At 38.7% G+C, this 144,179-nt stretch overlaps 6 protein-coding genes across 6 annotated transcripts; 5 read left to right on the top strand and 1 right to left on the bottom strand.

The window, feature by feature from the left end:
• Window positions 1-1,846: 1,846 nt before the first annotated feature.
• On the top strand, window positions 1,847-18,123 carry LOC140233965 (uncharacterized). Its single transcript, XM_072314053.1, has 5 exons — window positions 1,847-1,964; window positions 11,488-11,766; window positions 14,178-14,228; window positions 16,684-16,789; window positions 17,475-18,123. The coding sequence occupies exons 1-5, from the start codon at window positions 1,847-1,849 to the stop codon at window positions 18,121-18,123; spliced, it is 1,203 nt and encodes a 400-aa protein (XP_072170154.1).
• Window positions 18,124-25,823: 7,700 nt separating this feature from the next.
• Window positions 25,824-60,278, bottom strand: LOC140234051 (acyl-protein thioesterase 1-like). The gene is made up of 8 exons (XM_072314132.1): window positions 60,220-60,278; window positions 37,156-37,490; window positions 36,258-36,289; window positions 34,968-35,033; window positions 33,546-33,664; window positions 31,822-31,994; window positions 30,627-30,794; window positions 25,824-28,975 (listed from the first exon to the last, which is right to left on the bottom strand). Exons 2-8 carry the CDS (start codon window positions 37,471-37,473, stop codon window positions 28,931-28,933), a joined length of 921 nt encoding a protein of 306 aa, XP_072170233.1. The 5' UTR covers window positions 37,474-37,490; window positions 60,220-60,278; the 3' UTR covers window positions 25,824-28,930.
• Window positions 60,279-62,060: 1,782 nt separating this feature from the next.
• On the top strand, window positions 62,061-67,421 carry LOC140234162 (large ribosomal subunit protein uL15m-like). Its single transcript, XM_072314235.1, has 4 exons — window positions 62,061-62,164; window positions 63,828-63,985; window positions 64,819-64,984; window positions 66,597-67,421. The coding sequence occupies exons 1-4, from the start codon at window positions 62,063-62,065 to the stop codon at window positions 67,056-67,058; spliced, it is 888 nt and encodes a 295-aa protein (XP_072170336.1). The 5' UTR covers window positions 62,061-62,062; the 3' UTR covers window positions 67,059-67,421.
• A 7,788-nt stretch (window positions 67,422-75,209) lies between these two features.
• On the top strand, window positions 75,210-92,214 carry LOC140234171 (extracellular signal-regulated kinase 2-like). The gene is made up of 14 exons (XM_072314243.1): window positions 75,210-75,347; window positions 78,559-78,657; window positions 79,031-79,060; window positions 79,586-79,676; window positions 80,273-80,403; window positions 82,280-82,449; window positions 83,000-83,197; window positions 83,794-83,928; window positions 85,149-85,254; window positions 86,237-86,483; window positions 88,987-89,091; window positions 90,477-90,595; window positions 91,079-91,246; window positions 91,946-92,214. Exons 1-14 carry the CDS (start codon window positions 75,282-75,284, stop codon window positions 92,123-92,125), a joined length of 1,845 nt encoding a protein of 614 aa, XP_072170344.1. The 5' UTR covers window positions 75,210-75,281; the 3' UTR covers window positions 92,126-92,214.
• Window positions 92,215-97,608: 5,394 nt separating this feature from the next.
• On the top strand, window positions 97,609-109,069 carry LOC140233644 (COP9 signalosome complex subunit 5). The gene is made up of 8 exons (XM_072313748.1): window positions 97,609-97,784; window positions 100,527-100,635; window positions 101,389-101,514; window positions 102,269-102,397; window positions 102,938-103,003; window positions 103,755-103,952; window positions 104,638-104,783; window positions 105,438-109,069. Exons 1-8 carry the CDS (start codon window positions 97,651-97,653, stop codon window positions 105,520-105,522), a joined length of 993 nt encoding a protein of 330 aa, XP_072169849.1. The 5' UTR covers window positions 97,609-97,650; the 3' UTR covers window positions 105,523-109,069.
• A 26,563-nt stretch (window positions 109,070-135,632) lies between these two features.
• On the top strand, window positions 135,633-137,767 carry LOC140234505 (uncharacterized). Its single transcript, XM_072314546.1, has 3 exons — window positions 135,633-135,976; window positions 136,538-136,681; window positions 137,462-137,767. The coding sequence occupies exons 1-3, from the start codon at window positions 135,805-135,807 to the stop codon at window positions 137,602-137,604; spliced, it is 459 nt and encodes a 152-aa protein (XP_072170647.1). The 5' UTR covers window positions 135,633-135,804; the 3' UTR covers window positions 137,605-137,767.
• The last annotated feature ends 6,412 nt before the right edge of the window (window positions 137,768-144,179 follow it).

Below are 144,179 nucleotides of genomic sequence, written 5' to 3'. Positions count from 1 at the left end.
AATGTACGTGTGATGTAAGGATGGTCTTTAAGGAAGACTTTAAAATTATTGATTACCAAGTTGCGCACAGGACAGGCAGTTCTATAATATTACAAGTCCCTTTTACAACTAGTAGTGTTGAAAGACCACAATACTGTTTTGAAAACAGATTGTGTTTCATGATTTTGAAAGGTACAGTGAACATTGTGTTCTGGCAGGCTTCGATTGATAAAGCAACCTCTCTATCTTGTGGTACATAGGCTCATACACATGTTTATCCCACATTAACACTTCCGTGTTTGGACATAGCCGTATACTTGCCACGACGGCATGATTTTCAGCAATATTTTCTCCTTCCCATTTGCCAAATCCATGAATAATATGGTAGGCATCCACTAAAGGCATTAACTCTCACCACACAAGGAATATTTTTCATGAACATATAGATCTTATTGGGTGACAGTACGGGTCAGGGCCACATACCTGACTTGTCTTTAACTTGTGATGCAATATTTTCCCTAAATAGTGAAGGCAGTATGGCAATATCAACGTATTCTGAGGGTCAACCAACATAATAATTATCTAAAAATCGACAGATTTAGTTCGCTTCCTTTCAAGAGTTTCACACAATTTGTCAGCGTCTAAAGATGCAAATTATATAAGCCACTGAGTGTCTTAAGTAATGATTTTATCCATATTCATCAACAGTAAGGGCAAAGACATTGAACTTCTTAAGTCACCACCCAGATATGCAGCAAAAAGTCATGCCCAGTTCCTTACTAAATCTTATGTGCAGGCGAATTAGACTTGAGGAACTGCTTGTTCATATATACTTCATGAGGATCTTCAGTATTAATACGACAGGGCGTTCCGGATAAAGACAAACTGAAATTATAGTAGTCTGCCATATTACTCGTATGTGTATATTATAGTACTAAAGGGAAAATAGCCAGACATTATGTATGTATATATATATATATATATATATATATATATATATATATATATATAATGATTATGTAAAGTAATTAGCAGACCAGGTGTTGTCAATCAATACTATTAGTCATTAGTAGGAGCACACACACACACACACACACACACACACACACACACACACAAATCCCAAGGAAACTTATCATGCTGTACAAAACATTTCATTTTCATTTCATTTCATTTATTGTTTCTGTATGGTACAAATAATCAACTATGATCACTTCAGAAATATACTCATGGTTTATAATAACTCATGGCTGATTTTGCACGTGAAAAGTAAGGAAATCATTGTGACAGAGAACGGAGACACAATAAAAGAAGAAAAACAGTCAAGGTGCCATACAGGAGGACCCCCAGTACGCCAAGCTTAATATTGGGGCCTCATGTACATATTTTCAGGCACCTTGTCCCTTGCCAAGTGCTTTACAGACTGAGAGAATAATATCATGCTCTTGGTGTACAGCATGATAAGTTTCCGGAGGAATTTTTCTGTTCCCCTGCCATTGACATACAATCAACTGTAATGCGTATCCTTTCTAAAGAGGTCGACCTTTCGAAACTGGACCTTCCTGGAGAAACCGCTGGGTGCGCATGCGCAAGGAATGTAATAACAACTGCTGCTCTAATCAATAATTAGTCGCAGGCTTTTCATTTCGAGAGAAAGCTGTTTCGGGGAAAGTACCATCCCTATCAAATGTGTAGGTTATCCTCAACACATACCGTCAACTTTTTTTAAACATCGACCAAACGGGAGTGCACAAATTTATAATTTATACTTTTTTTGCTACTTAATGGCATTCAGATATTACGTGGGGTGCGACAAGTTTTACTCGAAGAATTGCCTTCCTCAAGTTTTGTGGTAGCGCGTTTTGTTATGACGCTTCGATATACTATGATCGAAATATGTCTCCGTGTCACGAGTATGTTGTTGTTCATGTCCACTTTCAACTTGGGAAGAGTAACTCCGCTGCCAAGCTGCGTAGATCGCACATGTTCTGCAAGTAAGTTTTTTTTTTTTCATTCCATTACAGAATAACTTGTTGTTACATACATAATTGTCACTGATATTATGCTCTATCGTACTGTTTATTTCACGCATTCTCAAATGGAACTTTGCTAGATTCTTTTAAAATCACGTCACACAAAGATGTTTGCCCATTGTTTTTACAAGTTGCTATTGACATTATGTATTTATATCAGGAGATGGTACCCAAATGGAATAGGCTTTACTCTAATTTTTATTTTTTTATGGTTACCAATAGAGTAAAACAAGGTGGGGTTCTATGTCATCTCATGTATTTTGACTGCAAAATATATGGATGGGCTCCGTCACCATTATTGAAGGCACTTGGTAAAGGATGTTTACATGAGCCATATGTTTCGTGGTTCTTTTTCATATGCTGACGATTAATTTTGATCATTTTATCCCCAAGTAATTCTGTTCTGAAGGAAATGTTTATCATTTGTCAAAATTATTATTTCATTATTTGAATTAAAATCTAACAGGGATGAAAGTCAGCTTATATCTAAATGTGATAGATTAAAGAGTTGTATATTTGAGGATAACAATTAATGGAGAATACGACAAAGTTGTGGACGAAATAAGTTACTTATCACATTAGTAATAATGGCATGCGTGCTGATCTGTTCAAAAACTACTGGTGTTTTTAACCGTTAATATAATATTTTAATGTGTAATGCTAAAAAAGCAAGGTATACAAAGTATGACGTACATAACGCCCTTTTTTTTTTTTTAAAAAATGCCATAGCTTTTACGGTTCTCAGTTATGTCCTTATTTAACTTTTCAATAGATGCGTCATTTAGACATTGGAGAATTGCAATTCGTGGGATATAGGGCGTGGAAATTTCCATGAAAGACACAATCCTTGCCGTATCTCAATACTAAGATGATGAGTCCTGAAATAGGATTTCATAAAAGGTGTTTGTGTTTGACAACAAAATCTTTAAACATAAGGAAGGTGAAATGAAATTGCACCCACATAGGTATGAAATAATTACTTGGTATGCAGAAAAAAACAAATGTAGTCAGATGAATGGAACCAAAATAAATAAATATATATATATATATATATATATATATATATATATATATATATATATATAAGAGATATAAACACACACGTGCAAAGGCAAATGAAAAGAGAAACACAGTCATAATAGAAACACGCAAACGTGACGACGTAGCAAAAAGTAGGAATTACAGTAAAATACTGTTAATATGTCACGACCATGCCGATATCTGGGACTTTCTTACATAAATGTTTTCGAGATATCTTGGATGTTTAGATGAATTCTGTCAGCCTTTCGGAAAGGAAGCGTGCAAGTACTTCAAGAAATTTGAGTAAGACAATAACACCAAAATTAATGCATTAATAGATTATATAGTCCGGGAGCCAGCGGGGGTCAGCCTAGCTGAAAAGGTTACCAATTTTTATGTGTATAGCAATTTAGTACATATGCCCCTGAGTATGGAAATGCACGTCTGGCTGGTCATCGGTGGTGGGTGTGGCCAGGGGGGCCACAAAAAGGACCCCCCAAAATTAGGCTAGCCTAGCTGGAAAAGTAACCCCAGGAAAACAACTGGAACTTGTTCGTTACACTTACAGGATAAACGAATGACCATTGCCAGACGTTTTAAGTGGTGGGGGGTAGCCGCCAGACACCCTTAAAGACCCAACTCCAGCTAAGCTAGCCTAGCTGAAAAAGTAACCCCATGAAAACCACTGGAACTTGTTCGTTACACTTCCAGGATAAATGAATGACCATTGCCAGACGTTTTAAGTGGTGGGGGGTAGCCGCCAGACCCCTCAAAGACCCAACTTTTTCCAGCTAGGCTAGCCTAGCTGAAAAAGTAACCCAATGAAACCCACTGGAACTTGTTCGTTACACTTCCAGGATAAATGCATGACCATTGCCAGACGTTTTAAGTGGTGGGGGGGTAGCCGCCAGACGCCCTTAAAGACCCAACTTTTTCCAGCTAGGCTAGCCTAGCTGAAAAAGTAACCTAATGAAACCCACTGGAACTTGTTCATTACACTTACAGGATAAATGCATGACCATTGCCAGACGTTTTAAGTGGTGGGGGGTAGCCGCCAGACGCCCTTAAAGACCCAACTTTTTCCAGCTAGGCTAGCCTAGCTGAAAAAGTAACTAGTGAAACCCACTGGAACTTGTTAGTTACACTTACAGCTAAGATATATGCATGACCGTTGCCAGACGTTTTAAGTGAGGGTGGGGGGGGGGGGGGTAGCCGCCAGACGCCCTCAAAGACCCAATTTTACCAGCTAGACTAGCCTAGCTGGAAAAATAACTTCCTGAAACCCACTGGAACTTATTCTTTTGATACACTCAAAGGATAATTGAATGATTGTTGCCAGACAATTTAAGTGGTGGGGGTAGCCGCCAGACGCCCCAAAGACCCAACTCTTATCAGCTAGGCTAGCCTAGCTGAAAATTAAAGTAACCCTATGAAACCCACTGGAACTTGTTCGTTACACTTACAGGATAAATGCATGACCGTTGCCATACGCTTTAAGTGGTGGGGCGTAGCCCCCAGACGCTCTCTAAGACCCAATTTTACCAGCTATAGGCTAGCCTAGCTATAAAAGTAACCTCCGGAAACAACTCCCTGTATAGATTTGTGGAATTCATTCTGGTTCTTGAGCAGAGAAACACTTTGAAAAACCTTAAACAAATTACACTGAACAAGGATGATGACATAGAATGTTCACATATTTCAGAAATGATAGCAGTGTAATTCCATAACAATACCGCTTGCTTGCGAGTTCACCTGTCTATAATCTATGCATGCCTTATTCTTTTGTTCTGCTTCCTTGAGCCCCAACTCATGCGTTCTTATGGTGACTCTGCCATGTCATCATCCTTGTTCATTGCAATTTGTTCTATTTTTGCAAATATTCTTATTCTTCATCCCAATTATCACAAATTCTGGAACTCTGTCCTCAGTATAACTAATTCATAGTTGGTACAAATGTAAGAATCTGAAAATCACCCGGAGGTCTCCTTTAATGGGGGAGTTTCTTGAGCGCACAGGGAAACATGCTTTGAAATATCAATAGGGCAAGTGTTGAGACGAAATACTGTAGAAATATGAAAATACACAGTGCTGTGGTTTTGGTAGAAGAAATAGGGTATCTGTATTTGTCCTCAGTGAGAACCAAAAAAACTTATTTGGAAAGAATAATAGACAGCAAAAAAGAATTGCCCAATCAAACATGTCGGGATTTTTCTCAAACATGTTCTCATTTTATATGCAGAGTAAAACAAAAACAAAAAACAAAAAAACAGGGACGGGTACAGTATCCGGATGGAAATTGGTGGGATGGGCGTAAACCCGCGGGTATTATAACCTGCTGACGTGAAAAAAAGACAAAAACTACTTTCTTTCTCTGCCTTGGGGAGAAATATTCATCAATTCCATTTTGGAAATGTTGAAAATCACACAACTTTTGATGAAATCGTGTCCTACAGTATCTCTTCTTATATGAAGGCTTTTTTTATAATTAAGTTTCTTTCCTCTATGACCATGATAAAACAAACCCCTGATGATTAAAACAAAAGACAATCAAAACTTGGCAAATGAACTCTTTGGACATTAGCAAAAGGGAATACATTAACAGTTTTTGCAAACGCTTGATACAATTGTCTAATACTCCATGAAGCTCATAAAAATACAATTCTACTGCAACAAGAAATCCATTCAGTAAGACTCGTACTCAGTGTACATAGCTTAAAATGCCAACTTTTAAAAGATAATGCCCCAGCTTTTAAATTTACCTTTAAAATGGGAAGTAAAGCTCAACACCTTTGGCCTATGACTTTTTAGGTATACCGTATCATCTTACGGTTGAGGAGATGGGTAAAGAAAAATTAATAACGAAATAAAACTTCTAGGAACACGCTTCACATTACTTCACCGTTTTCTTATCTTAAGAAAGAAACGAAATATGAAAATTGTTCAAGAGTGTTTTTGAACATAGTACATTGCAAAAGCAGAAAAATTCTGTGTTTTTAAGAAACATAAGTCATAACAACAAGGCATTCATGTCATATCTAGTATTGCATGTTTTGGTTTGGAAGGTTTTGGATGCTAATATTTCAAAACAAGTTTATGCTCCGGCACTTAGATGAACTTAAATGTAAAGTAATGATCAACCTCTCTTGCCAATAAACTCAACATTTGCTGTTCTTCAGTAAAATATATGTCTGAAACATATGAGAAACATGTCTAAGAATTTGTCACGTTCATATGAATAAGCTCACAGCAACAACAAAAATATTATGTTATCTATAAACTAACACTGCATGTACTTAGTTTTGAGGGATTAAGATGCAAAATGTTATGACAAAAGCCCCTACGTGGCTACCAACATTTAAACATCCTTCAACTTCTTTATCATATGAGCTCATGTGTGTCATCTTCTTGTTGAGAAGACGAAGATGAGTAATGATAAGATAACCAAACTATCAACTTTCCTTGACATGCTTTACATGAAATCATTATTGTCTCCTCTTAACGAAATTGAAAAACCAGAACATCTGACATTGTTCAAAATCGCAAAGGAAACTTAGTGTTTGTAACCACTATGACACGTGTCTACAGATCTGTCACGCTCATAAGAAACGTAACTCACAGGAATATAATTTTATACAGTAAGTACTTGGTTTGGAGGACATTTAGATGCCAACTTTTCAAGAATAATGCTCCAGCACTGACATTAACTGATGAAAAAAAAAGGAATGCTCAGCTTCTTTATCCAATTATCTCATAGGTAATTCCTTGTAGTTGAAAAAAAAAAACGAGTACACATAAAAATATAGACTTCCCGTAACATGTATCACAGGTCATGATCTCCACATTTGCTCCTCTTAACAAGAAATAGATATATATCTAAATTTGTTTTAAATGACCTTTTAACAATATAAGGAAAAACATGTGTCTGCAAAGGCTTGACACGTGTCTAATACTCGGTCACGCTCATATTAAACGTAGCTCACAGGAACAAGGAATTCATGTGTGTATAAAATAATACTGCAAGTACTTGGTTAGCTAGGGATTAAAATGCTAATGTTTTAAAGCAAATGCTACAGTAATTAAATGTTCAACTTCTTTTGATATAGCCAATGAGCTCATGGACGTACTATAGGAATTAGTATTATACCTTGTAGCTGAAAAGACGGTGACGAGTAAAGATAAGATAGCAAAATAGAGACTTCCAGCTCATAACATGCTTTGTACACACTAAGGAAAAAAAAGGTTCACTTTTGCACAATTTAAGGGTGCAAAGTGATGTCGCACTGGCGGCTTCCAATTGGTTTTATTTCGCACCCTCAAGAAATGGGTGCAAAAGTTGCACCCTGCGCAAGGGTATAATCTTGCACCGTGTGGGTGCACCATTGCACTTCCAGAGAGGGTGCAAAGTTTAACCCTTTATTGAGGGTGCGAAAATGTTCCCTTGGGTGCATCTTTCCACCCACACTAAGTGGTGCTAGATTGCACCTCTTCTTGAGGGTGCATCTTTCCACCCACACTAAGTGGTGCTAAGTTGCACCTTTCTTGAGGGTGCGATCTTGCACCCTTTACCTCTCGGCGCACCTTTGCACCCCGTGTAGCCTTTACATCTTGGTGCAACTTTACACCCTTGGCGTGAGGGTGCAAAGAAACACCTAAAGTTCCAAGATTGGGCCTTGTTTTGTGGGTGCAGTCTTGGAACTTTGGGTGCTGCTTTGTACCCGCAAGAAAGGGTGAAAGTTACACCCCCGGGAACGACTTTGCCCCCTTGGAAAAGGCGCAACCTCGCACCGAAGGATGCAAGAATTGGTATGATGTTGCACCTATGTGGTGCTTATTTGCTCCATGACTGCTGCAAAATTGCTCCTTTAAAGGAGCAAGTGAGTGTCACTGCCTGCTCCTTTATAGGGGCAATATTGCCCATCATCTCAAGGTGCAACTTAGCATCACATAATCAGGTACGATTAAGTCACTTAACTACTCTAAACCTTGAATAGTGCGAACTGATCTAAGCCTATATTTGCTCAGTATATAACTTATGTTGTTGTTGCACTCTGCAAAGTAAATAGGATTAGTGTAACTTGGATCTTGTGAATCATGAAATGTGTGTGCGTGTGGAATTTGTGAGTCGTGAAAATGTTAATGTAAAAGTTAACTTAGTTGTGTTTGAATAATATACTGAAACCAAAAAAATTACCCAATTACCTTTTCAATAAGGTGAGCACTAGAATCACTATCTATCAAACAAACCCTCTCGGCAAGAGTATACATCTGCATGAAGGGAGAGATGAAAATATGATATGCAGTTGTCTGGATACGTTTTATTCAAAACGTTCTTGAATGCGCACTTATTCACATAATCCATAAGAATAAGATATGCTTCTTACCAGTATTCAAAACCTCTAAAACAAGAGCATGCTTCTTACATTTCTAAAGTATACACCATATCTTAAAAACAAAATGTAAGAGGATTTAAGAAGCTGTTTGTATGCATTCAAACGAATCCATATTTCTATCTAAAATCTAAAACGTATCTTGTAAAATGGGAATTTGTTTTATAATGACGATGCCAATTGTCTTAAAGTCCTTATCACTACATGTCTTGGAGTTCACGCTTATTGAAAACATGAGATTCTTGGCATGTAGATTACAAGTATGGTTTAAAGAGTTAACTGAGATACGCATACGGTATACGGGCATTTTGATGAAAACATTTAAATACAAGGTACTGTAAATAATATGAAAATCAAACTTGATACCAGCCCTTATCGGCAACCAATAGAGACTATGTAGGATTGCAGTTATGTGTTCAGATAATATTTATTATTGTTTTGGGTGATACACGCATTCCGACTGATTTGGGATCAATTCGAGTCACTCGAGCTGAGATTCCGGAACTGCAATGAGCAAACCATCATTATGAATAACAAAGTGACTGAGAATAATGCATATACCAGTTTCTGTTTCGTTGTTCTACACAGAAAGTTGTTTCGTTTTCCAATCCTATGCAGGCACACAGAGATTTACAGAACTCAATCATCTTTGGCTATAACGCCATGGTCGCGTTGAAAATGAATGCAGCTTATCTAACTTAACCTGTAGTTACTGAATACGGTACTACTGTATATTCAATTTATACATATTATTCGGATGATAGAACCTGTCAAAGAGTAAACTGCGGATATCATATACAATTGTCAAATTCACTTTCTGTTCTATACATAGTATCAATGGAATGTTATGAACCACTTCAGCATTACCAAATCATGAAGTATAAGAATATCATAACTATTTCCCTGAAACGGCTGCATTTGTATGAGCGGGAAGAGTTTGGCATCATACATAGCAAGTGTCGTGACTACAAAATTAAATACATGTATTATACAAGGTTTCAGGACACTTTGAATCATGCCCCCCCCCCCAAAAAAAAAAAACCCAACAACTAGTGAAATGTTGTGTACCCTACTTCCATTAACCTATGATCTTTGACCTTTGAATACATGGCCCGCATTTTTTCAACGAATAGGCATTTGGATGCAACGTTAAATAAAAGAAAAAAACGTTTTAGGAAAATACATTTAACCACTTCAGAAATAATTATGGAACAAATAGCAAAATATTGACACGTTCACTTCTTCCGTAATGACATGACAGAAAACTTTCCTCACTGAATCGTTCGGCCGTAATTCATGTGCAAGTCATGGATATATACTTAGTTCGATTAAAAGTATACATTGAGTCATTGCAAAAGTATCTAATGAAAAGTATGCTTCAGAACTACATCATTGTCATTTTTTCTATAACACTAATAATATAGAGTTATTGTTCCGCCATATTGCCTAACAGGTCGTTGTCCTACGACGTTTGTTCAGCAAATAAGGCACAGAATTTAATTTTGCACTTGTTGCCAAAGACTTATCAAATACAAATCAAATAACTTACCAAATATTCACCATCTAACAAGGCAAAGGTGAAGTGATGTCTCGTCCACGTATCGACTTTGTGATTACAGAGATTTTCAAATGGTATAGTTCATTGACTCTTTGACTGTTGACGTAGTCGGACTTCACCAATATTAACACTTGACAACAATCATTAGATGATCTGAGGAGTGAATTTGGTGGTCATATAGCTCAAAAGTGTGGAAGGTTATTGAAAGAACACCAGAATACTATGTCGACAGTGTTTACCAGGTGAGATACAAACTTAGAACAAGTTCCAGTGGGTTTCAGGAGGTTACTTTTCCAGCCTAGGCTAGTCTAGCTGGTAAAATTGGGTCTTTGAGGGCATCTGGCGGCTACCCCTGCACCACTTAAAACGTCTGGCAACGGCCATGCATATATCCTGTAAGTGTAAATAACAAGTTCCAGTGGGTTTCATTAGGTTATTTTTTTCAGCTAGGCTAGCCTAGCTGGAAAAATTTGGGTCTTTAAGGGCGTCTGGCGGCTACCCCCACCACTTAGAACGTCTGGCAATGGTCATGCATTTATCCTGCAAGTGTAACTAACAAGTTCCAGTGGGTCTTTCACTAGGTTACTTTTTCAGCTAGGCTAGCCTAGCTGGAAAGTGTTGGGTTTTTGAGGGTGTCTGGCGGCTACCCCCCACCACTTAAAACGTCTGGCAATGGTCATGCATTTATCCTGGAAGTGTAACGAACAAGTTCCAGTGGGTTTCATGGGGTTACTTTTTCAGCTAGGCTAGCCTAGCTGGAAAAAGTTGGGTCTTTGAGTGCGTCTGGCGGCTACCCCCCCCCCCCACCACTTAAAACGTCTGGCAATGGTCATTCATTTATCCTGGAAGTGTAACGAACAAGTTCCAGTGGTTTTCATGGGGTTACTTTTTCAGCTAGGCTAGCCTAGCTGGAGGTGGGTCTTTAAGGGTGTCTGGCGGCTACCCCCCACCACTTAAAACGTCTGGCAATGGTCATTCATTTATCCTGTGAGTGTAACGAACAAGTTCCAGTTGTTTTCATGGGGTTACTTTTCCAGCTAGGCTAGCCTAATTTTGGGGGGTCATTTTTTTGGCCCTCCTGGCCACACCCACCACCGATGACCAGCCAGACGTGCATTTCCATACTCAGGGGCATATGTACTAAATTGCTATATACATAAAAATTGGTAACCTTTTCAGCTAGGCTGACCCCCGCTGGCTCCCGGACTATATATACTAAACCTTGTGTTATTATACTTTTATTTTGTGATAGAAGTTGGAGTGAAAGTCACATTCTGCAATGCACGATGCCCCAAAGGTCTCGACTTTTGAAAAGAAGGCTCAGAGGATATGGTCTCAAGAGGAAAGATATTTCAGGGAAAAATTTTTGTTACCTGAAGTAGTAACGTTGTTTCTCTCTCGCACACATCAATGCGAGTTTGTTTTTTAGTGAGTTGTAGATAGGATTAGGAAATGAAATGGAAATGATGAAAAGAAAAGTTAATGAAGACATCTCCATCGATAATTACAGATGGTTTGTACATCGGTTGTTATCAAGAGGAATGCGTGCAGAACAATCACCAGTTCAGTTTCGGCAGGTCACTTATCATCGATAACTGCACGGCGTTTTGCCGAGAAAGCGGATATCGCTTTGCTGGAATCTCCAACGGGACGGAATGTACATGTGGATATGAATTCGAGTGTTTAGACCACAGTCATCGGCTAAATTTAACAGACAACTGTGGGATACCTTGCCCCGGTGATAACGAACAATGGTGCGGAGGATGGGGGAAGATATTGGCCTATATAGGTGAGTTTGGCTATTTAAACAAGTTTTGGTTATGTTGACAAAAGCAGGAAGGAACGTTCCCGCTAATCAGTCATTTTTATGTGTACTTTTGTTTTAATTATTAAAAGATAGTATTATTATAACGACAATTCATAAATCATGAAGTCTACAAGTCAGTTAAGTCACACCATGCCACTTAAGGGCAGTCTGGGTCTATATAGTTCAAACACGAGGGTAAGTTGTAACATAATCGTCTTCTCAATATCTGAACAAGAGTCGGCGTTACTAGCTGTACCACATCAAAGCATAATCTACAATCTCTGCTTGCGAAATGTGATCATGCCTTCCACATAATAAAGAAATGAGGTGTAAAAAGACAAAGAAACTGTTTTTACTTCTCTGATTAAAATTTTGAAATATTTGACATGGTTTTACTTCATTAAACCCATCCACCTCCAATTCAGGAGCCAACAAACAATCCTCCGTTGGAGCAGCGTTGGCATAGTAAAGTCGACACGGCCGCTATCGGTAAGCTGACGTTGGCTCATGCAGCGTTGAGCCAATATCTTTATGGTCGCCACTGATGGACGTTGGATACTGGTTCTTGTTGGCTATCCTGCGTTGGGCCAACATTGGCAGTGTTCAGCAAGGTCGTAATCGGTTGAACTTATAATGGAACAACTTTGGGTCATTGTCCTACTTTTGTCAGTGATTCACGGTGGATATTTTGTTGGCTATCAAACATTGAGCCAACGTTGGCAATCGTCTGCAATGTCGTAGTCGGTAAACTAACGTTGGCACAACGTTGGGCCATTGTCAGTGATTCACGGTGGATATTGGGTGGCTATCTTGCGTTGGGCCAACGTCGCCAATGGTTGGCAACGTCGTTGGTCGTAATCGGTGAACAAAACATTGGCTCAACGTTTGGTCATTGTCTTACTTTTGTCACTGATTCACGGTGGATATTGGGTGGTTATCCCACATTGGGCCAACATTGGCAATGGTCGACAACGTCGTAGTTGTGGTCGTCCGTTATACATCATACAGTGAGAGGGCCTTGACAAAAGGCTGTGTGTGGCACTGCTGTGTGGTATTGTCCTGTGGTAGTCCTTTGTAATATTATGTCAAGAAAAAACAAAAACATAAATGCCTTATGGTATTTTGCTGTGATACTCTCTATTGTATTTTCTGTGCTTTTGCTAAAGTGGTACTGTTGGGTGGTTTTGCTGTGTGGTAGTCCTGTGTGGTATCGTCCTATGGTAGTCCTGCGGTACATGTCCAAAAACAGAAAAAAAAAAAAAAACCAGGAATTTCATCTCTTTTTTTTTTTTTTTGTGGTACTTCCTATTGTATTTTGCGTGGTGCTGCAGTTCGGTATTGCAGCAGGAGTACCGCATGACATTTTTGTAATGTACAGTCATGTGGCAGGCCTACATCGATATCGATCCTTGTTTTTGTTTTTGTTTTTGGTTTTTTTTTTTTTTTTTTTTTTTTTGTCCATTTGTTTTGTACAGGATTAGTACACACTTCAACCTGTCTTTTCAGTTAAGCGTCTTTGCTGTGTAACCTGGAATATCAAGACGTCATATCACGGAATACGGAAAATATTCAGTGGTTTATTGACGAATGAGATTACAGAATTCACGATCACTAAAAGATAAATTACATTATCACATAGATACCACATGCAGCCAGATATTCAAATTATCACATGCAGTGATATGAGTCGGTGGAGCCTGTAGTACATTACCACACACTGTCCGTGGTAACATACATTCTCGTTGTGGTAATTTATGTGGTACCACGAGCGTTCAAACACACTCACAGACAGACAGACAAACACACAGACACACATACACATAAGCATGCACAAATATGCATGCACAGACAGGAACACCGCTATTCATGAACACATATTAATTTTCAGATCAGCTTTTAACCGATTTGTCCACAAAACTATCTAAAGTGTAACAAAGCACCACGTGTGCTGTCAAAACTTATCCCAACAGCGAGGGAAGTTGTCACAAAATCTTATGGTTATTGAATCCGTAATAGAATTACGACATATCATGTTTTTCATGTTTGCTTGACTGTCAAATTTTTTACTCTTTCAAATAAACAAAGGGTATTAGTAGATATATATTTTTAAAGAGAAAATGAAATAAGTTGCTCTTTTTGTTTGTTTAATAGGCAAAATTTTAACAATTATAGACCCGAGTCTCCCCTAAATCGCCACGATAATAACGTTTATAACCTGATATCTTGCCAGTGATGTTTGAAAGCTTTTTATAGGCCTTGTTTCATTGTCCGGTTTTGACTTTCTCTTTAGATGTAAAGGATCACCACTAGGTCATCGAAAATAGATTTGTCTTCTGGGTTTACGTATATAATCACTAACATGCCATACACTTTATCTTCATGTCTTTCCGCAGTCTCTTCCTCAATTAATATCTCGACGGCCGGTGCTTGTGATGAGCCGAATGGTAAGTGTCTGTACTGAGGTGAAAGTTTCCAGTAGAACATGGCCGGCGGAACCGGGGGGCTCGCTGACCCCCCCCCCCCCCCCCCTCCATTTTTTTTTCCCGGAAGTGCGTAAGTGGCACTAGAAAGTAATAGATAGAAACCTTGTCAGCTGAAGAAACCAGGAAATGGTAGAGTAGGATGAGCTAAAGACCTTTGTTTGTTTGTTTGTTTGTGTGTTTGTTTGTTTGTTTGTGAGCTGAAGAAACCCGGAAGTGGAATGGGAAAGATGACCTGAAGACCTTTTTTTCCTTTTTTTTTTTTTTTTTTTTTTTTTTTGCCTGTCAGCTGAAGAAACCCAGAAGTGGCACCAGATGTTGCGCTGAAGGCTTTTTTGTTTCTTTGCTTGCTTGCTTGTTAGCTCATGAAACCAGGAGATCCCCCACTTTTGAAAACGATGAAGAAGGATGGGTCATCTTGGTAGCTTCCAAGAAGGGTATAGTTCTCCGAATATAGATAGTCCCTCCTCTAATCTAACCTGAAGAAATTAATAGATTATTGAATCGACGTGCTCACCCTTCCCCTCCCCCCCCCCCCCATAAAAAAATAACAACAACAAACAAACACACAAGATCAGATCATTGCCCATCTTCCCCAGAAAGAAAAAAAATCAAGATAAATGTTTTCACCTTCCTTTGAAATACATGAAGAAAATATGATGAAATTGAAGCTAAAAAAAGATGATGGGATCTTTAGGAATGCTAGCATAATATGTGTTATATACGCTCAATATTAGAAAGTTAGCCGAACTGATAGCCTTGCTTGTGTGTTTGATTAAATCATATTCGAATAGTATGGATCATTATGCATTTTTATTTCAAAATGTCGTTTTCTCATGGGGCATTGAAAGTTTGGTTGGTTTTGATTGGCTTGATTTACTGTTGTATTGGCAGTGTTTAACAAAACCAACATACACACATAACAGAAAGGTAACTCCCCTAAATAAATGTCACTTAAAAAAAAAAAAAAATCTTAACCAAAATTATTTCGCAGGCTATTGCTACACTTATTGACTAATTTCTATGTGAAAATAATGGCAGTGATCTTTATAGTCATGCACGAGTGACCTTTCATCCACGACAATGGTCACTTTTCAAAAGTCACAGAAGTTACTTTGTGGAGTATGTGAAACATTCTGCTTCTGGTAGATGTTTCAGTGGTGTTGTTGTTTCACTTATATTTTATTTTGCCACCCCTCCCTTATTTTACCTCGCGGAATACTAAATATTTGCGATTTGCGAGTAAAATAAGGGCAAATATGAAAAAAAAAATAAGCAGAAGGAAAGTGAAAAAGTCGATCCCGATCAACACGATTAAGAACCACGATTAGATAAGACTTGCTGCGTTTTGATACAGTCCAAGACAATCTTATGCGATGATCACGGTCAAAAATTAATCGTGGTAATCGTAGAAAATTTTTGAACCGTCCAAAAATTTTCTACGATTAACGCGATTACCACGATTGACCTCATGATCTGATACAATCTGATACGATCTAGTAAGATCACCACGATTGCTTCCCGATTAAGACTACGATTTCAATCGTGGCGCCAATCGTGATAGTGGGAACCCCGCTTAAAGACTGAACATTCAATGCCCATCTATAACAGTTGAGGTTACAGCAAAGCTGTCTTTCAAAACTGTCGAAGTTAGGAAAGTGTGCGATTTGTTACAGAATCACTGCCTATTGATAGAGCCGCATGGTGGACAACATACCGGCAAAGCTATTGAGATGCATCGCATCTTGGATAGCTCACCCTATGTCAATCAATATACCAACTACACAGTGGCGGATCCAGAGGCGGGGGGGGGGGGGGGGGGAGTCACAAGTAATTTCAGAGGTCTAAAACGAGTTACAGCAAAGAGTTCGAAATTTATCACGCATGTTTGCATTTAGGCAATGTTTACAGTACGTTTTATCACTTCTTGAGTTATCTTTAAAGTGCTCTCACCATAATAACCCCGACATTACTACCTCTTACGTCTACACCCATGTGTTGATGCTTATACGTACTGGTAATGATATGTATTATCTTTCAATAAACTGAATGGGTTTTGTAATTCTATAGCGTTAGGAGTTCAAACTATGGATAAAACAACAGCACTTAAATGTTACATACACAGAAACAAAATCCGTCGTAATCTCGTTTCACAGACCCCCCCCCCCCCAATACACACAAATACTAATGACTTTTGAAAATTTACCATTTTTTTTTTCTTTTATGTGTGCTCATTGATTCTCATTTTCACTCAGAAAGTTTGTCAATAAGAGTGGGAATATCCTCGCAAAATCATTATACTTCTTTTTTTTTTTCGATAAAATGTTATGCTAATCTGATAAAGGGAGTTACTTCTTTTTGTTGGTTATAGCGTATATATTGATCTTTGATTAATCCTATTCTTTTTCGTTCTCTCTAGAGCAACCTTTCGAATGGCACTACAAGTATTATGTGGTATACTTTGCCGCCGGAGGGGTCTTAATACTTGTTATCAACGTGCTTACAACGTGTTGTATCATCAGAAGGTACTCATCTACAGTAGATCGGGTGTCAACTCTTCCTCTTTCGCGTCCACTGCCTTCAAATTAACCCCACAACTTTGTCAATGTTTCAGCATATGATTTTATCGATATAACAGGCGTTGGGGTGAGGTTACCGCGAAAATAATATATGATAAGATGAGACATTATCTTCTCCGTTTCGAGAAACCATGTTCCATCTACCACAATCGTAACATATCTTATCCTCACGTCAGAACCTCAAAGCTTAGGCTTTATCAATATTGCTGGTAGAGTAAATATATATCCCCCGGCATTGATTGCTATTATAAAAATCAGTTTTAGCATAATAACTTTTATAAGTTTTTTTTTTTTTTTATTCGCTGTTACATTATGATCCATAGTTGCGGTCACACTACGCGAAACTACGCGTAGATTCACTACCTAATAGGCACACATGTATTCTGTTCCGTGCAGTTTGGGAATTGTGACCACTGCGAAATTTCTGCCTTGAATTAGGGAAGTTTTCACTATTCACGAAACTTACGTGTAGTTTTGTTGGTAATGTGAGCGCTCGCTCAAACTTCTGCAAGTTATCGAGAAGCATACAAACTACGTGCAAGTTTTACGTAATGTGACCGAGGTTACTGTGAATGTTAAACATGGTTACAATTATATTTGAATACCTTACGTCCTATTATTTCACTTTCAGATGCAAAAGACGTCGTACGGTGGCCCTTACGGCTTCCTACCACGCTGATTCCGAGCCAGCGACCTTCACTCCCCACATGACGGAAGTCAACCTTAATGCCATGATTGACTCTCCTCTGAGAAGCTCAACCTTACCAGCGCGTACGGGAAGAGCCAACGGCATAGCATCGGCCGCCAGTTCTTTCAGCTCACGTAGTCACACATTGTCATCACGACGCAACGGTAGCACCGCAGCCCTCCAAACCTCCGCCATCGACGACGACGACTCCGGCGGAGAGTACACACAGCTGCAGCATAGCTACCAGAAGCAGATCTACATGACACCCTTTGCGGGTAACAGCATCCGCGCGAAAGGAGAGGGTTCCGCCCGTCCAGCTGAAAGGCAAGACGACACGTGCGCCATGCTACGAGCAGGAGCTTGCTACAGCGAAGAGAGACTTGCGACCCCACACTTGTACGACGTTCTGGAGGAGGGTGGCTTCGGACACGCACTCGATAATGGGATCAATAACGAAGGTGCTGAATGCTCATCGTATACCGATGTGGAAGACACACTGTATGAAGGAGAGAGAAATAGAACTGGCACTGTTGGGAGTCGTCGCAGTGCCCAAAAGAAGACGAAGGACTATTTCGACATGACGTATATCTAGAGACATTCGTTCGGCGTTTTTTCTTTTTCCCTCCTCAGGCCCTATTTGTTCTTACCCATACATCAACGTCAGATGTGAATGTAAAATATCCAGGGGAGCTACAAAACACGCACAAACACACATACAGACACACACAGACACACACACACACACACACATAAAGTCATGTTACACTTCTCTTTGCCAAAAAAAGTCAAAGTGAATAAACAACAGTGAACAACAGAAAGTTACGTAGTGTAAACTATATCACGCTTTCCCGACATGCCCGAAATACATCTTCCTACAGCCATGACAGCTGTGGCGTCACAATGTCGGGAAATTGACACAAGATGACAATTTGTGTAGGGAACTTTCAATTTCGTGCGAAACTGTTACCCCGAACGTGGTCAAAAGCCAGTCAACAGCCAAAGCAAGTACAACGTACGCCTACGAGAATGTCACGCAATGGTTCTCGAACCACACGCGATGGCTACGCGAAGATGTGAATCTTTATCACGACGTTTACGAGACGGACACACGAAAGAAACAAAATATAATGGCTTATGAAGATTTTTCAATCGCTCAGGAAGTTGCTGTTGGATTTATAGAAACTCCACCGGCAGTCATACGATGGCTTAAGATGCCATCATGAATGATCCGCTCTTTATACGATCAAACCAAACTTGAAAATGTTCTTTAATTTATCGTCTTCCACCTTTGCTTAATGTTGGGACAGTGTGACATCTGCGTTAAGCTTCAGTTTGTTTTTATTTCTCCACTTGTACAAATGAAATCAGTATGACAAAATCAGCGATTTTAACATCAAAGTATGATCAAAAGTACTCAAAAGAAATACTGTCAATATTTACATGTGTAGTAAATGTACATGGTATATATTTCATCGTATTTTTCGTATTATTATACAGGTGGAGGAGACCGTTATTGATAAGTAATTTGCTGGCAATAAGCAATTTGCCAATCAGCCTAAGAAAGTGCGCTGCCTACAGGTCTCTCGAGGCTAGACGCTATGGCAACTGAGCCGCACAAGAAGGCTCCGGAGCTGCCACACACGCAGGCTATACGAAGATGTGCATTTTTAAGGAACTTACCCGAAGGACACACAAATGCCACACAATGGCAATGACAAAAACACACGATATCGTACTATTGAGGGTCAATCGGCCTTACAAATGGTAAAATGGATACACGAATTCAACAAGAAAGTGAACTTCGCAAGGTCTTCGGGCATTTTGTCTTTTCTTATGTCACCCCCAATACTTTGCCACCGCTTGTCACGAAGCTGCTGCAGCTGGAGCTTGAGAAACTCCAACGGGCAGCGATCACACAATGTCTTAAGATAGCCTCGTGTTATTTGTTTTTGTTTTTGTTTTTGCTTTTGGGTTGTTGTCTTTTCATCAGGGCCGAATTTGAACACTTCCTTTATCGTGTGCCCATGTTTGGTCAACTTTGTTGTTCGTTGATGGGAAGAACATAATCCCAATTACTGTCATGTAAACAAAGAACATTATTTTTGATTTATGGGCCAGCTATAAGGCGGCTATGGGAAGTAATTAAAATGATCTTGTAACCTACTTTGGTATGTGGTTTTCAGCATTACTTTGTAAGGAAGTTTCAATGTCATCGAAGCTTTATTTCTTTAAGCTTAATCCATTATAAAGTACTTGAACGTGAAGTCGATTTTCACCTTAAGCGCTATTCCAGACTTGTTCAAGTTGCTTGCGTTCAACCAGAGTGGCGGAGGTTCGTATACAAATATTGACTGATCATGAGGATGGTTATGGAAATAATCATTCCCTCGGTGCTTTTTATACCAACCCTTCTATCACCCCTCGACCAAGGCCTCGATGTGATAAAAGGGTCGGTATGAAAAGCACCGAGGGAATGATAATTTCCACCAACATCCAAATACAAAGGAGTCTATATCTGTTTTGTATACCTCATCGTTTTAGACTAGGTCCTAGTAGCTATAGCTTTAGGACTAGTCAGATCTAGTGCAAGTAGAACCAGACTTATAACAGGAAGTGATATTAATATAGAAAATCGAAGTTAATTTGTGTAGGCTGCGGTCACCACGAGCTAGTCTATACGTCGTGTACCTCGTGTGCAAATGTCGCGGAGGGATGGATACGTATTCTTTCAGACGGTTTCTGGCTTTTTATCATTACTGTATTTGACATTATGTCAAGCTAGTGATAGAAAGTCGAAACCCTGAGGCAATGATAGGCGGAACTGCACCACGTCACATGATATACTTTTGACCAATCAGTGATAAGAATCTTAATATGAGGTACTGAAACAAAATAAATTATGTTTCGCACATTTTCGCCAAACTGTGATACGGTATACACAGCAACCACATACATACATTCAAATCAGTGGAAAAGATGTTGAAGTCATGGAATCTGCAGCCATCTACGCACCTACATATGAATCTCCAACCAATGCAGAATCCTTAAGGAATCGAGTCTTTGCTGTGTTACATCAATCTATATCAATGATGATTTCAGAAGAGACGTCGTTGCTGACAAAAATTGTGATTTTGCCATTCTTATGCATAAACCTGTAACAAAGTTAAATGATGGTATTTGAATACATCTTCCCAGCAAATAAGATGACCTCTATATACTGTATTACTTTTTGCCAAACATGTACAACTTTCAGATTTCAAAATTCACGTCTTACTGTAAGGCTTTTTTTAATGAAACTCCACACATTATCCGACTTAACTCTACTAAAATCTCAAAGTCGATGTGACCATAGTGTTGAATTGCGCTTTAAATACAACAGGATGATAAAACGTGAGATTTGCTGCTATGCGATCTGCTACATAATTAAGAGAGAGATTAATGTCATCGACTCTAGTATAAATGTAGGACGACAGGCTTTCGTGTGAACTATTTCCGTTAATGGACTCGACAAATAAAACCGTCATTAGCAGTATAAATGAGGTACATGTACTTCTTTTTTTCATAAATGAAATGACAGCTATATAGGTGATACAAGACACGTTAGCACAGCTAAATAGGTGATACAAGACACGTTAGCTACTCGACAGAGAGATGCCTGGGGCGTTTGGGATTTCTTGGAGGCCTGGTTGTGCCACACGCTTTTCCCAGAAGCTTTTCTGACTTATGAACGTATATAAGTTTCAGAGGATCTATGAACATGTGCCTTTTGCTCCAGTGATTCATCATACGAACTATTTATTGTAATATAATTATCATTCGCAATGTGATGATAATGACTAACTTGCAAGCTAATTAAAGGGGCTGTACAGTACTGGTCAAGGTGCGGATTCATGCTTTGAACATTCCTAAGTGAGATAATGAGAAACCTCCTATGAAATATGAAAGAGCATGCAAGTTTAAGAAGAATTCAATGTTTATTTGATGAAAATCGGCTGCCAAATGGCTGAGATATCCAAAAAAAGTGCTAATAATAAAAGGCGACATGCCACAACTTTATTAGGATCTCTTTGTTTCACCTTGTTTTTGGATATCTCAGCCATTTCAAAACCGATTTTCATCGAATAAACTTTTGATACCCCTTAGAACCACATGCTCTTTGACATCCCATAGAGTGATTTCTGAATATCTCGCAAAACGTTAAAAGCTAAATCCTCACCTCTACCAGAACTGCACACACCCTTTAACCTCAATTTAAATTGTAAAGGCGCAACAACAGAAATCATCAAACATGCACAGTGAAGCATAAGATATTTAAAAGTGCAAAGTATACACTCCTATCGGAAGGATCACTTCTCTCTTCTTTTTTAATGAACACTTGAGAGAACAAAACAAATATCCTAGTTGTGTTGTACTAAATCTAGTTGATGTGTTTGGCTATTTTCTCTGAATGTCTGGGAATATAGCCATTCGTAAACGCACGTAATACGCGTGATTTATAGAAGTGATGTGTCGTCATGCGTAAAGATGATTAGAGCGACACACATAATGGAAACAAGCAGAACTGAAACTATTCATTAATTTTGAATAAACTGAAACTAATTTACGTCCACACATTCACATTATGTGTCACTCCCACGCCTGATTTAAAGGGACTGTTTAACAATACTTTGGTTGTTGGAAATACGTGTATATAAGTTTGAAGGCATTATGCACCATATTGGTATAAGATTATGAAGCTGTGTTAAATCTTTAAGCTGCAAAGTTCGATACTCTTTAATGCTTCATAAAAGTGAAAATCTGTAATGTAAGTTACCGGATTTATCATACTTATCCAGTACACCAACTTTCTCCGTGACAGTAGAAATGTTAGAATAAATTACTCAGTGAACGGTCTATTTGCATGTTAATGATAAATGAAGGTCTCTTGTCAGTGAAGGCACTGTCCCAATACTCCAAAGTTGTACATTGTCTATGCATGCAGGACCGTTATCTGTTTCTGCAGATTTCTTCATGCATTTTAACATTACATACCTCAGCACTCAGCATACCTCAGCACGAGAATTTTTGAAACAGGGCAACTACAAAAATTGTATCAACTCGTGACCTCAGAGATATTACGCTATTCCCAAGGTTTTGTGTATGTTATATAATAGAGTTTTAAATACGCAGCACAACCAGTTCCCGGAAGTAAACGGTTTTTAGTATTAACCCTAACTAAGCCGGGCTATTTAGGTAGATGATAGAGGGGGGGGGGGGGCCTGGGAGGTGCGATCGCGACGAAAATTGGCAGACACGTTGCCTATGACGTAATCTAAAGTACTATGAAGTTAATTTAAAAAAAAATATGATTTAAGCTAAATTATGCAACTTTATGCATAATGATGCATGGAAATCGGACAATTTGGTATAAATCAGTAAATAAAGCTCAAAACAGGCACATTTTTTTGTAAATATTCTTTTTAGTGTCCTTAGCAAATGTAAGAGGAAAAACATTGTGCTATCAGAAATCTGAAGTATTTCATTGTTTTTTAATTTCTTATGTATTTCTGTTTTTTCGACTTTGTTTTTCATTGTTTTTTGATGAAATTTGTCCGTGACATTGATTGATTTTAATCAATAAAACCCCCAAATAATCATGCTTTTATGAAATTTGCCTGTAGTTCTTGCACAGTTTGCATTGAAATTGTACACGAATTCACGTTTTTGAGCAATTTTTGGTCTGACATGCACGTAAATATTTATGGGCAACTTCGGAACCGCGCGCCCTGGCATCGCAAGTTTGGTGTTAAAAGATGCGGGAGACTCGAAAGAAAAAAGTCATGAAACGTCGCGGCGATAGAACGTCCGGGGGGGGGGGCTAGCCCCCCCCCCCCCCCCCCGCCTAGTTAGGGTTAAGCGCCTACAGGATGCACGCAAAGTGTGCATGTGTATAACTGCATAATGTAGACGACGGTATCCTTTATACGTCACGTATGTGTATTTATATACATAAAGAGAGAGAGAGAGAGAGAAAGATATAATCATATAAACATGTGAGTACATGCATGTGTACAAATCATGTGTGTGTACGTGCGCGGGTGTATCCGTGTCAATAAGAGAAGGAAATCAGCTTTGCACTTAATGAAGTGGGAATAATAGATGTTAATTGATATGATTGAATAAATTGATACTAGTATGTGTATGTGATGTATTAAGAGAAGTCCGGTAAATCGTTTCACTCATTATCATTTGTTACCTGGTATACCTATAATGTCATCCCAGCATCCCTTTCAATGGTTGCACTGCTCTTGGGTACATAATGAATAAAGATCTCAATCACAGTCTGACAAATATAATGTGATTCCTGTACTACTAGTGTCTATTCGTGTGCATTCAATTCGTCATATTGTTATTGCTGGATGTCAACTTCAAAGGGGACATTTTAGTCCCTATTTTGCACAGAGTACAAGAGTGTGCCAGGGCATGCCTAGAGGTGAGATTGAACCCGTCCTGAACCAACTCCAAAGGGTATTTCACGAAGGATTTAAGATAATCATAGATAGTTCGGGTGCTGTTTGTTATTCCGAAGGTTCGTTAATCCGAAACACACAAATTCCCTATACCTAGAGGTTCGTTAATCTGAAAATGAAAAAGGGTTCGTTAATCCGAACATTTGTACATCCGAAAATGAAATTCGGAAAAACGAACCTTCGGAATAACGAGTTGTAACCGATAGTTCAACCTTTCCACAAAAAAAAAAAAAAAAAAAAAAAAAAATATATATATATATATATATATATATATATATATATATATATGATACAGTGCTTTGTGTTTCTTCATTGATATTTTATCTCCTTAATGAAAATGAAGATTTTGAAGTCCTTTTTCATGCATACAGAAGTAAATCAAGGGTGCTGTTCGTTAATCCGAACATTTGTGGCGTTATTCCGAAGGTTCGTTATTCCGGAGATTCGTTAATGTGAAAATGAAATTCGGAACAACGAACCTTCGGAATGACGAATCTTCGGACTAAGAGCCTTCTGAATAACGAACCTTGGGAATAACGAGCTGTAACCGTAAATCAATGCCAAAAGAAAGTATTCTATAAATTTTGAAAAAAGAAAAGAAAAAGTGTAAACAGTTCTCAAATGATGGCCATTTGAATAAATTGAAATGTTATCAACCTAGGGATCCTGCCTGAAAAGTTTGATGAAAATTCGTCGAGAGATTTTCAAAAAGATGTACAATATGAAAAAAAAGAAGAAGAAAAGTTTAGGCATGACGCGTGGAGGCCGCCGGAGGCAAATGAAGCACACATGATACATGTACTTGACATTATATATATATATAGCCGGGAGTTGTTTTTTCAGACTTTGTTTTTCATTGTTTTTCGATGAAATTTGTCCGCAACATTGATTGACTTTAATCAATAAAACCCCAAAATAATCATGCTTTTATGAAATTTGCCTGTAGTTCTTGCACAGTTTGCATTGAAATTGTACACGAATTCACGGTTTTGAGCAATTTTTTGGTCTGACATGCACGTACATACAGTATTTATGGGCAACTTCGGAACCGCGCGCCCTGGCATCGCAAGTGTCAAAAGAATGAATGCGGGAGACTCGAAAGAAAAAAGTCATGTAACGTCGCGGCGATTGCATGAATGAATGTATGAATGAGTGAGTGAGTGAGTGAGTGAGTGAGTGAGTGAGTGAGTGAGTGAGTGAGTGAGTGAGTGAGTGAGTGAATGAATGAATGAATGAATGAATGAATGAATGAATGAATGAATGAATGAATGAATGAATGAATGAATGAATGAATGAATGAATGAATGCATCAACGGAAGGAATGAACAAACGAACGAATGACTGGACAAATGAACGACTGAGCGGATGAGCGAGCAAATGAATGAACTAATGAATGTGCATATCACACATGTAGCTGATACACTCACACATCATTTACATGCCTCAACACTCATTCACAGTTTGCTTGCATCCAGTGAGCCTAGAAATCTTCACAGCTACAGTGGACTCCCGTTAAAGCGAAGCCCTCGGGAATGGCAGTTTTCTTTCGTTACATCGAAATTTTGTTCCAACCGAACAAATAAACAATAATAAAACATAGAGCCGATAATGTTGCGGCCTGAATTTTTACTTCGTTGTAACCGGAATTTTGTTATAGCCATGTTTGTTGTAACAGGAGTACACTGTTGCAGTACTCCAATGAGAGCAAGAGATCTCAGACTCTATAATATAGGTTTAGCATGAAGCAGTCTTTGAAATAAGCACATAACAAAAGTATGGCAAATTTAACTGACTATAAGTTAGTCTCTTCTGTACATTTTATTCTCAATTCACTTTTCATGGCTTATCACCTGAGCGTGTCACAAAGCCATGTCTGACTACACATGTGTAGCTTACATTACAGTACATATCATATCTGCACCCTCCGTTGTTTCCTTGTACAGGTACTGTGCCTATAATAGTAATAAGAACAAAATGCATTTTATAGAGATTTGAAGTCAAATGAATAATTGATGCACGACCATCAAATAAGAAAATAAAATGAGTGATACTAAAATCGCATCATTCATCAGACGTTTCACGAGGAAACAAGAATAACAGAATTGCTGTCACGTCAGGTATTGAAGTTACATGCACCAACAATAATCTATGAACACAGTTTTATCCTACCCTGGGTATTTAAATTCATTAAAATTCTATAACCCCAATGCTCACAGCCACTAAATATAATAAAAGTAAAGTACACATGGTTACAACACAATTCTTTGATATTGCAGAAAAAAGGTCATTTCCATGCTCTGAATCTACAAGCTTTTCTCGTGCTGAGAAAAAGCAAGTCAGTTTTGTAAAATCTATTTTGAAATTCACACACTACGTGGATGGTCACAACAAGGAAATAGATGTCATAAAAATGTGTTTCCCACGATAATATTTACAAGAAACGTTGTCCATAGGACCACCGGATATTCAGTCCCCTTCAGGGGTTTGACACAACTAAACAGAGAAAATGAAAGGAACAGAAATGGAAGAACAAGGAGGTGACATAAAACAAACTAATCCCAGCAAAAATGATGGGAAAACGAAAGAGAAAAAACACACTCTCCAGTGCTTTTAGTACCAGCTTTAAGAGGTAACCAATGAGTCTTGTGTATTATCTACAGAATTGTACATACCTTGTGAATTCTAGACTGAAGTGGGCACACACAGTATATAAAGGAACATTATTCTGAAGAATTTTCAGTATTTGCATCTACAATTTGTCTCTTAAATACTTTCAGGACCATGGTATTATGCCATCATCCACAGTAATTTCATTAAGTTTTTGCCAGTACCTCTCACATAAGGTCACCTGTTTGAGATCTTGTACTAGAAATATTTGTACAGTACACACATGAATATTCGGATTTACATGAGGTTTGCAATTCCTAGACTACAAAAATTATGCTTTGGTTCTTTAAATACTGAAGTCACAAGTGAAACTTGACTCCAGTATTAATGCCTATTTTAAAATAATTCCTTGCAATATAATGGAAACAAGACCCATAAATAAAAATACTACATGGACATAATTTGAATCAGAATTTAACTATTAGAAATGTCCCTATGGCAAATGCTATGCCTATCAAAATCTATTTTGCATCATTCTTCCAATAGCTCAATATACAGAACATCTTTCCAATGTGAGACAATGATTTCATTGGCAAATAATCACTATCTGCATAAAACAATATTCATGACAATACATGTACTTTGAGGCATTTTCAAAATATGGAGAAAAATAAAGAAAATTCAACATTTTCTCTTGACCTTTGATCCAATTGCCCAAATCTTCCCAAGCGAAATTTCAGCATTTTCTCTTGACCTTACGTACATCCAATTGCAAAAATTGTTCCCTACAGAATCACTGTGCACTATAAGTGTATACAAAGTCATTCTAAGGTACGTATCACACTCTGTGTGGAGAAAATTGTATAGCTTCACCATCAAGAAGAGTAATTCTAGTGTTGTGACTTGACCTTTGACCACATGATGCAAAACATCCCAAGAGAATTATTGTCAGGCAAAACCTGTACATGCACTGTCTTTCCAGAAGATACTTTGAGCCATTTACAAGATGTGGAGGAAAAAAAAAATAAAGTGAAATTCTAGCACTCTCACTTGACCTTTGACCCTATGGCCTAAAACTTTTCATAGTGACATCTTGACCTATGACCTTTGACCTTGAGTTTCCATAAAGTGACAAGCACAGCTTTGTCCACCCATACAGATACATATTATGCCAAGTTTCACTTCGATACTTCGTAAGGTGCGTAAGTTATGCTGTCCGCAAAATCACTTACGGACGGACGGACAGACAGACAACCGCAAAACATTGAAATCAGACTTTCATTTTATGCAAACATTTCTTAATTCAAGCATACTTTGGTGCCAAAAGTTTTGCGTATTCTTGTAATATCCATACTGAAAGAGGGAAAAAAAAATGTACGCGCGTGTGTGTGTGTCAGAGTGTTGATGAGCTTGCATTTGTGTAACAGTATGTAATAAAGTCATTCAGGCATATCATCTCTGCAACTCATTACACAAACACCCAATCCCAGGGGGGAAAAAAAAAGGAGAGCAGAAAAATTACAATGCGGTATATGTTGAGGTGCATGTCTAAATACTGTGCCTAAATACATCAGCTGCTCATTATCTTAATCCACTGTTTTGTTTTGTGTTTCTTTTTAATAATCTGAGAGAGATATCTTATAAAATCATAGGACAGAAAGAAAATGTTCGTGCACTGTGCATGTCCCCTTTCTGGGGCTGCTGGATCACCATTATAATCACATCATACCATGGAAATATCTTCTGCTGTGTGACATAGGGTGCGTTCGAGCGCTCTTCCGAAGCGAAGCGAACCTGTACGATCCCGAGCCAGAAGAGTGCTCGAACGTTGCAAAAGTGTACCGTACCAAACCGAACTGAGCCAAGAGTGGACCACTTCCCAATGTGCTTCAAGAGGGTACCAAAAGCATAACACAAGTTCGCATGTGAAGAATGCGCGTAAAACATCTCACATATATCATAATACAGAGTTCACTCTCTTTGTTCAGGGCATCTGTAAGTAGCATAAGAGTGCCAGGTGAATGACTTTCTTGCTAAAAAATATGTGATTCCCTTCTAAGAATAACTCTTCAGGTACGCTTTATCAACAGAGCTTTCGAACACTCGAAAAATAGAGCAGCATGGTGCAGTTCGCTTTGGTTCGCTTTTGAGCGCTCGAACGCACCCTTTGTCAATCCTCCAGTAGTCTCTGAACAATCACTCCTTGCGATAATAAGTGACGATGCTGAGTTTGGTCAAAATGAACCTGCTTTGTCCGATGAGTTCACACGTGTTGGCTGAAGACTAAGGCAACGCTTTCTGCAGGAATTCCGAAACCTTGCTCATTTCCTACAACATGAAAGAGACAGAAACAACAAACACTGCAATGTAAACTGAGGGAAAGAGGGAAAGTGTGTGTGAGTGTGTGTGTGTGTGTGTGTGTGTGTGTGTGTGTGTGTGCACTGTGTACGACAGGGTGTTAATATGTCTGTTTTCAATTCAACTCATCAAGTTCTGGACACCACATTCCTGTATTTTAGTGTTGCAATATATCTGAAATTCCATAAACTATTCTTTATACTAGTGTATGACCATGTGGAATAAACAATTCTTTGTCACTAGTCCTCTGTTTGTTGTTGTTGTAGAATTTGGAAATTCCACCATTTGCGGCATTACATTTCAGCAAATTTTCATATTTCATAATTTAATTTCAAGTTCATATTAATAATAAGGTCAGTTAGTAACATTATGATAAAGGGCATCATTGTCTGCAGACAAAAAATTTGCTAACATGTAAGATACTTCAAACAAAGTGTTACATTAATTTTCATTATAACATAAAGACGAATGTTCCAGCAAATATTTTTTAGCAGTTTAACCCATAATTTTTCAGCAAGATCTCAAAAACATGGTTAGGAATGTTATAAATTATTCAATTGTACAGTGGTCAAGAGCAGGCATAAGAATTCATTAATTTGAATAAATATGCAGTACCTCCTGCATGTTATAATTTTTGGAACTAGCACTGGCTGTCAGGTTAAAGTTTTGGTAGTCAAGGGGATGTGATGCCTGTCCAATAATTGGATGATTGTTGGCTTGAATTGAACCCGGTTATGTATGCCCAAGACGTTTTATCACAGCTACTGCTAAAACACTATTACTCTGTGCCTGTTTGCATCAATGAAAGGCAATTTGTAGAAATAAAAATAACTCAATGGAAGAATTCAATGATTTGAATCCAAGGCATTGCATGACATACATATATGGCAAACACTCTTCTCCCTGCAATGAAACAAGATGTCACACTCGGAGAAAGATGAGTCACTCCATTAAACTCTGCTTCCCCTCACTGAACAGAGTACCTCATCTGTCACATGTTGCTTTATAATAGGGAGCTTCAGATTTTCGTGATGGGGACGTTCAGAGGAAAAAAAACCCTATTCTGAGCATGCACAAATCGCGTATCAAAGTCGATCTATTTATAGCTCGCGTGCCTGAGTTTTCACTACACGTTCTTGGCTATTTTAACGTCCGCTCAATTCAAAACATAGACAGCTACTTCATACACCGATCATATGGGGGTGCCATTTTATTTTTTATAGGTTGCGTCTCAGTGTAATCACGCTGATTTTCATCACGCTGATTTTCAACACGACGCAGGGAAGCGAACGTCCAGCTCAAGCGTCGCCTCAAACGTCAGTGCCGCAAATCTAAAGCTCCCTAATCTCGCACCAACAGACATGTGACCTTCCATCACTTGCGTGAGGTTCCATGACATTTGTTCCTGCGACAAGTGGTTCCACAGAATATCTGCACACTAAGCCAAAGATAATTTCTACCCACAAATATAACCCTCTCCCTAATCCTAATCCTAACATCAAACTAAACCTAAAATCCTATCACAACCCTAACCCTAAGTCCTTTGAGGAAATAAGACCGGAGCAATTGCCGCAGCAGCAAATGTCGTGTCACCGTATCACACATTGGGAACAGAGCTGACCTGGTCACTAGAGCTATGTCCAAGACCGTCAAACTTCTTGAACTCCAAGTTGTCCAGTTGCGACTGTAGGAAGACCTGTGTCATCTGCCCAAGTGTGAATGGGACCACCATGTCTGCCGTCCCGTGGCACTGCAGGACGGGTAACGATTTTTTCACCACTCCGTCCGTCTGCGAAAAAACATGGATGAGACCGATGAGACGGGAATCCATGGATTGACATACAGAGCAACAAAAAGCAGGTATTATGAACATCGAAATGCCTTTTGCTAAGTCTCTTCCCATGGTGGCACAGCATGTCATTTTCAGTGCAATGCAAAAGACTGTTCTTGGAGTAGGTTTCATTCATTGTTAGTTCTTTTTCCAATCTATACACCTGCCACAATTAAACGCACAATATACCATTTGCAGATGAAACAGAAACACAGCATTAGTGCTTCAAAATAGTTCTAAATGTGAGTTAATGTAAAAATTTGAACAAGTATAATCGACGTTAAGTATTGCTAAATATACATAATGTGAACAATAGTTATAATAAAATTGTTTCTAGAATAAACCATCAACAGTAAGTTGTTATGGTTTATTGAGAAAAATAGCAATAATCATCTCCTTATATTTTAGGCTTTACTGTGAAATGTTTATATAGTAGGATGTTTTGTGATACAGCTGATCTACACATATGCATCAAATGAGGTACATGTAAGTATATCTTGAACATTTTTAAATCACTGCTCCCAAAGGTAAACATGACCTTTAACAAGACTAATCTACCCTTAATGTGCTCAGGCACTTGACTTCACTCATCATTGTTCTGTAATCCATTCAAACTTGACCAACAAACGATATTGTAGTTGTGCATTAGCAACCACATCCATGTGTAGCAATGTGCCTCAACAAGAAGACCATGTTGACATAATAGGGATTACATGGGTTATGGGGTATGCTTTGGTATTGCATGTCAAATTGCTCATCAAATTGTTCATCAAATTCCCTTTGGCCAACAAAAAAAAGAAGAATTATATCCAATGCATCACTGCCATAAAATTCTAATATAAATGATCTCTTTTAGGACAAGGGTCACTAAATGCCATATCATTGGCTATGAAAAAAGGCTTGTTTTTTTTTTTTTTTGTGTGTGTGTTTGTGTTTAAACAAACCATCAAAAGGCAGACCCTCAGACAAAAGCATGGGAGCATACCTTAAAAGTTTTGTGCAGTGGCATCCATCCGCTCAAGCTGACGACTCCAGCCAGTGCCTTGTCTACCGTAAGGGCCGTGTAGAGTGCAACAGCGCCCCCTTGAGAGAAGCCTCCTATAACGATGCGATCTGATGATATTCCTCCCTTCTCCTCCTCCTCAATCATGGTCTTCACTTCAAAAGACACATACCATTATAGTAACACAAAGTTAAGCTCAAGACTGGTGCATCATCCTTCAGTACTGTGGAGTAAAATTTTGACTATACATATATTGTACTGCGTCTGCACTAGGGCACATCAACTCAAGATTTACTGGTAAAACAGTGTCAACACTGAACAGGCTAACTTGTGTAAAAAAAAAAAGACCATATCATTATACTATCATTGTGTTTAGTATGGTACAGTCTGGAGAATGACAAGACTATGTGTCATGTTGCTGTCTTTAAGGAATTACAGAAAAGAGTCAGTTGACAGACAAATTGGAAAGGAAAAGAGGAAAAACCAGTCATACATCCGACAGGGAACCAAAATCCAAATAGCAATGTGGATTGAGTGAAAGCAGCAATATTAGTAGAACACATTAGTGAAAGTTTGAGGAAAATTGGACAATCGATGCAAAAGTTATGAATTTTTAAAGTTTTGGTGTTGGAACCGCTGGATGAGGAGACTACTAGAGGATATGACGTATGAGTGGACAACCAAATAAAGAAAATATAAAGGGAATTCCACAAAAATTCATTTTTCATGAAAATTACACATTCCATCAACTTGATACTGACATATGTTAAGGGTAGCAATTATTCCCCCTGCTTTCTAAAAGCGGTTAGTCAAGTGCTCATTCATAATGCTAGAAAAGTGAATTTTTGTGGAATTTTCTTTATATTTTCTTTATATTGTTGTCCACTCATACGTCATAACCTCTAGTAGTCTCCTCATCCAGCGGTTCCAACACAAAAACTTTAAAAATTCATAACTTTTGCATCAATTGTTCAATTTTCCTCAAACTTTCACTGATGTGTTCTACTAATATTGCTGCTTTCACTCAATCCACATTGCTCTTTGGGTTTTGGTTCCCTTTGAACATTAAGCTGTTATTTTCACGTACAGATATTTTTGCGAATTATAAGGTCACAGACATTTTTGCGAGATGTTGTTTTCCTGAAATGACACCAACACTATCTTACACGCATTGTTACCCTAGTGTATGGTGCATTTTCATGTGTTGTTTAATTCGCGATCAAACTGTGATTCACGAAATTCGCAAAAATTAAACCCTTGCGAAAACAACTGCTTATACAGTATATTGACAAAATGGACGGCCAGGGGCCCATCGTTCAAATGATATTCCTTGACCAGGCAAATGAGCTGAGCTACCAATATCTCCTCAAACTGCCAGTTTTGTCTGTTTGCTTGTTAGTTTGTTTGTTTTACATGCTTATTCAACCAGATACTCATGGAATACATAAGGCAGTAATGAACACACCCTAGTTTAGTGAAAAGGTGTACTTGTACATAGTATGCAAACAAAATATTTGCAATGGCGGAAGGTACTGCTTACATAAGAGTGCATTCACATTGGTGCACACAACCGATGCACACTGTGCTACATGCACATACAATGTCTTGTAATTATAAGTTAAACAGCATTGTAACAGTAGTTGTAGAAACCAAATTGTCATTCTATCTTCAATATGGCTGCCTTGTTTGTTTTCTTGGGAACTTACCCATGTCAGAAGCCTTCTTGATCCCGGCGTCGTCCTCCTTGCCGCCAGCACCGAGCGAGAAGATGTCGAACCACGACGGCATTTGCATTCCTGCATTCAGGGTTACTGGCATAATGGATCTGGAAAGGCAGAGGACCACAAATGTTTTCATTTTTTAGAGAGACGCCCGAGCAACATGGATTGCCATATCCTTGGGATGGGTCTTAACTTTTACATGTTGTCATCCCAGTGATTCTCATATGTGGCAGGTCACCAGGTCATTACTGCAAGGTGCAGCACAAAAGATTAATAAAACTGCAAAATTGCATAGATTTAAATATTTCATATCTCGACTACAGAATCTATGAGATGCCAAATTCAAGAATATTTTAAATGTGTACACTTTCAGGCTTTATTAAGATATTTACTATGATGCTCTATAATGGCCTATTGCCCATTAAACCTGCAGACTGGGCAGCATCTGAACTTCAGAACCGACTTTTTCCCCAAACCGTGCTAATCTAGTGACCAGATTTTTCAAGGTTATGTGTTTAATAGTCTTATAGTAATATAACAGACATAAATTAGGTATTGACCACTGGATGGCAGCATCTTTGTTTTGTTTTGATGTGCTCGTCTTCGTCTAGAGAATTTATTTTACCAAAACACAAAAGGTGATAATAATTCAGCATCGGGCATCAAGGCAGCAGGTGACATAAGTTGACTGTTGCAACCATTATTTCAAGAAATTGAGAATATGGTTGTCTATGCTCAGTCAAATCCTCCAAAAATAATTAGTCTACGTGTATGAGGGCTATTAGGAATCTGCAAGACTTAAGGATCAGCTCTTATGGAGTAAGTACAGGTATTCAGTATGTGCACATGAAAATACCTTTTTTTCCACTTTCTTTCTTTTCTTTGTTTTTGTTTGTTTGTTTGTTTTTTTTACAATTAGCTTTACTAGACAGTGAGCAAGATCAAATGAAATACAGCTACATGTAAATGACGCAAAATTAAAAACAGAAAACGTGGCTAGCTAAACTTCTATTTATGCACTGTATGTAAATACACCTTCCAAGTATTAACTGGGAAAAAAAAACAACAACATAAAAGTATACAAAAGTATCTCATAATTTTCTTTGATTACATAAGTTGATATGAAACACAAATAGAACTGCATTGTACCTGTGGATGCCTCTTTTACACAGGAAAATGTCATGAATGAAGTTTCAATAAAGGGGCATCCATCACATTAAAAGCACAAACCCGTCAGCCTCTTCAGTATGAAATTGAATTATGGTTCTGGGGGGCACCGTGTTGCGCAGACTTACTGATGACTATGGCACTGACGTCAAAGGTATCTAAGAGCCTAAGTGCATAATATTGAACAATAACATCTGACTCCTGACGATCAAGGTAGCTAATCATTGGAGTTGTACTCACGCATGGGGGAAAATATATTTGATGTGCGGCTGTTTTATCATTTCAAAGAACTCCTTCCAGCCATGTCTATCGAGATACAAATCAGACAGGGAGAGAAAGATGTTAGCATTAGGTTGAAGAAGAAAGGAAAAAACAGGAAATCAGAAAGAAGGGAAATGGGTGATAGGTATGTTTACTCTTATGGATTATAGTGATTGACCCATGTTACTTTGCATTGTAGTTTCACATTGTTTTATGCAAACGGATAATAATGATTAACCCATGTTTAACAATGCATTGTATTTTCACATTCTTTTATGATTGAAATAAACTGAACATCTGAACTGATGCTTCAAAGACAAACTGCTGAATTTCTGCTCCAGCAATACCCTGTATAAAGTATGATCTTCCATAGATACATTATGCTGATCTCTCAAAGCAAAAATTTTGTTGTTGCCCTTCATCAAATGCACCCTTTACTCTCGGGGTTTTCCTATCATGGTAATAATCATATCGACTGCATTTATCTGCCTTGGCACCTAAACTTGACTTGCCATTTAAAGGCTTTTTCATCAACATGAAGTACAATCCATCCAAACTTGACCCAGTTGTAAGTTTAAAGGCATAATTTACTATTTGCAGACGAAACAAAAACCATGCATTAGTGCTTTTAGAATAGTTCTAAAATGTGAGTCAGGGATAGAAACAATCACTGTAAAAATTTGAATCGGTAAAATCGATGTTAAGGATTGTTGAATATACAAAGTGTGAACAATAGTTATACTACAAATGTTTCCAGACTAAACAATCTACAGTTACAGTTTATTGAGAAAAGTCAGATATCTCCTTATATTTTAGGCTTTATTGCAAAAATCTCATATGATAGGATGTTTTGTGGTACATATGTACAACAGACCTGCACATACGAATCAAAATGTCATATCATGAGTTTTTTTGTTGTTGTTTTTTTAATCACTGTTCCCAAAGGTAAACAGGACCTTTAAAGCATACATGTAAGCCTAATAAGGTATAGCAATGTACTGTACAATGTACCTCACTTCATAAGGGAGGGTACAGCGATACAATAAGGGGATATGTAATCTCTATAAAATACATTGACAAGTATTTTCTGAACAGCTATGATGCAAGTATTCAAAAGTGTGAGCCAATTGGCAAAGTAAACACTGTGGTTTACAATGTATATATTTATAGTTTATTATAAAAATGAATCATTTAAATATCACTTTAACTTTTAAGAAAGTCTGCAGTCCTCTACTTAAAATCCCGGCAGCTATAATTAATGTCACTTACCCCTGATCACCTAAACCATGTAGAAAGATCACCTGTCAGATACAAAAAGGTCACATTGAGGAATGGTTAAGTACTGCTGTTAGCCATCTTTGGATTAACAAATAGTCATCAATTAGAAAGACAAATCATCAGCCAGTGAATAGGTTTCAAGATATTCATACTTTTCTTCCTAGCACCTTGACTGATACAGGGGAACCTCAATATGAGTTGTTTGGGACTACTAAAATTTTATGCTGAGTCTCTTGTTTGAATGTTACTGCAGGGACAAAAAGCAAAAACACACAAAAGGAATGGTAACTGCAAAATTACTGTGTTTAATATATCAAGTACGAGTATGTGGATCTTGTTATGGCTGACCTCATTAAACAAGGTTTTGAAGTGTGTACTATAAACTGCATTGATTAGGCAGAGCAAACGCCAAAGGAACACAGTGCTACAACTGTACATCTGTCATACTTGTATACAGTATATTGTATATTGGATAAGGCTCTAGGTTTGGAAACACATGGTCTGGCATTCAAATCCTGCTCAGTCTGATCATTCTTGGACAAGATGTTTGCTTGAACAATGTCCCTCCTGGCCACTGGTATTTAAATGGGAAAGTCCTCACAATGCTGGGGTTAATAACTGTAATGGCAGGGCCCTCTGGGCAAGCAGTTTAAACACTGGAGAAGCTATGCATAATATTTTTTTTTTTTTTTGGTATCATATATGATTTTTAATTCATTATCATAGAGGACATGTATTTCAGAGCAATGCCATAGTGATATATTTCATTTAATATTTGATACATTAGAGGAGGCAACAATCGTAATGTTCCCTGCTGTGTTAACAGAAATTGCCAGAGACAGAATAATGCTCTAATTTGAGAGATAGCTCGAAAATAGAGGAAACTTACTGTGGCGGTGTGAGCACCTGATGGAATAACGGCAGCGGAGTTGGAAGACGCCATACTGGAGTACGAGTTGCCGCACATGTACCGACTGCTGATTGGCCCAGTTGAATGCCCGTGTGGCCCTACTGGACAACTGCCTCCTTTGTCTGTTACCCCTCCTGCTGCTGATGGTGTTTGACAATTGTAGGTGGGGCCAGGTAGTGGTGGGTGCGTCTTGGAGGAATGCAAGCAGCTGATTGGCTGAACGAGGATGGAAGTGAGACTGACCAAGGACTGTAACCTAAGCGACAGTCTGGTGACGGGAGAGGACAGGCTAAACATCAATGCTCCCTGCACACCTAAAACAACAAAAAGTGAAATAAACAACAAGCAAACAGTAAAAATCAAAGCACCAAAGTGTATGACAAACATCCAAACCTGACATTTAAACAAATCTTGTTTGAGTTGGCTCAGTCGGTAGCGCGTCTGCCTCACGATCACACGGCCCAGGTTCGAACCCGAGTCTGGACTGAGCAATGTTGTTTGTACTGTAAGCATACCGTCCCCTCTAGCAAGAGGCAAAACACTCTGTCCCTCGGATAGGACATAAAATGGAGGTCCCGTGTATGAGAGAGTAACGACTCATGCACGTAAAAGATCCCGCTTCGTACATTCATCGCAAAGAGCAGGGTGTCTAACCCGGTGAAGTGGTCCCACCTCACACCCAACTGGACCCCATGGAAGACCAGCTTAACGTAGCTGAATATGGGCTATCCAGCCATCTTCTCAGATGGAAAATGAACAAACAAACAAAACAAAACAAATCTTGAATAAACTTTACGATCACAAAGCATACATCTAAACAGTTAAAACCTGTGCAGAGGAAAGATTGTTCAGGAGGCTATGAGAATGCTATTCAAGCAAGAGCAATGAAAGATACACCGTGTACACAAATGACCTGAAAATATTGAATTGGAGAATAAATCAGTGCAGCTCAGTACTTCTAGTCTGCAAGACTGATTCTGTACTTGTGTCCAGCATCATGCAGCACTCCTACAGCAAATATAAAGAAAACAGTGCTTTTTTTGTGACACATACCATATGTGTTTCTTTTTATAGCAAGTTAATTCGAGAAAAATTATGTCCTGTATAACTAGTGTTCCACCCTATTTTCAGCTGTAAAGAAGGCAGATTGTGTCTTGAAATGCTGCAGTGATATTTGCTATTTAAAGCATCTTCACACGTGAAGTCCTGATCAAGCTGTGGCAACTTTTGAAATTTTCAAGATACACCGTATAATATTTCCTACGAAATGAGATAGACGCCACACAAAATCATATAGATGAGATGAATCCCAGATTAAAACAACAGCACTGCACACTCTGTCAATGTGCCGAGTATGCAATATTCATTTTCATAAATTCTGAACTGCCTGATTTATGAGTGTCACCTCACAATGGCTTTCACAAAGGATACAAGTTTACAAGTTTCCTGAAAAGGAGAAAAAAAAATAAATATCACAAACATACAACTCTAAATCATACTCCTTTCACAAAATTTATCATTTCACAAATGCATCAGCCTGCAAATTATCAATATCAGAGTAAGGCAAACAGTTCAATAAGAATTGCGGTCACAAACGCTGAATATTATGCACATGTACACATTTTTTTTTTTCAAGCCCTAATTTAAAAAAACAAAAAAGCCTGAAAAAGATGGATTATCATCATGGTACACATTGCACACGCCCCCTCTGATGATGCTTGCAGCGTAAAAAAAGGATGCCCTTTTGACCGCACCTTGGAAATAGTGCCCATCATTCTGAATTGTGTTCACAAACTCTTTATAGTCTGGTCATGATGCTATGATGTCGATAATAGCAGCGTCAAAATTGCAAGCATTATTCTGATCTCGCTCTGATTTTATGACCAAAATAATGCAGGTATCTTATCTGCATAATTGAGTTTATGAAAGGGGTAGTTTCACACTGGTACTGTAGTTTCACACTGGTTAGGCCCATGAATACAACTGTACATGGTCCAATGATACATTAATTGATGGAAGCATACAACCACACAAAGCATCTATTGATTGGTAATTAAGAGCAAAGCTGTCTAATAGGCACTGACATATACAATGTAAGTGTAATACTTACAAATTCATCAAGAGATATCCACTAACACAAGCAAGATAAACACATAGTTATTCCATGTCTGCCCACAGATGTATTAGATATTAAGACCCAGGTGCTCACTCTGCCTAATACCAAGAGATGAAGTAGTCTCCCAGTTTGTATTATGTAGTGCGAAGAGTTAGAAGTATCAGTGCTGTTAGCCTGGCTTCCAGCCTATCTCCATAATGTTTTGATTCCCATTATATCAACGCCCTCTATTAATGACCCCCCCCCCCCCCCAAAAAAAAAAAAAAAAAAAAAGTAAAAAAAAAAAAGTAGCAGATTGAGCTGGATGGGTCGTTGGCAAAGGCAGGGACTTTGTCACCGTGAAGAGAGCATTTGGCCAATGGGACTACAGTATTAAAGTTGGCAAAGTGGACTAGAAACCAGACTATATCAATGCACACAATTCTTCTGTGCTTGGAATTTGTGGGAAAAATATTAAACAGTTATCAGGGAAAAAGCAACAACAGCAACAATAACATCCCTTCCCTTATCGAATGAAGAGCAAACCATCAATTCAAGGCTTAGAATTCTGAATCCAAGGGAGAGTTTGCGATGAATAGGTACACCGGGTGTGGCTCAAAATGCTATGAACCTGCCTCAAGAGAGAGAGAGAGGAAAAAAAACACCAAAACACACTCTTTTAATGTCAAACAAGCATGCTCTGTTGTCTGGATTGAGGCTTTGAAAATGGCCATAATACTACAGAATAGAGTCATCACTGCCATGGTCTGCATGTACATTGTACCTGCCTAACAGCAGTTCATTTTAAGATTTTTGTGTGTTGGGAGAGAGAGCAATGTGTATCATGTTTAACAAAATTTAAGAGTTTGAAAATGTTAAATCAAATTCATAAGTCAGTACTCTAAATTACCATGGCAAATCAAAAATAGCATACACTTTTGTACTGCAGTACAGTGTACATAAATAAAAAAAAAAGAAGGTTTGACAAACTTGTAAGGATAACAGGCAGCAAGGACGACAAAGCATTTTTTTCAGTAAAAGAAATATCTAGAAGAATTTAACCAATCAAGGCAGAAAGACATCACAAAGAAGGCTGGGAACAGACTTAAAAAAAAAAACATTCTATCTAAAGCAAGGGGAAAGAGTGTATAGCAGTCTTCATCTTTTTTTTTCATTTCTTCCATTTTCTGTTTGCAGAGAAGAAAAAAATATGGTTACCTGTAGGTACCGTAGCTGCAAACAATATTTTGACTCATGACTTTAATAACAAGATAAGAAGAAATATCAGGGAATGAGCAACTTGGCAAAACAGCAGTAAGATATCAAATGTACCCCTAATAGGAATAGATAGAGTACGGTACTTCAGGAATCTACAATGTACATGTATGCTTCTGAGAGTCCGCAATGAATAGAACACCAAATGATGACATGTACACTTATAGACTAAAAGGACAGACTCAACTGACTGTAATTAAAATATTAAATTTCAATAGAGGTGAAGAGAATTCACAAGCCTATTCCAACTACAGGCCTATCAACACAGTTTGTATCGACGAGATTCCCCGATAACCCTTACACCTGTATCTTATATATTGACTGCAAACAAAACAAGAACATTATTCATTGAATGATAAGTTATGTGTATATTATCCTACAATTTAGCTTAAAGGGTTAGCACAGTATTCTTGGAGATGAGAATTGGGCTTTTAACTTTTTGCGAGATATTAAGAAATCACTTATGATATATTAGAGAGCATACCATTTTAAGAGGAAGTTAAAATTTGTTTGATGAAAATCGGGTTTAGAATGACTGTAACATCCAAAAACAAAGTAAAACAAAGCGATCGTAATAAAGCGTGGGTCCCACACTTTATCAGAATCGCTCTTTTTAGGATATCTCAGCCATTTCAAAACCAATTTTCATCAAATAAACGTTGAATTCCTCATAGAATGACATGCTCTTTCATATTTCATAAGAAGTTTCTCAGTATCTCACCAAAAAATTTTAGAAACCTGAAATTAGGTCTCAACCAAAACTATACTTTCCCTTTAAAATTGGAATGTATTATTCTTTATTGCTTTGGACAGGATGAAGATCAAATGAAACTTTTAATCTTCTTTGATAATTATCACACTTAATTTGGGATAAAAATAACCTAAAATGAACTATGTAACTTTCCTGGATTTGACGACAGTGGTCAGGTGAGAGGTCACATGTTACGTCAGGCATTTATAATCACAAAAGAAAGAAAGAAATGAACACGGGAGATGTTGTACATTTGTACAAATGTACTCAAAACAGTTCTAAACAAAACTTGCGCAGGAACTGCATGGCATAGTGGATATCAGGGTGTTCAGATGCAAAATAAATCTATACCGCGGTACAGCTTTACCAAAACAGTAGAACTATACGATGAATTTATATTACTGTAAAACATGATATATTCGCAGTCCAATTTTCGTGAATTGGCACTGGCGTTCAATGCATGTATGGTGTAAACAAGAAATTTCGCGAGCATTTTAATTTCGCAAATCTTGGTGCTCGCAAAATTTGTGAAATTAAAATGCACACGAACATTCCTCGTTTTACAGTATGTCTGAACGCTGACTAATGAAACAACGTATAAAGAAACGATGGTCAGGTCATCGTTTCAGCTAGAATTCAATAATGAATCAGCATTTAAACACGTCCACACTGCATCTACCTTTTGAACATATGGTGACCATACAACGGTATAACTGGGCGGGGCTTGATGTGAGCTCTCGCGAAAGGTGACCCTCCTCCTCTCACCAGCGGTGACATCATGATCATTACAACAACATGCACAGTGGGAAACTGCGCATCTATACGTTTTCCAGGGCCCCGTTTTATCAAAAGATAAATTGAACATTAAGTCAAGATAACCTATGATTAACCTCTCAAATCAACTCTAAGTCCACTTTAATAATCTATGATTAACTTCCAAATAAACTTCAAGTCCGTTTTATCAAGACACCCAGAGTTGAAATCAACTCCAACTTCCTCCCAAATCAACATATAAGTTTTCTCAACCGCTCCAAACCCATGATAACTTTACAGTTGATAACATATAAACTCTAAGTAGAGACAGTCTAGGTAGACTCAATTGTATTATAAAGGCAATTTACAGAAGAAAATGACTGTCACACTTTCCTAGTCTAGCTGGGGTCTTGTCACAAATATTTGTCTGTTAACTGCTCACTTTCTCTAACATTTACACATTATGTAGTTGCGTTTCTTTCATGTAATCATGGTCTTTTCCTTGCATGAAATTCACAATCGGCACACATTGCCTTACGCGACTGCTGCACGCAAACACCCTAGACAGCAGTCTCAATCCCATCCTGCGCACCTGGCGCCTCGGCCCGCCCACCCGCCATGAGCCATCGCCAGCAAGGGCAAGTAACCGAGTAACTGGAACCGCGTCTGTGTGCAATGCATATCTTGCCAAAGAACCCATATGTGAGGAAACCAGTGATTTCTGATGTGCGTAGGCCTACGTAGAGCTAGTTCGTCAATAGATACTAATTAAGAGTTTAGTAGGCCAATACAGAAAATAAAGAGTTTAATTCTATAGCACCGAGTACGACAGTAAGATCTACATTGTAACCAGTGAATAGGCCTATTACATGAGGCCTATAAAAGTAACGTTACAGCGAGTTGTTTGTGTACTTACCGTAACACTGCAGACTAGAGCGTCTACTAGGTCTAGAATTTCGACATGTAGACTCGCGATCTATTCTTTACAAAGCCGATCTGCACCGTAGAGGTAAAAGAACAAGCTACTGTGGTCACCACACTCTCACAAGTTTCCATAATCCTACACGTAAACACACAAGACTTGAAACAATGCATACACGACCTTCACCTTGGACAGTCGGTTACTGTACGTTTATAGATATATTCATGTCAATGAATACTGTTTCATATAACGTTAGATTTACTGAGATCCTACGTAGTGTGCGGGATCTTTACGGTACGCGCGTACGCAGATTTTCGTTGAGCTCGAGATGTGCTTGATCTATCGACCTACTTTCTTCAATACAACGCAAAACGGCGTATTTTGCAGTTCTGTTGCAAACATACATGTATTTCTAATTCAGTGGCTGTAGCGCTAATAATACTGCATCGCACTAGCAGACTACGCATCTACAGTATGGCCGTGGCAAACAATCATGTACATTACATGTTTTTGTTGTCGGTTTTGCTTTATGTATTGCGTTGTTTTTAAGCAGACAGTACCGGAAACCAGCCTCGTCTCGTGATTTTTGTTTTGACTAAATCAATAATAAGTCATGGTGATGAGCTATTATAATCGACTATTAAGTCTCTTCGTAAAACGGAAACTTACAGTTGCGGACTTCAAGTTGGATAAAGTTAGCATTGATTTCACAATCAACGCTAACTTTATCTTGATAAAACGGGGCCCAGAACGGTCAAATATAGACCGATTCGGGTTCGTTGAGGGCAGCAGACAATTTGTGGCACTGCGCGCAGCCATGAGTTCATTTTGCAGTGTCTTAGCCGACCCCCCTCCTCTCCCCCACCCCCGGGCAACATGTTTATCGCGCACTTGTAACAAAGGTTCGCTCATTTAGCAAGCATTCGCGCACTCAGTACGAAACACCCATTGGCTAAAACAACCATGCATCAGTTTTTCATTCCGTGCGCGTGAGAGGGGTGGGGGAGAGAGGAGGGGGTCGGCTGAGACACCGCAGCAATGGCGCTGCCCATGCCAAAAATACACATAGCGCGTCACAGAATCGGTCTATAGCGTCTGAACGGTCTGTCGGCTATACGACGATTCTTTTTACAGTGTACAAACTGGCTTGCGTCTGAACAGGGGGTAGGACCCTTAATTTTCAATCAGAGAACCCAAATTTGAATCCCGTTCAGTGCTTGTAATGTCCTTGGACAAGATGCTTTAAAGGTAGATAGTCCCGGTAGTGTAGAGGGCGCTGTTGATGATACTGCCGATCACCGTTAGCATTGATACAAAGATTACCGAAGTTGAGCTGTCATCAAGAGTAAAGTGCATAGGTAAGTAACGTTGCCTTTGTTGTCTTCTAGCTGCGCACCGTGCAGTCTGTAGTAATGCCAGGGTCCGGGACCATGCACCTTTAACCTGCCATGTCCTGTCAACCTGGGTGTGCAAAGTGGGTACCTGACAACGCTAGGGTATTAATCATGGCAGGGCAGAGCAGTGCAGTGGTAACAATGAAGAGGCTAATTTAACCTGGATAAAGAAGTCCATTATAAGTGTACAATGTACGTATGTACATGACAGCAAATATAATGATGAAACTCCACAAGGTCTACATTTACAATAAAGATACCAAGTACTGCGCATGTTTTTTCACTTTGGAATAGCACTCAGATATTAAAATTGATCTAATGCAACAACTTGTTCATACATGTAGACCTGGGGGGGGGGGGGGGTTTCATCAACGTTTGTCAGTGCCGACAACTGTCGGTGCTGACCAATTTCAGCAAAATCCTTGGTTTTGATTGGCTGCGACTGCTCTGGTCACCGACTGTTACTATGGTGATTCAAGTTGTCAGCGCCGAAAAACGTTGATGAAACACCCCCCTGATGGTGCATAGTGTATGCTCCACAGAGCATACAATGTACAGTATTCAAAGACATCAACTAAAGTCATAAATTCTAAATTACGAATGCTATGCATTCATCTCATGCAGAAATGATCTAAAAAATGCATTGTCCCAGGCACCACATTCACAATTAATTGCGATCAGATGATGTATTCTGTTGATAAAGGCATCGACTAGAACCGCCTCACAATAATGAGATAAATCATGCCATGCAAACATTAAAACTGATGGGAAAAAAATTTAATTGCACTCAGGGGACGACTAGCTAGGAATATGAGCTATTCTTTCCCTGAAGTTAATTCCATTATGCAATTGCGTTCAATTACCAGAGCCCGGCCAGGGAAGTTGTGCAAGCGTCTATAAATATTCTCCATGGTTACATGTAACCATGGAGAATACAAGCCTTGATGAAATCAATTTCGTCCTGATAGACTACTGAATATTGTAAAAGAAAACAATATGATTATAGTACATGTACATTGCAGCTATTAAACAAGCAAGACAAACAATCATCAACCTGTAACTGCACGGCAAGGCCAGAACAGTTGAGATCTCAGTATTTGTCAGTATTGCACTCTACTGATATCAAAGTCTTTAAAAGAATACAACAACATGGCCTACTATTTTCAATTATACATTGTACATTCAGCAGGCTACAATAACAATCTCTAAAAACACGAAACAAAACAAAACAAAAAATCTAGAAAAGATGCAACCAGATAGAGGAAAAATATTGTTCTCACTGCACAACCCACAGCTGTGTGCTATCTACCAGTACATCAACAAACCTTTGAGGGCATTCACCGTGTATAATATGCTGCCAACTGTCACTCTCAATTACGGCCACTTTACATGCTGTCGTCTTTCTTTCTGCTGTCTTCAGTGCATATGATAATATAATCATAACTCTCTAAAGGGCACAGAATTGATTGTCCACAGCAATGCAAGGTAGCCACTTAACTACATGTAGCTACAGAACGTACATGTAGTGTACATTGCGTGTCTATAGAAGGAAGACGTCCGCTGGTTTCAGCATGCAGGGGGCCCTCCATTTCTTGGGCACTACACCAAGGAGAGAACGAAGGACGGAGAAATATCAAATTTTGAGGATGCCTCGTCCTCTTCGCCGGCCTTGCCTTGCCGCATGGCTGGTTGGCAACATGCCATGGTGAATTGGCAGCAACCGAAGCTTTGCTGTCTTGTTTGCATGCAGCTTTTATAAAGAAACACTGGTTACCCTACTTTAAAGGGACTGGTCTGGTTAAACAGGAAAAAGGTGGTTATACAGATAATATGCCTTCAATAGCAAACATTCGTTCCTTTTATAGGAGAGACAAGTGATTTAGAATTTATAATTTCTGGATATCAAAAGATTCTCTATTGAAAGAAATGGTAATATCAAGATCCTCATAAAACCGTACAATGTGATTTTTGGTATTACTGCTAAACAAAAAATGAGGGAGTACAAGTGGTTGTAGTTCAACCCACAAGATTTTGCAACGGACAACTGTGGCATGATTCCAATCCTACAGACTCCCATACACACTACACCGTATGTGTGGGTGGGGGTATTATAATGTTATCGTAAACGTATAGAAATAACAAATGAAGATAACATGATTATTACAACTTATAAAACAATATAATGCACTTGTTGCAGATTGAAAGCATAATATGCAGTGTAAAAAATTTGTGAGGAGAGTGGATATGACATTTGTCTGCCTGTCAATTTGTGTGTGTTCATGTGTTGTACTGTTAGTACCAGTAGGCTATTTAAAATGGAGGTACAATGTAAAATCACTTGGACACTTCTGCAGTTTAGTATGTGATGGTGACTGTCATTCACCTACTTCAACGGCTGTCCTGGATGCTTGCAAGTCAGGAGACTGAATATCAAGTTAAAAATTCATGATGGAGTGTATGAAATTTTTAAAGGGGATGACTAGTTTCTGCAGTGATACGCGTACCTAGGAGCTACACTACTTTATACATTGTAGTATACGGTGTGATATGGTCACTAGTGATACAGACACAGATTGAATCCTCAGCTTGGGACCCAGCCTGCGTCCACCCCCCCCCCCCCCCCCCATTGAGAATGCTAAACAAAGAGCACCCTAGAGGTTTGACCATATGCTAAGGCTATAACAGATTCATGTGTGTGCATAAACTTGCATCGTATATATCGCTGTACGTATGCACAGACACACGTGCTTACAATCAGGTTCAAATTTACACAGGACATGTCCTCTAGCCTGCAGTCTTAAAGGTAGACTTCAGTGAAGAAGAAAACAAGGTGACTTAGAATCAATTCTGTATTGAGTACAACGCTGTATAGTGATGGAAACAGTTTTGTATTTCACTTAAATCATGTAATACAGTGTACACACAAATCATGTAATACAGTGTACACACTTGTACTCTATGATTAAGAATCATCACTTATATTGATGCCTCACATGTACACATGAAAGCAGAGTAGAATCTCATTGCAATCAACATGTAGCATGTCCCTGCAACATCCTAATGTGCAAACATCAAGGCAAAGACAAAAGGAACTTGCAAGAGGAGAGAGACATACTAGATGACTGAATTCCACATCAGGAGTAAGCGTGAAAGGAAGATGGCTGGGCATGCCCTGTCGTCGCTGGGGTGACAGAACCTCGTATCTCAAAATTGTCAAATGTTCAGGAGAGCGAAAAAACATGGCGGACAAAGCACTATAGTGAATGGGAAAGCCTCTTTGACTTGTCAAGGTGGCTTCATTTTTGGAGTAAGACAGTTAGGATTATGGCCAAGACATCACTTGACCCATTATTTGACCATTAAGCTAAAAAAAAATGTTTTGACATTTTTGAGATACAAGGTCTTGTCACCCCAGCGACGATGTGTATTGCAGAGAGAGAGAAAGGGAGACAGTGTAATAATACAATGTATTATAGATTGATACTGTATTCTATCTACAGCAGTGCTGTCCTTGGCAATGTAACTCTGCTGCACCTATCAAGAGTGAAAGTGAAAAGAAAGCAAGAATGAATTCATGAGAGAAAACAGAGGAGAATGAAAAAAACAAACAAACATAAAAGGCTGAATGCAGTCATAAAGAAAGAGAGAAAGAGAGAGGGGTAGAAAGAGAAAAGGAGTAAAACAGGAAGTAAGTATACGGAGAGAGATTCACTGACAGGAGGGGAGGGAAAAGTTGTGCAGTTCACAGGCTATCTGATCCATATAGCGTACAGACAATCAATGAGGATATTAGCCGGTAGGTCTACATAATACCCTGTAATATCACATTTACATGTACCACTGCCTACCTGCCTTCTATCAATAGAGCCATCAGCATATTGCTTTGCATCACGGCTGAATGCATTATGTGCCTAAAATGCATGTCTACAATGTGATCCATATTTCATTGCAGTGCCTTCTGTCAGGAATAGACTGCTGACACAAGGGAAATAAAAACCCATAAAGCTTGTGACCTCCAATTCATGTTAACCCGTTGAGGACGAGTCCCGAGTATACTCGGGCAAGCATCTATGGGAAATGTGTGATGTAACAAAATCAAACCGTCCTCAACGGGTTAAAAAGAAAAAAAAAAAAAACTGAATGTGACAATTGATGGAATCCTGCTTTTCTTGTGTGAACACATAATATCACTGTAATCTTGGTAGGAGAAAGAGCTAGCATAATTTGATTTAGGTACATGTACACAGGCAAGCTTCTTTTTACATACGTAATTTGTCCCACACAACAAGTCTGTTAAAAAATGAATGCAACTAGAAATGTCGCTTTGGCGACTGGTATGCCTCCGCCATAATGCATGATTTTCCCAATAGGTCTAGATAGTACATGTGGACACTGTGTGATTACATTTTCACAAAATTGGTAAAATATTGGAATGACAAGTTTGTCACAAATGTGTTGAATGTTCACCTTCCTTGACCTAGGTTTAATTGGATGAATAGGAGAGCATGTATCTAGGGATTTCAGGACTTTAACTTGACTTTGACCCATTCATACATTTAGGCATTGAGTAATTTTCAAGGTACAGGTGTGGAGAAAAAGTGCAATTTCTGAATTGAATAGTAAATTGTTACCATTTTCATCTGGCCCTTGACCCTAAAATTCATAAGATAATTACTTTCAGGTAGAACATGCATAATATGTACTAAGTTTCAAGGTAACTTGAGCCACTTCCGAGATATGGAGGAAAAAGTTAGTTCAGCACTTTCACTTGATCTTTGACCTTTTGACCTTTGAGGCAAAAAGAGAAAAAAAAAACTTTCCAGAGAATTTCTATTAGGTTACACACGCATACACCAAGTGTAAAAAAATAACCCTGCTGGCATTGCATAAATATGAGGGTAATAGTAAAATTTTGAAGTCTTGCATTTGACCTTTGACCCCTGACCTTTGACCCCATGAACCCTACATTCTCTAGATAATCACTTCCAGTCAGTACATGTATATACTATGTTCCATGAAGATACCAAGAGAACAATTTTCCAAGGTACGGAGAAAAAAAAGAAGTTTTAATATTTTTACTTGACCTTTTGACCTTTGACCTTTGACCTCATGACCCAAACTTTCACCAGAGAATCTTAATTGGGTAAAACATGTATACACTAAGTTTCAAGAAAATATCTTCAGGCATTCAATAGATATGGTGGAAATAGTGAAATTTTATGTATTTGACCTTGAGCATGTGCACCCAAAAGTTGATAGGCACAACTTCACCCCCCTAATACACATACATGCCAAGTTTCATTAGGATACCTCAACAGGTTTCGATAGTTACCTTGTCCACAAAATTCATTACGGATGGACGGAAGGACGGACGGACGGACGGACGGACGGAAGGACGGACGGACGGAAGGACGGACGGACGGAAGGACGGACGGACAACCCGAAAACATAATGCCTCTGGCACCACTTCGTGGCGGAGGCATAAAAAAGGATGATAAAACAATAATTGGTAAAGCTATTCCTCCTTTTAACCCGTAGGGTTTATACAAAAATAAATGATTTAAGAGCATATGTACAAATGTACATGTCATGTAATATTACTAAACTGGTCACGATATACAGCTGTACACCAAAAAAAAAAAATCACAAATAAAGCCATTACATGAGAAGAGCTTTAAATATTTCATAAGAAATGTTTAAATACTGTATTTTATTCACTGAATGGAATGCATCATGAAGTAACTTCTTTGCTGGGTTTGTATTAAAGGTACAGTTTACCTTTGGGAGCATTGATTTAAAAAAAAAAAAAAAATCAAATTATCATGTTTGATCAAGGAGTTAGAGTACCTCCTTGGTTTGATGTATACAAGTATGTGTTACCGGTCAATGGTATCACAAAACATCCTATCATATGAAATTTTGCAATAAAACCTAAAATGTAGGGAGATACATATATCTCTCTTTTTCTCATTAAACCATAAGTGTAGACAGTTTCAATAGTCTATAAACAAATTTGTTATAACTGTACTTCACATTTTCTAGATTTGACAATACTTAAAATTGATTATCCTGATTAAAATTTTTACAATGGTTGTTTCTATGCCTAACTCACATTTTATAACTATTTTGAAGCACTAAAGAAGAGTTTTTGTTTCATCTGCAAATGGCTACCAATGCCTTTCACAGGTTTACACGTACATGTAGTTTACCTGAGCTCAATTGATTTTGAGATTTGACATATCTTATACACAGTCTCTATGAATGATAAAATTATGTACATTGTAGCTGCTGCATTTAAAAACTCTATCAATAGATTCAACATTACAAAGTAACAACTGCATTATCCAAAGGCCATAAATTGAGAGCTGCACTGCTTTATTGTCCATGGGGTAGCCTTTTGCATACACCTGTGTGTGTGGTACAAGTAGCACTGCTCTTTCAGGGGTCTGCCACTGCCACTACCTACAGTACAGAGCACTAGTTTTGATAGAGCTCTGATTCCATAACTGGGTCAAGAATGTGGGCATGAATAAATATCTCCTCCGATTGATGTGTCCACCAGACAAGGTACATTATGCATCAAATTAAAGATCTCCTCTGATAATAAATTGCTCTTTGCATTTAATACCACAACCAGCTAGGTTCCAATGTTTTTCCTAGCAACTGGCTTGTTGGTTTGTGTGTCTGTCTGTTTGCAAAATCTATAGCTCAAAAAGTTATGAATTACATGTATGAACAGAAAAAAAATGATAATGACACAAGAGATGATTACATTTTGGCAGTAATTTGGGTTTAATACCACGCTGATCCAGGAAATTCATTGAATTTTTGAAGGACTCTTTGTTCTTAGGATATTTACAAGGCCAATGAACGAGGGAATGCAAGCTGCACACTCTCAAGGCACAGGAGGAAACAATAAAGTTAGTGACACCAGACAGGAGTCTTTATCATTGGGAAATTATTTAGGCGGATCCAGGAATTCCATAAAGGGTAGGCACTTTTACAAAATTAAAGCGTCCCCCCCCCCCATTTTTTTCTATTTATTTCTTTTGTTTTAACAAAAAATAAAGAAGGGGTGCACGCCTGGTGCACCCCCCTCTGGATCTGCCTCTGCTGATTTTCAGGATCTAAATATGGGTGAAAATTAGCTGCTTGATGGAGGTCTGCGTTCTCCGAGTGCTTTTCTACGAAGAACTCTATTAGTACCATAGGGCTCCACCCTTGAGACTACTTTATACGGTAATAGAAAGCACATCATAGTTATTATAGACAAAATATTGGGGTCAAAAGCAGAGACATCCATGATTCACACACTGTAATTCTTTGGACAGAGCAGACTGCATTGATCCCTGGGCAGGCCATTCATGTGTTAATAACATGTCCACATCTACTGCTGATGACTAATTAATACAAGTTGCACATAGTGCTGGGCATATGCATTGTGTATGAGAATTACGAATTTTTAGTATCAGGTATTACAGAATATTGAATGTGCATTTTTTTGTTTTAAGTGTGTGCATGTGTGTTCATTTGTGTGTGTGTGTGTGTGTGTGTGTGTGTAGTTAAATGAGACAAAAAGGAAAGATAGACCAACAGATAAAAACAAGTTGAGAGGGAGGAAAAAGAAAAAAGAAAAGATGATATTAATATCTATATATTTCTACATCATCATTCTTTTCTTTAATATAAGATTTCTTTTCAAAACGTTGTGCATAATCCTACATGTAGCAACATCTTTAGATCATTAGCAAGTAAAATCATTGATACAACATGTACAAATTTACAAAAAGATCAAATACTACACTTTGTTGTGTACATTTGATATGTATTTTATTGAAAAAAAAAGTGTACCCAATGAATTTAACAATTTTTTACTTGTGTAAACTTGTATGCGGATTAAGTGTATGTCACTATCATGCATAATACTGCCTACACTGTTTATTTTTAAAACACAATCTACATTTATACAAATTGTATTAAAAACTGGGTATTTGCAACTTTGTACTGAATGCTTTTTGTTCACTATGAAACAAGGAATATTCAAAGATAAAATATCACACACAAAAGCTCTTTTATCAACTCTATTTCTTCTCTGTCCACACCAATGTTATCCCACTGATGCTGAAAATCATTTTTCCTGACAACTCTTGAGAGACTGAGCAATGAAACCACATTAACCCTTTGGAGACGAGTCCCGAGAATACTCGGGAAAGTGTCTATGGGAAATGTGTGTTATATAGCAAAATCAGTCCAACCTCAATGGGTTAACATCCGGAGGGTGGGAAGGGGGAACACCTCATATAGGGTAACATGATTTGCAATTACCCTCCTGTAGTTTAGGGTTCACCCAATCCATTCTGTTTGGTGTACATTGTACCTTGAATTATTTCAAAGGTTTTCAAATCATTATAAATTGTCCATTTACTTGTATAACGGGAACAAATGAGCAAACATTGTACGCAAAATTCAGTGTACATCACAAATTTACAACACCCACACAGATTAGCGATAGCTCATCCTAAACTGTTCCCCAATTTGCCCATCTGTACACAACTAAAATGGGAAACACTAGCAGAGTGGACACAAGTCGCCTGAGATTGATAAGCCATAAAGCACCGTGTTTACAAAGCCCCCGATAGCCACAAGCTGTTCTCTCTTAAGCGAAGCACCCATCCCTTCTTTAGAGTCAAATCACTCCTTTCCCCGCAATCTTGATTGATGAGGTCGGCTTTAATAACATGCTACCGAGGCGACATAAGTGTGGGGAGAAGCTGGAAGAGGGAAATTACGCAGAACCGACTTGACATGCAGGGGAGAGATTACACAAGAGCGTTCTAAAGACAGAGGGGCAGAGGCGCAATGTAGATAGAGAGAGAGAGAGAGAGAGAGAGAGGGAGTGAGGGAGTGAGAGAGGGAGAGTAATAATGAAAACACATAAATGTGAGACAGAAAATACAAGAGACATAAATGTATAAGAAAATACAGAGACATACAAAAAATGAAAAAAAAAACCCAGTAGACTGCAGTGAAAAGAGAGATAAAGTATGACAAAACATGTAATGTACAGATAGAGAGAGAGAGTAATAATGAACACACATAAATGTAAATGTGAGATAGATGAATACAAGGAGAGACAAAAATGTATTATAAGAAAATACAGAGACATATAGATAAAAACAGCAGACTGCAGAAAAAAAAGATCAAATACAAAGAAACGTAATGTAGAGAAACAGAGAGAGAGTATTAAATAATGAACACACATAAATATGAGATAGAAAATACAGAGAGAATCATAAATGTATAAGAAAATACAGAGACATGATATAAAAAATGAAATAAAAACAGGAGACTGTGCACAGGAAAAAAAAGATAAAATACAACAAAACATAATGTAGCTCGTAGACAAAGAGAGAGAGAGAATGACAGACACATAGATATGAGTTAAAAAATACAGAGAGAATCGTAAAAGTATAAGAAAATACAGAGACATGATATTAAAAAAAAATGAAATAAAAACAGGAGACTGCAGGGAAAAAAAAAAGAAATGTTGCTATGGCGACTGGTGGTATGCCTTAGCCATAATGCATGGTTCTCCGTCCCAATAAAATATGAGAAACATTGTGAGGGATACATTGCACATTAGCGATAAATACTGAGAGAAGTCAGAGAACAGAGGAGAATTATGTAATGCATTGCCATTCTGGTGACAAAGAGACTAAAGTTGTGAAGAGAAGAGATGAAGAAGATAAAGGTGAGAGACACAGAACTGAACTCCCATGCATGCAGAGAGGAGAGAGATTTTATAATAAAGAGTATAAAAGACAAAGGAACTATACAACTTGTACATCAGGGTAGTCCGGAATTTGAGCATGTTGCAAGCTCAGAACCTGAGAGTATTGCAGAAATTGTATGTGCGCAGAGATCATGAGCACTGTAGCACACAATATTTCACAGCTAATCTCTCTTTGTGCAGCTGCTTTACAGTACACTCAATGTTCTCTCATGTTTTGCACACAAATATCTATTAAAGTACCAGGTATTAGTTTGATGTTTCTTTAGTTCTGCACATGTTTTGCACATGTTTGAATACATTTTTTTTTTCAGCTTGTTGCAAATTCTTGAGGATGTTGCACATGAGTTGAGGATGTGCACACGAATTTGAGCATGTTGCAGCGACATGCTGAAACCCCTCGTGGACCACCTTTGTACTTTTGTATGTACAATACATGCATAAAAGGGGGGGGGGCAGAATATAATAAAGACAAGGAGGAATGTAGTAACAGGGGAATATGTCTGTATTAAGATTACTGTCCACAGTGAGGTCACTCTGTACATACATTGTACGATGTATTAATATATGTAGAAAAGACTGAACAATTACAGGTCTTTGAATTTCTGTATATTTGAAATAAAGAAAATGGACACACTAGAATAAATGGACTCATAGAATACCAAATAGATAGAGTATTGTGGAGAGAAATAAATGCAAGAAAAGAGAAAGATGAGAATTTTATTAAGTGCAGGACAGATTTTACAATATGGATACCATCGGAGATGTATAGAGACCATAGATGATGGGGGGGGGGGGGGCGCAACCTCCAAGCAAGAAAGCTGGTACATCAGGAATTAAGAAGAATGGCATTGTAACATGCAGCATCCACAGTGGGACAGACATGTAGTATTACTATGGGTGAGAAAGTTGACAGGCAGATGTTTATAAATACAGGAGCACATGGATCAAAGACAGGACAAGTGTGGAGAAGCATTACAACAAGAGAGGGTTATAGTGCAGGTACTGACAGAGTGGGTAGACAGGCATACAATGTACAGTATCAAAGATACTAAATTCACAATTCAATGGATCACAAAGAAACATTTGGTGGCTAGTGGTTGGGTCTGTGCATCTGCTGTAGGGCCTATGCTACATTTGAATCCTTGAGTATTATAGTCCTTGAAATACAGGTTTTGCTCTTGACTAAAAAACAACAACATTCACAACTGAAGAGTTTGGTCTTAAAGAATTTTGCACGACCACTACACGTACACTGTATTATGGAGAAATACTGTACATGTACAATGTGTACGTAACATGCAATTTTGTAAAGGTATCATGACACCCTGACTACTTTGAATTGTAATTGTGGTTTAAACATTAGTTCATGGAAGTGTGTTTGACAGCACTTGGTTGAAAAATATGGGTGTTGTAAACTGCTTGCCCAAGCTGGAATTCATAATCATATTCTACCCTGCAATTCTGGAGATAAAGTTTTATTAAAGACCTTTTCATTCACTCACACCCGTGTTCTGTATAAATCTATCAAGTTTCTACATCATCAATTTGTAACATACAATGTACAGTGAACATTGTACATAAGCGTATGCACATCCACAGATCAAACAATAAATTTACTCTATGATACGTAAAACAGAATGACTTTTCATTTCAAAGTACAATGTAACAGGTATCATGAATCTCAAGAGTAAGCTGTATGTCATACCCTGTATAATATGCACTTTTGGAATTAAGATGTGGGGAAAACTCACAAATTTATATGCAGACTATGCTTTCATGGGGATACAGTACATGTAATATCCTAGAGGTAGTACATTGTATAAAGCATGGATACTATCCATGAGGAAATAAAAAATCCACTTCACAGTTCCTACTTAGATTGTGATATCAGGTCATAAATCATGATAAAAGTGCAGAAATACAGTTGTACCATTAATCCGTTTATTGTAATCAAGAGATTTGATTATAATTTGACATACTCCTGCAAAGGACTGTAACAATTTGATTTCTACACAAGGTGATAAGCACAATCTGGGTATACATTGTACATGCAATCATGGTTTTCTCACTTTAAACAAGGCAAGTGCCAAAATGTGTCTCGCCCATTCCCGTACAAGGAATTAATATTTTTTGTAACTCCCAGAAGTTAATTGACCTGCTTATGACCTTTGACCTTGTGATGACCTTTAACTCCCCAAGGGACATCTACCGTCCAAGTTTGGTCACAAACGGATATAGGGATCAAAAGTTATGAGCCACAATCAAAACGCGCCCTAAAAACATAACATTGGGATTCGCGCACAACACAAGTTGAAGTCTCCAATTGCTAGATGGGTGTCAGGCGGGAGAATCTCCAGAATCTATCAGAAGGTGCTTGGGGTTGGAGTCTCTGCATAGACACTTGCCAAGTATACTCGGGACTCATCCTCAACAGGTTAAAAGTGATGAATCACCTTCAACTGAATCAAGATTAAAGTGTATCTGTACAGAGAAATTTAGTTTTCTGACATTGTAAATTGTATTGTTAATAACCCTATGAAATATAAGAGTGCAATGCTACCTACATACAGAAATACAACAACTTGTGTACTTGTATGTATAGCAATAAAGAGACATGGCAATCTCTAAAATGCCAAAAATTACATGCAAGAGTAGTCTTCTGGCCCTATCGACTGCATTCGATGTTTCTGTACGATCAGTAGCTCTACGTTACTCTCAAAACACGCAAACACATGCAAATGTCCACATACGCAGCTTCAACTGTACATAGGTTGGTGCTTCCGCGCCGTGCGCTGGGCCACTGACCAGGCAGCCGCCGCAGCCTCTACTCATGCGGATGCATCCATGGCTCGATGAGGCAATAGCGAATGACAAGAGTACATTGTATTCGATATAGCTGTGTGCAGACAGAGGCGAACGAAGGAAACGTGCACACACTGATGGTCTACATGCGGCTACTACAACGTATTTTCAGATCTGGCTACTATTGCAGCACGTACAGTACGTGCTGATTTATTAAAATTAATGTTTCACAGTTTGGGACACTTTTTGTGACGGGATAGAATTTTCGTTAGAGTTCTTCTAAAGGACATGCTCTCACACCTCTCAAATTTTAGGGAAGAGATTCCCTTTAAAACCAGCACGGGTGGAAGTGAAGGCAGTGCTGCTGTCCAACATGTTGTTCAGTAAATATCATTTTCTCTACCGACAAAAAACAAACAAAACAAAAACAAAACAAGGAAAAGTAGAAATTACGCGGTGCGTAATATATGTCCCCGCCGGAAGTAGCATTTAGTAGCAAAATGTACAATATAGGTAAAAAATCAAGGTCAAAGGTCAAAGAAGTCAAAGGACAAAATTCTGTGTAGAAGTTTTGAAGCCCTCACCTAGTGCCATCACATAAAGCAAACGGAATCGAAATCGGGTTAGAAATGGCGAAGGAGTAGCATTTAATAGCAAAATGTACAATACAGGTCAAAAATCAAGTGTATCCCCGACGACCAGATACAGACCGATCTTTCGGTCAAGGCCGTGGTGATCATGAGGAGGGAGGCCACCATCCTTTAAGGCTTTATGAGCAAGACTCCAGGAGCCCCCCTCATGAGCGGGATTTCCAAATAATACAACACTCAGTAATTACATATGTATGACAGCTGAACTCCAATCATGTACAAACTACAAAGATCTACTCGGAGACGTCTTTTGAGCTCTCGAGTCTGATTTGTGATCCTGTTTTTGTTTCGAAGGCCAGGGGAAGGGCTTATCTGACAGTCATCTGCAATGACCAATGCACTAGTGCCTTGTTACATTACGTAGGCCTACATGTATTTGTACATAGCTATAGGGGCCTACAAGTAGGCTAAAATAGCCATCATAGCATCATTGCCCGATCTCTGCAAGTACCAGGAACTTTCAGTATAAAGACTTTAGAATTCTACACATTCATATCACTATCACTGTAATATCAGGGAGGTGGGTAACTGCGACCAGTACCAGCCTCACCGCGAATCGTGTACAAGGAGCGTCCCAGGGTTAGGAGGTGGGAAGTTATAACCATTTAAAGCCAGTTTGGGGTTAGCTCATGTACAGGTTTCAAGTTTCAAGTTTCAAGTTTATTCAAAGTTTCCACAATACAAAAATTACATAAGAACAATAATATGTAACAAGGAATACATTGTTGAATATATGCAATTAAAACAATTTGCAGAATTGAATATAAATTGACAATGCATGTAGATGCATATAGATGTAAAGTGGAGGGGTCTTAGAAAAGCAAGCTTGTATAATAAGAACCCCTGGAAAGGCAAGTTAAGACATGTAATATAACAACTCACTACTATATACAAACATTAAAGCCATAGAATTCTACTGGAATTCCTCAATCCCTCACACACACACACACACACACACACTACCTATGGAATTTTAAAGCAAAACATATCATTGGCATTTGACTATGTTACTCAAATGGAAAGCAATGAGATGAAGTCATGTATCTAGAATTTAAAAGGAGCAGCATCAATGAGACTGAGAATATCGATGAAGCAAATACTTCCGAGCCAACACTTTAAATCTGGAAAAAGTGGTACTATCTTTAGCATCTGAGGGTAACATGTTCCATTCTTTTATGCAAGACACATAAAAAGAATTTAGGGCAATACTGGTAGCTACACGAGGTAGATGCAGAAGGTTTTTCTGACGTGTATTATGGGAATGAACAACTGAGTTTTTGACGAACAAATCCAGAAATAAGGAGGGAGAACTGGACATGTGAAGCTTGTACATGAATGCCAATGAGTTAAAAGACACTAACTCGTTTAGAGGTAAACAACACAGCTGTAAGAACTGGGGGGGCACTTGGCCTAGTAAGGTGTGAGCTTGTTATTAGCCTGATCCAAATGACCTTTCTTCTTTCTCAGCTGATTAGGCACTCCACTGCACTAGGTTCTAGTCTTCAAGCAACAGAATTCATCACTCAGCTTGCCCGACATAACAATTCATGGAATTCATCAGCCATGTTCAAACAAGGGATGTACTCGCGTAGACCAGGTGACCAGAATGATCCATCATGCATCAACTGGCACTTCTGAAAACATCCATTTATTTTGCATTGAATGTAATGACATTGACCAAATAGAAAAACTGCTTTTGCTGCCAGGTGGATGTGATGGTAAGCACCAATTTAATCAAACTTACAAGGATTACTTGAATCATTCATGGTACATCACAGTAGCCCGACCAGACGCTGTTAAAGGGACTGTACAGTACTGGTTGAGGTGGGGATTAATGTTTTGAACATTCCTAGGTGACATAATGAAAAGCCTCTTATGAAATATGAAAGAGCATGTAATTTTAAGAAGGATTCAACGTTTATTTGATGAAAATTGGTTTTCAAATGGCTGAGATATCCCCCAAAAAGTGCTTGTAATAAAAGGCGACATGCCACACCTTTATTAGGATCTCTTTGTTTCACCTTGTTTTTGGATATCTCAGCCATTTTAAAACCGATTTTCATCGAATAAACTTTTGATACCCCTTAGAACTGCATACTCTTTGACAGCTCATAGAGTGATTTCTGAATATCTCGCAAAACGTTAAAAGCTAAATCCTCACCTCGACCAGAACTGTACGTACAGTGTACAGCGACTGGGCTGTGTTCTAGATCTAGTTAAGTTAACATCACAGTAACTACACGCAGCCGCTGTCGCGAATTGCGACAGCACAGTGTCTGGTCAGGCAAACATCACAGATGCTTATCTCAGTGAATTTAAAAACCAACATGCTCTGCTGGTACAAATGACCTTTTTCTGCTCATGCTCAAAGTGGAACCCCGAACTGGCTTATTCTTCCCACCTATACAGTTAGTTCCCTGCTGCTCGATGCTCGTCCCTGGATGTACAGTGCATGGACATGGTGGTTGCAACGCAATCATCAGCAAGTGTTGTTCTAAATTTATAGATCGTACTCCAGCAGCATTTCACACCATCCACCACACTATCAACGACATGCAGAATATACGTAACTCTACGTCTTTTACTCTTCATGATTACTCGTACTTACCTCAATGGAGAACTTCCGTTTTTGCTGTGTTCTCTCGCTCTGCTTTGCACTCCCAACACAGTGGCTAAAATTAAAGATAAAGCCGTGACTGTGCTGATGCGGTACGTCTAACGTCTACGTATAGTACTACTGTCGCGGGTGGGTACCGGGTAGAGCGGGTGCCTGTGGTGGACTGTGCAGTGCAGTCTGCATGTGAGTGCAAAGGGGAGGGAACTCGATTGATCATGCGCTATGCACTCGAGGCCGAGATGAAGAGGAGACTGAGGTACTAGTAATGTCATACCAAAAACAACAATAACTACAAAAGAATACTAGCGCCCTACCGATGATTAAAAAAAAAAAAAAACATGGTGTCTTTCAATATGTAAAAAAAAAAGACCAGTCGCTAAGATTCTAATATGGTAATTGGTACCGCGGTATATAAAGTAAAAGCACAATCATCATCACTGAATTATTGACACTAGGTATTTGTTTGATTTTGATTTGATTTCATTCTACTCTTCCGACCCCATTCCGGGGTATGAGAGTACAACACATAAATACAAGATATGGTCATTACAATATTAAAAAAAAAAAATACATGTTTGTGATGTACAATGATGTATATAAAATAGTCTATACCTACTAAACATATATACAGTGATATACAAATTGGCAAGCAAGGTTAACTAATCCGGTATGAACCATACGACCAAACAATCGTGACATACAACTACAAAATATGTACTAGAGATCGAGTATCACTGGATGCTTAATTTTGTAGTCTACCACTACGAGTTACAATATTTTCTTTCTTGACTACAGTACACTCAACTTGTTCAGGCTTCTGCAAACTTGCAAAATATGACATGATCAGCCTCACAAATAATACTAATCTCCTAAATGCGAGCATGAACATTTCTGGACATGTATAATGAGCAAGGACGTTTAACCAAATAATGATTGCTTAAATATAACTGTCCTTTTCAAAGAAGGGGCAATTTAAACGAAAACATAGTGAAATTCATCACCTGTTTCATGTCTATCACAACAAGGGCATTGAACATCCCTTTCATCAAATGACTGTACAAATCTTCTATTATTAACTGGCAACTGATTTGACCTACATCTAAAACGGCTCAATGAAATTCTATCCCTCTTTACTCAACTGGACTAAATGCCTTTCAAAGAGACTATTCGTCTTAAAAATCCTATAATTTAAACATACTCTATTTGACCAAACATTTGCCATCAAATCCTGTTTAGACATATCACTTAATCTCAGCTTAAGGTGCTCAATATCCAGTTTACTAAATCCTTCCCCTTTCGCTTAGCCATACAACACCAAGACAAGCATTGTTTAAAAAATAATATGAGATATCCACTTAAAAACAAAGGTCGTGTCCTGTTGACTTACTAATCTTTGGAGTGTATAAAACCTGAATGAATATTTAGCAGAAGAACCCTTTATGATCCTCAGCCAGAAGCTAACCATATTTACAATCTTGCATGTTAGAGTTGAATTTATTCATTTAGAATTTCTATTCATTAATAGAAAATAAAAAAGGCAATGACAAGGCGGAAAACCATTCATCGTACAGTCCAACATTTCCTAAATGTGAATCACTGATTTTATTTTCAATTTAGATGTTTGCTTTCACCAGGGAGGTGGAAGAGAGACTCTTCCACCTCCCTGCTTTCACACACAATGTCATATTGACTCACATATTGACGCGCCCTAATAGCCCAGTCTTTTATTTTGTAGGTACAGCTACCTTATTATCATATCATGTGTGCAGGGTGTGATGATTGCAGCTATCTTCATCTCGGGTAGGGGTGAAGTTCATAATACTGAGTATTCATCATGTCGAAAACTGAGGGAATAAGACGAGCTCTTGAAATTGTGCGAGGTATGCCGAGAGTTGCCCTCAACAATCTAAGAGACAATCCTGGATCCAAAAAGAATGTAAGTTTTTATTTCAAGAGAGATAACCATTTTGGTGTGTTGTAATGCTGGCTAATTCAGAAACTCCGTCACGCTGTCGCAGCAGCGATTGCCCATAAATGTCCGTAGTCCCATTAATACATATTTGTGCTGCTCGTCTCAGTTACAGCATGCGCATGGAGCTATCTAGCCCGACCAGACGCTGTTAGTACTTTAGTAGTGTACGCTGTGCGATGCGAATTACAGCGACTGGGCTGTAAGTGTGTATAGTTAGGAGCTATCGAGCTCTGGAGGTTTACTACGTAGGTAGCCTACACTACAGGTACACACTGTATAGGCTCTACTTGGGTGACCCGCACCTCGTCATAGTTAATGTTTGCGCATATTTGAATCGCATTTCGCCACTGAAATTCTTGGAAATCCAACTCACATACAGGAAAAATGCTGAAAATTCCAATGGAACCACAATTTCACTGATCGATATCGAAAATTTGCTGCTATCGTCGTCAAACGCGAACAATGCGAAAAAGTTGCGCGCTAAGGAAGGGGCCCGCAACTCGTCACCCGCGCTCCCATAGACAAAGCACGTAAAAGACGTGTGCTGGTGACCGTGATGCTCCCATAGACATACACGTAAAAGATGCGTGCGGGGACAGTGGTGATACTTATAACACGTATTCCGATTAAATTTCAGATTTTCGCGAAAAATTGTTCGGTTTTCACCACAATTTGCTTGGTTGTGGTAGCCCTGCCAAGTTTCAAGCTTACTGAACACAGTCCCGGGCATAAATTTTTGTTTAGTGCGCTTAAAACAATTTTAAGCGGGGTGACGGTATTCGGGCCCCTGACGAGGTGCGGGCACCTCGCTATACACATATTGCACATGTGTACAATGGTGTAGGTATAATGTGAATTGTCACCCAGAGCTGCAGCTGAAGTTCACGCGCGCGGCACTTGTGTAAAAGTTTACAGTGATGCATAATTGTTTTTGTATGTTCATGATGTATTTTATGTCTAAACTTGCAGGTGTTCTCCTCTGTCCAAACCTCTGATATAGGTATCTGGTTCTACTAACACATGTACTACTACGGTATGACTACTAGGTACTAAAACTAAAAGCTACTGTAGTCTAGAGCCTTGTATCTTTGACTTTAGCCTTATCTCTGATTCCAGTAGATCTATTAGTATGACTAGATTACCTAATTAGCAATGACGATAATGATAAAACTGAAAAAGAAAAAAAAATTGACATGTAAATTACAGGACTACATGTACACGTCTACAGTGTATGCATCATTACATATTGGACTCCAAATGGGCAGTTGATGGGGTCCATTGGTGTCGTCATCAATTTCATTTGTTATTAGTGTCATGTCCAACCTGACTTGGAACCAAGTGCCATCTCAACGACAACAAGAAATCATCAGAACATTATACAAAAACATAGATGATGTATGGTGTAATCCTACAAAGTGCACAGAGTTTACAGCTACCGTGAGATTTACCATGTTTAATAGACCTTCAATCTTCTGTATTGTACATGTAGTGTAGGGTTACAGGCTTTTGCACCCTAAATTTCTGTCTGTAGGCCTACTGTGTACTACTGTATACACTTTCCCAACTGTATGATGTATTTGTGTTCTTCAATTATGTGATAAAGTGAAATGTTCCTTTGTGTCTACAGGAAAATCGCAGGGGGCGAGGTCAGCACACTGGAGGAATGAGTGGCCGTGGTAAGAGTGGTCAAGGGATGAGAGGTACAAAGCCCAGGATTGGATTCGAGGGAGGACAGACCCCTTTCTATCTCAGGATCCCTAAATACCCTTATTACAAGGACTACCAGTAAGTGTTCTGTCTTTACAATTTACAAGCTTCTTCTTGTCAGACAGCAGTTGTGACAACTGCACACATACCCATCATACCTGTATTAAAGGGATGGTATAGTTTTGGTTGCAATTGGGCTTTTGCAGGTTTCCAACTTCTTTGTGAGGTGATGAGAAACCTAAAATATGAAAGAGCATAAAATTCTGTTAAAGATTAATTCAAATTTTATTTGATGAAAAATGTTTGTGTGAAATGGCTGAGATACCCCAAAACAAAGAGGCCTAATAAAGGGTGGGACCCATCTCTTATTGGGAACACTTTGTTTTACTTTTTTTGTGTGTGGATATCTCGGCCATTTTAAAACTGATTTTCAGCAATTAAACTTTGAATGCTTCTTAGAATCGTATGCTCTTTCATACTTCACATTTTAAGTGGTTTCTAATCATCCCACAAAAAGTTAAAATCTGAATCACTGTCTTAAACAAAACTATGCCATCCCTTTGATTTAATTTCCTTCCTATTAATCTATGTGATGCTAAGGCAGCATTTTTGCCAGTAGAATGATGACATTCTATGTCTTCTTTTGAAGAAAAAAATTACAAAGAATCTCACTGTTTTACAAGGGAGGACATAGAGTAATAGAAGATAGTATGTGTTCCTTATACCCTTTGTGACTATCACTAAAAATGCTCTTGGCACCCACTAAACACTATCTGATTTTGGGAGGAGAAAGACAGAAATATATACACTTCCATATAATGTACAATGTACGTATTGTTTTCATTGCTGTTTTCATATTTCTATTTGTGCATTCATCAGCATTCAATGTTATTCATTTTCCCTTCATTCAGCTTGAGGAGGCAGTACATGCCACTTTCCCTCGCCAAACTCCAGTACCTGATTGATGTCGGTCGAGTTGACCCAGACCAACCAATCGACGTCACCTCCCTGGTCAACTCGGGGGCAATCAACATCAACATCAAAGACAGACACTATGGGATCAACTTGCTGCATGAGGTTTGTGTAACAACTTGTCACCCTTGAGAAGTGGAAGCATGGGGAAAGAATACAATGAACTCCTGTTATAACAAAGTCCATGGAACCAGCAGTTTTCTTTCGTTTTATGAAAATTTTGTTATAACCGAACAAATAAACAATTAAGATGGTAGAGCTGATAATGTTGTGGCCTTTTATACTTCAATGTATTCAGAATTTTGTTATAACCGTGTTTGTTATAACGGGAGTGCACTGTCTTGTATACAGGTGATCCCCATTCTAGGAAAAGTGCGGATTAAAAAAGATTTGTCGTGAATTGAGAGGATATTTTCCCAATATGGAAAAAAAAACCTAGTTATCGACAGACAGTATGGGATCAACTTGCTGCATGAGGTTTGTGTAACAACTTGTCACCCTTGAGAAGTGGAAGCATGGGGAAAGAATACAATGAACTCCTGTTATAACAAAGTCCATGGAACCTGCAGTTTTCTTTCGTTTTATCAAAATTTTATTATAACTGAACAAATACACAATTAAAATGGTAGGGCTGATAATGTTGTGGCCAGAATTTATACTGTACTTCACTGTATTCAGAATTTTGTTATAACCGTGTTTGTTATAACGGGAGTGCACTGTCTTGTATACAGGTGATCCCCATTCTAGGAAAAGTGCGGATAAAAAAAGATTTGTTGTGAATTGAGAGGATATTTTCCCAATACGGAAAAAAAACCCTAGTTATCTACCAGGCAATGCTCGTATGTGACTTTGGCGGTCCTGAATTTTCCAGTAACTGTATTTAGCTGATTTCTTTTTAAAGGACAAGTTCACCTTCATTAACATAAGGATTACGAGAATGCAGCAATATTAGTAGAACACATCAGTGAAAGTTTAAGGAAAATTGGACAATCGATGCAAAAGTTATGAATTTTTACAACTTTTGTGTTGGAACCGCTGGATGAGGAGACTACTAAGGCTCGTGATGTCATATGAGTACAACAGTATAAAGAAAATGTAAAGAAAATTCAACATATTTTCACTTTTTTCGCATAATAAAAGAGCACTTGACTTGCCTCTTTCTAAAGGCAATGGGAATAATATTACCCATAACATATGTCAGTAACGAGTCAAGAGAAAGTGTACTTTTTTCAAAAGATGAAATTTTGTGAAATTCTCTTTATATTTTCCTTATATTGTTGTACGCATGTGACATCATACACTGCAGTAGTCTTCTCATCCAGCGGTGACTGCACAAAAACTTCAAAAATTCATAACTTTTGAACGGATTGTCCGATTTTCCTCAAACTTTCAATGATGTGTCCTACTAATATTGCTACATTCTCTCAATCCTTATGTTAATGAAGGTGAACTTGTCCTTTAAGTACATGTATGTTTAATGTGTCCTGACAGTTTCAAATCCTCACATGTAGAATGTATATATTTATCAACCATGGGCATACATGTATGTTTTAGTGAGGGTTTGTCATAATTAGAACACTTAATTTGGAATGTTTTTACTTATCAAACTTTTCAGCCCGACGACTGAATTGTGTCTGATTTACAATACTAAGAAAAGTTGAACTTTCAAGGCATTTATCAACAAAGTGTCGGTTGATTTTTATTCTCTTCCTTGTAGGGACTAGATAACTTTGAAGCCCAAATCAACATCGAGGTACAGCACACGTCAGAACTGGCCATCACAGCAATTGAGCGATGTGGTGGTGTTGTGACAACCGGCTTTTACGATCCTGTCAGTTTGGATGCCCTGGCGTATCCCTTACAGTTCTTCCTGCAGGGGAAGCCCATCCCTCGACGTGCTCTGCCACCCAAGGACCTCGTCAACTTCTACACCGATCCAGCGAACCGCGGCTACCTTGCCGACCCCGACAAGGTCCGCAAAGCCCGGCTGGATCTCACGCGGAAGCACGGTTACGTCCTTCCCGACCTCACGAGTGACCCGCGGAGGGAGATGCTTAGAATGAGGAAGGATCCGCGGCAGGTGTATTTTGGACTCCAGCCGGGCTGGGTGGTCAACCTGGCAGACAGGACAGTTTTAAAGCCAGCAGATGAAGACCTGCAGGAATATTACAAGTCATAGTCATATCCCAGTTATATTTTGCAGTGTCACTATCATACGGACAGTGGTGATACTCTGCAAATGGACTTATTGAACTGAAAAGAAAATAAATGCTTTCTGTGTGGTCTGCTGAAAAGTCTTCAAGTCTGGGAAATTTACAGAGAGAACATGCATTATTATTAGCTTTCACATGACCTCGAATCTTCAGTTTTGTTAGAAGCAGTAAGGAGATACAATTGTAGGTGCTTGCAGCAAAATACTCTAAATTGTGCAGAAGGAAAGTAAAAATTAATTGAAGGTTGTTTTTTAATCTATGACAAGTTTATAATTTACCACTGACTTTTAGATGCATTTTTTTTTTTTGTGTGTGTATGGATTTTTGTTACTTGCCTTCTCCAATTATTATTTTTATTATTTTTGTTTTTGTTTTTGTTTCTTTTTTTTTTGTTTTGTTTTGTTTTTGTTTTTTTTTTTGGGGGGGGGGGATTAACGGGGGTGGGACAGTATTCACACACTGGGCATGTGAGGCTCTTATGAATGATATTGAGTATCAAGCACTGGATCGAATCCTTGCGGTTCGCCCCAGGTGACTAGCAATAGTCAGCAAACAGTATCAGTCAGGTACATTGTGCCATACTTTAGAAGAAGAAGAAGAAGACATTTTATATCACGTGGGTGATGAGTTTGCTTTGATACTGTTTGAGCGGAAATGAACTCTCTGTGATACAATGTATTGACAAATTCAAAAGAAATGGCAAATAATGTTCACAAGATTTAATCTTGAAGCATTCTGCCCAAGTACTTGTTCTTATTTATAAACCACACATTCACCTGTAGTCCACCTCACGGAAATTCAACTTACTGGAAGTCAAAGAAAAAAGAGAAAAGAGTAAATAAATGGCCAGTATCTTGGGGTATAATGCATGCTGGTATGATATGCCTTCCTTGAAAATTACAGGGAAAGCATTGGTATTGTTTGGCTTTTTTTAAGAGTGTGATGTTTTCATCCTTTTTCATTGTTGTCCTTAAGAAAAATGAAATATTTTGATTAAAAATATGAAGAAAAGACAAGAACCCTGGAAAATATTATTTCTGTCATGCTGCGCAAACCAAGAGATAGAGACCCTCATCAGGTTTGCTATCTTTCAACATGTTTTATTTAATTTTGATTGGTTTCATGTACCAATTATTTGAAGCAAATGTGGGTTACCTGTACTATTATAATGGTGACAATGATATGTGACATTCAAGCCAGAATTCAACTTTGGAAATCATGGTAGAAGATCATATATAGATTGATCATGCTGACTGCATTAGGATGGCCACATGCTGGAGGGAGAAAAAAGAAATAAAAAGGATACCTTACAGATACACCTTTTGACATTGAAGGCTTGTGTTCCCTAGAACAGGAACTTTTTATTTGAATGTGTTTTTCCCCTTGATGCTTGTGTTTCACATTTACATTATGAGGAAAGTACATGTACATGTAAAAGTTTGTGTTTGTGTGTGTGTGTGCGTATGTGTGTGTGTGGGGGGGGGGGGGGCTGGAGGGGGGAGGGGGCATGGAAGAAGCTAGAGCATTATTTGTTTGCATCTCTTTGATAATACATGTAGCCTACCTGTTCCATGTTGAGGCAGTTGTGGTTTCTCAGCTAAAAGCTGCATTTTGACCCAAACCAAATGCTGATTAGCAAAAAAGATATGCTACATGTACTGTATAAATATCACACACACACACACACACATACAGACAGGAGGAGTTCAGATGCAGAAACAGACATATCCATTTCTATCAACATATTTTTCTCTGTTTGATGATGCCCTTAAAACGTTTGGAAAATGACATTTATCTGTTTTTGTATTTAGTTTCTTTATAATCATAACATGTTTATTGGAAGAGTTGAATGCAAAAACCATATCCGCACTTTAATACACTTTACTTGATATTGCATCTGTTGGAAAGAAAACACAGAAAATTATTTAGATACATGTACATGTATATGTTAGAATATTTATCTTTAGAGAGAGAGAGAGGGAGAGAAATAGAGAGGGAGAGAGGGAGAATATACTCCATTGACTCGGAGGAAGACAAGCAAAAGTCCAACACGTAAAGAAGAAAGAAATAGCTTCGACTTGGAGAAACAAAATCAATAGCATACACTCGTTGTACTTGTATTTATACATGTACATGCATATTATTATAGAGAAGAGGACTTGCAAAGACCTTTGACTTAGACCCCGTTTACAGTGCGGGGCCGGGCTCGGCCGCGGCTCGGCCGCGGCCGAGCCCGACCTCAATTGCGCGGCCGAGCCTCGCAATTTTGTCCGTTTACACTGCTGGGCTCGGCCGCGCTTTTGATTCAAACCTTTCAACATTTTGTCGTAGTGGCGCTCTGCTTGTAAACAAACGCAATTTGGTATTGTCTGGTTTTCAGACCCTTTGCCAAATGAATTCCGTGGCGACGAAGTCGCCGTTCGGGCAAAGGCCTTTGCCGAAGGAAAAAAATCCTTTGCAGGACAAAACCACCTTAAACTATACTAGTTTTCGACGTTGAGGGGGTTAATATCCTGAATAGCGAAAGATACAGGCAGAGGGTTTGGAAGTCAGACTAAAATTGGCCGCGCAATTGGCCGCGCATTTGGCCCAGTTTGCGTTTACACCAAGAAGAGGCCGGGCTCGGCCGCGGCTCGGCCGCGGCCGAGACCACCTCCAGAGCGAGGCCAAATGCGAGGCCAATTTTGGCCTCGCATTTGGCCTTTTGCGCGTTTACACTGAAGCGGGGCTGGGCTCGGCCGCGGCTCGGCCGCGGCCGAGCCTCGCACTGTAAACGGGGTCTAAGGCGATCATTCGACTTATGCGAGGTCGACGTAAGCAAGGTTGACTGTATCTTCTCTTCGTCCTTCCCTGCCCCGCCCCTCACTCACTGTCTCTCTTTGTCCTCTCTCTCTTGTTCTCTCTCCCTTTCCATCTTGCTCTCTCCCTCCCTCTCTGCTTCCGTGTAATTGCCAACAAACCAATTACCTAGATCACAACTCTGGGCAATTATGACAATGGTGTTATTGATAGGTGATTGAGAAGAGTTATGTTAGTTGGAGATATCATCATTATTGGGAACAAGTCCAGTGGCGGAGCCAGGGAGGAATGACGCAGAGCGTTGTGGCAGTGATGTTTTTACACGTGTAGATAGCGGCAGAATGTTGGATGTCCACCTGACCAACATGATGGACAATGCCGATGGTACTCGGTGGCGGATTCAGGGGAGAGCGCACCGGGCGCCCCCCCCCCCCCTTATTATTTTTTTTTAAACAAAAGAAATAAAAAGACAAAATGGAGAGGAGCTGGGAGGGGTGCGGCCCCCCTTTAATTTTGTAAAGACGCCACCTCTTTACAGAATTCCTGTAGCCGCCCCTGAAGTCCAAATTGTTTTTATGCTCTCACTATATAATTTACGTTCATCTCGGTTCACATCACAGCACTTACCTTCACAATCTGTCACTCAATCTACTTATCTACCCATTTATCTATTTTTTATCTACAGTGTATCTCCTTAACTCAGTCATCTCATCTGTCCTGTCGTAAATAATAGTCATAAATAATGTCCGTGGACCAAGTTTAATAGTAACATATTATATAGGGATGCATTATCATTTAATTCAAAGAATAACATATTGTTTACTCGCAGGAATCAGCATGAAAAAGAACCCCCCCCCCCAAAAAAAAAAAAAAAAATAATAATAATAATGATAATAATAATAATAATAATAACAATAATAATAATAAATAAATGATAAAAAATAAAATAAGAATAAAATAAAAAATGAAAAATAAAATAATAATAATAATAATAATAATAAGATGAAATGCCTTTATGTCGGCACCTATACAGAAATGTAGAAAGCCTGTGATAATTATGTTGGTATAATCTGGCCATCTACTCAGTATACTCTGCATGACACTAATCCACTTTGCCAGAAAAAAAAGAAAAAAAAAACAAAACAAAACAAAACAAAACAAAACAAAAAATCTTTTTTTTGGGGGGGGGGGGCCGGGGTGAGAGGAGCATCCTCTATGAACCTTAAAGGACAAGTCCACCTTCTCTATATACATAAGGATTTTAATAGAGAATGCAGCACCAGTTAAGTAGAACACAACATCAGTGAAAGTTTTAGGAAAATTGGACAATCCATTCAAAAGTTATGATTTTTTTTTAATTATCTACGCAGTCACTTCTAAATTAGAAGACTACTGCAGTGAATGATGTCACATGCGTACGACGATATAAGGAAAATAAAGAGAGAATTTCACAAAACTTTACTTTTTGACTAAAGTGCACATTTCTTTGACTTATTACTGACGTATGTTAAGGGTAACATTATTCCCCCTGCCTTCTGAAAGAATGAAGTCGAGTGTTCTTTTGTTATGCGAGAAAAACGGAAATATGTTGAATTTTCTTTATTATTCTTTCTTTATTATCGTTGTACACATGTGACATCACAATAAGCTATAGTAGTCTTTTCATCCAGCCCGTGACTGAGCAGAAACTGCAAAAATGTATAACTTTTGAGCGGATTGTCCGATTTTCCTCAAACTCTCACTCAGGAGCCGCGGAAGCGGGGGGGGGGGGGGGGGCTGGGGGGCTGCAGCCCCCCCCCCCCCACACACACACACACACACATACACACACACACACACACTTTTGGTTCGTCCAAAAAAAAAAAATCGAAAAAAAAATCGAAAAAAATCACAACACTTATGAATTTCAATTTCCAAAGATTCCGCCCTTAGATTCGGTGGTCTTGACCTTGCCACCCTCCCCCCGGTCCCGCAGCCCCCCCCCCCCCCCCCCACACTGAAAAACGTTCCGCGGCCCCTGTCACTGGTGAGTTCTACTAATATTGCTGCATTCACTCAATCTACATGTCTGATATGAGGGGGAACTTGTTTAAGTGTTATGCAGAAGTAAGTCGGTAATGTTGTGCAAATGGCTATCTGCCAAGATCAGGTGAGAAAAATGAGAATATTACAAACAATAAAGTTATCAATATCAATATTTTGTTCTCGTACAACCTTAGTGCATTATGCATTATTTGAGTTCTGTAATGCTGAAAACGGGAAAAATATAATTTTGTTTCATTTTTTGTCACGCAGCTAGATGTAGACATCACAGTATAGTACAGCTGTATTAGTGTTCAGAGTGTAGGCCCTAGTGTTCCTTCAGAGGAATTTACTTTAAGGCTGATATAATATATGTCCGTAACTATCACTCGCACCCCGAAACCGTTATTCACTTTTAGTTTCCCATATGAAAATAAAGCCGGCCGCTATAAAAGTTAATTTATGAATGAATTAATGTCCCACTGGTATTCCAGCAGCGGTTCAATTTCAATGACATAAGATGTAAACTCATTTATCATTTCTGACACTGGACTTATAACAATGAGGAATCCAACCACTTCATGTGATGTTCTTTATCCCAAGATCGCATCACGTTTGGAACATGTGGCATCTTTATAGCTATGCTGTTGAAGGTTACAGTTTGTTATTCCGAAGGTTCGTTATTCCGAATGTTCTTTATAGTCCGAAAGTTCGTTATTCGTTATCCCGAAGATTCGTTATTCCGATAGTTCGTTAATCCGAAAATGTGATAAGGTTTGTTATTCCGAAGGATCATTAATCCGAAAACGAAATAATTATGGTTCGTTATTCCGAAGGTTCATTAATCCAAATATGACACAAAGCTCGTTATTCCGAAGGTTTGTTACGGACCCTATTTCATTTCGGATCAACGAACCTTCGGAACAACGAACCCTATTTCATTTTCGGATTAACGAACCTTGGGAATAACGAACCCTATATTTTCGGATAAAAGAGCCTTGGGAATTACATAGCGAACCCTATTTCATTTTCGGATTAACGAACCTTCGGAATAACGCCACAAAGTTCAGATTAACGAGCCATTTTTCATTTTCGGATTAACGAACCTCTAGGTATAGGGAATTTGTGTGTTTCGGATTAACGAACCTTCGGAATAACGAACAGCACACGCTGTTGAAGCGGGAACTGATCATGAGGATATAAGGCTAGATGACAATATTATAATGATTATATTGACTTGTGTTGATTCATGATATCTTCAACATCACATGATTATGTTGTGGCCTCAGTATTTTGACGGATCAGTTGACGTAATGTTGTTTAATGATGGAAAGCCAAAACCCTCTGATAGAATCATATAATTATAGCTACTCTTTGCATGTCATTACCGCCAGCCCTTGGTTGGCCAGCTGCATGCAGGAAAACAAAATGATGGCGCCCTTCCGTGTTAAACCGCACCGCACCGAAGTCAATCGCTAGCCGTTGCCTTTGCCCGATCCCCGACCTGTTGTGGGTCTTTGTCTATTTTCCATATTGACAGTTAGGGGTAGTAATGATTTCTGCCAGTTTCTTACAAATCAGTGTTGGGGAAGATACTTTTTACTCACTTTAGTTGCTATCCGAAGAGGAAAAATAATTATACTGTCAGGTTGACTGACCGCTGGGTGAAATAAGACCGCATTGGTGATTATGATAACGGACTGATAGCTCTCTCTCTCTCTTTCTTCTTCTTATCACCTATAAGATCTGATATGGAGAGTTTAAACACAAAAGTTGATAATCCATTCACCACATTTTGAATCTTGAGCTGGACGTCGGGATTAAGATTTAAAACAAAAATGATACAAACATATAAGTTGAACGGCATCTAATATACTACATTGTTTGTAATGAAATGAGTGCAGTTAGCATCCATAGCATTATTAAAAAGATTTATTTTTTCTATTTTTTTTAATGATAACGTGAAAAAAAAAACCCTGAGACTTATATGGGCGGCGTTCCTCTGCTGTTTTTTGTTTGTTTGTTGTTTGTTTGTTTGTGTGTGTGTGTGTGTGTGTGTGTGTGTGTGTGTGTGTGTGTGTGTACCAGTATTCAAACTATCTATTGCTATTGATGAGCCTACAAATTCAATTCAGCTGTTGCTTCGGATGCAACACGATCACTCCTCTAATTTTACATTAGTCGATTGTAGCCATTCTTTGGCGCTATCGTAGATCACTGTGAAGGTTCAGAGAAAAATACATGTAGCAGTTAAAAAAGAAGAAGAAGAAAAAAGGAGAAGGAGGAGAGGAAGAAGAAAAGAAGAGAAAAGAACATGTCTGACAGAAGATCATAAAAATCCCTAAACAGTCGGTATATAAGTAAAATTAAATCTGAAGAGTTTAAATGCAAAAACCGATGAGGGGTATATCCATTTTGTATAAACAAAAGATGACTCTGCTGAAAACAAATAAGTAATATAGATAAAAATGATAATTTTTTATAATCTTCAAAAGCATTTTTTTTTGTGTGTGTGTAGGAGTGCAGAAGGGCCTGCGCGTATATTAAAGTCACTGAATACTTTTTTTTCTCTCTGATGGGTGACGTTTACCTGTATTGCATTTAAACTCTTTATTTAGACCTGTTAAAGCTTTCTGTTCATATCTAGCTATTTCAAAATTACCATAAATCAAAGTTGATTTTATTAAATGCACATCATGAGATTCAAGCTTATGCAACAGAAAAAAAAAATAATAATTAGGGCTAAACAAGCGCCAGTTGGTTTTAGGACACTTTGAATGTCCAACTCAGATGTCGTGAATAATGCTGACACGATGAAAATCATAACGTCATTGTGATACTGTCCGGAGTCTTTAGATCTGTTGTTTGTCGTAGACGTGTTTGCTATAGTAATACAATGTGTGCTGATTCATAAAATTGCCCATTTTCGCGAATTCACTCGAGTCGGCGTATACAGCGCCAGCATGATTGAACAACGTTTTGATCGGGCAAGGAGCGTTGCCTAGGCATTGGGGTTAAACAATTTTTTGACGTCATCGGAAAGTGTGCTCCCTTGGTATCCCACAAGGCTTGTGCGCCCGGAAACCGATTAACATGCAAATATCAATGCGCACTTTGTTTCTTTCATAATTGTTTCTATATTTTAAAGATGAAAACATTCCAGCCCTTTTCAAGATTATGTGCACTGATTTGTCATATATATTTCTCTTTATATGTGATTTTCTGCTGTTAGAACATAAAAATTGAAATTCAAGGAATGTAGTTCCTCATAAGTGATGCGGCAATAGCTATTTACAAATTGATTGCCGACTTCGACCTGGAAATGAATCCCTAATTCTTGATATATTTCATCTTGAACTGACAATACAATGACGTCTGAAGTAGAAGAGCATGTCCTCGCAAAATATGAAATCAAGAAGCGTCTTGGAAAAGGGGTCAGTATATTACTTGCTTGAATTTATTTTCCCTTGATTACAGCAGTCACATCGCGCGATAGTTCACGGGCATTTGTCGTTAAGAGCGGAGAGGCAAGAATTGTCTACCCGGCTGATCCGGGTGCCGATTGAGTGGTGGCTGCTGTAAACGTTTACATCCCGGTGCGGTGTATGGAGCCGCCGCGCGTAATTCCTGTCATCAGTGCTGTGGCTGTGCAGTGCATGCGATGTGCATACCCTACGTAACGTTAGACAAATCTCTTGAGATTGGTTGAACACCTATTACCTAACTTTGCTATGTTAGCACCTACAGGCTAAAATTGCAATTATCAGTTTGCCCGGATGGTGTGAACTGGTACTAATAATCGTACTATTTAACTTAGCATGAGCCATGACTAGCCTGAATTGAAAGCTGGTTCTACTTCTAACGTTAAACATCCTTTGCTGCTGAGAGAAAAAGATGCCCGAAGCAGAAGTGCGGCGAAGTCAAGAAGCCGGAAGCAGAAGGTCAACTTGTGTAAATTAACATTTATCGCTAGACCCCCATCTACAGATAAGATAAATTGTAATACAGCCTAGTAACGGTGTTACAGGGTAACATTACTACTATACTAGCCCGACCAGACACTGTTACGCTATGCGAAAACAGCGTCTGACACGCACGGCATGCAGCCTCGAAGTGAGGAACCTCAACACAACTACAAAACTTAGGAACATGTATACTTTTCTCCTTTAAACAGAATACTTTACTCACGTTAAATGCTACAGAAGAATAGTTCGCCACACTGGGTCCATGGAGACCACTTGCGATAAGTCCGTGGAACAAATAAATGACACTTTCTGGCGCAATTCCTGACCGCCGGGCTTCGTCGTTGCAGGATTCAAAATGGCGCCTTGACTAATGCGCATGCGTGACCGGATGTGCTCCAGAGCGAGCGCGTGTGCGTTGAAAGTGTCGAACAAACCTTGGCGTCTGCGACACAATAACCCAGTACAGTTTATAGCTGTATACCTTATACTAGTAACCGTGCGTACGCTGCTTGAAAGGGCATTCACATCACGTGACCACCCGATATCTGAGCTTGGCCTGGCGTGAAAGATTGTGTACGGTGTGGACATGCTGGATATGATGATCAATTTCGGTAAGTTTCATTACGTACATTTGAATATATATAGCATCAGATGTAGAGTAAATATTGAAGAGTATACTCGATGAGTTTGAGGTGACAAAAATGATCGTAAGTATCAAAAGTCAAAGCTATCGTGTACGATTACGTCGCCTCTCCTAGTGATTGGTGGTCGCGCGCGTACAGCCCTGTCGCGACGTACCATGTACAGCGACTGGGCTGTGTATAGTTACTACTATACTAGATCTGTTTGGCATGGCTGAAGTTAACTTTTCGAGAGGACTAACGTTAGTGAGAATGATAGTGATATCAAGTTTAATAGGCCTACTTTAATGTTGAACCTGTAAATGTAAAATGATTGTTACATCTAGCCCCTACTACTACTAACGTTAGTAGAAATTGTGATGAGATCTCCCTGTGTGAGGCCGAGCCTTACTGCCCTACTATTGGCCCAAGTGCAAGGGCCAAGGCAGGCAAAATTGCAGAACCCACCCAATTTTGCAAGAGTGACTTTGCATGCACCATGATACATTTATTGTAGACCGTAGAGTCTACTGTACGAATTACATGATGTCAAGCGTTGAAAAGAATGATTGTATTTTTTTTTCTTCAGTCATTTAGGCCCTAAACATATCTATTTTCTGTTGATTAGCCAGAAGTGTGCGTTCTTGCCATGATCTTAGAATGGAAATCATAATGAACCCATCAACATCGGCACACCCCCGTCTGGTTGGCCCAAAACCCCAGGGCGCTCCATGTAACATACACAGTTAACGCTACGGCTGGTCGCAGTTACAGTACTAGTAGGTTGGCCCCTGCATATTAAGGTGTTGGACAGTAAACCAAGAAAAAGAAGAAAAAGAAGAGTACCGGTATGCAATTCCTATTTATTTCATACTTGAAACCTGACCATACCTATGCTAGGGTGTTTAATGATTCTTCCATATTACGTTATAGGTGGTATTCAAAAAGCAGCTTCAGACCAGATATTTATTGTTCACTTGTTGCCGGATAGAGATAACATCAGCAGGTTCTCATGTTGCATGCCTTATATGTTTCTTTTTTTTTTTTTTTTTGAATCAAAATTACCCAGGAAATACATGTTATAAATGGTATTGAAAGTGTTTGATCAAAATGGTGCATCCTCCCCCCCCCCCAAAAAAAAAACCCAACAACAACAACAAACAAACAAACAAACAAAACAAAACAACAACCTCAAAAACAACCTCAACAAGAACGTAAACTGAGCTACCACACTACGACATACTTCATATTATAGATTGACTCAGAAATCATAATGTCAACAATTCTCTCTCCTGGGCAGACTCTTATTTTTTTTTTTTTTTGATTATCCTTACAATGGAGATTATTGCAGTCAGTATCTACATTTATATAACGCCCGAAGAGATCCTTGTCATTTGATTGGTTGTTTGACATTGGTCATTTGGCCCATTTCACTATGACGTCATCACCCGTGCAATTGCGGCTCCATTTACCACGCAATTTTGGATCCATACGATTTGCTCCATTCCACGCTCGCTGAAAGCCCGACACACTACGCGTTTGCAGTGTGTGTATGCGACAGCGCGCTAAGCGCTAGGTTAAGCATAAAGCGCTCAGTGACGATCTCAGATTCTCTCTTGTTTCTAAGTTGATAAAACATCAAATGAGAAGGATCTATTTTAGGCGTTACATAAAACAAATAATAAATGTTTTTCATTCGTGTCATGGACAGAATATTTCATTCGGTGAAAGATGAAATGTAGATCCATTCAACTCGGGTGCGCCTCGTTGAATGGATCATTTCGTCTTTCACCTCATGAAATATTCTGTCCATTGCACTCATAAACATTCATTATTTGTATAATGTATAATGTAAAACTCTTTCAAGAATGTGCAGTTCTTGAGTATCTCTCTTCATGTTTTTCAGATAGTGGTTTGATACTGGTGTATAGGTGTATAAATGCTTCTTCTTGTTCTTCTCTCTTGTCATGTATTCTATTAATATTAAAAGTGTCACATTTTGTGGTTTTGTAGAATTTGATGCCTTATGTTGGTGTGACCTGTGGCTTATTTTCTTGCAGGCATATGGCATCGTTTGGAAAGCCATTGACAGAAGAACCAGGGAGGTGGTTGCCCTCAAGAAGATTTTTGATGCTTTCAGAAATCAGACAGATGCTCAGGTAGGAATAGCATAAAATGCTATCAAACTTTTATAATGGTGCCCTTCTGGGTCAGGGAATAATAAAAAGTGACTGTCTAGGCCCTAATGTATTTGGTATAATTTGTCAGTGTGAGGTATTTACTGCCTGTATTGTGTTGCTTAACATGCATTTATGTTTCAAACATGTTGCTTATTACTCTTGTGGAGCTGATGTATGCAATTATCGCTATGTGATTGCAGTTCATGGTTTGAAGCTAGGAATGTGTGTATTCTTGTATGCTATAAACATGAAAATAGAGTAAGGTGATTTACAAAAATGCAAGGATGAAAACTTTCTTCTCCATCTCTGATATGTACACATCCTGTATATTTCTGTTTTTCTTATTATGCAGAGGACATTCAGAGAGATCATGTTTTTACAGGTAAGTAATACACAAAATTTCCAAACTTGTCCTTCATTTTGAATGAAAATTACACTTTTAGTAATGCAGTAAAATCTTCAAATTGTGCGTGGGCAATTTCCCCTGCATGGATGACTTGTAGACTTTTTCAATATTTTTTTTTCTTCAAAATTGAATAAACATGAATGAACGTGCCAGTAATGTGTGCTAGTAACTCTTGACAAACTATTTCTGTTTGGCATAGTTTGAAAAGAAAAGAAAGTAGCATACGCATTGTACTTGACAGTATTAAAGGTATCCGTGGCAAAATCTCTCTGTTTGGAATATTTTGATGAAGGCTTTTCTTCCAATGTGGATTCTGTGATCAAATGTATTGCGTTCTTGTTACATATTTTATGCAGATTTAATATAATTGGAAGGAAGCATTGCTGGGTAAAGGGATTACAGTTTTGTTGTATATAAGTCAGTCCTGTTTCAATATACAGCTGTACTGTAACCTCTTCAGGGATATGATTGTGGGATCTTTCTCTCTCATTATCTTTGCAGGAATTCAGCGACCACAAAAATATTGTCAAGTTGCTCAACGTGATGAGAGCGGAGAATGATAAGGACATCTACCTTGTATTTGAATACATGGGTGAGTTGGAAACTGGTGCTGGTTTGAAATGAGAAAGATATGAGGAATACACAGATTCGTGAACTCAGGTTATTTGTGTGTGTCCAGGGAAACCCAATCATGTCCCCGATACCGCTGACTTGCCTCATTATCAACTGGTACCATGTTTACATTGTAAACGTACTAGAAAAGAAGTCTGCCAGCCAAACACCGTAAGGAAAATATCAGGAATGCCAAAGTCAGTTCGTTATTGAACTGCAGTACCTTGTCGTAAAATTGTTATAACATGGTTTCTCTGTATCACTTTCAATTTCATGCAGTCAAGAGAATATTAGGTTTAAGTGAGTACTAGTAAGTGCTTTATGTGCATTGTCAGAATGAATGTATTTTTGTTGTTGTTGATTTGTTTAAAAAAACAACAACAGTATCTTGGAGTCGTAGCATGTTTGATTTGAAATGCTAACCCAGACAATATGTTTTGTTTGTATGCCATGTTAATGCAAAGTAGATTTAAAAGGAAAAGATGCAGAAGAATTCAACAAGGAAAAAAGATTAAGAAAACCTAACCTGCATAGCAAATAGAAAGAAATGTGATTTTGTTTGCTTCTGTCCCTCAGACACGGACCTGCATGCTGTAATAAAGAAAGGAGGTATCCTAAAGGACATCCACAAACGCTACATCATGTACCAGCTCATTAATGCTACAATGTACCTACATTCTGGCAACGTTATCCACAGAGACCAAAAGGTGTGTGCTCTGAAAGATGTGTACTTTGGCCCCATCCAGCCCCAAGAGGGCTTGGTATTTGGTCAGCAGCAAAACCTAAATATAGATGTAAGAAATCATCTACAAAAAGAGGATATGGAGGAAGGTAATGTTAAAGGGTGTGTACAGTTCTGGTTGAGGTGAGGATTTAGCTTTTAACGTTTTGCGAAATATTCAGAAACCACTCTATGAGATGTCAAAGAGCATGCAATTCCAAGGGGTATCAAAAGTTTATTTGATGAAAATTGGTTTTGAAATGGCTGAGATATCCAAAAACAAGGTGAAACAAAGAGATCCTAATAAAAGGCGTTGCCTGTCGCCTTTTATTATTATCACTTTTTTGGATATCTCAGCCATTTGAAAACCAATTTTCATCAAATAAACATTGAATCCTTCTTGAAATTACATGCTCTTTCATATTTCATATGAGGTTTCTCATTATCTCACTTAGGAATGTTCAAAACATGAATCCCCACCTCAACCAGTACTGTACAGACCCTTTAATGTATTGATGGGCAAATACAGTGTACAGTATGTACTATGTACAGTCTACAACACAATATGAAGATCAACATGTCAATTTTACTGTACCCTTGTGATTGAAACTCTGACCCCTAGAGCAACCCATGTTGATTCCTCGAAGCATACATAGTTTTCATTTTGTTATTCTCAGGATATTATGATCAGGAATACAAATTACATAAATGTTTGGAATCAACCATTCTAGTGAGCATTTACCTTTACATCTGCAGGTTACTCTAATAAATGTTTGTTTGTAGTCTCTGTTTTTTTTTGTTTGTTTGTTTTTGTTTGTTTGTTTCTACACTTAAAATAGCTCCTTTAAATGGAAATTATTACCCCGTTTATACTGCGAGCGGGTTTTCGAGCCGCCTCGAGGAGGTTCGAAAACCCGCTACGAAAAAGCGGGCTCTCGTCTGTTTATACTGCGTGAGCGAAAGCAGGCCCGAGCGGGTCTGAGCAGGGTCACGGCTTCCGTTCCTATGGTAACCGAATTCCCCTCCGAAAACCGGCGCGCGCTTTCGTGGCATCACTTTCGCGCGGAAACGTGACTGCTGAGCGCGAATTTATAACAACGTGGGTTCTCGATCCGGTGCAGTTGCTTGTTTACATCATGAACGCGCGATGACCTCCAGTGATAACTTCTGGGTCGGCAAAAAAGCGGCTTTTCGAACCCCCTAGCGTTTATACTGCTGTCGAGCCTCCTCGAGCCTGCTATAGCGGGTTCTGAAACCTCCCCCCGTAGGAGGTTTCAGAACCCGACCGGACCCGACCCGACCGGATCGCCTTTTCTGAATTCTGTCTGTTTATACTGAGCTGAAAGCCTGCTCGAAGCGGCTACAGGGGGTTTCAGAACCCGCTTTTTCCTTAGTATAAACGGGGTATCAGAGTGTCATAATGACTTACTGCTGTCCATTAGGTAAAAGGAAGCAAGTGCTGAGAGTGTTATGTCATGTTCGTGTGTTACTCCCCAAGTGTAGAGCAATGGGTATAACATTTAAGTGGGATGCTGTTCACTCGTGTCTTATCCCTTTTAACATATTTTTCATCTTTTAGCCAGTCTACTAGATATCATACGGTTAACTCTGCCCAAGTCAACGCCGCAAATGTAAAATAATCTGCTTTAATAGTCAATGAAGATAAGAAGTCCCAATCTTAGATCATAGCCTTACAAATGTACATGTGTTATCTTAGAAGTTCAATTTTGCCTTTTAAAGTTGATGCATTTAGCCCCAGCCCTGTCAAATTGACTGATGCGGAGTCGACTGTATGTATCATATGGCTCAGCATATTACACAAACTGTTGCAAATTGAGTTCTTTTCTCTGTTTTGCTACCAGCCCTCAAACATTCTATTAGACACGGAGTGCTTTGTGAAAGTGGCAGACTTTGGGCTGGCGAGGTCCATCACTCAGATCGACGCAGCTCTCAGCGACGACAATCCAGCTCTCACAGAGTATGTGGCCACGAGGTGGTACAGAGCCCCGGAGATTCTTCTTGCATCTAAGAGGTATGCAGACACAAGCCCCTCACTTCCTATGCATTAACCTTTACATGGTGTCTTGCCTGACATTTAGTGTCATATTCTTTTTTTTTTTTCAAGCCTTGAAAGTCGGATATGATAAGAATCATAGTGGTAGAGCAGTTGTAAAACTCCATGATTTTCTTTTTCTTTATCTAATGGCAGCATGCTGAAAAACAAACATCATCACAGAAATTAATCAACTAGATCTGATCTGTTGCAGTGCCAGAAGGGTTTTGTTAACAGAACATTCAATTCAATTCAGTTCAATTCAATTCAATTCAATTCAATTCAATTCAATTCAATTCAAGTCAGTTTAGTTTTATTTTACATTGCCATTTTCTTTCAGGTAGTAAGCCTCTTCAGAGTTCTTTGAACTTTGCCAAATGTTGTGATACTCCTTTTAGAAAGGAAGGCTAACCTATGTTCACAAATCAATAAACACTATGAAAAGCTCGCATGATTTGTGAATTGCTTCCTTGCAATGAATACCGTTGGGCAGTGAGTTGGTCATGTGTGTGTTGTGATTTTTCGATAGGTACACCAAGGGAGTAGACATGTGGAGCTTGGGATGCATTCTTGGGGAGTTACTGAAGGGGAAACCCATGTTTCCTGGGACATCAACATTCAACCAGCTGGAAAAGATAATGGCCATCATAGATCCACCATCCAAGGGGGACATAGATGCCATCCAGTCAGACTACGGGGCAACCTTTGTAGACATGTCAAAACTCAGGTAAGAGGTTTCAGTATTGAATCGTTCACAGGGATTTTTAGTTTTTTATTATTACTGGTATCATTTTTTTCTGTTTGAACAGTAAGGATCAGAATCACCTAGTCCGGACTTTGGCAATGTGCACTACAAGTTAACAGTCTGATCTGTGAAGAGTGATAAAGATATTTAAACAACTGCTCTATTCATAATCCTATGAATATTGGGTACAATGCCAATAGTGTACATTTTGATTGTCTATTTCCAGCCCAGACTCTCCAGGGTTTGCTGAAATCATCACCTTTTTCTCAGAACAGCATTTCAGCAGATTGACAAAATATGCATGAAGTGAATTAATTAAAAACAGTATTCATTCGTGAACAATTCATTGTCGTCAGATTTCCATTTGTTGCTTTTATGGATGTAAAGTGATTTTCATTCTCTAATATCAAGTATTTGTTGTACCTCCTTGCAGCATAATAATTATTTCTTATCTTTTATTCTTTGATAATAAACTCATTAAATTGTATGAAATGTGGCAGTTTTTCTGCTGCTTGTCCAGATGAATTTAAATCAGATACAATGTTTCATTATCATTGTGTAATGCTCGTCATTATCAGGCACAGACAATCAATAGAAGAAGTTTTACCAGGTGCACCGGCAGACGCAGTAGACCTCGTGCGGAAACTTCTCCACTTCAACCCAGACAAACGACTCACTGCCAAACAAGCTCTTTCACACCCCTATGTAGCCAGGTACGTCTCCAGCGCTGTATAAAGATGGTATACCTAATTTGCACATTGCACCCCTTGGCAAAACATTATTATCATTATTATTTTTTTAAATGATGGTACAATGTTTGTAGTCTTGCGTATTCCACCTACTTAAGTATGAATGCATGCACACATAAGCAATTCTAGACTTCCACCTGGTATGTAGGAAAGCAGGCAGTAAGATCCAACAGTCCGCACCTTGTTTAGATGTCCTCGAATAAATAGCAGAACACTCTTGTAACTCAACACTGTGGGTGCTGCATTGGAGCTGTCAATGTCATACTCAATCACCCTTGACCCTGGCTAAGATATTCATGTAACTACAGTCATGTACAACATCTTTTGTGCATACAGGACATCTTGATTAAGTTTTTATATCAACAACTTACAAATTTTTCATACACTAGTGATGTAGTGATGCCAGTTACAGGATGTACTCACTATTGTCTGATAAGTAGCCAAGAAAGCATCAATGCTCCTTCAGTAAGAGTGGGGAAGAAGGAGGCTTTGTGTTATCTAGCTTATGGGCACCGTATTAAGCTTGAAAATATTGAAAGGCTAATACTCCTATGCTTGCTTTAATGTGGCCTGTGTTGGAAATACATCAGTTTAGTCATTAGTTATTTCCTGGTACTGACATTGGCTTTTAATCAGGGAGACCACAATTGCCTCATTAGTCGGCACACTGTCATTACCTCCGCCAAGGGAGGAGGTTATGTTTTCGTTACCGTTGGTTTGTTCGTTCGTTCGTTTTTTTGTCTGTGTGCAAAATAACTCAAAAAGTGGTTAACGGATTGGGATGAAACTTGCAGGAAAGTTTGAGAATGACACAAGTAACAAACGATTAATTTTTGGTAGTGATCCGAGAATTTTGGGGGAATTTATGAAGGATTTTGATATTTTGGCAGGTAGGGTCAATGAACTTGGGAGTTCAGGCTGTGCGTATTTGAGGTTTGCATGCGCGCCCTAAAGTGCATGCTCTAGTTTCTGCTGGGGAGAGGCGCGCCGCGCATCTGAGGGCTTATGACGTAACAATGGCTTCTATATTGGGAAATCGGGCGATTTTCATTGGGTGAAAATCACTTATCTCTGTGGAAGAGCAAGATCATTAGTGGAAAGTAAATGCTTGGCGGAGGTCTGCGCTCTCGGAGTGCTTTTCTAGTTTTGTAATGTGTCTTTCTTTTCTTTCGTTTCTCTTTCAGATTTAGGAATCCAGCAGGGGAGATCCAACTCGACTACGATGTTGTCCCTCCTCTGGATGATGATGTCCAGCTCTCGGTCAATGAATACCGGTCAAAGTTATATCAGGTATGAGAGCATGTCAGTATTTTGCAAATCCACCCATACTGTCTGTGCTGTGATGCAACTATTATTCATGTGATTTCAAATGTCTCATTAACCCATTGCTTGCTGTAGGCTGAGCCTGCAGTAACTGAATTCTGCAGGCTTCAAATTTTAGAAGTGCACAGTGACACAGTTACCCAACTACAATCTCGGCCATACAGATGTAGCTTTTATATCTGCCTGGTTGTCACTGTGAAACCAGGGAATTACAGTTTTGAATTGTATGACTTAGTGTGCATGATTTCCCCTTTGCAATAGAAGGCATGGACTGTAAATGCTGTGCTTGTATACATGTAAATTATATAAGTACGATTATTGAAGACTAGATATGTACGAGGACTTTGAAATTCATACAGCACTTGGTGGGTGGTACACACGGTGATGTACTACTTGGATAACTGATTTTGTTGTTACTGTAAATCTTGTAATCTTGTACTGTAAATTGTGAATATAGTATGGATAATCATAGCAATTTTTATATGCTATGAAAACAGTAGCCATTATTCACATTCTTTGTCACTTTGAGAGTGTTTAGGTAATCATTTGGCAATATGTATAAAGCCATCACTGAATGCTTGTATTGTCATAAACCTTTAATAGCAATATCCCAAATTTCAAAGTCAACTTATGCAGAAAGAAACAGAAAATTGACATCTGTATAACAGTTGAAATTTACAATTGCTTAAAAAGTGAAAGGATCTTACAAAGATAAGAACTTCTTTGTTCATGTGGCCCAAAAGGCAGGGCTGATTATTTTCAGAATGAATCTTCAGGGCAATATCAATAATCTTCCTTGGCTAACATTCTTCCTGCCCCTTCTTCATCCCCACATCCTAACCCTTCTCTGTCCGTGATGTCCCCACCTCACCATCGCTTGCTCCCTCCCATCTTCTTCCCGTACCACCAACCACCATCCATCATTCCGTCTGGTTTTTCCTCCCGACAGATGATGAAGGAGAAGAAGGCCAAACACCGGCAGCAGCTGAGAGAGGCCCAGGTGGCCCAGCGGAGGGGCAGCCAATCCTCCACGCCTCCCTCGGAGCAGGGCAGCCCCGTAGTCAACGGCGCCACCGCCTCGGCCCGATCATCCCACTCTACCAGTAGCAGACACAGTGGGGGTGGGAAGCAGAGGACACACCCAGTGGGCGGGGCTGGGGCTGCACCCGCCGGCGGTGCCTACACCAATTACTCAGGTATGGATGTTGGTAGTTCGATGCCTTCCTTTACTGTGTACCATTGTGATTTATCAGTGTGTATTTTGTCGTGCATGAAAGTCATTACCATGGTGACCGTTTTTATGCATGTTTCCCAATGAAATGCATGCTGTGGGTGTAATAAACTCTGCTGTATCATTTCTCTTGGAGCACTTTATTACTTGTCACAATACCAAGCAATTCATTGATCAAGTTTTATCACTGTAGCCAAATTTCTGTTTGTGACTCAATATAGTAAAATATACGTGTAGAGAGTTGAAATTTGCAAGACTTAGCTCCCTCCCCCTCCAAGAAAAAAAAAGAGAGAAAAAAAAATTGTTTCATCTTTTGCCAAGTGAATTGTTCATGCAAGTATGTACATATATATGTATATAAATAATGCAAATCAAATCAAACTAAAAGAAATCTGTAATGACTTCACCCTTTTTCCTAAATTTCAGTAATGAAACAACAACACGGCCATCCTCGAAACAACCTATTCTGCATCAAACTTGGCATCTCTGTACAAATATTACATGTTGATACAGTGCACTATTTGTAATTTTGAATTAAAATTTCACTTTTGGCAGTAGCTAGAATACACCGAAGGAGCCACTCCCAGTCTTCTTCATTTTGTTTAGAATCTTTCGATATGTGACCCTGCACCTCAAAACAAACAAAAAGTCGCCAGACATGAATTTTTAGTTAAGAACATATTCTGAAAGAGCAGACTTTAAGCTTTAAAATGATGTATAACTCAAATCAAATGGACTCTCCTAACCTCTCTAAATATTGGAAAGAACGCACAAACTCAGGAAAAGTGTGAACTGAGAAAAGAGGCTCTGAAGTACAGTGTCTATTCAAGCGCTTAATCCTTACCAAACAGTGCTGGCTGTGCGATGAATGGGACAAAAAGCAGGAAGTAAACCACCAGAGTAACAACAATGAAGGGATTATCAGATTAAAATGAAATTAAGCATGCCTCATTAACACATTCTGTCCACAATCAATGCCAACTTTCAAAGCAGTAGCACTATCCTGTCAAAAATTATCAGAGTTGAAAGTGAGAGTGTTGACAAGGTTTTTCAGAAATGAAAAAGGGAACTCTAAAAACACACCTAATCTCACTATTCTACCAAAAATGTTCGAGATAAACTGCTAAAAAAAAACACACTTTCCTGCTCGTTTTATGATACCAAATTTTATCATAATGTAAAAGAGGGCCCGCTCTTTCAGAAAATATGAAAAAGTCAAGTTCGGCTAGGTTGACCCATTTCACTTATTTTCAGTCCTCACGCAAAATCAATGTGTGCGACTTTGTGTTCGTTTTGAGGTGCACGGTCACATATGATACTCATATTTGTATAATGTCCAGCAGTGTTAATGTTTGTTCATGGTTTTATCACATCCATTTGTCTTTTCTTTTCCACTGGGAGGAAAACATTTTTGTGTTTGGTTCTTGATTGCTTTATGTTGGCACTCTGTCATGCAATAAGCAATTCTAGATTTGATTACTTGCCACCATAAACAAGTGAAAATGCTTAATACTTCATTCTTGCCTTCATATTCCCATGCTCCGCAGTTACATATTATTATTTTGTGAGTTGTTTATTTTCATTTGAAGCAAAACGAAGTTCTGAGAAAAACATGAAATTGTCTCAAGATATCAGTATCAGAGCATAAGTCACTTCTTTCAGAAGCAGTTGGTACATTGACAATGGAAATAACTCCTTTGGTTTATAGCAGCCCTATATTGTATCTGGCACTTTACATTGTAGCATTTCTGCATTTAAATCAAAGCAGTATACTACCTGTCGTTAAATGGCACGCAGTTCTTTATTTGCAATTGCGCTTTACTTTGTCTATAGTTGCAAACATTTCCTTCAAGCAGTTTGAGAAATCAGTATCCCTTGTGCATTCTTTTTCTTGAATATGCATAACGTCGCTGGGGCGACAAGACCTCGTATCTACAAAATGTCAAATGTTCAGGAGAGCAAGAAAACATGGCAGCCAAAGCACTGTATCCAATGGGATACACATTCCTTTGACATGCCGTGGTGGCTTTATCTTTGGGGTAAGACAGCTAGGATTTGGACAGGACATCACTTTATTATCTGACCATTAATCCAAAAAAGTCATTTTCACCAAAATTGCAGATACAAGGTGTTGTCACCCCAGCGACGATAAACTTGTGACCTTAATTTTGTAGTATTTCTATACTTCGGCTGCCTTCTTCACTGCACATTTAGATGTATTTTTGTTTTCAATAAACTGTGCAAAAAGAATGCATTATTTGAGTTGAAAGCCACTGTTCTTTAATGCATGAATAAATTTAGTGACTGGTCTCTTCTGCCATTTTGTTTTGTTTTGTTTTGTTTTTGTTTTTGTTTTTTGTTGGTTATGTCTCTGCTCTGCCATGGTCTTGTATTCCATCTGTTTGCTGTGCATCCATGTGCTGTGGTCTGGTTGGTCCTTTTTCCCTTCCCCATCCTCCTGTGTGTAGCTGAGGCACGAAAGCACAGGCCCCCGCTGGGCCTTACCTCGGGTAGCGGGAACTCTCCCAGCAAACGGTTGCACCAGACTGTTAGCTCCCCTTTGCTGCATGCAGGTGACAGCAGTATATAAAAGAAACTTATGTTATTCCTTTTTTTTTTATTATCATTATTATTACTCATTTATTCAGTAAGAAAAAAAAAAAAAACAAGTCTGACTTTAGGTGTGACTGTTGTTATTGCTGGCATTATTGTCAATATCATTTTTGTTGTTTGTGAGAGTAGTATAGAATTGTGCTTATTGGAATCATATATAATAATATTTGTGGTATTGTTTTTCTTTTTTGATTTATTCGTCCTTTTATTTTAATAGTTGTTTATTTGTTTATTGATTCATTCACATTACACATATATATTGTATAAAATTATTCTAACTATAGTTGCATATTCATTTAAATTAATTATTCATTAACCCTAACTTACCGGGGGGGGGGGGGGGGGTCATAATGGCCCCCCTCAACGAATTCCGCGACCGTTCCGGCGCGCAAATATTTTTGACTGCGCCGCTCGCTGACTTTTTACTTTCAAGTCTCGCACAACTTTTGAGACCAAATTTGTTGTGCCCGGGCATACCGTTCCGAAGCCACGCCCCTTCAAAAAATTTTCGTCAACCCCAAAATTGCTCAAAAACGTGATTTTATGTACAAAGTCAATACAAATTGTGTTTTTTCAATTACTTCATATAAAAATTTATATTTTTGATTCTAATGGCTGAAATCAATTTATTTTAGTATAATTATGCTTCAAAAAATGTGTATGACAAATTGTGCTGTAAAAAACAACAAAAACAAATGTTCGAAAAAACAGAAATACACAAAAAAATTGATAAAACAATAAAAAATATAAGAAATTAATTTTGAGACTGAATTTTTTTTTTCAGCACAAATGTTTGGAATGTCACTGGGAATATTTACACCAAAAATCAGCATTTTATAAGCTTTTATAAGCCAATTACAGACGAAAATGAGGTTTTTGCATATATTTGCATAATTAATTAATTTAAAATAGAAAATGCTTATTTTTTGAAAATTTAACCTAAAAGTCTTGTAGATTACATCCGGCTTTATGTTCATGCAAAATTTTGCAGCGATCGCGCGATCAACGGCCGAGATCTGAAGGGGGGGGGGCCATAATGGCCCCCCCCCCCCCCCCCCCAGGAATTCAAGCTCGCTAAATAGCCCAGGTAAGTTAGGGTGAAGTATTCAACTGTGATGAGTGTGTCATTCCCAAAAGAATTTGAGGGCACTTTTGATCAAGGAAGACTTCAGACACATGCAACTAAATTTTGTCTTTATTTTTGCCCGAGAAGGCTAGAATTGAGCGAAAATGTTGATTTGATACAGTGTAAGTTGTTCTAAGTCATAAAATTGTTAGAATTAACCAGGTTGTACTCATTTTTTTTTTTTTCTTTTTCTTTGCCCACTCTGCATTGTGTGTGTAGGAGTTGCCTTTGGCCGCACTACGAAGGAGCCACTGGCAGCTCCTACAGGGCAGAGCAAGAGTCAGGCCTCTGTACGGCAGGGTCTGACGCGACAGCGTAGCCTGGAGAACATTGCTGCTGTAAGTATGCCAGAAAATTGTGGGCTACGTGTGATTTAGTTTAATGTGAGCTTGCCAATGCAACTGAACTATCATCGAATTGTAAAAATGCGTGCCCCAGATGGACTGATGGCCAAGGGGAACTGCATTCTATAATATTGATCTTGTGCCTGCTGTCAGATTTATATTTGCAGTATCATACAGTCTCTTTTGTCTCATTTAAAAAGAAGAAATGAATATATTTTTGTGAAAGAGAGATATCAACTAAATATCATGATTATGTTAGTTATATTGTGAGTTACGCCAGGTTATTTTGATGGATTTGCATGAGAATATAGAATAGTGAATTGATGGATGTGTGCACTCAAAGGGGTTGGTCAGTGGGTATGAACATTGGGTTGATACTGAGAGGAGGATACAAATGAATTGATAACTTGACAAAGTAAAAGCAGAAAAAAAAAAGAAAATTTAACTTTATGTGTACTTCTATATTCTCTCCTCCAGTACAATGGCGCCGAAAACAACTACCATACGAGTAATTACGGTCAGCAGCGTCCAACCTCGGGCCACCACCAGCGAACACGGTCATTCTCTGCTGGTCTGCGAAACAACACCATCACGAGAGATAGCAAAGGTCATGCTGGCCCTCTGGCTGTTTCCAGCTCAAGACTGGTAAATCTCTCTTAGTACTTGAGAGTTTGTATTTGTTGTTTGGAGAAAAGGGGTGGGACAAGCCTAGGAGGTAGAGCTTCAAAATTTTACTCTATACTTTATACGCCATATATTTAGTGAGTCTAATTTTTTGCGAATCGGGACTTCCCAACAATTTTGTGAGTGGTTAAATTCGTGTGGAGAACAGTACTGAACAGAGATTATGTATACTTGCACGTCGCATTGATGTTGAGATGAGAGTTCATATTTTTACGTGTTTGTAGATTCACAAATTTGTAGTACCCGACTTGCAAAATTCACAAAAATAAAGCCTTGTGAAATATTCATTGTATACAGTATTACAGTGAAAATTTCCATACATTTCCGACATAAAAATTTGCCCAAAAATGAAAGTGTGTGAATTTTTTGCTTGTTATACATGTGTGAGATTATTTTATACCTTTCATTTCAAGGTAGGCATATTATGAGGATGTTACCATTCTGCTGTGAGAAGTTTTCCTTGTGTTAGCTAGTCCTGTAGCATGAGTGAATAGAGTTGTAATGTACACCACTTACGTTGTACGATAGTAAGTGCTGCCAAAGCCCTTAGTTAATCATGAAATATTTGCATTTGTGAGACAAGTGTCGCATTCAAGAGTTAGTGTATTTTACCATCTTCACAACATCTGATGCCTTATCTCACATTTTCCCTGTCCATAGATCCCAGCACAGAGGCCGGTGTCGGCCCATGAGAGCAGGCAGTCACATTCGTACGGTCGCAAGCAGTTTGGGCTGAAGAATGCAAATGCGAGTGGCTCGGCCAAGTCCATGTTTGGCAGCTATTCACAGTCCCACGGCACAATAACAGCTAGCGGTCTGGCCAAATTACAAGGCAGATAGTGCATGTCTGTATCCCAACAAGAAACAACATGGTCATTTCGTATTCTGTGCATTTGAAAGCCTCGCATACGCAAATATGAAAGGTCCATTGATGAAGTCAGAATGGACTTTTACACATGCACTGAATAACTCTTTTTGGGTAGGAAATCTTATGTTCCAGTACTGTCTAGGAAGATATATCATATGCCACAGTTCAGAGATGTTTTGAGCAAAGTTATGAGCATTTGAGTGTCTATGAATAATCACTATAACATGTCATTTCATGGCCATCTTTCAAAGAAAGGTGGTAATTGCTTGACTGTAAGGGTCATCTTACTTTCCTTATTGCTTTTGTTTAGAATTTTGCAACACATCACTGTATGGAAAGATATGTAATCCATATCACTGAGCTATATTTATATCAAAGATATATAACCACACATCCCCCAAATGCATGTAGATCAGTCTTTTATACTGGTTAACGGAAGAATCACTCAAAGATCCATTACAGAGTGAAACAAAATTCACTGCACATGAGCTCTTTTTCTTCTCCACACTCTCCGGTCATGAGACAGTGAAGGTTATTTTAAGGATGAGGCAAGATGCATTGCTGGGTGATTTACTGGCATTGCCCTTGTGACTTGCAGGACTAAACTGATTTTCACCTTAGCTTTTGCTGCCTAATACGCATAATATGATTTAAAGTGTCACATGAAATAGCTTCTTTTGGTGGTGTATCTCCCTGGCCTTCAAGAATGGAATTGTTTCACTTTCAGTGCGGTACTCGTCAACTGGTGTCTTTCATTTTCATCATTTGCATATCTTCCCATTCCACTTCAAATTCATTTTTTTGTTCTTGTTGTAAATTTGAATATGAAGCGCAAATCTTGTTTCTTTTTTTTATTTGTTTATTATTTCACTAGTATCACTGGCTCATCACATCCTTCTTTGATTTGGGATGGTATGCATAGTCACCAAAACAAAGAAGTCATAAAAGTTCTCATGTAATCCCATGATGTTCCCACAATGTTAATTGTACCACAGTGTTTTGCTCAGACCTCACGCAGGCATGAAAATATGAAAAAAGAATTATTGAAAACCCCTCCTACTCCTGCAATACCTCCCTCGCCCCCCCCCCCCCAAAAAAAAAACAAAAAACAAAACCAACAACAACAACAACAACAACAACAACAACAACAAACAACCACAAAACAAACAAAACAAAACCAACAGATTAACAGCAACAAAAACCATTCTGACTTTTCAGTGGCCAGGTGCTGCTTCCCTTAATTGCTGGATTCCTGTATTGGATATGGAGGTACACAGACAGATTTTGTTTTTATAGAGTATAACAGTATAGGAGTTTTCAGCTGCAAGTACATGTAATTCAAATGCAGAATAGTAGACTTTCATGTCCCCAGTCAACAAGTTTAATGCCCACACATAATGTAATAGCCGTGGGCCCGAATTCTCAAAGGTGGAATAACTTTATTACACCGCTTAGTCCGCCGATTTATTACGCCTCTTATGCAAATCAGGCCCACGTGACGTAAAATGACGCAATTTTTTCCCCGGAATCTATTCTCAAAGGGAATAACTTATTCCCCGGAATAACTATTCCGTGGAATAGTTATTCAGCTTTGAGAATTCGGGCCTTTGAGTATTGAGTGTATTACAGTAGCAACTTCACAATGAACTTGTTAGTTGTGGTGTGACTCATCCAGTGCAGTGTCCTTTATAACCCCTTATATGCTACGTTTGCCCGCCTGACTAAGTTTATGCCTTGCCAATTTGGTAAGCTTGCTGCAATGCAGCATCGCTCACAAACCACTCTATAAATTTCAATATGCCACAGTTCACTGAAAGTTGTGTAGCCACTGTACAGCTTTGTCAAAAAATTTAGATCACAGCAAAGCTTTCAATTTTCTCTGTAACTTTGCTGTACAAAAGTGTACCACATTTCCGGCATAACTGCTTTTACGCAAAAGTTACATGGCTTTGAAAACAATGTTTTCCAAAAGTGCTCTTGGTGGTGTTAGAATAATTTGGCACACTGTGGGTTATACTGTGGCTGCATGGCACACAATTGAGAGATAACCCTTACCCTTGTATGTGGGTGGAGATCCTGTTTTCACAGGAATTATGATGGTTCAATGTACTTTTTGTGTCTTGGGCTCACACATGCTCATGACATATGTTCAAGCGGCATTACTTGCTCACACACTGACATGGCAATGCATTTAGTTTATATTGGTGTATTACAGGTTTTGAATTAGTGCATGGCTGAAATATGATTAGGATTTGTACCAAAGCTTCTCATAAAATCAGAAAGATGGGACTTGCACCCTGCTTGTTTATGTTCTATTAGCAGATCGTTATGACACTTTCAATTTATTTCATTCATAGTTATTTCTTCTTATATCTCAATAGTATAATGGCCTACAGTTACTGTAAAAGTGGATATTTTCGTGTGACTAATTTTTCATGCTCGGCCGGGTAAGAACAGTTTGCGTGTTTTGATTCCGCGGTATCAAGACAACAACTACATGAACATATGGCAAGCAAAAATATTGCATGCTTTTATTTTCGCGCTAGCTTCTGGTTGCGTGAAATGCGCGAAAATTTCAACACCGTGAAAATTCCACTTTTACAGTATAGAGTACATGAGCTGAGTCTCATTGCAAATCCAGATTCTTGACAACTATCAAACCTTTGAGGTTTATCTGTTAGATTGAGAGCAGGAAAAGGGACTGTATCAGTTGAATAGATAACATCAACAGTAATCAAAGTACATCGCAACTCACAGGCAGCAGATTTTATGAGAAAAAAAACAAACAAACAAACACAAGGGAAGAAGAACTTGACCTAAAAACCGATAAAATATCGGTTAGTTGAACAGTTATCCTCTTTCTCAAAGGATTTCCTTTCTGTGTATCTACTGTGTATTCAAATGTCAGTATCCCAATTTATCACAAAGCAGTTGCACAGAGGCCAATATGGAATGCAATGATAATTCAAGTGAGGTTTCTGTATTGTCGGTGCCATGACAAAGTAGCCTGTAAGAATTTCATAGCATTCATTCCATCCTGGTAATGGGAAAGTTTTCAGATCAGATCAGATATTATTTTGTTGTCCAGTTTAGAAATTCTTTCTGTTGGCAGTTATACTGATAAGAATGTCTACATGCAAACATACATAAATACACACATACATACATACATACATACATACGGTACATGCATACATATAAAATACAATTCTCATATGCAATTATACAATCATCTGTACTCATAATAGAGTAAGCAAATACTTAATTACGTACCAGTTCATTATTTATTATAATTCATTGTATTCATGGATCAAAACATAACAAAGGAGTCAAGAACGTGAAGTCTGTGCTTTCATCACCTACTTGGGGCGAAAAATTTCCATTCCGCATCTCGGATGCTCAGAATCCGTGTCTGATGGCTTGTTGACAAACTGAAAACTTTTCTTCTGTAGAGGAACTAGATGCAGCATTGTTTCATTGTCTCATTTTCTTGAAAATGCACATTCAATCTCTACTGTGTTGTACATCAAAAAACCTTGAAAAGTATTTATGCAGGAGTGTACTAGAAAGAAAGTTTTGTGCTTGTGTGTGATTCAACTGTAAAGTGAATGATAAGATTAAAAGATTGTGTTTTGTGTATGATGTATTTATGATAGCAAATGAAACGTGTATTGTCAGATAATGTATTAAGAAACATTAGTGTATTTAATATTGTCTGTCTAATGCCAGAACAGCCTTGACTGCATAAAACTATGTAGAAATAAAGTCCACCTAGGTGCAAAACTAAGTGTATGAATATGTATTTCAGTAAATTCAATAAATCTTGGCATGCTATCATGGCTGTGCTTACAACATGAGATACATTTACAACTGTGTCTATTTGTATATCTATTGCATTTCCGTAATAGGGAAGAACTTTGATATTGGCTTATCATCTTCAAATGTAGTTTTCTGCTGAATTTCAAATTTAGTGTTGTGGAATTTTTCATGTTGCTGTTTAAATTTCTTTTATTTAATGTTTTGACAAACTGTTTCCTGATGAGGGAGGAATTATCATCGAAATCAGAAAATACAATAATGTGACATCACGTAGCTCCTTGATGTGCTTAGAGGGTTTTAACAGTTACATGTATATGATTTGGAAACTGTCATGAAAAGGACTATGGGGATTGAAAGAAACAGATGACTAAGAGGGTGGGGGGGATTGTTATATTTACACTGATTAGTTTTTCCTTATTTTTGTTTTTTTTGTGTGTTTTTTTTTCTCGCCAGAAGTTCAGGGCAGAATCATAGTGAAAGAAGAGAGGGAGAAGGTCTAGGGAGAGGGTGTGCATGTGTGCATGTGTGTCTTAAAAAAAGATGTGATTGTGTGTGTGTGTGGATGTGTGTGTGTGTGTGTGGATGTGTGTGTGTGTGTGTGTCATAGATGTGTATCCTTGCTTTTGTTTATTCTTATTCTAGATGTGTAAACATTTTTAAGCTATTGCATACAACCTTGCTTAAGTAGACCTTGCATAAGTCAAATAATCTGAGTTGAAGGTGTTTTCAGGTCCTCTTTATGCTTTGCAGATTTTAATCCCTCATAAGTTGAATCTTCTCAAAGTCGAAGCATTTCTTCAGTCCAAATAGATTACACTTTGACAAGGTTGACTGTAATATTTCATTGGTTATTATAACTGACTTATTTGAAGGAAATCTAGTAAAGATCTTTGGAAAACAAAAATCTCACAAAAAAATCCTTACTGAGTAAGTGACTCTGTCTGCATATATAGCCATATATACCCATATGTTTTGGTCCTTTGACCCTGTTGCTTTTCAGCCTATTTTTTTTTTTTTTTTTTTTGGTAGCCTATGAAAAGGCATACTTTGTCTCTGTTGAGAAAATGTAATTGTTTTGAGGCCCAGATCGAATAGGAATATCTTTTTATGTTATTTTATTTCATTTTTTATTTTTGCTGACATCATCACAGCTCACTTGTTGAGAAGTGCGACTTCAAACCAGTCTCTGCGAAAACCTTCTGAGTCGTGTTCATTAGTAGGGCCTACTCTATTGGGTTATGATAATCTTCTAGGGTATAAAAAAAAAACAAAAAAGAAGTTCAAATGATGATGATTTTATAATAGATTGTAGGCATTAAAATGAGAAGAGGAAGTGAGGAAGAAGAAAAAAGATTTGGTAGCTGAGGAGAAAAAAAAAAGGATGTGACAAAAGAGGAGACAGAAAAACAGAAGAGATGGATGAATAGAGGGGACTACATATAGAAGAGAAAGAAGATGGAGGGGAGTTGGGAGGGGAAGAGGGATAGAGAAAGTCAAGTCTACCTGACGGACGGACATTACGCATACTCAGTAATTTTATTTTATTTATTTTTTATTTTATTTATTTTTTTTTTTTTGGGGGGGGGGCGCTATGAGCCTTTCTTGGTGATCGACTACTGCTATCGATGTCGAGTTTACGTATCGTTCGACAGAGGCCAACTTCAGAATAATCTTCAAAATGGATCGCGAGATGGCACAGAAGACATGGGAAATGTCTAATAATATCGAACTTGTACAGAGTGTTGATGAAATATACAAATACGACAAGAAACAACAGCACGAAATTCTTCAGGCGAAGCCATGGACAAAGGAGTGAGTATCGGGAAATAATTGTACAGTCCCATTCGTCCATTTCTATGTCAGGGTTGATTTGCTGTTTATTAACATTTGCGTAGGCCTATTAGGTCTACACACCAACACTAGAACCTACTAGCCAAGATCTAACGTTAACACTATATGCAACAGTGCAAATACATTGCTAAACGAACAGACTAAAGCCAAGGCACTGAACAGTTTGGCGAAATTTTATTTGTTATTACTATCATTAGCAATTAGGCCTAGGTGATGTCTGATGATAATCCTGGAGTTCAGGGGCATGCAGAACTGAGCTGAGAAGGCAGTTATGTCGGTATGATTCATATGAGTACATGACCCCGGCCAAACGATACGATAAAAGATAGACTTTATTTATTCTTTTGATCATAAAAGGTTTAATAGTACAACAGCTGACTTGTTTCAGCTTCTCGTTGCTGTCATTACAGTTCAATTTGCGCAGTCGAAAATAAATTTATAGCCATAAATATTGCTGAATGCACTCAAAATTTACCGTATTTAAAAATAGAATTTAGAACCTCAAGTGGTATTGCCAAGAGCAAGATTCGCTTACTCGTTGATCGCTTGTTGGTGTGCACGCATTTGCCTGGTAAGAACCCGGCCCCAGTGCACTCCCTGCTGAACGCCTAGTGAAGTTAGCGTGCCTCCAAGGCAGCATTGAAAGGGTATCGTGGCCAGGACCCACGAGACAATACAAGGCAATGGCAGCTGTTTTGCTCTGTGCAGGTCATGGTGGTTATTTGTGACCCGCGACAACGGTTTCAGGCAAAAGTCGCAAGGGCAAATTCCCTCCTAGGCGGGGTACAAAGATTTTGACCATTATTTTTGTCGATTTAGGTTTTTTGCAGAAATCGAATCTTTGATAATATTTTCTACATCTACATGTAGGGGCCTACACTAAATTTCATAGCATAAGACTATCGTTTTCCTATCGAAAATGGAATTTTAAGCACCCTATGTTGGATCGCACTCGTCAGTTTCGAGCTTCTTTCGAACGCCGCGCCAATATCCCCTGCGTTGCTACGGCGTAGGGACTCGCATGCGATTGGCTGGTGCGTCGCACACATTTACATAATTCGGCTTTCGGAGACACCAGTTGCAGCGTTTGGGGAAATGCTTTGTCCACGCGTGCACGATTACACGCTCCATTGTTCTTGCTATAGTGGTTTATATACGTTCGCTCTGTAGTGCGTGCTCTTCGTTAATTGGCTTTCTATCCAAACTATTCTACCGCAATGTTCGACAACGGAAGTGAAACAAAAATCATGTAGCATGACATAATCGTGTGAAAGAAAACTAGATATTCTCAAATTTGTCTACTTGTACATGTAGTAAAAATTATGACAGCAGACTGACTCAATGGAAGGTAGATGAGAGGAAAGGAGTGGTCACATGTGACTAATTATATTCAAATACTACACGTCAAGATCGCACAAAACTAACGAGTCGTGTTTGTTTGTTTGTTTGTTTCAATTTAATTAGCACCACCGAACAAAGCAACATATGCATGTCTTGTAAAAGCAAAACAAACAGGAAGCGTGACCCTTGCCAGCACTAGCAATTTTCTGCCTTCAAAAGGGTCGCCAATGATATAGACAAATCAACCACAATGAAAACGCGATTTGTAAATGTGTGGATTCGCAATCGCTCCTGTTACATGCACACGGTCATGGCGTGTGGATGCTATTGCGTAATGCGTGCACCAAATACACATGTACATGTACACCATACAGCTGTACGTGCAATTATCGTATTCGCCATCTTGAAAGACGTACTGTAAACAAACCCGAGCGAAACGCATTGTTTTTCGGCTCCATACACTGAGCTCCGAGGAAGGTGCCCGGGAAATTTGACTCTCTCAGTGAGCCAATCAGAAGGCGCTGTGGTTGCTAGAGGCGGAGCTTAACATCGATTGGCACCATCGTACGGATGGGTGATTCTCCCCTCGTATCGCCGCTCGGACATTGTCTTTGAGAAAGAGGTGAATCTTCAAAGCCTGTTTTCTCGCAATTTTGACAGGCTAAAAACTTAAAAAGTGCATTTTATTTTTCTTTCTATGCCCACTTATGGTGCCGAAGAATACAAGTGTTTAATATCTATGCAAAGCTTAGGAAATGGACATTGTGATTCAGTCAAAAAATGAATTTTCAAAATTCCCGACTTTTGCCTGAAACCCTTGTCGCCGGTCACATTTCGTTCTCTGGTTTTACTTACTGGTAGATGTCCTTTTTGTGAACCAAATATGGCTAGCTTACTTGGCACGGTTATAAGAGATGAGAACAACTGTTCAAAATCAGAGATAGAATGGTGCCTGTGCAAGTGGAAATATATCTGGGATATTTCTATTTACTTTGATTTAATTTCTTTTAAAAGTGCAAAATAGTGCTAACACTCCTAATTGCATCTGCTGAGGCTTTTGCTTTATAGAACAATTACATGTATGACTCTGATCTTTACTCTCTTACAGTCATTTCTGAAATGACTTCAATATCAATGTTGATATTAGTACTGGTAATCATCCTTTGTCTGCATGATGATGCTTGTAAGTTCAGATGTGGGAAAAAAAAATCACAAAAATAGACATGTTGTATTACACCCCACTTCTTCATTCTCTAACAAAGCTGATAACAGATGCAAGTTTATGATTTATTGAAGGTATTGTGAATATGGGCACGAAAAAACAATTGTCTGTTATCTTCTTTTTTAAATTTAAAAATGCAGCAACCAATATTTCAAGTACATCAAGATCTCGGCTCTGGCTCTGCTCAAGATGGTGATGCATGCCAGGTCAGGAGGAACACTAGAGGTCATGGGTCTTTTACTAGGCAAGGTGAGATACAGTACACTTGCTTGTTTTGGAAGCAAGGCTAACGTACATTCAGCCTTAAAATGGGTCATGTTCTTCTGATAGATGTCTTGAGGGAGTAATCTATTCTTCATGCTCTTGAATAAAATCTGTTATGTTCAGCATAATGATGTCTTACACAAACTGATATAAGATATTGATATTTGATTGTATTTATGTTTTTGAGTATACTTTCTCACATCAACTTCTTCTTTCATAAATTCATATTTGTTGAATACTGCAGTTGTATTTTTTGAGAGCAAATCTTTTTAATTTCTGAGTTTTGTCCTTCAATTCATGCTACACATTTCACAAGACCTTGTCCCCCCCCCCCCCTTTTTTTTTTCTTTTCTTTCTTATTCTCCTGGGGTACAAATTGCATTACTTAGAATATTCAATACCAAGAGGATTGTTTGAGAATTATTAGACAGTAGAATATTCAGGTAATTGTTCTTTATCTATCCTTTGATGTTGCAACATGCACACTGTTGTATCCTGTAAGAAGACAATGGAGTAGTGAAAGCTTAAATACAAACCGTTTGTGTACCAAGCTACTCTAATGAAAGATGATATCTTTCATTTGTTTATTTCTAACTAGCATACCTATCATAAAAATATTAAAGTAGGCTTGTAACAGCTAAAAGAAAAAAAAAAGTGAACAGAAAATAATTTTGAGGTATGGGTTACATCTAAATACATTAAATGCCATAATTTGTTTTACTTGCCACAACTTTGTAGGTTGACGGTGAGACGATGATAGTGATGGACTGCTTTGCCTTGCCAGTTGAGGGAACAGAAACAAGAGTCAACGCTCAGGCTGCAGCATACGAGTACATGGCAGCATACATTGAGAACGCCAAGCAGGTAATGACCACTGTGCTATTGTACTCTGATTTTCCACTTCCCTACATGAAGTTACAAAATAACATGAAGTTACAAAATATGACTGCAGTTGACTCTTATTTCTTTCTTCTTCTTTTTTTTTCTTCATTTCAATCTATCAAATCAGAAATGATATTTTTTTTTTTTTTTTTGAGAAACAATGATTTCTGTATGAATTGAAAGTGGAAGGTGATTTTGGATATTTTCAGAGGCAAGATATGAGCTACCATAGTATAAAAGTGATGCTGTGAGTCATGTTTACCTTGGTACTAGGTTATAACTCTCCCCCCCCCCCCTTTCCCTCTCTGTCATGGAAGAAATTGAAGCTAAACAATTCAGAGATACATTTTATAGACAATGAGCTTAAACATGCCTATAAAATACAGTAGCAACGCACTGAAAAGCATGAAATCAAAAGCATGACATATTCTGGGTGCCTTGAAAACTGACAATAGATTGAATGATCTGACAAGTTTAAAGTCATTGTATGTTTGTTTTGTATGTTCTTTCTCTCTTTTCTTGAGTAAATATTGTTGATTTCTTGTATTTAATTGTAATTGTATGGCGCTTTGAATCTGTACAGAAAAGGCACTATCAAGATATATAACATACATAGTGTTATGTTTATGGGAATCATAGGAGTGGATCTTACAGAATATTTTGATTGAATTCTGGCTTTCAGCATAATGGAGATAATACCACACTTTTAACCTTCCTTACTGCGTACATGTTACAGGTTGGTCGTCTAGAAAATGCCATTGGATGGTATCACAGTCACCCTGGATATGGCTGCTGGTTATCAGGGATTGATGTTGGAACTCAGATGCTCAATCAGCAGTTCCAGGAACCATTTGTAGCAATTGTGGTGAGTTGATGAATATTTTGTATCCTTACTTAACCCGTTGAAGATGAGTCCCGAGAATACTCGGGCAGTTGTCTATGCGAAATGTTTGTTTTAAGTTATGTGTGTAGCAAAATTAGTCCATCCTCAATGGGTGAAAAGGATAAGTTTTGAAAATGAGTACAGAACACAGAAAATTTGTTCAGTTATTGTTTGTGGGAAAGACTCTTTTAAGTTTTATAATGTTTTGAAGTACCGTTATTGCAACTTGAGCTGAATTGTCGCATTACTGACAACTGTGCTAATTATTGATGTGTTAATTAACTATCTCTTTAGTACCAGATAAACTGATTGGGGAATGTTAAATACAATGTAAATGCAATCAACTGTACAGCTGCATAATATGCTTGAGCATTCAAACAAGGCACTATGGTACATAACTGCTTTGAGACACTGTTTATTCACAAGCATCTTGTGGTGCTTGGCACAGAAAAAGGGTTCCCTTGTATTAGGCCTAGGCAGTAAGATGATTAAAACATTCTTGTTCCTTTTGTTTTCCTGAAGGTTGACCCAGTGAGGACAATTTCAGCAGGGAAAGTCAACATTGGTGCATTCAGGACATATCCAAAGGTGAGGCCTCAGAGATAAATACTGTACAGAGAGATTCAGACTGTGTCATTGATATTGCAGTATTGAAGCTAGAATAATTATTATGATTGCCATTATGTGTGGACAGATGCTATTATTGTTAGTAGTAGTAGTAGTGTATTAGTAGTAGTGGTAATAGTAGTAGTAGTAGTAGTAGTAGTAGTAGAAGTAGTAGCTTCTGAGAGAAAATACAATGTATTTGCTGAAATGTCTGTATTGTGAACATGTCTATACCTCAATGACAGATCCGCGTCATCTCAAAATTGTCTTGGTTATCAATGTGTTATTCTGTGTGTATGCATTTTGATGTCACACTAAAAGGATGATGATTATGAATAGACAAGAACCTTCCCTTCAGTGTCCAAGCTTGCATAATGTTTTAAGACCTGGTGATGTGGGGAAACATGGGTGGTCCGATTAAAATCATCTTCATTTGCTGCCCACTGAGGTACATTTTGAAAATTACAAGTAGTGCCCATTAGCCACTTATCAGTGAATATGTGTATTGAATCGTACACAATGTACACTCATTGGTACGGTCAACTATGGTTGAGATTCTTCAGCTGTGTGTGCACTCACATAGAGATCAGTGATACAACTGTACACACTTCACTAACTGGTTTTGTTTTGTTTTTTTTTGTTTTTTGTATCCGAGTTGGACTAGCCTTCCAAATCCACTGTATCCCCTTGCTACCATGTTTGTGTACAATCTCTATTGTAATCATCCCTACAGGGCTACAAGCCCCCTGATGATGGTCCCTCGGAGTATCAGACCATCCCTCTCAACAAGATTGAAGACTTTGGGGTTCACTGCAAGCAGTATTACTCCTTGGAAGTCTCCTACTTCAAGTCAGCCCTGGATCGCAAGCTCCTGGAGTCATTATGGAACAAGTACTGGGTCAACACTCTCAGCTCCTCAAGTTTACTCACAGTAAGCATAAATAAAAAATGATATCACAGCATTATGCTGTTCTGTTTACCTTATTCTGTTGCTTGTTTGTCATTTGTTGTTTTTGTGCATTTATGCATGTGGATCTCTTGTGTGTCTATCATGACTATGTATCTAGGTTGTACGTGTGCTTTGTATTATATGTATGTATCGATGTAACGTGTATGTATGCAAACAAAACAAATTTCCAGAAACGGAAAATAAAATTGAACTGAATTGAACTGAACTCAATTAGATTATCTGTTTATTTGTTTTGATCTTACACAACTGTAGGTATACTTGTGTTTCTTCATATTTTCAATCATTTCACTTTATTTTCAGTTGTAATTACTTATGTGTAATTGATCCTTGATTTGAAAGAGAAATGAAATTGTACTAAATGTAATAAGGCTCATTCTTTTATCTTTTTAATGTGAAGTAAGTATTGCATTGTTTTGTCTGTACATTAACATCAGGGGCACACAATTCAGCCCCTAGGCTGCTATGTAACTGCCTTTTGATGAAATAAACCAATATCTATCTATCTATCTATTTGGAATGTTGTATATGTCAAGTGATATCGTCATCTGTATTGAAAATATGTAGTCTCTGGCAAGTTTGAAGTCTCCCAAAACATTGATTACCATAACCCTTTATTGCTTACTCCATTCTATCCTCAATGTGCCAGAATGCAGACTACACCACCGGCCAGGTTTCAGATCTATCCGAGAAGCTAGAGAATGCAGAGAGCCAGCTGGGGCGGGGTAGCTTCATGCTCGCTGTGGACCATGAGAAGAAGGCTGAGGACAAGCTAGGGAAGGCCACCAAAGACAGGTGAGTCACTTGGGTACTTTAACCGATTAAGGACGAGTCCCCAGTATACATGGGCAAGTGTTTATGGGAAGTATGTGTTATAGCAAAATCAGTTAATCCTCTGCGGGTTAAACCCCTTTTTTGAAAAGCTGAACTTACTTCCTTTACATCGGCATTCACTAATCCATCCAAACTTGTTCTGCAACTGTAATGTAGTTGTAAAGTTTAATAGCAAACCCACTCGAGTGTAGCAATTTGTCTCAGTCCAGCAGGGTGAAGAGGGCTTTAGATCACGTCTTTTCATTGAGAATTAGTTTCCAGATATCTGTGCCAATCAGCAAAGAAAGTACAGTAAGTGTTAATATAACTTCTGACTGCTTTTAGAGTCAAAGCTGTAAAGAAGGGATCTAGATCTGGGCTGCCAGCTGTTTGTTTGTTTGTTTTTTCAATATTTAGTATGTTTTTACTTGGACAAAACAATGAAACTATATTTGTTTGTTTTTTGTTTATTAAGATATTCTAGTTTTTAAACTCGAACTGTGTGTCAGTTTAGTCTCTGTTGATTTAGTTTCATCTAAGAATTGTCCCAAAAAAGAAATTAGTATGTCTTTCATGACACAATTGTTCATCTGAACACAATTCGTTCTCATTCACCATTTTTTCTTTTCTTTGCAGCTGCAAAACCACGATAGAAGTCATCCACGGTCTAATGTCCCAAGTCATCAAAAACAAACTCTTCAACCAAGTCCACAATCGCTGAAGAGAATCTGCCTTTCCCCAGCTAATACATAGGATGTCGTGAAGCAGACGCAAACAATGTGTTTGTGTGGCTAATTAACGTTATATTTATGAAACTTCAGTTTCAGGAAAACTCATGGGTGTATTCCTGATCGCTAGTTATTGCAGTAAATGCAAACTTCTTACATATGATCCTTTGATATCAAGGGGATGTACATAGCAAAAGAGTAATAGTATCTGTAAATGCCTGCATACCCTCTACACTACAACCTGCTAAACAGATAGTTGAAAATTTAAACAGAGGAATTGACACCATTTGTGATTTATTCATTTATTGCTGTTTTGTTTTGGGGTTATTCTTTTATGATTTATTCAATTATTATGTTATTCCCTTATCATGACATTCATAATTTTACCCCTTATGACCCTCTCCACTGGAAATATTTACTACCAAGTAATGCAGGAGTTTGCACAGTGTATTCTGTCATGTAGATTTTCAAAATCATGAATGAACTTCTGAAGGCAGTAACCGTGAATGCTTGCTCTGCATTACAAGTGTCTTGATTTGTTATCTAGCACGGATGTGGTAGCAGTTCATAACTTGTGGTACTGACATGATAAAACAAAAACCCAGCAAAAGCTCACCATGTAGCCACTGGGCAGCAGTATAAAGCCTGTAGCAGTAGCAATAAAACTGGAAGGAATGAAAGTTTTGATGCTCTTTGGGGTAATAGCAAAATTTAGAGGTGGGTGTGACCAAAATTTGTCACACCTTTCCATAGTGCTATGTGCCACTAGAAGATGAGAATGCTAGAAAATGAGTTATGGACTTGCTAAAGACATCCACCAATGTAAACATAGTGAAAACTACCACACTTCTTGTCATACAAAGATACCAAAGGAACGGATGGCCAAGCAAAATCTATCAGTTATTTCAGACAAGAAACGCAATAAACGGCATAGAAGAGAGAGAAGACCCCTTTTCCATGAGTATCCTTATTTTGCTGTTTCACAAAGAAATTGACCCTTAGTTTCAATTCTCGTAATGTTACAGATGCAATTGGCCACGGTTGCATGTGCAATTACCCTTGAGTAAGATATTGCATTGATATTAAATGGCAGTTGTACGTTGTAGTTTAACATGGGGGAGCAAACAGCATCCATATTTCTGTTTAAACTGTTGAGGATGAGTCCCGAGTACACTCTGGCAAGTGTCTATGGGAAATGCTGTTGTAGCAAAATCAGCCCATCCTGAATGGGTTAAGAAATACCAGGGGGTATAAGTGTACAAATAGTCAGGAATAAAACACTATTGATAACAAATATGATTGTCTTCCAATCCAATGATTGTTTGTTGTTGGTTTGTTAAAGACAGGAATTCACCTACAGACCAGTGTATTTCTTTCATCATCCGTTCCGGCCCAGGCAACTCAAATTAGCTCCATTCACTAGGTTATATCCACTTTGTCTGTATGATCTCTTCACCTCTTTTCTTATAGAATGCTTATCAATGTATTCTCTAGGTTGCACTACACCTAAGTAAAGTCTACCTGTTAACAACAACAACAACAACAAAATGTGGCTGATGCTTTCAAAGACCTTTTGGTTTGCTGTTGATTAAACAAATATATTTTTCATCTTGGCTGGAAGCATAATTCGTTCTGAAAATAAGATTTATTTTGTCTCTGTTGTTTTAGAGCTAAACTATAAAGGAGTTACGCAGGTGCAAACAACACATTCACCCTGTTTCATCCAGTGGCAAACAGGAAATTTAGTACGAGTGTACTCTGGGTATATATACCAAGAAAATATCCATTACAAGTCAAATCATGGTTCAAGAGTACAGACCCACTTATTTGTGCTGTTCTTTTTGTTGTTACTCTAAACGTAAGCTTTTGCCACACAAACTTGACATGGCTGTCAGTGGGAATCTAGCATATCTGTACTAAAGGCCTTGTCCCTGCGTGTTGCAGAAATTCAGTGCAAGGACAGCCAATAATAGCCCAGTGCATTTGAGAACAGTGTGTTTTATGCATTAAAGGGCTAGGGTGAGTTTTAACCCTTTCTGTCCCGATGGGTCAAATGTGCACAAATTTAACACATACCTATGGACAAGAAATCCATGTGGCATTCAGAGGGTCTACTACACGAGGCAAACATCAACAAATAGGAGCTCTGCAAAAAAATGAGTTCATAAGATAGCATCAACTTGAGAGAGCTGTAATATCTCGGTGCTTGAGTTGAAACATACACAGAATCGATATCATAAAGATGTTAATGTATATCTATAAACAGAAGTCTCTCATAACAAGGTGATTTTGTACGTTCCAACACTTTGTATTTCTTTGTGTTTGTACCCTGAGATAGTGAAAACCCTGATATAACAATGAAGTTGCGATGGTTTCTTGGTCCTCAGTACAAGGTTCCCCTCTGCCAGTAGATGGCTACAATGAATATGTGTACGTTCCTTCATTCAAGTGCCCACTGCTCACAGGTTGATAGAGGGACAGTGCCGACATCACTTTGCCGACATCACTTGGCCTCATTCAAGAAATTGATGGCTTTTGCGTACATATGAGTTTGTATTGATGACTATCAAGACAATGGTACTGCATTGGCAGTACCTATCAAATTAATTAAACACAGTTAAGTCGCTGTGCACAAGTGTCATGTGCTTCACACAGTGTCTGGTCAGGCTGTGTGCTAAAATTCGTATATTCTTATTCTTTTTTTTTTTCTTTAAGCTACATAGTCTAAGGTAATCCTTTGTGATTGTATAGTCCGCAGTAATTTTTTCTTTCTTTCTTTCATTGAGGGATCTTCATCCTGTCCACAAACCATGGAAATTATTAACGGTAATAGATGATGTATACTTACAAATAGACTAAGGCTGCATTTTGTTTGTAACATGAACATTAAAAGCATAGTGGAAATTTAGCAGCCATTTTGACACGGCAAGAATGTCATGTGAATTCAAAGATGTACCCAGACGACAAATCTTTGGATATCATTTTGACACTGAGGAGATGTTGATTGACTTTTAATCCTGAAAATGTAAGTGTCTGCCAGTGTAAGCATTTTCTTGTAGCTTTTCTTGAGTATGCGTCTTGGAAAGAGATATTAAAGATGAAAACAAACAAACAAACAGACCCAGCTTTAGAGCTGTGAAATAGTTCTAAAAATGTAAGTTAGGGATAGAAACAACTAATGTAAAAGTGTTAATCAGTATAATCAATGTTGAGTATTGTTCAATATACAAAATGTGAACAATAGTTTTTAATAAAATTGTTTCCAGAATAAACCGATAACAGTTATGGTTTATTGAGAAAAATAGTGATAATCTCCTCATACATGTATTTGTGGATTTATTATGATTATTATTATTTTTTTTTGTAAGGTAGGATGTTTTGTGATACAACTGAACTATTCATATGCATCAGATTATGTGATAACTCAAATTTAATCACTGCTCCCAACGGTAAACAGTGGCTTCAAACTTGCAATTGCAGGTTACCATGCCTCTGCAAATGATTTTCCATTAAAATCGATGTTACTATGTTAAAGAAGAATCTAAAATCGTGTTTTAGACACTTGATTTTTCCTTTTCAGCTGATTATGAGAGGTGCGTGTGTACCGGTACTTTCATTTTGTGATAATCAGAATGGTAGTCTGTTTTCAAATTTAAGCTCAAGGTTTCAGTATGGTGTGTAATTTGAACTGTCATTGAACTCTAAATTGAGCAGGATGTGGGCATTTTATTGCCCGGACACGTGCTTGTGACGCGTGAACACTATGTCTTCATCACGTGCGTGCCTTCTACGTGTGTGTGTGCATGTGTGTGTGCTCGTGCTCGCTGCTTGGGCATTCGTTCGTGTGAACGGAGTGGCATTTTGTGCAATTCAAGTACAATTCAACGGTGTGAAATTTTTCCCAACATTATTGGCAAAAGAAACCGTAAGTTGCATTGTCTTTCGAATCTTACTAAGTACATGTATTTTGAGATTGGTATGCCACGTTCTGATCAGAATCCACATTTGTCTGCTTATACCATTGTCTTCTTTCTTATAACTAAGGGGAAATTATCTACTCTGATGTCCAATCATTTCTTTGACTACATAGAGATCAGTGATTAGGGAGCTTTAGATTTGCAACGTGGAGATGATCACAGAAGAAAAAAAAAATCTGCGCATGCGCAAGACCGCTTGTCAAAATCGATCTCGCGTCGTCTTAAGTTTTCACGACTGTTCTGACCCATCTGATCCCCCGAATGCAAAAAACAAAACAAAACAAAAAAACAAAAAACAATCCGATGAAATCTGATCCGACAAGCTCCAGAGACTCGCATCAGCTGACTTAGGATTTGTATATTGCGTATTGTGTACATGCAGAGTGTTTTAATGTAAGTTGGTACACCTAAACTGTTGTGTCGAGTTGAGTGACATTGATGAGAAGACGCGATGATAGCGAAACAGGGGCGGATCCAGGAATTCCGTAAAGGAAGGGGGGCGCAAGACTAGGCCTATTTCTGGTGCCACTTCCGGGTTTAATCAGCTAATAAGTAAGCACCAAAAAAAAAAAAGGGGGGGGGGGGGGATGGAGCTCCCGTGCCGTTTCTCGTGCCAATTCCGGGTTTCATCGGCTGACAATAAGAAGATAAAAAAACAAAAACGACAACAACTCAAACCAAAACCAAAACCCCGCAATTTTCTGGTGTCACTCTAATCGAAAATTTATTTTCTTTGTATTTATTATTTTTTTTTTTTAAGAAAAATGAAAGGGAGGCGCCCGGTACGCTGGATCCACCACTGCGACATGCCATAAGGCAGTTAGAAAACACATAGGCCCGTATTCTACTGTAGACCAAGATTTAAACCCATTTTAAACCCACTTTAGACTCACTTTAAACCAGACATTGGTTTAACACTGTTTAAAGTCGGGTTAAGTTTTTAGCAGAATACGGGCTATAGTGTTTGTTAATTTCGTTCGCTATAGGACTTATTGTGTGGAAATGTTGGCAGGATGCCACCGACAAATAGCGTAGATAAATCTTTAGAATTAAAGCTATCAAAATTTGAGAGGGAACAAAAGCCGCATTCAAAACCCGAAAAATTCCGTTTCGTATAGTAATAAAAAATTAAGCATAAAGGATTTTAGATTCAAAATTGTTTGTGGGAAAATGCTCTGTGTTTAGTTCCTTCATCGGATGATCGTGCCCCATCGGATCACACCCGACATGTCTGACACTGACCTGATAGTCGACCAACACAAGTCTGATTCATCAGACTGTGATCAGATACACTTCGGTGGGTGGCCGGAAGCAAAAAACTTTGCTTCCGACTAGTGACTGATGAGGAGGAAAAAATAAATCTGTGGATCGAGGGTATATTAGCGTTCGGTCAAATTCACGACGCAGAGAGCTACTTGACGCATGGATGACAAACGGCATATAGGGCGCCATTTTACTTTTTACAGGCTACCGTACGTCTCCTCCAAAAGTTCCGTTGCAACACGACGTAGGGAGAGAGAAGAATAGTCAACGCAACCGTCGTCTTAACGTCCGCGTCGCAAATCTAAAGCTAGGGCGAGCTCCCTCGTGACGACATCATGGCTTCACTTTTGTGTGTGTGTGTGTTGTTGTTTTTTTTTTTTTTGTAATATACCTCAGCACCCTGTAAAGACCGCCGCACACTTTACGACTATTGGTCGTTCGTATCGACGGACTGAAACTTTGGATCTGAAATAATCAAGCGTACCGGTACGTGTTTTATATTCTGAGGCCATTGTGATTTACAGGTGTATTTCGGATCCAAATTAGTTGGTCAGTCGTGTGACCGAAAGTCGTATAGTGTACGATGGCCAATTAATGTTATGCTTTCTGGACGCACATCCTGACGTCCCACCTCAATCACATGTTTCCAAATGTAAGGGGGGGGGGGGGGGGAGAAAATCATCCGTGGACTTTCTTGACACTTTTACAGAGTATTGCATGAGGCGTAGGTTCACATATCGCACTATAGGATCCAAAATGTAATTATGAAGGAGGAATGGAAAAAAAAATTCCCAAGTATTATTCAATGTACGGGGATCTATTTGTGAGAATGCATTATCTGAGTTTGAGGAAATCCCTTATAAAAAGAGTTGTGCTAAATAGGCAAACAACAAGGGTTCATAATGTCACCACCAATGTTAGACAATAACATTGTTAGATCCCTAATTTGCTTAGACATGGGTTTTTTTTTTTCTGCTTTAATGTTCTCTCGTGGGAATAGAGCATTGCTCATGAGAGACAGAATAAACTGGTCCAGAATCACGTGGTCGTTGGAAGACATCTTAAAAAAAGCTATAATATAATCTACTATCTATCTACAAAATACCAAGTCTTAGTGCTACAATGATTTGTAGGGCCTACGCTGCAGGCTGTCCTTTATGCCGGGTTAAAGTCTAGGTCTACTGCAAAGGATGTAAGACGTAAGACATAAATTATAACCTTACAGTGAGCTCTTTGCCTATCCAAACAAATACAAATTGTAGCGTGATATAGGGACTGACCACAATCTACGAGCTAATCACTAAACTAGGTCAACTATTATGTATTCAAGGTGACAAGCACTTATCCCGACACAGTCATAGTCAGTCATTTGATAGTCCAATCGCACTGGGCTGCCGCAATCTACTGAAACAAAGATTGAAAGTACCGCTTGCATTGTCCATGATGGGTTACGTTGACCTGAATGTGGCATCGAGCATTCAGCCAATATCTACACGAATACAAACATTATTGTCACAATTACACTCGGCATCATTCCTGGATTTCAAGGAGGGGACCAGCAAATGGTTCGTACAACACTATTGTTCTCTCCTCGCGATAGACTTCTTGTCTCAAGTTTACTATGTGTTTCTGTCGTTGTTGTGTTGTCATTATTCTTTCTTTGATGAGCTGTCATACACGACTCTGCGAGTACATTAATTATCATGCATTATTTTTCTACACCCGCTTCACTATTCAACTACAGTCAAAACTGATTATCGCGACCAATAGTTGGAGAAGAAAAAAGGTGACCGTAACAGACAGGTGGTCGCTATCATGTAGACAGGTTTTGCAACATCTCACGTGTATTACATACGGTAAATTATCGGTCGGGCTATTACTACTTGGTCTAATCACCAGGTGGGCTAACACCATTCGGGCTAAACCCAATTGGGCTACAACCACTTCGTCTATTTACCATTTCGTCTAATTTCCACTTGGTCTAATATCCAGTTCTTCTAATGACCAGTTCGGCTAATACCACTTAGTCTAATTCTCAGTTAGTCTAACACCACCTGGTCTAATTTCCACTTCGGCTAATTGCCACTGTGTCTAATTTCCACTCCGTCTAATTTCCACATGGTCCAATATTCACTTCGTCTACATGCCACTTGGTCTAATATTCATTTGGGCTACACCCATTTCGGCTATTACCACTTGGTCTACATATCACTTAGTCCAACTTCCATTTCGTCTAATTGTCATTTGGTCTAATTACCACTTAGTCTAATTACCACTTGGGCTAATCGTCACTTGGTCTAATTTCCATTTCGTCTACTTCTCACTTACTAGTAGTCTAGTGCCACTTGGTCTAAATAAGAAACATAACCATAGATTTAAAAAAAAGGAAGTGTTAACAACCGTTATATATTATACAACTCTATATGATACACACACATGCGTGTGTTGCCTACAGCCATCTTACAGCAACCTAATACACAACTGATCATTGCAGAGTTGGGCGGGGGGAGGGTGCGGGAGGGGGGTATCCCCTTCCTACACCAGGGACTTTTTCAAAAATCTGTCTACAAGACTTGTATTTCAGAGCATCCAAAATGGTATATAATTGCGCTTTATAAATTGTTTTCGACGGAACCACAGGCATAAATATACAGTGCGTCCCAATAAAGAGGAAACTGGAATTGTCAGTTATTTTCCCGGTAAAATAGAACAAGTCATGTCGTATAATATATATCATCATAAAGTTTATATCTTCCTCTTTTAATATGACACTTAAAGTGTATTCACTGACGAGCAAGGAGAGTTTAAAATTTGAATGTCAAAATCAAGTTGCACAGTATAAATGGTCATCAAGATTTGAAAGGATGCTGCAACGTTTGTTAAGAAAGGGAGGGCTCATTAGCAATTCTTTCACCAAATTTCTCAATGAGAATGAATACGGTTTAAAGTACAAGCTTGCGTCCTGACCATGCAGCTAACAACACAGCAAAGAGTTTTCCTATAGGAGCCATGAGGGGTAGAGCACAGAATTGATGTGCGTGGACAGGCATGGTAGACATGTTGAGCGACCTTGATCATGTGGGACTGTTTCAAGTCGATAAAACACGCAAAAAAATGCATCAAATTGCACCATTTACACCATCAAAATGCAAAAAGTTCTCACTGTGGGAGGGGGAAATCCCCCCACACCTCCCCTCCCCCTCGCTTGCTTCGCTCCCTCGCATCTAACCGCTCCCCCTAAGATCAAATTCTCGCTATGGCGGTGATGGCCCCCACTGATTAGAAGGCCTTCATAGTAATCTCGCACAGACAGAGCAAGAGCTATAATACCACGATTTACTCAGTCAAGATATACTAATATTTCATTTTCTTACTTATTTTTTTTAAAGAAGTGTGCACCATATCGCTGAATTTCAGGTCTGGAAATGCAAAATCTTCCTCGTGTGGGAGGGGGGATACCCCCCTCTCACAATCTCCCCCCGCTCGGTCGCTCCACTCCCTCGCACAGATATTTCAAAAAGAAAAAAAAAAAAAGGTCTTCATACTGATTTTCCACCGAAAGTCATCTGACAAGCAAAATAAAAAAAGGAACATATATTTCATATTTTTGCTGCCACTTTCCTCCCACTTTACATTTCATGCAAAAGAGTGGGACATTCGATCCCTGTAAAGTGTGTGTGTGTGTGGGGGGGGGGGGGGCACCAAGCTTTTCTAACCCCCCATGAATAAAAGTAAATAATTCAAGCCCAATTAATACACACATTTACATTGTGGACTTTCACCCGGACCATTTCAAGAAAAAAGATAATTAACCATTCCACCTATTTTAACGCAATATTGAACTTGAAATATAAATCTGTTTTTGAGTCAACTTAATTACCATAATCAATCGACACCTAGAATCAGTAGTCTAGAGTCTGTGGTAGCCCAACTGGTCATTAGCCAAAGTGGGAATTAGACCAAATGATGATTAGACGAACTGGCAGTTAGACCAAGTGGTTATTAGACAAAATGGAAATAGACTAAGTGTGAGTTAGACCAAGTGAGAATTAGCCCAAGTGGTTATTAGACCAACTGGTTATTAGACCAAGTGGGAAAAGACCAACTTGCAATAGACCAACTGGTGTTAGACCAACTGAACATTAGGCGAACTGATATTAGACCAAGTGCAATTAGACCTAGTGGCAAAAAAATACATTAGACCAACTGGCAATTACACTAAATGGGAATTAGACAAGGTGACGATTAGCCCCAGTGGTCATTAGACCAACTGGTTATTAGACCATGTGGCAAGTAGACCAAGTGAGAAGTGGACCAAATGGGTTTAGCCCGAATGGTGTTAGCCCAACTGGTGATTAGACCAAATGGGAATAGACCAAGCGGCAATAAACCTTACATACACGTCGTGTATGTACAAAAATGGTTGTATGGGTCGACAAGTAAGTACTTTCACCATGTACAAGCATGCACGGCCGAACACATGGATTTTTTTTTTTTATAGTCGTCTACGTTATCACTGTCTACTAAAGTCTATGCAAATTAGTAAGGCAAAGTTTTATTGTGGTCGTGCCCCCCAAAAGCCTCCCCCCCCCCCCCCAAAAAAAAAAGAAAGAAAATCACACGTTAGACATTGCTAGAGAGCTTTTGTATGTGTGTTTATAGTATGCACGTGTTGTTTCATGAATTTAACAATGCCAATATTGATCGCGTTTTTGCACACGCAGTGTGCATGCAACAAGTAAGGTTTTCAGAGATGCTTTACTTTTTGCGGATAATAACGAAGGGGTGACGATCATTGAACTGTTCGACATGCAAGACCGACACGGCTGCAACACAGGAAAACACAACTGAGCTGCAACTCCGTAGGAAACATGGGTCTATACAAATGGCCGCTAAACACAGGTTAAAATCTATACGTGGGATACAAAATTGGTGGCGGCTATAATGCGTATAGGGTCTTCATCAGGTTCGGTTTGTTTGTTTGTTTGTTTGTTTGTTTGTTTGTTTGTTTGTTTGTTTGTTTGTTTGTTTGTTTGTTTGTTTGTTTGTTTGTTTGTTTTCTCGTGGAGGGGATACGTGGGGGAGATTTTTCAGCCGCCGTACACAATCCCTATCTATTGGTGGCCACTAAGGCAGGTTTGACTGTACGTTTGATACTGTTGTAGTAGTTTGTGACAAGATGAGAAGTTTGAGAAAAGAAAAGAAAAACAAAGTGCGGTACTGATGAGCTATCAACTTCATTGGCGCAATTAAAGTAAAGAGAATTTAAGTATAGATCCCATAACAGTAACTTTAGGTTCGGCTAATGTATTCAAGTGGGTGCCTTTTGGCAAAATCAGTAGCAATAACATTCAAGAATGATATTAATCGACCATAAAAAGGCAGGCATCTTTAAGCTATACAAGAAAGAAAAAGACTTTGAGATCGATAAAGGTGAAGAATCATCATTAAGGTTATACGGTTTTAATGATAATGTTGAATTTCCCCTAACTTCCTAAAAACATCCAATCATTTTTAACACTCAGTGAGATTATGGCCACTTTAATGATTGCATCTTGCGCGTGACACTCAGAGCGGACCGCCATTAAGATGCTCAGAAAAGGGAAATATTCGGCTTTAATTTTCATGAATCTTATATTTTTATATCGTGAATACCGAAACCAAGTTGAAATTCACGTGATTCAAATTTGTAATGACATGTCTTCAGCAATGCCCATACCATCATAACAATAATTATCATGCAACAAGTCTCGCCAACGTTACCAATAATTTTCCTGCAGTTCCGATTTAACACAATGAATGGAAGTTTTGATACCGGTTTGACACAAATTCACGATGATTTGTCATTGTATACATCTTTTCCCTCTTCGTCTAAAGAGGAGGTAGTTCGTCACTCATCCACAGGAAAAGGATTTTCCGCTTATGAAGGCCGATGTTGTTTTATCAAGCCGCAGTTGTTGTTGTTGTTTTTTTTCAAGTGAGAGAGAAATCAACTGGTATTTCTTTTAAAGGTGATGGTTTTGTATGTAAGCTATAATCAAGCGCATAAAACTATGGAACGTATGGGGGACAGCAATAATAATGATAATATTAGATAAAACTATATCTTTTATACATAATGAAATACAGTTATTTTGATTTCGTTCTATTTCTTTTCTGGTAGAGCACGAAAATGACTGAGAAGAGATCGATTCAGCGCGGCTTCCCGATAGTTTTCTTGCTGTTTATGCAGACGTGTTTTGCTCTCGGCACGGTCAAGTCGTTTGGCGTTTTCATCGACGAGCTCAACGCCAGTACCAACACGACAGCTTCCCACATCGGTCTTGCCCTCGGCTTGTTCAGCGGGCTCATAAATTTTCCCGGTAGGCCTAGGCAATAGAGGGCTAACACTTGTAAATATATTTACCTGACCGCATCACAAAATCGTACCAAAGATTCTAAAATAAATGAAGAAAAAATGATTTAAAAATCAGAAATGCAGTATGGCCAAAAAAAAAATGAATAGCTGCAGATATTGAATATGAATTTCTCTACAAACTGCATTTTAGTTTGAGTATGAAAGCTTTGCTCATGGAATTTGAAGGGACTATATTTGATTGGGTGCATGTACAGAAATTATGTGATTTTTTGAGTAAAAAGAACTCGTAGTCTGGCTTTGGGAACCCTTGGACAGAGTTTGAGCTAAAGAATCCCCCTTGGAAATTTGATGGATATAAGGGTATATCTCACTTTTTTTCAGGTTAGTGAAGATGAAAGACCTCATTTCTTCCAGCTATTCTACAGATTTATTCATTTTTTTTTTTAAATTTTAACACACGTCTCTATTGGGAAATATTTACCCGTGTGAGCCCTAAAACAAAACCTCAATCTGTTTGTTTGTTTGTAAGATTGAATGCGTTTCGACATTGTTTTATGCCAAATGGCTGAAACCACAGCTGTAAAGCATTGTGGAGGAGATCTTACATTGGAAGGCTGTTGCTAAGCGATCGAAACCACATTACCAGTCAATACCATGTCGTAATATTGTCTTCTCAACTATTCTCTTATTGATAGTTTTTACTCCTTTCTCGAGACCCTATAAAATAGAGGGTCATTGATTTTTTTTTCTTTCAGAACTGTTGAATTCACTATAAAAAAAATGCACGATGAGACCGTCGGATATAGTATGTTTGTCAGAAAGTGTTTGGAAAACATTCCCAAAACGTGTATACGCATGATTTCAACTTCGACTAGTCCCAACTTTTAATTTCGATTTGATAAAAAGTCATCACATTATGTTTTGACAAAGGAAGCGTGGTGGTATTTTTGGTCTATGATTTTGACCTATCTGCGGTGTGTTTTTTCCCCACCAGTAAATAAATCTAGTATTCAGATAATCATTTTAGCAATAATGTTGATTATACACCAGAACATCGGGATTAAACATATACGAACAAATCGATATCGTTTGTAGCTCTCAGGAGTATTAGAAGTTAGAAAAACGATGTGAATCATTATCACTATTCTGTCAATAATCCCAACTGAGATAATGTTTATACCCAGCATTTGGTCTAGCGTTCCTTTGCACATCTTTAGAACAATGTGATTGTGATATTACAGTCTTTTAATTGATTACTCAGTTTGAATTATTGTTCGTAACTATATATACATGTAGGCTCCCTCAGAATTTAGGTGGCTTTCTTAGTTCATAATTTCAGCGTACATAGGCCTATCACGCTTCTATGTAGAAAGAACAACAAGTCAGGCATAAACACTATGCATAACTAGGCAAATAAAAACTAGGAATAAACACAAAACAATTAAAAAGGGAAATATCTGCCACTGACGATTTCTAATGACCTTTCATTTTGATAATAGCACCTTTGGTTGCGCTCATCTACAAAAGATTGTGTGTACAGACTCCACGGGCACCAATCGTTAGTGGCGCCGCGCTGGCTGCGACAGGTGTAATCTTCTCTTCCATGGCGCCAAACCACGCTGTTTTCGTCTTCTGCTTGGCAGCTGCCGGTACGTACAAAATCTGGTAGATGAGGGCGGGGGCGGAAGTCATTCGTAGCAATGAGAATGATGTATGTATAAACATGGAGCTACCAAAAAGTAGCTCCATGGTATAAACGAGTTGCCGGAATTCTACCTTATAGGGGAACTTTCAACAAACGTCTTGATTTTAGAGAATAGAGAAAGACCAGCGCAACTCTCAGCCAATCGAACAATCCTTTCAAAAGTTTGATTTCATGTGCCGTCATCTCTGACTAGGAACTCTTCGGTAATCTGTGGTGTCACATGAGTAGAATGACGAATTCTCATGACATATCAACATTACATATTCTAAAAGAAATACAGTGGACTCCTGTTACAACGAAGTCCTCGGGACCGGCAATTTTTTTTTTTCGTCGTATCGAAATTTCGGTATAACTGAACAAATAAACAATAGAAAAACATAGGGAGGATGATGTTGCGGTCTGAATTTTTATTTCGTTGTAGCCGGAATTTCGTTATAACCGAGTTCGTTATAACGGGAGTGCATTGCATAAAGGAAAAAAAAAATCTTTCCGAACACAATTTCTTTTCCTCTCAATCAGATAGTTATGCAGTTGGAAATCTTTATTTATTTTACGATTTCTAGAAGTGTTCTCGCAATGTTGAATTGTGAAATAAAAATTAATAACAAAATCAAAAGGCATATTTCTTGCATAGTTAAGTTTTGTAATTGGAGTGTTTGCTAATCTTTCTACAATCTTTGAATCCAATATTTGGCTTTTCATCAAGTGCAATTACTCTATTAAAAGGCATATTATGTATCCCGCAAGTGACATGAAAAATGATAACAAGGAAAACAGCTCAAGACGTAATGAGGTTATGATGAGGAGTATTGTGGCTTTAATGGATAGGAGCACTGACTGATAATCATGCGGTCCCTAATTAGAACTCCCTTGCTGTAGCATGTGTGCCAGTGGACAATCCCTTTGGAAAAAAAATAACACTTTTTGCCAAGTCTTTCGGAGGCCGGTGGACTTCAAAGCCGTTGGTCCAGTGGGTGCTACATGCTTTCCAGCATTCCAGGACTCGACATCAGTGTTGGCCCGATGGCCCGGGGCCACTAATAATTGGTGTCGAGCCACTAAGTTTCAAAAATGAATTGTTACTTTTGCTATCAAATTCGGGTCACTATCCGGTACTACATGTCTTTTTCGGGCCTCTAAAATTTAAGATTAATAGATTTTAGTGGCCTGAACGGGCTACCAGAAAAAGTGTCGAGCTCCTCATTATTTACTCAGTGACCACTTCAACTAGATCATAATACATTACATAATGAGATTATCACAATGTTTATTTCATTGTGTTCTTTAGGTTTTGGACACTCCATTTTGTCCATATCGTCCTCTCTCGTCTTGAATGAGGTCGTTGAGACCGCGGACTTCAATCTCCTGTATGGATTCTCTAAATGCGGATATTCAGTGGGCATGGTGCTCTTTCCCATCATCGCGGAAGTTCTCCTGGAGAAGTACGGGTGGAGAGGCGCCACACTGATTCTTGGCGGTATGATAGCACACTTAATACCCCTCGGTGCAGCAGTGAAGCTAAAGTCAAGGAGACCCAGTCGGCCAAGTGGCGGAGTAACTGCACAGGACAATCTTGGTAGTGTAGCCGAAAGCTACGGTAAAACTGGCGACGAACCCCCAAACTGCTCAGAAAATAGAAATGATGAGAACCTCAAGGTAGACAGATATAGTGAGGCATGTGGCAAAAGCGACCATAGTGATACATCCGTTTATTTCGTGCAGCACGATGGTAGGGTGTGTCTTGCGGAGCTGGAAATACGGCCTCCACGTCGAGCCATGTCCATATCGATCCGTAGTAACGATGGTGACAGATACACAAGTGTGGCATCAGATGGCATCACTCGGTCTTACCATGAGGATGGCGGAGAAGAGTCGGCATTTACCTCGGATGACTTGGCGTCAGTATCAGCTCATGCAGTGGACGTTATCACAGTAGACAGCGAATTGAGTAATGGACACTACGACGTAAATACTAGTTCAGCAGCTTCTAGAGCATCAGACACTTTTATCTATCAGCAGAATAGGAATTCCCTTACCGATGTAAAACCGTCAGACTCTATGACCATTGAACCACTCATGTCTTTAGAAGGCGCGGAGCTAGACAAATCCTCAACGGATGCAACACACGGGGAAATCTCTGACCAAGCTAAGAGGCTGAACATCACTGCCCTGCCTACCATGGAGACAGCGCAAACTGTCAGTTGTGCCTGGCTCGGAAACATCTACCGCTCACTCACGGGGTTAATATTCTTCAAGAATCCCTGCTTGGGTCTCGTCTTACTCACCAACGTACCGTTCGGAGTTGTCTATGGCGGTTGGCATGCATTCATGCTTCCACGCGCTCTCGAGCACAGTGACAACGCTGTTAACGTTTTCTCTTTGACATGCGTAGCGGCCGTGGCTTATTTCATAGGTCGCTCTTCCGCCGGAATTCTTAGTCGTAAGCTGTGCTCTTCTTACCGTCTATATCTCATCCTCACCGTCGTGAATTCGGCGGCAATCATCGTCGATGTCATCGTCGGCAAATTTCCGGTGCTGGTCGCAGCCATGTTCCTGTCAGCATTATCCATCTCTGGGAGGGCCGTTCTCGCTGTCCTTGTCGCCAAAGAGAGGGCGACGAACAACCACTTCCACATCATTCTCGGATTTTTCGAATTTTCGCTTGGCATTGGGATCATGCTTGGCGGATACCTTTCAGGCAAGGCCCCGTAGCATTATCAATATGTAACAAATGTGGACATATTGGCAGGGTATATTACTACAGTAGGTACAGGCGTTCAATCTTTTGTAATGAAGGGAGAGAGACCACCTTTTGTTAAACCATTTTTGTGCTTTCAGAGTCTATTGGCACAGAAAATCCCATGAAAAGTTTTCCACGCTTTTCAAAATCCCTATTGCAGGGAAGGTCATATGAAGACTGAAATAAAGTGAAATTGTAAATTTTCTTAAGGCCTCGAGGCATTAAGAAAAAAGTTGTTGGCTAATTGCAATAAAAGTCACTTTGGGTTGAATACAACGTTCGTTATGAATTAAAGGGAATGGCTAGTAACTGATCAGTGGGAATCAGTGGGAATGCTGGGGGATGATTGTTCCAATCCTTGTGGGATTCATTTAAGAGTATATTATATATCTATTGTTGTGTGAAAATTAATTGCTTCAGAATGGTCTCATATTCAAGTAATGTGCAGTTTAAGGTTACAGCTCGTTATTCCGAAGGTTCGTTATTCCGAAGGCTCTTTATTCCTAAGATTCGTTATTCCGAAGGTTCATTGTTCCGATCCAAATTTCATTTTCTGATAAACCAATCTTCGGAGTAACGAACCTTCGCAATAACGCCACAAATTTTCGGATTAACGAATCCTTTTTCATTTTCGGATTAACGAACCTCAAGGTAGGACTATAGGGAAACGACCCTTCGGAATAACAAACATTCGGAATAGCGAACCTTCGGAATAACGAACAGCACCCGCAGTTTAATCGCCCCGTCACTGTACAGGCATGCTAACCTGGAAACATTAAATTGCACATTACTTCAATATGAGACCATTCTGAAGCAAATAATTTTTACACAACAATAGATACATAATATGCTCTTAAATGAAACCCACAAGCATTGGAACAATCATCCCCCAGCATTCCCACTGATTCTCACTGGGCGTTTTCACATCAGCCCGATAAAAATCCAAGCTCGAAATATTTTCCGCGATTGCGAATTAGAGCGCTATTTCATTTCTTATTCACATCAGCCCGAAGAGCTGGTACCCCGAATAGTTAGAAATTTTAAAATAGCTAATTCGACAGCTGAGTATGTGCAAACAGCATCAGTAATGTGTGTGCACTCTCAAAAATTCCTCATGATTTGTGTACAGTGTGTCTCGATCGATCGGGTCACACACGCTAGGCATGATGGGATTCATCGCGCTAATTTCTCGAGTCGTTTTCACATTATCAAATAGCGCGCTACTATCCCGCTATTTCAGAAATTTCCCGAGTTGGAGTCGAGAAATTTTCTCGATCAGAGCGATACAATTAGCGTGCTAATTTGTGTTCACATTATCAAATAGCGCGCTATTTCGCTATCGGGAAAATTTCCCAAGTCAGAAAATAGCGCGCTATTTCGAAACATCGGGCTGATGTGAAAACGCCTACTGATCAGTTACTAGCCATCTTCCTAGCAATACGCTCATTCTCCTTCATAATCAGTCCTCTCTCTTTCTTTTTTCTTCGATACTGCATCCTGCTTACAGCTCTACTGTTCGCAATCTTTTGTGAACTTCAATGACCCTATATAATTCCAATGCCCTTTATGTTCTACGCATATTTATATGACTCGCTTTCTTTCTATCTGTATGTCTGTCTGTCTCTTATTTTGTCTAATACATTGTATAACCTTCGCTGTATCCTTCACAGGTCTTATTGCGGACAGATCGGGAAGCTTCGATGACTCTTTCAAGATGCTCGCAGGTGTCGATGCACTGGTCTTCTGTCTGATGATGGTGACGAGATGCCAGAGAAGAGCTCGCGTCGCATCGGCAGTGTCCGAAGAAAACTGATTAAACTGATTAACCCTTTGTGTTCTTCGATTGCCCATTGACACGAAAACACAATAATGATCTTTTACACTGTCCAAAGTCCAAGGCACGGTAATGAAAGGGTTAATGAGAATAACGGAGTCATGGAGGAAAAAGAGATTGTACCCCACTCTTTGTTTTAAGTCACCAGTGCTGATTGGTGTTGCCTGAAGAGCTGGACGCACTTGTACTTTTAGCTCCTTGATACTGACATAAGATTCTCACTGCTGTGTGTCATCTGTTATCAGTAGAACAATAAGCCAGTATTCGATAATGGTACAGTATTCTTATAATTGACTCCGTGGCTATGATTTCTATACAGTTCACCATGTCCCCGTGAATGATGTTGGCCACGCGGCTGGTAGATGGTGCAGTGCTACAACGTAAATGGGCAACTTGCAAAACAGAATATCCACATGGTTGGAATGCCGCTACTTGATATCCCAATGAGACAGAGCTGGCAAGGAAGAAGCTCAGTAGGAAATTTATCAAATAACATTATATATGACGAATGGTGCCACATAAGTTTTGTAACGAGACACAGGAGCGCTGACAACAAAGGATACAAAAGTCCGTGCCCTTCCACAGCTCTTGAATCCTCATGTCACCTGCATTAATTGAGGCCACCACGCCCCTTTCCATCCGGATGCGTATACGGATTAAGAGCTGTATTTATACCTGCAACCTGCATTATAGCATTCAGCATTTGAGGCCGTGAAATGGTAATCTGGCTGGAATGGCCCAGGTAGTAAAATGATATTTATGTAGTCACTGTTATTGTGACAGCCTCGACATCTCCTTCCAATACCAAAGAGACTATGCAACCGTTGCCGTAATGGCCCCTTGACATCCAGTTCTGATTCTGTTTCTGTGTTGGCTATCGTGAGGATAGGCCTTCGCAAGACAATACACGAATTGTTTGAATGAAATGTGCATTAGATGTTCATTTAAGCTCCATCCATCAGATATCTTTTTTGCCTTTCGTGATATCGTCAAGAGTTGAGTCAGTTGAATTATGCATATAGCAATACCTTATGATATTACATCTACAGCAATGCAATGTATAACAACACAGGTTTTATGAAAAAGCAAAAGACAAGTACAACCTGTATTAAACTGTGTCATTTCCTGGTGCATTGGCCGTAGCTTATGTACCGTAAGATTTAGTCAAAGTTTGTGTGCTAGTCTTTCAGATTTTTCCATTTGTTCTTTGTTTCAGCTCCCTCATTTTCTCTGTATATACCCGATACTGTTATACATAAATAATTTCGTCTCGGTCTACTATTTCATGCCTTTTATGCTATCATATGAAAGCTATCATACAATTTTGACAAAAATAAAATCATAAAGTATTTTAGCATTATATATTTCATAATTTGTGATGGTGTTAATTAAAACAATAGTCTGTTTTGCCAAACCCTCAAAGTACACTGCCAGGGCACTCCAAGCCCATCGACTCCTAGATTCTCTTCACGTTGTATGGGGATGTCGTTGGTCAAAAATCAATAGGTTTGTTCATACTGCTGCTTTCCGTCACTGTAAGGTAGGCTATAACATGAAAGTTACACAAGATTCATATCGGGAAAAGAGGCCAAGTAATTACGTCGAAAACCGGCTGTTTTACGTCCAATATTTGTGTTGAAATAATATGTGATTGCTGGTACTTCAGATCCTGTAAACAGAAGTCAAGAATTTACTGTAATTCGACCAAAAAAAAAAAAAAAATGAAGTTCCTGTTACCCAAGAATGGCGGGTACTGGTTCCCTGACAAAATGAAATTACTACCTACGGCTTTGACCAATTTTCGACTTGATATTAGACTTAAGAGAAATAAATCTTTGCGTGTCCTAGCTTCTCTGCGGACAGATTCTGTCCATACCCAAATATTTTAGAAAAATGAAAATTAATGAAATTTTGTGAAATTTTGTGAAATAAGGAAAAGGCAGTCAATGTAGATGATACAGTGCACTCACGTTTTATAACGAACACAGTAAAAACGTAATTTTGAGAAGATAAAACAGAATAAATTTTAGGTTCCAAAGAATCATAAATTTATAATAATTACATTCTACTGTTAGATTATAAAGAAATTTCAATAAATTGATGTAAATGTACATTGTAACGAAAGAAGCTGTTGGTCCGGAGGATTTTGTTATAACGGCAGTGCACTGCAGTATGTAGTTACCATATCATTGTTGCTATACTCTCGACAATACAATAATTCAGTGAGTTCCCGCGGTCTTAATCTTCCCCATTATTGATAGGCTTATTATGAATGCGGCGTTAATCAGAATATAATACTGCATCATATGACTTACAAATTTGAGGTCTTAAAGGAAGAATGATACTCAAGTATCAAATTGTGGATTGTGTGAATGCAATAATAATATATGTAATGATAATGATAATGCAATAATAAGATTTTACTTTTTATTTTTCAAATGTATTACCCCACACAGTCTTGACGTCATCATTATCTACTGTATACTAGTATAAATCTTAATAATGGAACAGTCTCAAGTCACCTCACCGTGACTTTTTACATGGCTTGTTTGCATGGATGTAGCCATGTAAGTTATGCGTTGGTATTTCAATGACTACGTCAAGAATGATATTATCCCCAAAAATGTGCTTCGAGGGCGGGCGACAATTTGTGCCGTCAGCCCTCAGCACAAATTGTCGGCAGACGACAATTTGTGCTGGGGGAACAATATGTGCCGTCAGCTCCATGCACAAATTGTCGCCTGTTTCAGGGGGCGACAATTTGTGACGGGGCGACAATTTTTGTCGCAACACATGTTATACTCCCAACTCAAAAAAACGGAAACTCTGTTTTAATGCCCGGTAACCAGAAGGTTTAAGGTCAGGGACTCTGCACCTCTGTCAAAAGAAAACAAAAATCGTTCCCAGGGGTCTGCAAGTAGTGTAATGTCATGTCCACAAACTCGACATTATCTTCTCCCTGCTGCCTGTAATGAAGCGTTTCAACAAATATTTACGAAGCAGCAGGTACCAGTCAATAAGGCTAGGATTCTGTTGAAACGGTGTACACATATTGATACAAGTACGTTGGTCCTCGAAAATATTTGCGACTACGCTGTGGATCCTCCCGAACACTTTTGTTCCATTTCGCAATTCCTGGCCTAAATCAGCGAGTAAGTGTCATTAATATTTTAATATTTTCTAATGTTTGTTTTATTTTTTCATGGGCAATCTTTATTCATGAATCATGCTAAATCTGTTTCATATACAATACGGTACACATTGCCATCTTGTTCATCATACTTCATTGGCTGTGCACGCAAAGAGATTATTCTTGGGCCAAATCCCTAAACATAAGTGATCGCTACTGTTTGTCTCGTAGGAATAAAAACAGTTTTCTTTATTGGTATTATGCACTATTCTGTTACCGGCATTTATTTCAAAGTGAATTTTAATATCTGCTATATATGAATAAACATTGTTCCCTGTTCCTCTACTCTTGACATGCTTGAAGAAGAAGAAAGAAAATAAATATGAGCTCAGTAATAGCCAAGTCCCCCTTGAGCGCTAAATCATAGATCATTCTATTGTGTATGTAGATATAGATATTCACATTTATGGATGTAAACATTATATATAATATATTTGCATATTTATACATCCATGAAATTGTGTTCTTGTAATTGCTTTGAACCATATTCATGTATTAAGATAAGCATTAATTCAGTTTTCCTTCCACGATGATTTATTGTATGATTTTGCCATTTCAAGAACGGTTTTAAAGTTCGTATGTGTATGTTTGTTAGTTTCTTATTCGTTGTATGCATTTGTATTAGATAATGCTTATCAATTTTTCGATTTTATTTCATTTATTTTTTTATCATAAATCGAACAAATTTACTCTCTGAACCACCTGCAACTAAAGTATACAATTATTTTCTTGATGATTCTTATTTAATACCTTGAGAATACGGATGGATTCCACGTCCGATTATACCTGTTTGACGGTCCAATATAATGCGCCGATTTCACATCACGGCAATAGCTCTCAGATCTGTCCGAGTGCATGACGATTGTATTCTTCACGATGTTAATTTAGGTTTATATCATGTTGTTAGTAAGAAAGCTGTTAATTACTCAAAAACAAAATGTCAGTGGTTTCTCGGCTTGGAATGTCCAGCTTCAGAGCGCTATCTAGACCTAACCACTGCTACCAACGATCTCGAACAAAATCTTCATCATTATTCCGAAGTTTGAATGTTTGGTATTTAAAAGAGAATTGAGGACGATCATAGCACCACGACTACGACAATCATTGTAATAATAACACTGATGATCATGATGATAATAATAATGTTAATAGTAATAATGATAATGATAGTGATGATAATAATGGTAACAATACAATTGTCACTGTATCAGTATGCAGTGAAGAGATACGAGTTCTTTCTCACTGTATTTAACTGCAGCTGTTTCTTGTGTATATATAGATGTTCAGAAATATGCTTGGTATAACATGGTTGTGTACTCTGACTTAGCTCATGGTGATAATTTTGTGCAAAGGAAGGTATATTGAACATGATATACAAGTTTATATGTATCTTACATACACATGTACCTGCAACTCGATGTTTGATATGCAGCTTGCAGCAGTACCCCCACCGACACCCCCTATTGTTAATGTCTATGTTCTTCAAGCTTTTGTTTCAGTTATATCTAGGAGCTGGCCGCTTAGGCCTTATCTTCATCACAAACTTGACCTCCAAAGCACCCAACAAAGACCCCTTTCAAATTGTTTAGTCCCCCACTGTTAGAATCCAACTTCTACTATAGGTAGCCTCGGTATGAGAACTATGTTTGCTTTTGCGAAAGCTAGCCAAAAAGACATGTTGTTCGGTACACTCCTCGAACGACATCGTGATGGGATCACGACCAAGCTCGAACCTCGTACTTTTCAAAATTCGTCATATCCAGCTTAAACATCTCAAATCCTCAAATTATTGTTGTTGTTTTTTTTAATGTACTGTAATGCTGTCCGACTGTCCTGCTGTTCATCTATACTGTTCGTCTACTGTACTTCGACTGTTGTACAACTTCTGTTAAACCACTTCGGGAGTGATGATCGCAATAGATAAGTCGTATCGCCAATTTTGCTCTATAGACAAGTTGGACGGTTGAGTCAATTTCTTTTGGAGTGTTTTATCGTCTTCGAACTCAAACCCGAAACTACAAACTTTTATAGCGAATAGCGTTAAGTGAGGCAGAGACAACGAAATACAATTGTAATAAAATACAACTGACAAAATAAATACAAAGTGTGTGAATTGGCTATTCGTTATGGATCCTGTGAAAGATGAAACAACTTCATGCTAGCGTTTACCAGCTACAAGACTAGTAGTGCCAGGGCAGCCGATCTTCGAAAGCCAACTCTGTATAGGCCTACACCAGGCAAGGTAAAAAGGTAAACCCGAACAGGCGTGAGACTGCTCTCCGGGTTTCCTTATATATCATTCGAAGAGGAGGAAGCTAGACTTGAGTCTGAAGCTAGGTTGGGCTGAAGCTAGGCTGGAGTCTGAAGCTAGGTTGGGTGAAGCCATGCTTAAAAATCTTTGAAAGAAATGGGAGCTCGCATAAATTGAGGCAGAACAAGCAGTACTGGAAAACTGCGAAAGTGAAACATTGCACGAGGGCGATCCAGTTTTTGAAATAGCTTGATAGGGAGGACAAACGCGAGTGTATGAAACGCTTTCTGAATCACCAAAGAGATGAATTAACGCCTCCTTCCTGTGATGGTGATTATCAAATCGAGAACTTCAGCAAGTTTATGAGCTAAACCGTTGAGGAAAAATAGGCGTTCTTCTTCGAAAAGAAAACGATGCTTTGGATAAGCCCTCAAATCCTCATATCGGAGTCAGGATTGCAAGGAAAGGCGATCGCATACCGTCTGCATTGAGAGCCATTTGTCCTATTTTCATTCTGGACAACCTAAGTCGAACGTCAAGCAGGAAGAAGATTGGTTTGATATTGTACTTCTGTGTGCCATTTCCAAGATGAAAGCGGAAAAGACCACTCAATGATCGTGCTTGTATAGATAGGCCTAAAGAACTAACCAATCCCTCAATGGTCGTTCTCGAATACGCAGTCCTTGATGACAAATCGTATGTCACTTTCTTGTCAAAAGGCTCTGTGATAAGTTCGAACTACAAAGCCAAAAGGCTGACCTCTTGCTCACGGCCATGCGCAGCACCTCGAAGATACAGCACAAAAGGTGAAAAGACTGGAAGTGGTAGACGACAAAAAGGAGAACGTCATTGTTAACTTACAGTTGCCTTCTACAGATCGGAAATTCGTGCCATTAGATTTCAAATTCCCAAGAAATTCTGTGGCTTTTCTGTGTTTCATTTAGTGACATTTATTTGAATGTTGTTTTTTTTTTTCTCTGTGTTAATCGGTTCCCCCAGTCATGTATGGTCTTCTACACAGGCCTATGCCCCATCATACTATATCTCGTACTATATGACCATGACCCAACTCTAAATGTCTACAGACCTTTATGTTTCTACTGAGACAGACTGTTGTACATTCCGGTGAAGTTTCACCTAATTACCTTATTCATGGAAGGTGTATGCTTGTATGACTGTGTTATTGTTTCATCAGGTCTTCGTTGCTGGAAGGATCGCGATCTTTTTCGTTTCCTCTTGCAGGAAGACGGTAATCCCAACGTTAACGTAATCGAATACGAGTTTATCGAGGTACGAGTTTATCAGACTGCCATACCTTCGGCCTCAAGAGGGCAGCAGACGACGGTGAAGAAGTCCAGAGTTCAAAAGTAAGCAACTGACTACATTATTTCTCAATGAGACGACGGACTGAAGTCAATACGAACATCGAAAGCAGCTGCGTCTCTCCAGAAAACAACTTAGGGAATTTGTGCAAAGGAAGGGCTCCAACTGCACAAAATCATGTCGAACAAGAAAGAAGTTCTGCAAAAATTCTTGAGCGTGCTCTATACTTGTAGCTTGGTGTATGGAGAGTGACAATCTTCAGTTTTGCATGCATCGAGCTACGTGATCAACCTTTCACCAGGAGGGGACACTGGTATATCCTATCAATGTTATTGTATGCGCTCCGTCTGTGATCCCAACGGCTTCGCTCTCTTTAATAGTGACACTCCGCGGTAAGCAACTTATAGAGTCTATGGCGGAGCAAACTCGACTGGGATAGTCCAACTCCTGACGACATCAGACCTGCCACGTCAGTGGGCAGAAATAGAGGATGGAAATTTTTCATCTTGTAAACTTCAGACTTACAAGATTATGCAAGCCTCCCAACTTCGGAAGAGTGAAGCATGGTGAGTTGCATGGATTTCTCAGATACCACCGAGGACGGGCATGGTCAATGCACACGTACACCTTCGTATCGTGAATAAAGAACGCCCCTCCCCCCCCCCCCCCCCCCCCCCGTCGACACCGACGAACTTTTGGCCTCCCTATGGGACTATAGCGCCTTACAACAGTAGCTGCTCACAAATTTCTTATCTCGCAGGCAGTAAACTTATCGAAAACTGGTGGGGGTGGGAGAAGATATTAGACGAGCAGAGTCCCGTTTTATCAAAAGACATAATCAATTGTAAATTAATAAAATTAACTATATAATTAATCATAACTCTTCATAAAACAGGGCCCCTCTGTAAGAGTGGTGAGAGGAGAGGAGCAGATAGTTATATGGGTAGGCAGCAGGCCCTAAGATCCCCACGCTGGTCAAGAACCATGCAGCCCATCCCCAAGTGGGTTACAGCCCGTTGGGAGTACGCCCCATTTTCATTACGAGCTACTAGTACCACACTTATCATACTTGAGGTACATGTAGTTGTTTCTGCCTCCGGATGGGGAGTGTATATTTCAATGAATTCTCACTTGACTCTGATATACAGCTTGAAAAAAAGTGTAGAGGAGCTTTTGTATACCGAGCTTATTAGTCTTGATGTGAATAGTCTTCGGAAGTTTTCGTAACGTCGGTCAGGAGCATTTCACAATCCTCGTAATGACGCTAATTAGGAAGTAGTGGTCTTTGTAACTCATTTAGACAATACGTTTTGGTTCAAGATGCACATTTCCTTATGACAAACCATGGAAGGTCATGGGTTATCTTCTTCCTTTTTTTTTTTTTTTTTGGCTGTTTAACTGGCCCCATGCATTAGAACAACGAAATAATTATGCTGGACTTTTGTAAAAGTATGACATTTTTTCTTTCATTATACCGACTCTCTACCAAAACACGCGTTTGCAGAACTTCTAATAATTATTATATGAGGACTTGTGGAGGAGAAAGGGAATGTTTCATTTCAACCGTCCCGGCTGGCTGGTCGCCTTTGGCTCCTTCGTCCAACAGACCATCGTCTTCGGCGTCATTTCGAGCTTCGTTGTCTTGTTCGTTCTCCTCCAAGAAGAGTTTGAAGCGTCGGCCACCGCAACGGGTGAGAGAGACTGCTATACGTTACACTTTCAGTTCTATTCATTCAAATTTTTGACTGTTACTTTTGAGGTAAACTCCCTCCTCAGCAACTCCGGAGTCATTAGTTAAAATTTTGATGAAGTTTAATTGATAGAAAATGACGTCTAAAGCTTCACGTATGATAATAAGGCTCTGCGGAGTAAGATAACAAGAAATGACGGAATTTCAAAATTCTACAAGACCCACGAGACAGATACTGCGTACTTAAACCCCGTGATGTAATGTACTAGTGAGTTACTGTTATGGGACATAAAGTCATTGGATGAAATCTTAAAATCATGTGAAGTTAGAATCCAGACTTTTCTCCTTACCATCAAAAGTGGATTTAGCACTTTTGGAAAGGAACTCTCTCTCTCTCTCTCTCTCTCTCTCCCTGTCTTTTCTCTCTCTCTCTCTCTATCATAATGAATACATGTACTGTATATGAATATTTATGTATGATGTATACACACATATAATTATACATGTATATGTGACCTTGCACCACAAAACCAACAAAAAGTCGTCAGACATGGATTTCTAGTTAAGGAGAGATTCTTAAAGAGCAGACTGTAAGCTTTAAAATGATGTATAACTCAATACAAATGGACTCCACTAACCTATGTAAATAATATAGAAAGAAAACACACACTCTGAAAAAGTGTGAACTGAGAAAAGAGGCTCTGAAGTACAGGGTCTATTCAATCGCTTAATCTTTACCAAGCCATGCTAGCTGTGCAATGAAAGGGACAAAACACAGGACGTAAACCACTGGAGCAACAACAATGAAGGGATTATCAGATTAAGCTGAAACTGAGCATGTTCCATTAACACATTCTGTCCATGATTCATGCCAACTTTCAAAGCAGTATAATCCTTTCAAAAGTTATTAGACTTGAAATTGAAGAGTGTGCAAAGGATTTCACGACATGAAAAGGGGACTCAAAGACATACTTGATTATTCTATTCTCCCCTCCCCCCCCCCAAAAAAAAAAAACGGTTGTAGAAAAACTCCTGAAAACACACTTTCCCATTCATGTAATGATCCCAAACTAAAGAATGATGTAGAAGAAGTATAGCTCTTTTAGGAAATATGAAAAACTCAAGATTGACTCGGTTGACCATTTCACCTTTTGAGTCCTCATGTAAAATCAAGGGGTGCGACTTTTTGTTCGTTTTGTGATGCACGGTCACGCACACACACACACACACACACATATATATATATATGTATATATACATATATATATATATATATATATATACATATATATATATATATATATATACATATATATATATATATACATAATCCATAAACACATACAATAATTCATCATAAGAATAAAACAGAAACCTAGCTAATGCTGTCATTACCAACAGTTTATTCATGTATAAATATATGATATGTGTAATAATTGTATACATGTGTATAGATGGATAACAATGACCATCCTCGCTCTACTCAAGGCATAACTTCTTTTTTTTTTTCAATTGTTGCTTTGAAAAAAATCTGTACAATTTCTGTAATTAGTAATCTGATTATAAGAGTAAGGTGTAAGGATGTCGTAACGCTTATTGCTACTGTACACATAGGATGGATAGGAGCTATTGCTTCTGCCGCCATGTACTCTCAATGGGGACCCATACCTGTGACCGGAGCTGGTGTATGCTTATGTACAGCCAGCTTGCTTGCCACCTGTTTCCTGCCTAATCTTTGGGCGATGTACATCACATTCGGATTCGTCTTTGGAGCAGGAGCTAATATGATCAGTTTTTCTTCCCTCGACCTCATCGCAAAACATTTTCCGGGGAAATCTGGTACCAGGCCATTTGCCTTTGCTAATCTGAGTGGGTCAACTGGTGGGTGCAAAAATTATAATATTATAATTCGTTTTCTTTTTCTGTAAAATTGTAATTCGCATGTGATTTATATGCCCCTTATTCTTTCTCTGTTGCATATATACGCTATAGTAATCTATGATGGACCACTGCACATGTATCATGTTATCCTGTCTTGGTTGACTCTACATAATACGTGTTACGTTGCATTCGCAGTGTCGAGATTACAAAAAAAAAAAACACAAAAACATGAAGAATAAGAGGAAATGCAAATGTCTTTGATATCTCAGCCATCTCACCAAATCCTGTCTCTTAATTGTGACATGAGTGACCTACAAGGTGACTAATATGCGTAAAAGTTCAACTGTAGGAGTAAGAAAGAGGAGAGGTTTGTTTGTTTGTTTGTTTGTTTGTTTGTTGTTGTTGGGTTTTTTTTTTTGGGGGGGGGGGGGGCAAAATGTGAACTCGTAACAAATTGGGGGCTTGTCCGGGAATTTGAATAGATTCCACGATGCCTCTTCAAATCTTATGGTGTAGATGAAAAAAAAAAAAACAAAACTGGACAGTATATGACTGCAACTTTTCATTAGAAATCCGGTAACCTATAGCCTACAAGAGTCCAATCTCTTTAGGTGCTACAGCTACAGGGAAATGTCAACATCTCCGAAGGAAAGTGTCACGAAAGGCACCCAGACACGATATGATTTCAGTGGAGAAAGGGCACACATTTAAATCGTTGCATCGATTTGCATGATGATTGACGAATACAACGACAGATATACCTTTTAGACGCATGGGAAACTCTTAAATTGTCGCACTCCGATCATAGCCTGTAATAAACGATTATTTGCTAATGATTACGATTACTTATCAACTTCATAGAAGTTCTGCAGACATACTCGCGTTGGCACCAATATATACACACAGACACATTTTCCTTTGCCAATAGTTACATTTATGTCCACTTTCAAAAGAATGCTTTTCTCGGTAGGCTACACACCACTCTATTTCCATCCGACTGTTTATCTGATTATGAAGCTAATAGTTGTCATTCTTGATGCTGTATAGAAGGCATTGAAACAAATCCTTCTCGAAATTCACTCAGTAATTTTGATTACAATATTTACTTTTTAATCATACTTAAACATTTCTGACTTTTTAAGGTTTGCTCGTGGTGGCTACGATCGTCGATTCTACAGTTGATGCTATCGGATGGCGAATTACCTACTCCATATTTGCAGCCATCATATTTGTGATCTGCTTCCCTCTCTGCTTCGTCTACAAGTATCCCAGCGTGCCTCGCGACGAGATAAAGGTCGATGGTACCAACGGAAGTACCGACTCTCCTTATCCGACAGCATGCGCGAATAGTGAGCTCCAGGACGCGGAAGAAAGAAGCACCGAAGCTTCCATCAGCGCCGAAGCAAGCTCCCAAAGCGTCCGCGACGATCCCGATTATCGGTCAGCACTAATGATGCAAGAGAAGCCACCAGTGACGAGCTCATCGGGGATTGGGTCTGGGAGGAAAATGAAAATCAAATTATTAGTGAGAGTTCCTGGAATCTGGATGTGTGGCTTAGCAGGAATCGCCTTCTCAATTGCTTCCACTTTCAACGTCATCATTCTGGTAAGCAGAAATATGATCAATACGTAATGATCTTATACAGATGCCACCTCCGGCGGCTCGACGCCAACATTGGTATGGAACATTCCTACTGAGCTTCATGTTAATATATTTATCCATTTTTTTTTTTTCAGTCGAACAAGCGTTTGTAGAGGGGATGTGAAACACAACTCACCATATTACTTTTGCGGAACATATGAAAATACAGCATTCAAGAAGAGGAAATCAACCCTCTTTCGGTAATAAAGCTACAGTTAGAAGCTTAGGTACACTTGCAGCACACACCATGTCACACGATACTGCCCTCTTTTTTCTCCCTTCTTTTTTTTCTGTATTTTCCAGTCTGTGTCCCCCACCTTCCTCTGTTTTTCTTTCTTTTTTCTCTCTTTCTGCCGTCTTTACTCAGAGTAGTTTCATTGAAAGTATAGGAATAAGTTCGCGCTTGTCAACCGTGCTGATTATGGCTCTTGGACTGGCCGAGCTGGTGGGACGGCTGCTCGCGCTTGTCGTAGGATCAAGTATTCCTGTCTCCAATCTCATCATCCTAGGAGTCACTAACTTCTTGGGAACTATCGTTTGCCTGATGGTGGGGCTGCTTCCTAATTTAGCAACGACTATCATCTACATTGCGAGTAAGTTCGCTCATTTGATCCTCCGAATCGTCCTTTATGGAGCCATCATCTAAACTCTTGCCAGGTTCACACAACAATCTTCATCTTCGAAGGTAGAATTCAAGAAATTTAGCATATGATTCCTGTCTGCAAAGGGAGTGATGGCCTTTGTCAAAGTTGTTATTACCAAAAATAAAAATAAAAAAAACCAAACACGTGGAATACGATATCAGTATCTTGTAGATGGAAACCACGTAGAGCGATTCCATCTTATACGCTCAAACTGACTTAAATTCTTGGAAAATATCCCCAAAATACGATGGGTCTCTTTCATAAGACTCTCCCAAAATGTTTCATAAAGATTCTGAGATCGTGCTTTTCTTACGAGATCCTAGTTTGTAAGATACGATAACTCAATTTCGCGTGAAACCGTCACTTGTTATATGCTATTATGCCGTGTATCTCTCTACGTATAAGAATCGTACATTCTTAACCGCCCAAAATTGACGAAAGAAGAATTTTCATTTCAGGTCGGATTTACTATTGTCTTTCCTTTTCGTCTGTTACCTGTTTGTTTTACAGTTGCCGGGATAGTCCGAGGCATAACATATTCAATCGACCTGCCCGCTGCCATAGAGGTATTTCAGGGCGTGAACAGTTCGGTCATTATCAGTGTTGTATTTCTAGGGGACGGAATAGGCAACCTCCTTTCATCAATTTGTGCAGGTGAGCAAACTTTTCTTACCACGTTTGCGTACAGTGTACAGTTTTGAAAGGCATTGCATTGGCAAGAAACAGTCCTTTGCAGATAGCAGTCTACTTGATTGTTCTAGAGTTGCTTCCAAAAGAACTAATCAATATGGTTGACACACCACAAACAGCCATCGAATGGAATATGATCAAAGTCCTGACAAATCAACAACAAAAAATCGTTCGGATGTCGGTATATGTAGGCCATCATGAGTCATAATTATGAGCGTCATAATAATATATCCACCATTATCGTGTGTATTTGTGATGTTTCTATTTAGTGTTTCTATTAAACTCTGCTCAAGAAAATATCACCAATGGGACATCATATAAATTACAATAGGGACAAGACTGTCTTTGTCGTCCAATGTGACAATACACGTTGTGATGTAGTTCGGCTATGAGCAGCATCTCCATTGTCAATACATCTAGTGATATCCCCTGACACATTAAAGACAAACAAACAAGGAAACGCCAGATAGGTGAAATCATTACCATTGTTATATCTGTGACTTTTATTTTGAGATGTCTAATGGACGCAGTTATGTGGGTCGTTCATTTGTCGAGTACCAAAAGATATTTATCAATTCTTCTCTGAGCTCTTGCAACTGATTCTTCTTATCGTTACGTGAACTAGATTTAAATTAGTCAAAGTTGTGTGATATTCACTTAATTGTGGGTAGACCAAATAGACTCTACATAGAATTTCGAATGTTTCCTTTGTTTGTTTGTTTGAATTATTCGCCCCGGTAACAGGCCTTAGCGTTGACCTGACGTCCTCGTACAGTGCTGCATTCTTTATGAGCGCGGGACTTTACTTCATCTCGTCTGCAATCTACGTGAGCTTACGGCTTTGGCCCCACGTTTTAACCTCCAGAAGGATCGGATACCCTCCCTAATCGCTATCAGGACACCTATTGGCACAGCACTCAAAGATACGGACGATTCTGTCACTATCCCTATAATTTCGCACTCGGTACCCTCCAGTCAATTAATGGGCATTCTTTATACTATACGCTGTGGGGCAACCAGTGGAACTCGTTTAGTGTTACATGATATTTGAAGACATAGTTATAATTTTGAATAGTTATCTCGACAATGATTTCTCCTATGTTATTCAGCAACGTTTGTCTTCTCTATATGCTCAGGCGAAATCATATTCTTTTTAGCAGTTGAAAATCCGTCGTGGCCTTGTTGTGTCAATTTAGCTCACCAGAGCAAAAATGCTCAAATTAGCTATTGGAAACATTCATCGTCCGTTATGCATCCTTCTTGCATCGCCGCTGTACGTCGATTATGTTTTTGTTTTTTTCTTTCATTGGGTTTAGCTTTTTTTGTGAAACCCTATGGTGGAATTTCACTAAACCTGTCAGGTAGCATCCCTAGGGTGATAAGATCTTTGTTTGAATAGGCACTGTCCACTCCCCACCCCCCCCCCCCCAAGGTCACAATCAAGTAATTTCTTCTTCTCTAGAACCACAAGGGATTAGTGATCCTTGCTATGAAGTAGGTCCAGTAATAGATGTAGTTCTAATAAAGTTTGATTAGGGTGGATCCAAGCATGCTCTCTGGGGCCTGGGGAGGGGAGGAACATGTATCGAATTGGGGCCCAATTTGAAAATTTTCAATGTTTTCTTGACAACACCAAGACGGAATTTGAGCGAACTTGTTAATTTCTCTTATCATTTTCTCACTTATATAAGCTCACGTCTGTTCCATTATATTCCTTGCCCGATAAAGAAAAATAAAACACACTTTGTGTGAGTGTGTGTGTGTGTGTGTGTGTGTGTGTGTGTGTGTGTTTGGATGACGAGGTAACCGGAGAAACAATGAAGTTTGTAACCATTTAGTACGTTTGCTTCACTGTTCGTAAGCTCCGTAGATGAATTCAATGTCAATTACCACTATTAAGCTGAGAATTGTATCTAAATAAACAAATACTTTATGGTGGTGGTGCACAATACCTGACTTCACAGCGATAGTGGGGTACATTTTGTTTCCAATGCGTCCGTCATGTTCAGTAATGAATTCAACTTACTTCAGACACTATCGATACGATGCGTCCATTTCCCCCGACATCTCGTCACTGACAGAAGACCAGTCGTTTTTTGTCGAACACTAAAGTGGTGGAATAGTGTGATTAGGTGTTTCTCATATAGCGCTCTTGTAATTTTTTTAAAACCCTGTCCATACTCTTCACTTTCAACTCCAATAACTTTGGAAAGAATAATGCTACTGCATTGCAAGTTGGTATTATTCATCTACGGAATGTGTTAATGAAGCATGCTCAGTTTCAGCTTAATCTAATAATCGCTTCATTGTTGCTGCTCCGGTGGTCAACATCCTGTTTTTTGTTCCATTCATCCCACACCTAGCTTAGCTTGGTAAAGATGAAGCGCTTGAATAGACCCTGTACTTCAGAGCCTGTTTTTTCAGTTCACTCTTTCCAAAGTGTGTCCATTCTTTTTAATATTTAGATAGGTTAGGACAGTCCATTTGAATCGAGTTATACATCATTTTAAAGCTTAGAATCTGCTCTTTCAGAAACTGCTCTTAACTAAAAATCCGTGTCTGGCGACTTTTTACGTTGGTTTTGTGATGCAGGGTCACATATGTGTATAAACATACACACACACACACACACACACACACACATATATATATATATATATATATATATATATATATATATACATGTATATATGTATATGTTATACTGATGTTTGCGACATTAATGATAATAATGATAATGATAATAATAATAATAAGAAGAAGAATTAATAATATCATTATTACGTCATAATCATACAAATTGACCACGACAGCAAGTGCCACTTAGATACCACATGCGCTTTGCCAGAAACATCCCTATGACTATCACTTGTGTATTTATTGACAATATCTTCATCTTGTTTATTTTCATGTTCTTCATGTCGACCCTGAAGAAGACGTGTGTATGCGTCAAAAATTTGGTTTAAATAGATAGCACTATTGGACAAAAAAAAAAGAAGAAAAGAATGCATCACCACCCTACTTCGTCATCTTATATACAGTATGTATATTACACTCCTGTAATTTGACCGAGGCTTGTGTAAAACAATATTTGCCGTAGGGTATGGAAACGTGACGGAGGTATCAGAGACTCCAACCCCAAGCACCTTCTGATCTGGAGATTCTCCCGCCCGAAACCCCTAGCAAACGGGAGACTCCAAGTTGATGTGTGCGAAGCGCGAAGTTCCTAGGGTTCTAGATGTTCTCTGGTGCTATCTAAGGCTTATTTTTTCAACATACGATAGCAATAAGTAAGAAATCCTTTCCACCGGGAGACACAGAGCCAGGGCGGGAGAAATCAAATCTCAAACGGGAGAACGGGAGATTTTGCAAAAATGGGCTTTCGGCGGGAGATCTCCCGTCGAAAACGGGAGAGTTGGAGTCTCTGAGGTATGTATATGGACTCTGGAATTTGTATCTATGTGTACGCTTTCATATCTTATCGGGCTTACAGGTAGATATGATTCAAACATAGTTGTCTCACGGGCTTCCTCGTCATTTACGTATGATTCTATTGTCAGGAAAGGAATATATTTGTTCATAATAAGAAACCACAAGTTGCAGTGTTGATTAAGTTCATTGGGACAATGCCATCTCTATTAGGTAGGATATTTCAGACGAGAAGTATAAAAGGAACTTTGTTAATAGAATTCAGTTATGCCACGTTGCATCATTGTGTTAGGTTCAGGCAAGCTCATCGGGCTGTGAGATTAAGTTTTCAGTTCAGTTCAGTTCAGTTCAGTTCAGTTTTTATTTCTGCATTTCAAAATCAATACAAATCCACAAATCAACAAAATACTTAGATAGTCATTTACACAGCTAATATTCGTAACGTTTGGATCTTACATACATTTTTTTTTTTTTCAAGAACGAATATCATATATGAAAGGAAGCAATAGGAAATGATAAAAATGAAATGCAGGGGACCATCATCATAAGCTAAGCTTGACGAGGAAGATGGCCCCAGGTAAAGAGATACATAAAGAAAATCTTGCCACTCACTGAGTGGGGGGTAATTGTGCAAAGGGCACAACGAAGAGATACATAAAGAAAATCTTGCCACTCACTGAGTGGGAAGTAAATTGTGCGAAGGGCGTGCGGTGCAGTGCGGTGTGCATTGTGTTGGGATGAATCTTGGTTTGTACGTTGAGTGTTATTTTGTGTATCAGTGTGATGAGGTGAATATTACTTCAGTTATGGCCGTGAACTCATTGTTTAGGGTGTTTGTTGACCAGGTGGTATGAATATTTTTATGTGTCAGAAGTATACTGGATTATGAGGGTGTTTTTTAGTTCTCGTTTAAAAATGTTCAACGACGTACGTTGTTTTAAATTAGGGGGTAAAGAATTCCAAATATCTGGTCCATTGTGCTTTAAAGATTTTTGAGCTAAAATGATTCTGGGGTTTTCGAGATGGTAATCGGACGACTGACGTGTTGGATATGAATGAACGGTGAAATTTGGAGTGAAGAAGCCATCAAAAATTTTTGGAAGACAATTAAATGTATATTTATACATAAAAACAGCAGTTTGAAAGGTGTGAAGATCCTCAATTTTCAATGTTTTTAGTTGATGAAATAGGGGATTGGATGGGGATAAGTAACGGGAATTGGTAATCAAACGTACAGCACGTTTTTGGAGAGTAAGAATTGGATTAATTTTAGTTGAGCCACAGTTTCCCCAAACGATATTGCAGTATGTGATATGTGGTAAGATCAATGCATTGTATAGAATAGTCAGGGAATTTTGAGAAATGAAGTTTTTCAGTCGATATAAAATTCCTACAGTTCTTGAGACAGACGTGTGGATATTATGAATGTGATCGTTCCAAGTTAAACTCGAGTCAATTGTGATTCCTAAAAATTTAGTAGATCTTACTTCAGTTAAAGATAATCCATCAATATTGATATTATAACTGCTGTTAATGTTCTGTGAAGCAGTAGGTTTGAAACGTATAAAATTTGTTTTAGAGACATTAAGGGATAATTTATTACATATAAACCATCGGGAGACTTTGTCTATTTCCGTGTTCAGAGTATTAAACAGTGTTTCGAGGTTCTCATGGGAGTAAAAAATATTAGTATCATCCGCAAAAAGTATAAATTTAATTTGATGTATTTATTATATCATTAATATATACAAGGAACAGTAGGGGGCCAAGAATTGATCCCTGGGGAACACCACATACAATATTAGAATTCGGAGATTTAGATGACTTAAATAGTACATATTGCTTTCTGTTTTATAAGGTTAATGATGTTCAGGAACATAGCTAGAGTGCTAGGCAAGTCTTAGTATAGCAAGTAGGAATAGTTTGTTTTGTAAAGCGAATTAAATATTACATACTTTTGTCTGAGCCTTATGTTAATTGATTTTGGTAGGGTGTGTATAAGTACCGACGGTAGGGAATTTGAAATTGAGAAGCATTTTAGCACGTTGTATACATCGATACGGGTTTCAGTCATTCATACTCCACGAGGTTTCACTCGGCGTCGGCGAGCGGGTCTGTTTTCAAGGCTGGGGCGACTGCCGCTATGGGAAACGTCGCAGCTGAGGGCCAAATCTATTGACGATCCACGGGGGTCTACCAGGCAACAACGCCAGCGCTGGACCATGAACCTGCTGAGGGGGACGCGAATCCGGAACCCGGAGATCCTGAAAGCTAGAAGTTACGTGTTTACTTATATTTTTGTGAATCACTTGTTTGAATATTAATTGTTTATACCAAATTTCTACGTTGTAAACACGATCAAAACTCGATTATTAAATGTTGATTTAAGTCTACTTGATCTTTTTCGATCTGAATGTTTCTGAGTCAACGTAGCAGAATAAATGAAAAAAAAAAAGGTTGCTCATGTGAAATATATCCTAAGATATTGACATACCGAAGAAAAGGGGTGAAGAAATATGACGTTTTGTTTGCATCTTTCATTAGATGTATAAAGATTATGACTACATGTATTTTTAATGTGCATTGTCTTGTTGTCATCATAACTGTATATCAATCTTCATAACGGGACAGTATTAAGAAAGTATGGAGAGAGGAATTCAAGTTTGTGATGTAACAGGCAATGGGTAACTAATGACAACAAATATGCGAACAATTAAGACAAATGACAAGACTTGAAACATATCAGATTTAAAGAAAGCAAAATATAAAATCTAGATATACTGATCTTGTGTGTGTGTATGTGTGTGTGTGTGTGTGGGTGTGTGTGTGTGTTTGTGTGTGTGTGTGTGTGTGTGTAAAGCCTTTTTTGGGAGGGGGCGGATTCATTCTCTTCCAAAGTGGTTAATCTTTTAACCCCTTTGCAATAACAGAAGCACTAGTATTATCAATAAGAGCAGTATAACCGACATAATCCTCGCACACATTAAATGAAGGTCTCTCCTTTTGAAGTCTATACTATTCGAATATATATATATATATATATATATATATATATATATATATATATATATATATATATATATATGGTGCATGAGGCTGAATGCACTATAACAATATAAGCACCGACAAATTCTGAATTTGCCCCGAAGGCCAGTTATATTCAATGAGGCCGCAGGCCGAATTGAATATAATTGCCTGAGGGCAAATTCAGAATTTGGAGGTGCTTGGTACTTGTTATAGTGCAATAAGATGTCATGCACTATGTGTTATATAAAATAGCATACATACCCAGGCAAGATAAATTGAAAAAATGCGAAAGCCTAGATCATTTAAGACTCTACACGTGTCTAGACAAGCATGAAATACCAGTTTCTTTGAACCTGTGTAGACAAAATCCTGACGTGTTAGGGTCTACGTGGTTATATCTAACGATTTCTAGGCCCTACGATAGATTAGGTCCTGGGGCCCTGGCCTAACGTTATACTACTGCTACTAGATCTACTTCACTTACGAGCGACAGAGCTAACGTTAGTTAACACTTGACCCTACAATAGGTCTACCATGGATCTAACAGTAACACGTTAGACGCCCTAAGTTTACTTACTGCCCTGTGGGTCCAGGACCAGGACTAGATGATGTTTTGTAGGATTAGCGATCTACTGGATTTAAACACAAGGCTCGTGCCAGGCATCATTGAAGTCACCATTGCTGCACAAGTGGATTCCGAGAGTGTGTTGTAAATGTCGTAGTAAAAGTACATAGGTACATTTTTGAAGTTATGGTCAAAAGAAGCAAACATTTTCTCATTATTCTCTTTATTTTTCTTGACCTTTAATCGCAAATATCTCCATTTGGCAAATATGGACTTATCGGTTTTTGCGAACAAACTATTCATATATATATATATATATGAAGAGTTTGTTCGCAAAAACAGATAAGTCCATTTTTGAAGATTTTGAAGTAAGGTCTCTGTCATAAAGTACAAAATGATACCTTTTAACCCGTTCCGTACGGGAACCTGGTGGCCAGCATA

The sequence above is a fragment of the Diadema setosum genome, chromosome 10, assembly GCF_964275005.1.
Source record: "Diadema setosum chromosome 10, eeDiaSeto1, whole genome shotgun sequence".
Lineage (NCBI taxonomy): Eukaryota > Metazoa > Echinodermata > Echinoidea > Diadematoida > Diadematidae > Diadema > Diadema setosum.
This window is presented reverse-complemented; position numbering and strand designations above follow the sequence as displayed.

Bases quoted from the DNA above. Each gene is read 5' to 3' on its own strand.
- LOC140234171 (XM_072314243.1), top strand. From the start codon at position 75,282: ATGACGTCTGAAGTAGAAGAGCATGTCCTCGCAAAATATGAAATCAAG. The intron at 79,677-80,272 runs GTGAGTTGGAAA...TCTGTCCCTCAG, and splicing joins CCTTGTATTTGAATACATGG to ACACGGACCTGCATGCTGTA. The intron at 85,255-86,236 runs GTATGAGAGCAT...TCCTCCCGACAG, and splicing joins ACCGGTCAAAGTTATATCAG to ATGATGAAGGAGAAGAAGGC.
- LOC140234051 (XM_072314132.1), bottom strand. From the start codon at position 37,473: ATGTTTAGCCTGTCCTCTCCCGTCACCAGACTGTCGCTTAGGTTACAG. The intron at 36,290-37,155 runs GTAAGTTTCCTC...TGTATCTGACAG, and splicing joins CAGGTGCTCACACCGCCACA to GTGATCTTTCTACATGGTTT. The intron at 30,795-31,821 runs GTATGCTCCCAT...GTTTTTTCGCAG, and splicing joins CACTGCACAAAACTTTTAAG to ACGGACGGAGTGGTGAAAAA.
- LOC140234162 (XM_072314235.1), top strand. From the start codon at position 62,063: ATGTCGAAAACTGAGGGAATAAGACGAGCTCTTGAAATTGTGCGAGGT. The intron at 63,986-64,818 runs GTAAGTGTTCTG...CCCTTCATTCAG, and splicing joins CCTTATTACAAGGACTACCA to CTTGAGGAGGCAGTACATGC. The intron at 64,985-66,596 runs GTTTGTGTAACA...TCTTCCTTGTAG, and splicing joins GGATCAACTTGCTGCATGAG to GGACTAGATAACTTTGAAGC.
- LOC140233644 (XM_072313748.1), top strand. From the start codon at position 97,651: ATGGATCGCGAGATGGCACAGAAGACATGGGAAATGTCTAATAATATC. The intron at 97,785-100,526 runs GTGAGTATCGGG...TTAAAAATGCAG, and splicing joins GCGAAGCCATGGACAAAGGA to CAACCAATATTTCAAGTACA. The intron at 101,515-102,268 runs GTAATGACCACT...TACATGTTACAG, and splicing joins ACATTGAGAACGCCAAGCAG to GTTGGTCGTCTAGAAAATGC.
- LOC140234505 (XM_072314546.1), top strand. From the start codon at position 135,805: ATGGCTCTTGGACTGGCCGAGCTGGTGGGACGGCTGCTCGCGCTTGTC. The intron at 135,977-136,537 runs GTAAGTTCGCTC...TTTGTTTTACAG, and splicing joins GACTATCATCTACATTGCGA to TTGCCGGGATAGTCCGAGGC. The intron at 136,682-137,461 runs GTGAGCAAACTT...CCCCGGTAACAG, and splicing joins CCTTTCATCAATTTGTGCAG to GCCTTAGCGTTGACCTGACG.
- LOC140233965 (XM_072314053.1), top strand. From the start codon at position 1,847: ATGACGCTTCGATATACTATGATCGAAATATGTCTCCGTGTCACGAGT. The intron at 11,767-14,177 runs GTGAGTTTGGCT...GTCTTTCCGCAG, and splicing joins GAAGATATTGGCCTATATAG to TCTCTTCCTCAATTAATATC. The intron at 16,790-17,474 runs GTACTCATCTAC...TTTCACTTTCAG, and splicing joins ACGTGTTGTATCATCAGAAG to ATGCAAAAGACGTCGTACGG.